This window comes from Capra hircus, chromosome 13 (genome assembly GCF_001704415.2).
Source record: "Capra hircus breed San Clemente chromosome 13, ASM170441v1, whole genome shotgun sequence".
Classification (NCBI taxonomy): Eukaryota; Metazoa; Chordata; class Mammalia; order Artiodactyla; family Bovidae; genus Capra; species Capra hircus.
In genome coordinates, this window is record NC_030820.1 from 49,993,615 (window position 1) to 50,137,793 (window position 144,179).

General features: G+C 39.2%; 1 protein-coding gene across 2 annotated transcripts; it reads right to left on the reverse strand.

Annotated features, from left to right (window-relative positions):
• On the reverse strand, positions 30,987 to 92,607 carry HAO1 (hydroxyacid oxidase 1). Of its 2 annotated transcripts, XM_005688179.3 has the most exons (8): positions 92,437 to 92,607; positions 85,432 to 85,583; positions 62,523 to 62,778; positions 53,187 to 53,362; positions 43,261 to 43,352; positions 35,124 to 35,282; positions 34,942 to 35,011; positions 30,987 to 33,013 (listed from the first exon to the last, which is right to left on the reverse strand). In XM_005688179.3, the coding sequence occupies exons 1-8, from the start codon at positions 92,571 to 92,573 to the stop codon at positions 32,943 to 32,945; spliced, it is 1,113 nt and encodes a 370-aa protein (XP_005688236.1). In that variant the 5' UTR covers positions 92,574 to 92,607; the 3' UTR covers positions 30,987 to 32,942. The 2 variants fall into 2 exon arrangements, with proteins under 2 accessions (XP_005688236.1, XP_005688237.2); XM_005688180.3 differs by lacking the exon at positions 85,432 to 85,583 and having other exon boundaries at positions 92,437 to 92,510.

Sequence of the window (144,179 nt, forward strand, 5' to 3'; positions counted from 1 at the left end):
ACTACTCACTACTGCTTTTTTTTAAGATATTCTTAATCAAAAGTTTTTATCTCCTAACTTTTCCAGTGACCACTTCAAATGATCTGATCCATACCTGCGGCTTCATTTCTCAAAGGGGAGGAGTGTGAACATCGTTGTTCCATTAACAATTTAACAAATCATTTCTCAAAGTGAAGGCACAGAGTTAACAGATGACATAATATGATATTTACAAGTTTTAGGAAATCAGCAATTATATGTGTTGCAGCACAGCACCATCTACTGACCATAAAGGGAAAGAACATGGGAGTGAGAAAAAGAAGACAGGAAAAGACAGGCCACAGAAAGGAGGTGAGAAAGAAAAGAAGGCTAGAGAGGAAGAGGAAAAGAGAAAGAAAGGATGGAGGAGGAAAAGGAAGGGGAGAGAAGGGAAGTTAAATTTAAGGAAAGGACTTTGGATTTTCACTTATGCAAATCTTCATGCCATACATACAGAAACTGACCTCAGAAGGTTTTGTTTCTGTTCATCAGGGATGCAGAATTTCAGGTTGTCTATTTATAAGAAAAATCACTTTAACATTTTCAAATTTTTTTAAATAGTTATCCTGGTGTGGTATTGTCAAATGAATTCATATATAAGTCAAAGGAATAGAATAAAGAATCCAGAAGTAAACTGCTATATTGAGTCTTATTTTTCTACAAAGATGCAAAGACAATTCAATGGAGAAATGATAGTCTTTTCATCAAATTGTGTTGAAATGATAATACAAAATATGTGCAACCTCAACCCATATCTTATATAAAATTTAACTAAATATGAACTACAAATATAAATAAAACATTTTCAAATGTTAAACTGGCTTTCAATACCCAGAATTCATCCCAGGTATGAAAGGTTAGTCAAACATTTGAAAATTAATTAATGTTAATATATCAACAGAAGATAAGTTACACCATCATATCAAAAAGGCAGAAAAAACATTTACAAAAACCCAACACTCTTTCATGATGAAAAGGAAAAGAACTCTCAGTAAACTAGGAATAGAGGAGAACTTTCTCAACTTAAAAAAGAGTATCTACAAAAGCCTACATCTAACACCATACTTGATGATGATAAAGTAGAAGTTTCTGCTATGGCTAGGAACGAGTAAAGGATGTTCTCTCTCACCAATCCTTTTTGATATCATCTTGGAAATTTTAAATAGCATAATAATACCAGTTTCCCTGTTGGCTTACTCGGTAAAGAATCTACCTGCAATGCAGGAGACCTGGGTTCAATCCCTAAATTGGGAAGACCCCCTGGAAGAGGGCATGGCAACCCACTCCAGTATTCTTGCCTGGAGAATCCCCATGGACAGAGGAGCATGGTGGGCTGTAGTCCATGGGGTCACAAAAGAGTCAGACACGACTGAGCGACTAAACACACACACGAGAAAACAAAGAAACTGTTTGGAGAAAAAAGAAATAGAACATTGTTTGCTGATGACACAATCATCTATATAGAAAATCTTACAGGATTAACAAGAAACTTCTGTAGCTAATAAACAAAAATGGCAAGACAGACGGGTATAAGGTTAACATACAAAAGTCAACTGCTTTTCTACATGCCAGCAATGAAAGAGTAGAATTTGAAATTAAAAACATAATGTCATTTATATTAGCATCTAAAAATTAAATATTTAGGTATAAATCTTACAATGTATGTATGAGTCAGCATGAAGAAAATTATAAAACTCTGATGAGCAAAATTAAAGAACTGAATAAATCGGGAGACACTCCATGTTCACAAATAGAAAGACTCAGTACTGTCATGATGTCAGATCTTCTAAACTTGATCTACAGATTTAATTCAATTCCAATCAAAATCCCAGCAAGATAATTTTGTAGATACTGACAAACTGATTTTAAAGTCTATATGGAGGGGCAAAAGACCCAGAATAGCCAATACAATATTGAAGGAGAAGAACAAATTTCGAGGATTGATAAGACCAGACTTCAAAACTACTATAAAGCTGCAATAATCAAGACAAGGTTGTGCTGGAGAAAGAACAGAGAAATAGACCAATGGAACAAAATAGACAGCACAGAAATAAACTCACGATACAGTCGACTGATCTTTAACAAAGAAGCAAAGGTAATACAACAGAGCAAATATAGTCCCTTCAACAAATGATGCTAGAACAATTGAACTTCTGTATTAAAATTTTTAAAAATATAAAGACATAAATCTTACACCCTGCACAAAAATTTACTTACAATGAACCGCAGACATAAATATAAAAAGCAGAACTATGAAATTCTGAAAAGGCAATACAGAAGGTCTAAATGACTTTGAGAATGGTGATGACTTTTTAGATAAAATATCAAAGGCATAATCCATGAAAGAAGTAATTACTATAAGTTAGGCATCATTAAAATTAAAAACAGTCTGCTTTCCAAAAGACAGTGTTCAGAAAATAAGACAATATATGGATTGGTAAAATGTATTTGCAAAAGCCATATCTGATAAAGGATTCTTACCCAAAATCTGCACAGTCTTAGAATTCAACCAAAGAAAAAGAAAACCAAATAAATAAGATTATGAACAACCATATTAAAAAGCGAGCCTTAAAAAACTAAGAATAAAACCACCACATGACCCGGCAATCCCACTCCTAGGCGTATACCCTGAGGAAACCAAAACTGAAAGAGACACCCATTGTTCATTGCAGCACTATTTACAATAGCTAGAACATGGAAGCCACCTAGAAGTCCATCAACAGATGAACAGGTAAGTTGTGGTATATATACACACTATTACTCAGCCATAAAAAGGAACGCATTTGAGTCAGTTCTAATGAGGTGGATGAACCTAGAACCTATTAGACAGAGAGAAGTGAGCCAGAAAGAGAAAGATAAATATCATATTCTAACACATATATATGGAATCTAGAAAAATGGTACTGAAGAATTTTTTTACAGAGCAACAGTGGAGAAACAGACATAGAGAATAGACTTATGGACATGGGGAGAGGGGAGGAGAAAGCGAGATGAATGCAGAGTAACATGGAAACTTACATTACCATATGTAAAATAGATAACCAAAGGGAATTTGCTGTATGTCTCAGGAAACTCAAACAGGGGCTCTGTACCAACCTAGAGGGGTGGGATGGGGAGGGAGATGGGAGGGAGTTTCAAAAGGGAAGGGATATATGTACACCTATGACTGATTCACGTTGAGGTTTGACAGAAAACAGCAAAATTCTGTAAAGCAATTATCTTTCAATAAAAAATTAATTTAACAAACAGTGGGTCTTAACAGACACTACCAAAGAAGAATACATCACCAAAGAAGTCCATCACCAACTCCCAGAGCTTACTCAGACTCATATCTATCAAGTCGGTGATGCCATCCAACCATGTCATCCTCTGTTGTCCCCTTCTCAAAGGTATATAAAAAGAGAGCCCACCCTATATGTCACCCCAGAAAAGCAAATTAAAACAACAGACTACCACTGCATACCTACTAGAACGCCAAAATCTGAACCTTGATGACACCATATAATGACAAGGATGTAAAACAGCGAAAACTATCATTCATTGATGGTGGGGAAGGAAAATAGTACAGCTACTTTGGAAGATATCTGGCAGATTTTTACAAAAGAAAATAACCATTTTCACCACATGATACAGTCATCATTTCCTTGGTATTTACTCAAATAAGCTGAGAAAACATGTCCACTCAAAAACATATATGGCAATTTATAGCAGCTTTATTCTTAAGTTCCAAAACTTGAAAGCAACCAAAATGTTGTTCAGTAGGTGATGAATACATAAACTGGGGTACATCCAGGCAACTAGTTACTACTCAGCCCTGAAAAGAAATGAGCTAGGAAGCCATCAAAAGATAAGCAAGAACTTTTAATGTACCCCCCTAAGTGAAAGAAGCCAATCTGAAAAAGCTACATACTGTACGATTTCAACTATATGGCATTATGGAAAAGGAAAAAAAACTATGGAGACAGTAAAAGATCAGTGGTTGCCAAGGGATTAGGCAGGAAATATTAATAGGTAGGCTGAAAGGATTTTTAGGGCAGTAAAAATACTCTGTATGATACCATACCATAATACATGTCATTATACATGGACACATGTCATTATACATTTATCGAAGCCCACAGACTGTCAACACCAATGATGAACCATAATATAAACTATGAACTTTGAATGATTATGGTGTGTCAATGTAGGTTCATCAGTTATAACAAATGTACCATCCGGTGGGGATGTCGATAGTTGGGGAGGCTGTGCATGTGTTGGGGAAGGAGTATATGGGATATCAATGTGCCTTCCTATTAATTTTGCAATGAACCTTAAAACTCCTCTAAAAAAATAGTCTTTTAAAAATACTAGAAGAAAGGACTTTCCTGATGGTCCAGTATGGTTAAGAATCCACCTGCCAATGGAGGGGACACAGATTTGATTCCTGGTCCAAGAAGATTCCACATGCCATGGAGGCACTAAACTCATGTGCCAATCATTTAGCCCATGTTTTAGAATCCATGCTTTGCAACAAGAGAAGCCACCGTGAGAAGACTGCACACTACAGAGTAACCTCCAACCACTGCAATTAGCAAAAGTCTGCATGTATCAACAAAGATCCAGTACAGCCCCCCAAAAAATGCACAAACATTTTTTTAAATATTAAAAGAAAAATCTTACACAATTATTCATGACAAGGAATGGGGTAGGGGAAACCATGATGGAACTACTGATTTATTTCATATCATGTATGACTCTCAAATTCATTATGTTAAGTGAAGTAAGCCAGTCTCAAAGAATTCCATATTGCATTATTTCATTTAATGATATTGTGAAATAGTGAAAACTCTAGGGACAGAAAATATATCAGTGGTTGCTATAGTAGGAAGAGAGGGTAACATGAAGGGGTATAGAGGAATTTGGGAGGGGTAAAGAAACCATTTTATATCTTGACTGAGCTGATTATTACACTACTGCACATATTTGTCAGAACTCTCAACTCTAAAACAGAAATAAGGATTTCACTATATGTAAATGATACCATAACAAAAATGTAAAAAGTAAATGACCTTACTCTAATATGTGACTTACTGCAGAAAAAGATGGAATTATAAGTATTTTCTACTTTCACACACTATTTGTTTAAATTCATCAATTTATTCTTTTTTTATATAAAATTTTTTAATTTTTATTCTTTTTTTTTAATTTTTATTTTTACTTTATTTTACTTTACAGTGCTGTATTGGTTTTGCCAGTCTATGTTTGATGCAGGATACAGGATGCTTGGGGCTGGTGCACGGGGATGATCCAGAGGGATGGTGTGGGGTGGGAGGTGGGAGGGGGGTTCATGTTTGGGAACTCATGTACACCCGTGGTGGATTCGTGTCGATGTATGGCATCAATTTATTCTTAAAAGAAAGCCCTAGCTAAATCTAATCTTGGCTCCTGTTTGAAATAGCCTGCATTTAATAGAAGAATCTGAATTGGTAAGTTTTTAGAGTAACATGAACAGTTACATAATCTACATCTTAATGATCAAAATGTATTACAGAGAGAGGATTATACTTGTATTAATGCAATCTTTGACGAATTATTAATCTGAATGTTTATCCATGTGAAACATCTTCAGAAATTCTTTCTGGTAGCTTACATTATACAAAGAAATGACTACATGGTTCTGAATGCTGTCCCTTTCTTTTCAAGCTCCAGATTACATCGTATCAGCCTTCCCAGAGTTATACTTTTGTTCTTTCAACCAAGGTTACTTCTCAGTCCCAAAGAGAAGAAAAGAGTTCAAAGGAAGCAACCTATATAGGCAGAGCATTTATTGTATTGGATGTATGATGCCAAGAGTAAAGGTTAACCGAAAAAGGAAGAAGAGGATGGAGAAAAAATGTTAAAATTCTCACATCAAAGGCCATTTTGCCAAACTAGCATTTACTGCATCAGTGATTTGATCACTGCTCTTTGGATCCTTCATCCACTAACATGATTTGGGGGCTATATAAAATTCATTTATTTAACAATTATTTCTCATGGGTCTGCTATGTAAGCTATGGTGCCAAAAACAAACTTGGGATATAGTGACCCACAAAAAGACAATGGACCTGTCCTAAGCTCATTATCTTTGGGAGGAAGTTGATGCATTAAGTCAGAAATGATGGCAGAATAGGATCACACCTGTCATGGTATCTGAGGAGTACAGGGGAGGAAGGCAGATGCATCAAAGTATCTGAACCCAGGTGGTGTATTTAGTAACAAAAAATGTATGAGGGCAGGGACATTAACTATTCACTGACTATTAACCATATGGATTGGGAAATATAGGCAGTAAGAAAAGATAACAGCAGCAAAGATCTAAAGCCTTACAAGTCGATAACTATATAATAATGTAATTAAAGCTTTACCACATGAAAAAAAATATGCCTGGAAAATATAAAGACTCAATAAAATTGTAAAAAATAATCAAACCTCTCCTTAATTGATCTGTAGCTATCTAATTGAAGTTTGGCCTTGGGGTTCAAAATGAAGCAGGCAAAGGCTAACAGAATTTTGCCAAGAGAATGCAGTAATCATAGCAAACACCCTCTTCCAACAACACAAGAGACGACTCTCCACATGAACGTCACCAGATGGTCAGTATTGAAATCAGATTTATATTATTTGCAGCTGAAGAAATGAGAAGCTCTATACAGTCAGCAAAAACAAGACCTGGAGCTGACTGTGGCTCAGATCGTCAGATCCTTATTGCAAAGTCCAGGCTCAAATTGAAGAAAGTAGGTGGGGAAAAACACTAGGCCATTCAATTATGACCTAAATCAAATCCCTTATGATTACAATGTGGAGGTTATGAATGGATTCAAGGGATTCAATCTGGTAGACAGAGTGCCTGAGGAACTATGGACAGAGGTTTGTAACATTGTGCAGGAGGCGATGACCAAAACCATCCCCAAGAAAAAGAAATGCAAAAAGATAAAGTGGTTGTCTGAGCAGGCCTTAAAATAGCTGAGAAAAGAATGGAAATGAAAGGCAAAGAAGAAAGGGAAAGATACACCTAACTGAATGAAGAGTTCCAGAGGGTAGCAAGGAGAGATAGGAAAGCCTTCTTAGATGACCAATGTAAAGAAACAGAGGAAAATAATAAAATGGGAAATACTAGAGATCTCTTTAAGAAAATTAGAGTTACCAAGGGAACATTTCATACAAAGATAGACGCAATAAAGGACAAAACTAGCAAGGAGATAACAGAAGCAGAAGAGTTTAAGGAGAGGTGGCAAGAATACGCAGACAGACATCCTGGAGTGTGAAGTCAAGTGGGCCTTAGGAAGCATTACTACAAGCAAAGCTAGTAGGGGTGATGGAGTTCCAGCTGAGCTATTTAAAATCTTAAAAGATCATGCCATTAAAGTGCTGCACTCATTATGCCAGCAAAGTCGGAAAACTCAGTAGTGGCCACAAGAATGGAAAAGGTCAGTTTTTAATTCTAATCCCAAAGAAAAGCAATGCCAAGAATGTTCAAATTATCACACAATTACATTCATTTCACAAGATTATGCTCAAAATCCCTCATGCTAGGCTTCAACAGTATGTGAACTGAGAAATTCCAGATGTATAATCTGGATTTACAAAAGGCAGAGGAACCAGAGATCAAATTGCCAACGTATGCTGGATCATGTTAAAAGCAAGAGAATTCCAAAATAAATCCACTTCATTGACTGTGCTAAGGCCTTTTACTATGTGGATCACAACAAACTGTGGAATATTCTTAAAGAGATAGGAATACCAGACCACCTTACCTGCCTCCTGAGAAACTTATATGCATGTCAAGAAGCAACACTTAGAACCATACATGGAACAACAGACTGGTTCAAAATTTGGAAAGAAGTACTTCAAGGCTGTATATTGTACCCTGCTTATTTAACTTATATGCAGATCACATCATGTAAATGTCAGACTCGATGAATCACAAGCTGGAATCAAGATTACAGGGAGAAATAGCAACAAACTCAGATATGCAGATGACACCACTTTAATGGCAGAAAATGAACAGGAACTAAAGAGCCTCTTGATGAAGGTGGAAGAGTAGACTGAAAAGCTGGCCTACAACTCAACATTCAAAAAACTAAGATCATGGCTTTGGGTCCTATCACTTCATGGCAAATGGATGGGGGAAATGTGGAAACAGTGTCAGATTTCATTTTCTTGGGCTCCAAAATCATTGCAGACAGTGACTGCAGCCACAAAATTAAAAGACACGTGCTCCTTGGAAGAATAGCTATGTCAAACCTAGACAGTGTTTTAAGAAGGGAAGACATCACTTTGCCTACAAAGATTCATATAATCAAAGCTATGGTTTTTCCAGTAGTTATATATGGATGTGAGAGTTGGACCATAAGGAAGGCTGAGCACTGAAGAACTGACACTTTCAAACTGTGGGGCTGGAGAAGACACCTGAGAGTCCCTTGGACAGCAAGGAGATCAAACCAGTCCTTCCTAAAAGAAATCAACCTTGAATATCCATTGGTAGGATTGATGCTGAAGCTGAAGCTGCAATCCTTTGGCCACCTGATGTATAGAGCCAAGTCACTGGAAAAGATCCTGATGCTGGGGAAAATGGAGGGCAAGGGGAGAAGGGGGTGACAGAGGATGAGATGGTTGAATGGCATCACTGTCTCAAAGGACATGAGCTTGAGCAAACTCTGGGAGATAGTGAAGGACAGAGATGCCTGGTGTGCTGCAGTTCATGGGATCACAAAGAGTTGGACATGATTTAGTGACTGAACAATAGCAACAACAATGGAAGTAACCCAGTTAATGCTAAGTGGAAACAGAACAAAACTAATCTAGAGAAGATGCTATCCCCAAATGCTATTATTAATTTGCCTTTATTTGGGGAAAACATTTTGTCATTAAGGTTGTTTTTCAGTCTCTCAGTCATGTCCAGTTCTTTGGGACCACCTGGACAACAGCACATCAGGCTTCCTTATCCTTCACCATCTCCTGGAGCTTGCTCAAACTTATGATTTAGTGATGCCATCCAACCAATCTTGTCCTGTGTCATCCCTCTCTCCTCCCACCTTCAATCTTTCCCAGCATCAGGGTATTTTCTGATGAGTTGGCTCTTTAGGGTCATTAAGGGTAGCTTATCCAAATTTTCACCGACTATTGTCAAATTGCGTAAAAAAGCAAAATGCGTTAGTCAGCCTTACCTCTTCTAGTTTTGAAACTCTGTGCACTTGGAGTTAGAGTCTGACTAGACTGATTTCTAATAGATTTAATTTTAGAAAAAGACAGTAATCTCTTAATTTTTACGCATTTCTTTCAACATAAATGTCTTGCATGTTTAATCTTGGTATTTCTTTGTATAGAAGCTTATCATTCATAGAAAAAAATATCCACTCATCCAACAAATCTTTATCTAGGCTCCACTATATGTCATGTTCAAGAATCTTCATTTGTGTTATGCACTTGAGTAATTGGTCACATCAGTAGTATAAAAGCCTGCAGGTACACATAAAATTACTTAACCAATAGCTTAAATGCTTAGGTAAGCTCTCCCCCAAACCTCAAAACCAATAGAAAAATGAGGGCTAACATGTCACAAACTTAGCCATATTTTTGATCTGTACTATTTTTTTGGTATAGAGTTTCAATAAATATTATTCTTTTAGCAATGCCATAAATTCACTTCTCTGTAGCTTCAAAAGCTTGATCATAGTTTTATGGTTCTTAATTTTAGTGAATTTGTCCATACTCAATCATCAGTCTTTGCCCTTCCAAAATATTCATAATAAATAATTCACAAGGAATATGCCCTTAGTTTTTGCCTGGATAACATTTTTTTTATTCCTTATCTCCTTTTTATTTTAGGTCTCATTCTGTGTCCAGTCTGATGTTTAATTGTGTTGGTAATTTAGCAAAAATAATGATTTTGAAAGGTCTGTGATCATTGAAATTTAAGCCCAAATAGCAACCTGACTGACATTTTTTAAATTTTATATTGGAGCACACTTGATTAACAATGTTGTGTTTGTTTCCAGTATATAACAAAGTGATTCAGTTTTACATATATATATATATATATATATATATATATATATATATATAAACTTTACCTTTAGGCAGTTACTATTATATATATACATGTAGGGCTTCCCTGGTGGCTCAGAGGTTAAAGTGTCTGCCTGCAATGCAGGAGACCCGGGTTTGATCCCTGGGTCGGGAAGACCCCCTGGAGAAGGAAATGGCAACCCACTCCAGTACTCTTGCCTGGAGAATCCCATGGAGGGAGGAGCCTGGTAGGCTACAGTCCATGGGGTCGCAGAGTCGAACACAACTGAGCGACTGAGCGACAATATACATATATATATATATTCTTTTTCAAATTATTTTCCATTTAGGTTACTATAGAATAGTGAGCAGAGTTCCCTGTGCTATACAGTAGGTCCTTGTTGGTTATTTATTTTAAATATGATAGTGTGTACATATCAATTTAGGAAGTGTTAATAATTACCCAGAAGCCAGCACCTTGATGATTTTCTCAATGAATTAAGCAATGGTAGAAAGATTTTTCTTCTTCACATATTTTTATAATATTCTGCCTTATACTTTCCAGCTATTTCTCTGGAAACTATTTGAATCCATGTTTCTCCTAAGCAGTGACACAAGGTGGGCTGGCTAAGACATGCTTTCATGTGGATATGGTATTGCTGCAGGCAAAAGGAAGCACTCCTATAATAAATCCTCTGGGTGGGCTTGCTTTATAAGGGTCTTGAAAAGCTGAGAAAGACAAGCAAAGAACCAAGTGTGAAACTTGAGGCCCGTGTCACCAACACACTGAATTAAAAAGCACACACCATTTACCAAGCATACCTGCCCAAGCTAGTAAATTGACCAATTTCTCACCCACCATTTTTGTTTTTATAAACCAAGGGAGGAGCACAAGAAAAAAGTCTCACTTTTTTTTTTAACTCAAGAAAGGGGGAAAAGGTAATTTTGCATATTATTCACCATTACCTTTAGGCAGTTACTATTAACTCTTAGAGATTAAATCAAAAGAAATACAAGATTCCATCAGTCTTGGGCAGTGTTGGAGAATATGCACTCTGTCTTCACCTTGTACATACAACGAACTTTCAGAATTAGATGTCACATCATGAGAAACAGCATGTTGAAAGAGTCAACCTGACGGAGTATACTAGTATCTATAGAGATTTTGTTCAAATTCTCTCTGTTTATGTCTAGCTTGTGGGCTGGCACCTGATTTCATTCAAGTGTTAGTACTTTCTTAATAAAATCTGCTTGTAGCTCTTGACTAATGCTGAATCTACATGCCACAGCCTGGAATTCTGACTGCAACTAAGAGCTATATATGGAGGGATGAAATAAATATCTTACTCCAGGCCTCAATCTCACATCTAAAATTATCTCTGCCAATACCAAGTTGTCCCTTGGAGAGCTGATGGTAGGAACTGATTACTGTAAGGGTGTGTATCTGAGCTCAACCCAGAGGACTTTGGGTTCCCTACACCGTGTCTCTGTGTTCATCCACAAGCTGGGTGTGGTCTGAGCCAGCGATTTCCTTTAGGAGGCTGACCCTGGACTATGGGAACCACCTGTGCTGCCCAGATAGCCAGAAGTACCTGGGAATTTGCATCTTCCAAGGATGACCAACCAGCCCAGCTTGTTGAAGACTGAATGGTGTCCCCAGATGTGGGGTTTTCAACACTAAAAGCAGGTCAGTGCCAGGTAAACTGAGAAAGTTGCTTACCCACAGTACCCTCATCACCACAAGTGGGCGGTCCTTAGTCATACCTGATTAGTGCAGTAATATGCAAGCCCCAAAATATGATGCTGAAGCTGAAACTCCAATACTTTGGCCACCTGATGTGAAGAACTGACTCCTTGGAAAAGACCCTGATGCTGGGAAAGATTGAAGGTAGGAGGAGAAGGGGCAACAGGGGATGAGATTGTTGGATGCCATCACCAACTCAATGGACATGACTTGGAGCAAACTCCGGGAGATGATGAAGGACAGGGAAGCCTGGCTTGCTGCAGTCCATGAGGTTGCAGAGAGTCAGACATGACTGAGCGACTGAACTGATGAAAACCCAATTCCCTTGTCTTAAGTTGGGACAAATATTCAGGTACAATTGTGTTCCAGAGCACCTTGAAGGAACCGACTGAGGCTGGAGTTTCCCGTACCTCGCATCTTCCCTTCTGTATCTGGTCTCTCCTCTCACTTTCCCATGTCTCCTGGAAGCACTTCCTTAGTAAATCATTTGCACCCCATTCTCATCTCAGTGAAATATTGTGAACCCCTGCCCCTTTCCAGGAGTGTGAGAAAATCACAGGATGTGTCTGCCATTGAATTCATGTGGCAGTCACAAATTTCATTTTAGCCAAATGTTTAAGCTTATCCCGAACTAAAATTGATAACAGAGTTATGGTGGTGGTGGTTTAGTCACTAAGTCATATCTGACTCTTGTGACCCCACAGACGATAGCCCACCAGGCTCCACCTTCCATGGGATTCTCCAGGCAAAAATACTGGAGTGGGTTGCCATTTCCTTCTCCAGGAGATCTTCCCAACCCAGGAATTGAACCTAGGTCTCCTGCGTTGCAGACAGATTCTTTACCAACTGAGCTATAAGGGAAGCCCAGTTATAGGCAGGTGGGAAAATTCTCTCATCTTGGTGAATTTCCTTTTCTTGTTTCCATAACTTTGGTCAACTTGGAGATGGTAAAGATGGCAGAAATAGCAGCAGAGTATAAATGTGGCTCTTGGGGTGGGGAGGTATGTGGCAAACAAACAGTTAAAAGAGATAGAATTTAAATAATCAACCCCAAGTGATTAAGATTTGATTAGCTATTATTTAGTGCATCCCAAGGGGCATTTTTTTCTGAAATAAAACTAAAATCTTTAGTACATTTTAAGAAAATAATTTTCTCTGCTAGGATATGTAATTCTATCATTTATATATACCTACAGATATTTTTCTAAAACCATAACTGAATAAAATATTAATTTGGCCTGGACTGTACTTTTTTGTGTCTAGAAACTCTACTTCTCTGACCTGCTCTTTGAACCATTGAAGTTACTATACAATCAGGAGCAATTTGCAATAATTTACCAAAAAAAAAAAAAACACAATAATAAAGTAGCTCTATAACAGGTTTGATTTAAGGAAAAGAGTTTCCCTTTCAGGACCCCATGAATGTACAAGGTTCAAACAAAGTGCGAGGCGCTAATGAACAGCCTCTGTTTTCCTGTGCCGGGCCCTGAACAGAATGACTTCATTCAGGGCTACTGTTCGTGCATGGAAAGTGCTGGTAAAAAATCCCACAGAGTTCAGACGACCTTTTCCTAACTTTCTTTTTTTTCCCCTATTTGTCTTTCGGGTCTAAGCCAGGGATAACATAAATATTCATCAGCTGATATTTGCAGTAGCTGTGAAGTTATGAATGAGGCCATGCGGCTTGACTCTTGTCCCATCTACGGAACGGCAGCTTCTCCACTCAGCTTCCAGCCAAAGGACACTTTCCAAAATCCCCAAAGTGTACTAGCAGGCTTTTCAAATTCAGACTTTTCTTTTCTTTAATGCTCAGAGCATAAATGCTGTCTGCTTAATGTTTACCCTGGGATTACAGAAGAAGAAAAAGAAAAACATTACTTTGCCAAGCTTTAAACTTTCAGATGCCTTGACATAACAGGCAAATGTGTTAGTAGCTCACAACATTGGTGGCATATATCATTGGTTATGATGTTTGCAGGTTTTCTTTTTATATTAAATACCAGACAGATACCTGAGGCATGTATTGTGTGAAGGACAGGGAAAAGAATCACAGCTTTGATCTGTTTTTATTGCTTTATTAGTCACCTGGGCAGGTGTTGGACAGAGATGCTGGAAAACACTTTTGAATAAGACAGCTTCAAATAAGTCCTCGATGATGAGACATAAAAACAAAAAAATTGTGCCTGTCATACAGCCCAGAATGGGCTGGTATCCTTGTAATCCAGATTTTCCACAAATCAGAACTTTAGAATCTGTATTTTTTAAAAATTTTCCAGAGCCTCTTACTCAAAAAAAAAAAAAGGTAGAAAGAATGTCGTAAATGGAAATAAGAGATTATGTGGTAGCAAAAAGTCAAGTGATGAATCAATTCCCAGTAGCTAATAAACATAAATAGAACACATTTTTAATAGATACAGTATAAATTATGTCAATGTACAATACTGTCTTTTTAACTTTGCTTATCAGTGTGTTTTATTCAAAACCCAGCATGTGGTCTTTGTCTCTATAGAAGTGTTCCCTATGTATATGAGTTATCTGGATAATCCTAGGACATGAGGATAATTTTTCAGAAGTATTACTCCAAGAGCCATACTTGGAAGAATCTATTTGGAAACATACTGTATTTCTGAATTTTAAATAATAATTACACATCAAAATCTCCTATGATCACTGTTCTGTAGGTTTTCAGGTCCAGCTATCTTGGATAAAATGACATATCTAACAGTGGAAATAACTGTCTAAACCACCAAACCATAGAGATGAAAGATAGAAGAGCAGGAACTCAGGTGTTCCAAAAAGGACCAAATCCCAGCCTGGCAAGAAATCTGACTGGAACAGATATTCATGGCTGGATTCCCGTCTCCTTCTTCATCCTGGAGTCTAGCCTTCCCAGGGCTAGAATGGGAGCCAGAGGCAAGTGCTCAACTGTATTCTCTCTGGCTCCAGCTCTCACCAGAATAAGATCTGATGAAGAACTGTTGGAGAGAGTTATAGGCAATGACCTTCTGCAGGAAAAACTAGTCAGTAGACAGGAATGATGGATTGTTATACATGCACAGAGACACTGGGGAGGCCAGATGAGTTAGAGCATGTAGGAAATATTTCTTCTCCCTCTGATCCTTCCCCAGTACTGTAAATTCTGATCTGGAACTAGCAGAGGGAAGAATTAGATGTTGATGCCCTCTCTGTGAAACTCTTTTTCAAAGCACATTGCAATGTCAGAAATAATTTCAATTAGAAACTTTTTACTCTTATTCAACAATAGCCTATAAAATTTCATGTATAAGCGACTCTATATTTTGATCTTGGGCACAAGCAACCCAAGATATTTACTTCCTTGATTATTTTCTTTGTTTTTAAAGGACTATTTACATATTAAAGACCACTTTCTGAGTTCTAGCCTTTCTTTCTTTCTTTCTTTCATCTTTCTATCCTCTCCAGGAACACTGCATTTTCCCAAACAATACCTCATCTGTTTAAGTACACAGAATTTTGAACAGTACAAGACAATTTGTGATCTGTCAAGGCAGACCACAAGTATAAGTCATACTGTTTAATCAAAGTGGCCCATGTAATTTATAAGCCAAATTGGGAGAGTTTGGGAGTAACCAGAGCATGAACACTGGAAGAATGAGTGTTATGCTGGGAGAATGAATATAAAACTGGGACTGTTGTGGACAAATAGGAGCATATAATCACCTTACACATGAAGTCCTCTGGTTGATTCTCTACTTTTATCTTCAGTCTCCACTTTTGTTCTCTGGATAATAATTTGCTTTCCCACTAGGTTATTTAATGTTATTTAATGCCACTTTATTTGGCTGTTATACCAAATTATCATCAATACACATTACTCAAGCTATATCCTCATAAAGTTGCTTTGGGTGATGTCATCTCCCTTCTGTCTTTCCATTGAAGATTTTAAACTTTTCTAAAGCATATCCCATAAACTGTGCACTCTGCCTATATACAGGGCCAGTGCTATCTCAAGAAAAGTAAGATTAGATTGCTTATTTCCCTTGCTTCTGAGAGATTACTTGGTGGATACCAGATATCCAGCTGTTGTTTCTCTATATATACTGAAGTACATTCAGCTTCCTAATCACAGAATAGAGATAATTTATGCACAAAGGGGCATCAGACTACTTCCATGGGTTCAGTGTCCACAGAGGTTAAACAGCACCTTGGAGGAACAGCAGCTTCAACACACTGGTTTTGGCCTAATGACTTTGCCATAACTGCTGATTCCCAGCTCCTCTATGTGAACTCTTCTTACTTTTGGGTGATCTTTTTTTTTTTTTAATATTTCTTTCTTTCTTTGGCTATGTTGGCCCAGAGGTTAAAGCATCTGCCTGCAATGCGGGAGACCTCGGTTTGATCCCTGGATTGGGAAGATCCCCTGGAGAAGGAAATGGCAACCCACTCCAGTATTCTTGCCTGGAGAATCCCATGGACAGAGGAGCCTGATGGGCTACAGCCCATGGGGTCGCAAAGAGTCGGACACAACTGAGCAACTTCACTTTCACTTTCACTTGGCTATGTTGGTCTTATTTGCAGCACATGGGATCTTTCATTGCAGAGCATGGACTTTTCTCTAGTTGTGGCACGTGGGCTCAAGAGCACTGGCCCGGTAGCTATGGCACGTGGGATCAGGAGCCCTGGCTCAGTAGTTGTGGTACGTGGACTCTCTACTTTTGGGTGATCTTGATGAGCCACCTTAGCTCTTTTGCTTTGCAATGGTATGGGAAGGGAGGAGGGAGGGGTGTTCAGGATGGGGAACACGTGTATACCTCTGGTGGATTCATGCTGATATATGGCAAAACAATACAATATTGTAAAGTAATTAACCTTCAATTAAAATAAATAAATTTATATTTTTAAAAATAAATAAAAGGATTGTAAAAGTAAAAAAAAAATTGCAATGTGAAAAATTGCACCACTTCAACATTCACAATTTTTTGACATAATAAATACTTGAAGTCTACGGATGCTGTTTAAACTGATGAGTATTCCGAGAAGAATTTTCACTAAACAAATTTTTTTTTAATTTCTTGACATTAAAATTTGATTTATTTTGTTATTCAAACCTTGTCAATTATCTCCATCTCTGCCACTAATAGTTATAATCCTCTGGTCAGTTTCCTAAACTAGAGATCAAAGGGTTGAATTTTCAGTATTTCTCACATTGAAGTCCATAGAATTTTATATCCATATTATATTAATCACTTTAATTATAATTCATATTATATTAATTAGGCTTTCCTGGTGGCTCAGACAGTAAGAATCCACTTTGCAATGCAAGAGACCCAGGTTTGATTCCTTGGTCAGAAAGATCCCCTGGAGAAGGGAATGGTTACCCACTCCAGTATTCTTGCCTGGAGAATTCCACAGACAGAGGAGCCTGGTCAGCTACAATCCATGGGGTTGCAAAGAGTTGGACATGACTGAGCAACTAACACTATATTAATTGCATATATACATGAAGCATTTATGGAAAATACCTGATTAACAAGGGTAAATAGATTTCTTTAATATAAGACTTGAGATATGTCTAATCAAGCCACAAGACAATTTTAAATTACCATGATTAATTTATGCACTTCAAAAATAAAGCAATCAAGAAGTTAAATTTGCAAGAATGAACACACTAGCCTTGGAATAACATGTTAAACTTCCATCAAACATTCTGTGGTCTGAAACTGTCAGGATGTTTCTGGATTACTGGTGCATGGTCAAGCAAAGAAAGACTACTCACAGTGGGATTAAAGGCATTTCCCTAACCAGTTTCAAATTTTCCAGTTGCCAAGTGATGCCATACCCTTTAGGTGTTACAGGATTAAGGTCAAAGAACTCATATCATTCCTAAGTCTCCTTTTTAGTGAAAATATCACCAGAAAAAATTTAGTTAATTTGTAAGGAGACCGACAAAGTTAGCAGACATCCAAATACACCCAAAAACATAGAGTACCAAATGAAAGTTGAATATCAGCTAAACAACAAAATTGTTTGAGCATAAGTATATCTCAAATGCTGTATGGGATATACTTATACTAAAAATTTTTTTGTTGTTTCTACAGAGGACACCTCATGTTTGATAAACAACCAAATTTCCTTACTCTGGAATTAGCAGTGCCTTTCCCAGCCCTTAGGATTCACAGTAGTCCCATATTCATATTATACCTTTTCTCCCTTACCATGTTTAATGGATCAAGGGGTTTATAAGTTAGCATTCTAGTCTCTAGTAATCTCAGAGTGAAGCTGGAATATAATTCTTGGTGGCAGAGCCAGGTGATGGGAATCCAGGGAGGTTTGTAGCCAAGTGACCTACCGAGTTGAAGTTGCCCACCTGCAGTGAGAAAGCAATAAAGCCAACATTCTGGGAGAACCAAAGTGGGGAAAAAAGCAAAACACATCCTTGGTACTTTTAAATCCCTGGAACCAAGTTTCATAAGCCCCAACTGCATTTATGTTCTTCCTGAGGTTTGGCAGTTCAACACTTCCTATGATTTAATGAGACACTAAAAACCTCTCCAACTGCTTGAGCTAATTCAACTTGTATTTGTTCTTTCCAATAAAACATCATGAGTTATAAAATTTCAATGAAACATTGTTTAGGGTGCTTAAGCAAAAATTAATTATCTCAGAAAGACTAAAGAAATATTAATTGCTCACCATTTTTAGGGATAAACTTGCATAATGGAGATGTGCCATACCCACATTACCCAACTGTGTCACCAAGACCCATTATGCAGGGAGTAGACCATAGGGCTTACCCATAGAATATATGTGAGCAGCATTTGGCCACATGATCCGACATATTCCAAGCAACTCTAAAATTCTATGACTTTGTAACATTTCAACAATTTCTCAGTCTCACTTGGTGGTTATATTTGCTACAAAAATATAATCAAAGAAACAATGCTGCATACAATAGCCAAGACATGGGAGCAACCTAAATGTCCATCATCAGATGAATGGATAAAGAAGATGAGGTACATAACGCCAAGGAATATTACTCAGCCATTCAGTTCAGGTCAGTTCAGTTCAGTCACTCAGTCGTGTCCGACTCTTTGCGACCCCATGAATTGCAGCACGCCAGGCCTCCCTGTCCATCACCAACTCCCAGAGTTCACCCAAACTCATGTCCATCGAGTTGGTGATGCCATCCAGCCATCTCATCCTCCGTCATCCCCTTCTCCTCCTGTCCCCAATCCCTCCTATCATCAGAGTCTTTTCCAATGAGTCAACTCTTCGCATGAGGTGGCCAAAGTATCGGAGTTTCAGCTTCGGCATCAGTCCTTCCAATGAACACCCAGGACTGATCTCCTTTAGGATGGACTGGTTGGATCTCCTTGCAGTCCAAGGGACTCTCAAGAATCTTCTCCAACACCGTGGTTCGAAAGCATCAATTCTTCGGTGCTCAGCTTTCTTCATAGTCCAACTTTCACATCCATACATGACCAGTGGAAAAACCATAGCTCCTCAGGTGTTAAAAAGAATGAAATAACACCTTTTGCAGCAATATGGAGGGACCTGGAGATTATCATACTAACCAAAGTAAGTGAGATGAAGACAAATGTCATATAATATCAAAATATGCAGAACTATAAAAAATGATACAAAATAACTTATTTACAAAACAGAAATACATTCGCAGACTTAAAGAAAAACTTACTGTAACAAGGGGGAAGGGTGGAAGGAAAGGATGGACTGGGAGTTTGGGACTGACATGTAAACACTGCTATATTTAAAATAGATAACCAATAAAGGCCTACTGTAAAGCATAGAGAACTCTGCTCAATATTCTATAATAACCTAAATGGGGAAAGAATTTAAAAACAAGATACATGTTTATGTATAACTGAATGACTTTGCTGTTCGCCTGAAACTAGCACAACATTGGTAAGCCACTATCATGCATGCACGCAGGTATGCTCAGTAACGTCCAACTCTTTGTGACCTCATGGACTGCAGCCTGCCAGTTTCCCTTGTCCATGAAATCTTCCAGGCAAGAATACTGGAGTGGGTTTTCATTTCCTGCTCCCGAGGATCTTCCCAATCCAAGGATGGAAATTGCATCTCTTGCATCTCCTGTGTTGGCAAGCAGATTCTTTACCACTGAGCCACCAGGGAAGCATCTAATCAACTATACTCCAGTATAAAATAAAAATTTTTAAATGCCTATAATCAAGGCCTAATTTATATTTTCTTTAATTGATTATATTAAAATAAACTTACTTCCCTGGTGGTTTAGACGATTAAGCGTCTGTCTACAATGCAGGAGACCTGGGTTCGATCCCTGGGTCCAGAAGATCCCCTGGAGAAGGAAATGGCAATCCACTCCAGGACTGTTGCCTGGGAAATCCCATGGACAGAGGAGTCTGGTAGGCTACAGTCCATGGGGTCACAAAGAGTCGGACACGACTGAGCAACTTCACTTCACTTAATTGATTATACTAAAATAAACTTTGTAACTCACAAAAAATAAATTTTTAAATGACAAAACCCACCCTCAAGAAAATTATACTTCTTAATATTTTAATAATACCCCCCTTTTCATTTCTGTTTTGCAAATCAAACATAGTTTCAAAACAATAATTTTTGATCATAAAATGCTCATGTTCTCAGAATTTTATATCAAATACTGTGATTTTAAATTTTCTTAATGGAATGCTTTAAGTATTCACTGTATTTTGATGCCATACATAGAATGTTAGGGTTGATTCTTTAAAATTTTCTATAATATCCCTTACAAATTGTTGTTGGTTAATTTAACAAATATTTATTGAATCACTACAATTTTTCATGGAAGGTGCTAGTAATATAGCAACAAGCGAGACAAATTCTCTGCCTTCATGGATATGACAATCCAGCTTCTAGCTCTCTATCCTCATAATTTTTCCTTAGTGATATTTGTTTCACTCTTAGGACAACACAGCATAAATTTATCCATATGTTTACTTAACAGCAAAAGTACAAAAGTAAAAATCATTACATGTCAACTTTAAGACGGTGGTACATTCTAGAAGCATGACTGGATTTCCAGGCACCTTCCCCGCTGGCTTAGAAGATAAAGTGTCTGCCTGCAATGTGGGAGACCCGGGTTCAGTCCCTGAGTGGGGAAGATCCCCTGGAGAAGGAAATGGCAACGCACTCCAGTATTCCTGCCTGGAAAATCCCATGGACGGAGGAGCCTGGGAGGCTGCAGTCAGTGGGATCGCGAAGAGTTGGACACGACTGAGTGACTTCACTTCACTTCACCATGTTGTGCACTCTCCTGTGAATATACTCAGTCTGGCCAGGGCTGGAAGCAATGCTCCATGAGTAGACAGAACACTGTCGAGGATGACTTTCTGTTGTTCTTGACACTACATGTCTGTTAACATACTAAAGGACTAGTAGCTATTACAGTGATAGATAGATAGATAGGTGATAATAGAACTCTGCACTTTCTGAGATATTCGAAGTACCAAAAAGCAGTGCAGGAAGCAGTGTGCCATAATAGAAAGATGTCTCAGTCCAGAGCCTGAAGATCTGGACGGCAGATTGTATTCTAATATTCATCTTGGCATGACCTCTATACACAGAGAAATATCTAATGGCCTTGAGGCATTCTTTGTGAAATTAGAAGCTATCTCCACAAAAATTCCACTCCCTTACTCCTTCACACTCTCCAGTGAAATGGGTAAAAAAAATTTAAGGACAAGTATAATGGTTTGACTGATATATTATTAAATGACAGCTGGTGACAAACACAATTATTCATTACTGAGCTGGTTCAATAAGGTAGATATTATCATCTGATTATGAGCATTTTCCAAGAATTCTTGGATATTTCCAACAATGCTCTAACAAGGTATGATATTTTTCAGTTTCATTCTATCCCTTAGTTTGATGGAAGCAAAACTATAAATGAATCTAGACTAGGAAATTATCTTGGCTCTTAACTGAACTGGAATATCTAAAGAGTACATCATAAGAAATACTGGGCTGGAAGAAGCACAAGCTGGAATCAAGATTGCCGGGAGAAATATCAATAACCTCAGATATCCAGATGACATCATCCTTATGGCAGAAAGTGAAGAGGAACTAAAAAGCCTCTTGATGAAAGTAAAAGAGGAGAGTGAAAATGTTGGCTTAAAGTTCAACATTCAGGAAACGAAGATCATGGCATCTGGTCCCATCACTACATGGGAAATAGATGGGGAAACAATGGAAACAGTGTCAGAGTTTATTTTTTTGGGCTCCAAAATCACTGCAGATGGTGACTGCAGCCATGAAATTAAAAGACGCTTACTCCTTGGAAGAAAAGTTATGACCAACCTAGACAGCATATTGAAAAGCAGAGACATTACTTTGCCAACAAAGGTCCATCTAGTTAACGCTATGGTTTTTCCAGTGGTCATATATGGATGTGAAAGTTGGACTGTGAAGAAAGCTGAGCGCCGAAGAATTGATGCTTTTGAACTGTGATGTTGAAGACTCTTGAGAGTCCCTTGGACTGCAAGGAAGTCCAACCAGTCCATTCTAAAGGAGATTGGCCCTGGATGTTCTTTGGAAGGAATGATGCTAAAGCTGAAACTCCAGTACTTTGGCCACCTCATGCGAAGAGTTGACTCATTGGAAAAAACTCTGATGGTAGGAGGGATTGGGGGCAGGAGGAAAAGGGGACCACAGAGGATGAGATGGCTGGATAGCATTACAGACTCAATGGATGTGAGTTTGAGTGAACTCCGGGAGATAGTGATGGACAGGGAGGCCTGGTGTGCTGCGATTCATGGGGTCGCAAAGAGTCGGACTCGACTGAGCAACTGAAATGAACTGAACTGAACTGAACTAAATTTATGTTTTATTTCTGAATGAGTATCAAAAACTCCAAAAGATCAGCAGACCCTGAAATAAACTGAAATGAATACTAAAAGATAGATTCTTGCACAACGTGTTTTTGTTATTCTAGTGCTGTCATCCTTATTTCCTGCTATTTAGCAAAGTTAAAAAGAAAATAGAGGAGCATGTGAACCTTCATCATTAGGAAGTTTAGGATAAGCAACAAAAATGGAAATTTTGCTAAATAGTATTAGAGTGAAAAATTTTAATTCATGTATGTTTTCAAATTAACTTTTTAAAAATATATGTTGCTACTTTTTACTTTCCTGAAGCCTTTGAAGAACTTTGGAAGTACAAGTATTAACAGAGATGATATTAAGTAGCAGGAGAAGTTCTCATTCTTGAACTCCTGGAAGGAGGCATCTCAGATGCAGAGGCAGTTTGGGTATTAACTTCCCATGCCCTCTTAAGCACTCCTTTCCTAAGAAAGGGCCAACAACTGTGGGGAGTGTCTTGCTTTCCAAAGACCTTTCTTTCTATATTTATTTGCTTGCCCTTGCATCATTTTCTCCATCATTTACCTGCCCAATAAAGGATGGACAAGAAATGGCAAAACAGTTGAAAGCCAATCAAATCATTCCGGAAAAATTGTTAACAGACCTGGAATAAGATTAGCCAAGAAACATTTAGCTAAAATAAGGTTTGGGGGAAAATCTGTAGATCTCATTTAGATTGTGTTTATGTGACAACAAAGCATCCGGTCAATATAGTAGAAAGTGGGCAAATTGTTTATGCAGTTGTGTTGACAAAACCACCAGTCAGTCCAATGACTGCATTTTCAAATTTATGGATTCTAGCTTTTGTACATACTGCCCGAGCCATGATTGTGAATATTTAATAGTTGCATAAATTAATTTTTGGTAGATTAACAGTTTATGTCTGAATCTTCAGGTATTTTTGTTGGTTTGTTGCATTGTTGCATCTTTTTTGGAGCTATATGATTGGTAGTACTGGAAACAGTGAATTTTAACTTTATTTAGTTAGGTTTATGGAAGAATTGTTTAAAAGAGTTTCTTCCTAACTACTTTTTTAGTGCACTTTTTAAAAGCACTACTTAAGATGAAATGTTCATGTCACAGTACAAATTTTATTAAATTACTGTTATTCATAAGTTCTCCCCCAATGTTGCAGTGGTATTGATCATTCATATTTCTTTTTTTTTGTTGTCTTTTATTTTTACTTTATTTTACTTTACAATACTGTATGGTTTTGCCATACATTGACATGAATCCCCATGGGTGTACATGCGTTCCCAAACATGAACCCCCCTCCCACCTCCCTCCCCATAACATCTCTCTGGGTCATCACCGTGCACCAGCCCCAAGCATGCTGTATCCTGCGTCGGACATAGACTGGCGATTCGATTCTTACATGATAGTATACATGTTACAATTCCATTCTCCCAAATCATCCCACCCTCTCCCTCTCCCTCTGAGTCCAAAAGTCCGTTATACACATCTGTGTCTTTTTTGCTGTTTTGCATACAGGGTCGTCATTGCCATCTTCCTAAATTCCATATATATGTGTTAGTATACTGTATTGGTGTTTTTCTTTCTGGCTTACTTCACTCTGTATGATCGGCTCCAGTTTCATCCATCTCATCAGAACTGATTCAAATGTATTCTTTTTAATGGCTGAGTAATACTCCATTGTGTATATGTACCACAGCTTTCTTATCCATTCATCTGCTGATGGACATCTAGGTTGTTTCCATGTCCTAGCTATTATAAACAGTGCTGCGATGAACATTGGGGTACACGTGTCTCTTTCAATTCTGGTTTCCTCAGTGTGTATGCCCAGCAGTGGGATTGCTGGTTCATAAGGTAGTTCTATTTGCAATTTTTTAAGGAATCTCCACGCTGTTCTCCATAGTGGCTATACTAGTTTGCATTCCCACCAACAGTGTAGGAGGGTTCCCTTTTCTCCACACCCTCTCCAGCATTTATTGCTTGCAGATTTTTGGATCGCAGACATTCTGACTGGTGTGAAGTGGTACCTCATTGTGGTTTTGATTTGCATTTCTCTAATAATGAGTGATGTTGAGCATCTTTTCATGTGTTTGTTAGCCATCCGTATGTCTTCTTTGGAGAAATGTCTATTTAGTTCTTTGGCCCATTTTTTGATTGGGTCGTTTATTTTTCTGGAATTGAGCTGCATAAGTTGCTTGTATATTTTTGAGATGAGTTGTTTGTCAGTTGCTTCATTTGCTATTATTTTCTCCCATTCAGAAGGCTGTCTTTTCACCTTGCTTATATTTTCCTTTGTTGTGCAGAAGCTTTTAATTTTATTTATTTTTTTTTTGTCCAAGGTTGCCTTTGCCTTTATTTTTTAGCTTTTAATTTTAATTAGATCCCATTTGTTTATTTTTGCTTTTATTTCCAGAATTCTGGGAGGTGGATCATAGAGGATCCTGCTGTGATTTATGTCGGAGAGTGTTTTGCCTACTTGATAGGATGGTTATAACAACTAAAATATTCAAACCAGAAGTATATTGTTGACTAAGGCAAAACTATTGTCTTCTATTATTTAGAAACTTTAAAAATCTGAGACATTTGTTTGTTAATATTAAAACCAGATAACATGGTATCAACAATAAAGGAAAATCTGAGCCAAAAGTGTGTGCTTGACTTGGGCAATGCTCCATGTTATATGGTAAAGAAATCTGCTCCTGGATCAAAGAGATACCAAAGTTCCTTAGAGAAAGTTTTTTGTTGGTGCCAGTTGGTGGTTGAGAATACAGGATTTTGTCTACTCAAAAGGACATATTTCACTCTAACATACTTTGCTCACTCTTCTCAGAGTTCCAGGATGCCAGCCATTACTCTACATCCAGTACATGCCTTATATTTTTATTATAATTGTTTATATAATAGCTTACACATATCACTTCCTAGTTTAAAAGGGGGTCACTATTCTTTAGTACATAGTATTGATAAGTAATATGACTATTCCATCTAAAGACTGAAAATTAATGTTCAAGATTATTTTCTCAAGATGATGTGTTTATTCCATGGCTAGTCTGAGTTACAAAATCAAGACTTTAGATAAAATTTCTGGAATCTTCCTAGTAAACCATAAATAAAAGATTAACAAGAACAATAAACAAAAACAATATTGTTTTAGACCAATATAGCATTTTTCTTCTAAATAATTGTAAACATTATTATATTTATTGTAAGAGCTGCTATAACATATAATTTTTTATATTAGAAAGCTATGTTGAAAAGACCTTAAGTGATTTGCCCAGGGTAACCATGTAGCAAAGCTTGTCTTGAGTCTATTAAATGAAGTTTCTTCTCTGCCTAAGATTGTTTTGCATATCTACATCTGGACTACCCAGGATTATACCAACTGGCCACATGTTACTACTTAACTTTAGAATAATTAGAATTAAAGCGAAGCATTCAATGCTGGGCACATTTCAAGTACCCAATAGCCATATGTAGATAACGGCTACTATATCAGACAGCACATATATACAATGCTTCCATCATCACAAAACATTTATGGGGCAATACTAGTCCAGATAATAAGAATCTTTCTTTTCTTTCTTTCTTTTTTTTTTATGGCCACACTACACAGTGTGTGGGATCTTAGTTCCCTGACCAGAGATAGAACCCTGGCTCCCCAAAGTAGAAGGCTTGAGTCTTAACCACTGGACTGCCAGGGATGTCCATGGATAATAAGAATCTTAAAGTGTTTGTTTTAACAAAATAAATGTCCCAAAATTTATAATAACCAATGATTTTACTATTGCTATAACATTGTTAGTAAGGCTAATGTAGAAAAATAGAAGGCAATATTAATAATATATTAATTCATTTAAGACATATGCTAGTTATGTTGGGCTTTTTTCATATTTAAACTAAAATTAAAACAATGTACTAAGCATAGTTCCATTTTTAAGCTGTGTCATATGATATTTAGCATTGCCTCAGCTGAAGATATTGAAATTCAAAGATAAAGATATGATTTTTCAGGTATCAGGTTTTGGGTTTGGTTTTTTGGTGGGTGGTGCTAAGTTAACAGCAAAGGGAGGAAAGCAGACCAGTCTGGATCGCATCAGATGCCAGATGGCAATGCAAAAAGTCTACCAGAGGCAAGTGTGACTCCAAAATATTATAACCATCTCAGCTACTGTTCAAATATAAAAGCATCAGGCCAATTGTTAAACATGCACAAACTCAAAGAATACTGTCTTTTTTTTTTTTTTTTTTTCACTTTACAATATTGTATTGGTTTTGCCATGCATCAACATGAATCCGCCATGGGTGTACACATGTTCCCAATCCCGAACCCTGCTCCCACCTCCCCCCCAATACCATCCCTCCGGGTCATCCCAGTGCACCAGCCCCAAGCATCCTGCACCCTGCATCAAACCTAGACTGGCGATTTGATTCCTAAAATATGAGTTACCAATGAAATCCAGGGAATGAAGACGAGGTAAATCAAAATGAAGAACCAGGGAACAGAGAAGCTCTGAAGATTATATAAGCACTAAACACTTTTCAATGAAAACTAATATTAAACAGTTTTGGAAGAGGTATAATTAAACAATTTCAGAAGAGGTATAGTAGAAAAAAATTATAATACATTAATAATATTTAAAGAGAAGGGGAGAAAAATAGAAAAGAGAGTAGATGTAAGAGGCTAATTTCTTCATTTTTTATAGTGATTAGTTAACTGATATCATATAAAATGTATATGCCAGAAATAACAATTCACTCAAACTTCTTAAGTTTTAAATAATTTTCAAAATGTCATAAGCAGGTACTTACATGCTATATTTCTTTTTGGAAGAACTATTTACCTTAATTTTAAGAATTCCTGCAATTTCACTTTCCCTCCCACTAAATTCAAGTAAAACTAAATTGAATATTTTACTTAAATGTAACATTTACTGTGTAGTTCCATTCTAGCAAAGCCATTTTTATCTATGTATCCAGATGCTATTTATTATATGTATATAGCAGTGTCTGAAAGAGTATTCACCTAATATAAATAACAATTATATTTATGTGATAAAATATGTGGTTTTGATTTTACTTTGTTGAATTGCTTGAAATCCTTAATGATTTTTCACAAAAAGTCAAATTTTAAAGTAAGTAATATAAAAAAGAATTATTACAAATAAGACTTTGATGTTCAATTTATAATTCACAATACATTCTCACATATATCACCATGCTGTGTCTTCATTTCACAGCTGAGATTCTGAGCATCCTAACGTTAAATAAAACTTTGGGGTGGGTTGGTTTTGACTTTCAACTAGTGAGGTTAGTAATAAAACTCTAATACATAATGTGAAGCATATTGCTATAAACTACTCCATCAATAAGAAGATCCCCACACTGTTAGACTTAGGATTTTGACTATAATAAAAAATGAATCAACTTGAAAGGTAGATGATCTAACCAGAGAACACAAGTAGGAAACTGAGCCAGGATCTTTTTCCCAATGAGGCTGAACAAATGAACAAATAAATATAGTGCACACTTGAATTTCACCCATTGTATTGGCATCATTCAGGGTAACACAGTTCTTGGTTTTCAGAAGATCCTGGAAAATTTTCAGTTGAACCTATGGGCATTATCTGAAATGATATTCAGAAAAATAGCAATAGAAATAGAAACAAATAACTGGCTAAAAATAAACTCCCCCAAAAAATTCTTAGGGAAGAAACAAGATACTGACTACTCAAGTAAGCATTGGATAAGGACAGGAAATTGCATTTTTTTTTAAATAGATAAGATTTCCCATCACATAAACATAAAAATAATACCCTGTATCATTTGTGTTAACATTTGTATCACCTAAAATAAACTCTCATCCTGATGTTCTTCTATAATTGGCATGTGACAAAGCACACATTGAAGCAAATAAGAGTTCAGAAAGCATTCTTTATCTTTATGTTATAAGACGCCTTCAGATTTTCCTAAACAGACAAACTTTATTTTGTTGCTGTGCAACAGATGTGCAATACAGTCCTTCGGACAATAAATAAATTATGAATTTTACAATGAAAGGTCTTTTCTCCCTGTTTGAGAACAAGCCACCACTTCCTTTCATGCTATACTAATCCACCACAGCTCTCTAAAGCTGTTTCACAAATGCTAATGTTTTGGCAAGATAAACAAATGAATGAATAGCACAGCAATGACACAGATGCAGCTTGCAGACAGCACGCTAAGAAGCATCAATACTACTTGATTCATTCTTACAGGTCTGGGATCCTGGGCTCCCCAAGCGTGGTAGAGAGAAGGAAGTTTATTTCACACCCACGTTCTTCCAAATAGCAGAATATAAGCGACTTTGATGAAAAAAGATTCTGATGAGTTCTGTTAGCAGGCACCCATCACTGCTACATGCATCAAGCCTGTTCTGTGTGAGGACATGAGAGTGATTTTAACCGTGAGGGGAACATCTGTGAGGCCAAGATGTCACAGGTGTTGAGAACCCATGACTCATGCACCAGACTGGCCACACCATGTTTAACATGACCTGCTCCATGTTTAAACTGTTAAATATTTGCCAACTCTTAAAAATCTTCACATAATAATGTGGATGTCTAGCTTTCCTTGAAAAATAAGAAAGTAACACTGAACTTGCATTTTCATTTAAACTGGTGGGAATCAGCTTCCAGCAGAAAAAAAAAAAAAAAAAAAAACAGTGAATCAATAAACTGGTACATTCATGCATTGGGTTACTATAGAGCAATAAACAGAAAGAATTACTGATATACACAACAACATGAATGGAATTCATGTACAAAACCAAAAACAGTAGTACATATTATTTGATCCCAGTTATACGAAGTTCAAGAACAGCTAGAACTAACCAAAGGTGATGGAAGTAGCATAAGTTTACTTCTGGTAGCCGGAGTGGTTTGGGGACAATGGAAAACTTCCAAATCTTGATCTGGGTGGTGGTAGTCACATGGGTGTGTGTGTAACATGTATCCACCTATGACAAACTTGGACACTTAACCCACATCACTACAAGTACTTTGTGTCTCCATATGAAATAAATTTTAACAAGAAGAATCAATTGGCTGAAGAAAAGGTGGCATTTTCAGATGGGTTGTCATCCACCCATACCCAACAGTTGGGTCATTACATGATCTGCTTGGCAAATTGGACTTGATGCTTCTTGCTCTAGGCAACACCAGTGATGCCTTGAAGAGCAGTATCTGCCTCACCTAGGAGCGTGTTAGAAATACAGGACCTACCCCAGACCTCCTGAATCAGAATCTATAGACAGGATCCCAGCAATCTGTTTTAACAAGCCCATCTGGCATGCTACAGTTCATGGGGTCACAAAGAATCAGACATGACTGAGTGACTAACACACACACACACACACACACACCATACACACACACACACACATGCACACGCACCAGGTGATTATAATACACTCTCCAGCTTGAGAAGCACTTCTCTAGGGTACCATATACATTAAACACACAAGAAAAGCAGATTGGCCTATATTAAATTATTCATTCCCTATTATCCCTTCTCTCAACATATTTTAAGAAATTCAGGAACAGAAAGATCAATTGTCTTCCTTAAAGAACTTCGTTCAAGCTCAAGTGAGAAAATCCCCGGAAGTGGATATGCAACAAACACCCCCTCTTCCTGTGTCAGACATCACACACCTTTGGTTTTAGCACTGTTAAAACAGGATTGGAGACACTCTAGACAATGTAAAAAAAACTTTGTATCTTTCTGATTATGGAAACAACACATATCATAAAACATTCAGTCCTATCACAACTCTGAAGAAAATAATGGGGATCTATGTTCAAGGAGGTAGCGTGGCTCTAGGGGTCATAAAAGTATCTAGAAATTCACAAATTAAGACCATTCATCCCCATTCTCATAAGACTTACTTAAAGCACCATGTATGGATCTTCATTTGCCAGATAGTTATCAAGTTTTTAGCAACCTGCTGTATCAAGCCTACTATGATGTAGGTTTCCCAGGTGGCTCAATAGCAAAAAGTCCACCTGCAATGCAGGAGATGCGAGTTCAATCCCTGGGTCAGGAAGATGGCAACCTACTCCAGTATTCTTGTCTGGAAATCCCATGGACAGAGGAATTTTGTGGGCTACAGTCCGCATGGTCGCAAAGAGTCAGACACGACTTGGCAACTAAATAACAACAACAACAAACCATGATGAAGCCAAAGTGGACATTCTTTGCCAACAGCAAAGACACTTTCAAATCAGTTGGTGGGATTAAAGAGGTACTTATTATAGATCTATCAGTTTATTAACACTAACTGGAAACACAAAACAGTTATGTGATGTGACAGTCAAAATTTTTATTGGTATCTGGAGAATAACTTAAGGCATAATTTTCATCACATTAAATGTCTAATTTTTTACCTCATATTACTTATTTATTTGGCTGTATCATGTGGCATGGGGGAATATTAGTTCCCTGACTGGAGTTTAACCTGGGCCTCCTGCAGTGGAAGCACAGAATTGTAACCACTGGGCCACCAAGCAAGTCCCAAATGATTCTTTTTTATCAGACTCAGATATGATTTCAAAAAGAAAGATCTATGTTTGTGTCCCTCAGAGTATTTATGAATACTCTAGCATTTAAAGGGAAAGAGAGGAGGAAGGAAGAAGAAAGAAAGACAGAATGACAGAGAGAGAGGGAGAAAGAAAGAGACAAAGAGAGATCAGAGAATAATAAAACATTATAATAAAACAACAAAATATAGCATCACCATCATATATTAAGGTAGTGATTCTCTCTCAATTGTTCCATTCAATTCTTCACAGTAAATGAATAACCAGGGAGATGGTGAAAAGAAGTTTCAAACTCTCTTTGGTTACCAACTTTACCTACAATCTGTCAAAAATCTGGCTAGGGAATAAATGTGAAGCTCATATGACCAGGGCTTCATGGACAGGCAACCAGTGAAGTTACACAGGACTCCAGGCTCCAAAGGGGGGGCCTCATGTTTGAGTTTAATGTTCTTACTGACTTAAAATTCTTAATAATCTTATCTTTGAGTTTGTGTAAAGGATCAGGGGATCATGGAACACGTGCTGCAGCCTGGGAGTCTAGAATGATACACTGTCCCTCCTCCAACCCATCCACCCACTGCTACCTCCCCAAGTCCCTTGAGTGAGTCCTTGGCTGCCGGCTCATCCAGCCCCAATGACAGCATCACCGTCAGCCCCCTTCACGGCCCTGGGCACAAAGGAGTCAGGATAGATCACAGGGAAGTGTTCAGGCACCCATGAGGATCCCCCTGCCCAAGGAAACATGGCATTAAAGAAAAGATTCCACGACAGGTTCAGAGAAAAATCTTGGAAGAAAGCCTTTTTCCTGCTTTTCTGAACAGGGGGCCCACATCTTCACTTGGCATGGCCTTCGTAAATCATGAAGCTGGCCTTACATGTGACTGTGAGTGGGGAAGAAGCAAACTAATGAAGGAGAATGAGGTATAAAAGAATGAACGAGTATGCATAGGAGGAACAGAAAGGTATTTGGGTTCTGAGATTAAAAGAGTTGAATCCCATACTGTTACATATGGGCCAGATAGCTACTTTTCAGAAAATGCTTTATTTCTCTCTGATTAAGAAGTAGACTGAAAAAAAAAAAAAGCAGTCTATATCATAAAATACTCAGATATATTCAGATACTGAAGATGTGAATGGAAATCTACACTCAAAGAAGTCACATAGCCCAGAGTGTTAAAAAGTATCTAGAAAATCACTTTTATCCCAATTCTATCAAGTGCTATCTCCTTAGTGTTGTGAATCCAAACATCCTGTTTCTCCAGGCACATCCAGCCTTCTAAAGTTGCCCTTAGACTTTAAGAACACAGTTTTAGGGATATCCAAATATAGTGAAGGTTTATAAACAGGGAGATCATTATCTTTTGACCTCGGCACTAGCTACCCCCAGTTTTACCCAGGAATATCTTTTGTTTGTAGCACGTGAGGCTGCCAGGGGATGACGTTGTCTAAAACCATTTTCAATGTTTTCTTTTTAACAGTTAATATATTTCCAGGATGCAAGTCCATTTCTTTCTAAAAGGTTCCTAGGACACTCATTGAAAAGTCAAAAGCAATGAACTTAAAATAGCAAGGGATTGCTATTTTGCTGGAGAAGAATGACACCCTTTGTATCGAAGTGGGGAATTACAGGCTGTGGTCACTCTCTGCACAGTGTCTCTTTGTCAAGTAACACATGCCAAAAAAAAAAAAAAAATACAGATGGGAAAATATTGTGCACTGTCAGATCTTGGAAACAGCCAAAGGATTTTTCCTCACCAATGTCTTGTCGATGACTTTCACATTCTGGCACCCTGAAAAAATAATGCATACATTTAATATGAAATGAATGCAATAATAATCAGGCAGGTAATCGTTTTCCCAAGGAATGTAAAACTTGACAAATGTAAGGTTTATGATTCAAGGTAAGCTTGCCAAATCTTATGTGGCATGAGACCATTTTTATTACCTAAACAGTCCTTAACACAAAATGACTGGCACATATTTTTATTAACACAAAGAGTATATTCTTTTCTGCCACATTTAATACAGAGTCAGTGGCTAAAAGTTCTCTTTTAGGATATGTCTGTAGCAAATTAAAAGGCAGAGTGAGGATTCAAAGAATGGCATTCTTCTCACGGATGCTGTGTCTACCCAGCCTCAGCTCAGAAGTGCATAGACCACTGAGCTCTGGAATCTCTCTGTGGGGATGGTCTGGGTGACACAGATCACAGAAAAGGAAGCCCTTGCTACCTTCAAAAGTAAGGGAGGGGATGATTGACTCAAGATTATTCGTTGCATCTAGAGGTCCATTCTGAGTCAAATTCAAAACAGTCACTAAGAATAATGATTATTTATTTCCTCATTCATTCAGCAAATATTTATTCTTTACATGCTATGTTCTAATCCAGACCCTAGAGATACTGCAGTGAAGACAACAAAGATCCCTGCCTCGTGGTTCTTAACATTCCAGAGGAGAAACAGACAATGCACAATGTGTGTCATTTAAGAAAAATTATGTGATAGATAATCTACAGAAGGTGTTAGGTGCCAAAGAAAATAATGAAATTAGAAGATGTTAGCTGCTATGGAAAAAAATGAAAAAGTAACAGAGAAAAAAACTAGAAGTTGGGTGAACGGAAGACAAATTGTTATTTTAAATATGGTGATCAACATGGGATCATATGAGACAGTAAAATGTAACAGTGTGACTTGAAGGACACGGGGGAGTTTGCCACATAGATTTTTGGGGAAAGAGCATCCAGCCAGCAGGAAGAGCAAGGCTAAAGCCTTTAGGCTGAACCATGTCTGTTGTTATCAGGGATCGGCAAGAAGGCAAATAAGGCCCGGGTGGACATATTTGTCACTCAAATATGGCCTGAGTAACAGTGGGAGGAGCTGAAGTCAGAGAGGTGACAGAAGTCAAACCACATAGAACCTCATAGACCATCATGAGGACTTTGGTATTTATTCTGAATAAATTGGGAGCAATTGAAATGTGCTGATAGAAGAGTGAAATGATCTAAGTTAATGTCTAAAAGGATAGTTCTGATGCTGTGATCAGAATAGACTGGAACAGAGAAGGAAGACAGGATGGACAGGCTGCATCAAAATACCCAAGAAAAGAGACACTGACAGGAAGGATACACCAGGAAACCATTGCAATATCCAAGAAGAAGGGAGATGATGCAAGTTCTAATCAGGCTTTTTTTACAGGAAGCACCTCTGTGGGTGGATGTGAGGCTATGAGAGAGAAAAGGAGTCAAGAGTGACTTAAGATCTGAGCAAGTGAGGCAAAGGTATTAACATGAACTGAGACTGAAAAATCTGCAGGTAGAGCAGAGTTAACGTAGAAATTCAGCAGCTTAGTTTTGGACAGGTAGATTTTGAGATACCACATAGACATCTAGGTGGAGCTGGTGGCTAGCCCATTAGATTTATTGTTCATGTGTTAAGAGAGGAGAAAGAATACGATATAGCATCACCCTTAAGGTACTAATAAGACTTGTCAAAGCATCGTTGAAAAAACTGTCCAAGCGAAGGCTAAGTGACTGCTACAGGCAGACATGCTGTGGAGTTCCTTCCTTCAAGAGCTCTCTGCACACTATAGCCAACTTTAAATTTAATTACACTCCAAATCGTTCCATCCTCTTCCCCCTCAAATTCACTTATTTCCACCAAGGAGCCTGGCCTAAAGACACCCAGAAGAAATGAAAGAGTAAATGATAACACCAAGTCTTACCACTCAGAGCCATGGCCAACCAGAATTCCTCCTTCAGTATCTCAAGGACATCCTGAACACCTTTCTCTCCCTAAGCAAGAAGACACAGATCTTTCGAATAAGTCCATATGACTGGATTCATGAATTTATTTCACAGTTGAGTCACTCTGTTTTATATATTTATTGCTTTGTTCTCCAATTACCTGGGAAGCCAAGCCCCAAATGATCGGTCTCCCCACAAACACAGCCTTGGCTCCCAGGGCCAGAGCTTTCAGAACATCAGTTCCCTTCCGCACACCACCATCCAGGAAGACCTCCACCTTCCCTTCCACAGCCTCCACTATTTCTGGCAGAGCATCAATCTGTGGAGAGAAGAGGTCAGTGAAGTGATACTGTGCGTGTTGAATTGTCCCCCAAGTCAACTTCCACAGGCCACCAACCATCCAATTAGCACTGAGAGTAGGTAAGGCTAGGCTTAGAATCAACAGTAAAATCAGTCTCTCCTAAAATAAAAGAAGTGCAAATGCTAGCAACCAAAGACCAGCTAAATTTGGAACTGAGCGGCTTATTTTTCTGTTGAAGTCCAAGATTATTTTTTCATTCCTGATGTGTGTACATGCATGCTAAGTTGTTTCAGTCCTGTCCAACTCTGCAATCCTATGGACTGTAGCCTGCCAGCCTCCTCTGTCCCTAGGATTCTCCAGGCAAGAATATGGGAGTGGGTTGCCATGCCCTTCTCCTGGGTATCTTCCCAACTCAGGAATCAAACCCTTTTCTCTTAAGTCTCCTGCAATGGTAGAAAGGAGATGCAATGGTAGGTAGGTGGCACTAATACCACCTGGGAAGCCCTTATTCCTGATATTCGGATTCAAATATCATGATCCAAATATATATCTATATATACACACACACAATTAAAAATACATAATCAGCTTAAAAGACACAGACCTACTCTATATTAAATGCATGAATATAAATGAAGTATCTTCCTCATATAAATTATTCTGAACATTAATTTACTCATTGAAAGTCAATTGTTAAAATTCATACTCAGATTATGGTAGAAGCAATGGTATATAAAAATGCAAACACCATCAGTCACAAAAAAACTTAGTTTCTGATTTTCCCACCCAAAATATGAGAATATATATAATATATAATTATATATAACAATATAGCAAACATCCAGCTATACATTAGAGAATTCTCACAGAAAATATTTTTTCTTGCTTTTAAGGAAAATGACCACATGTACTTTGAAGATCCTCATCTTGATTAGCAGTTGATGATGGGCTTAGTATATCAGCTCTAGAGAATACAAGAGCTTCATTGAGGTCTATCTGCTAGACTGCATTATTGTTCGTAATTCTTCACACCACTCTGAACCCACTCTTTTTCCAAGGTCACTTGGCAGTGTTTCCTAGTTTTTAAAAAAAAAAAAAAAAACAGCACAGTGCACCTATCACTCCTTGACAGTGGCCTTGGCCTTGCAACCTACTTTGCCCAATGACATGTGAACAGAGGTGGAAGAGTGCCATTTCTGGGCATGGACCTTGAAAAACCTCATACATTTCAACTGTCTCTTGCAGCTGTGCCATTTGCCATGAGAGGAAACTCCCCCTCCCCCCAGCAGAGCTGAGATCCCCCGGAGAAGCAGGAGAGTTGTCCCATCCAAGCACAGCTGGACCTGAAACTTGGAGAACAGCCACCAAGCCAGTACCAAATCTAGGTCAGCAGACCTCCAGTTGACAAAAAGTTTCATAGGAATAATGATTTAAATCACTGAGTTTGGAATCTTTTGTTGTTTAGCATCATGTGGTAATAGCTCATAAAGTTGGTTAATAGCCAATATAGTTAGTTATAGATAGTAACTGACACAGTTGGCTACTTTGGTATAAGTCTTTGCATCTGAGGGTGGTAACAATTCTCATAGTGACCTACTATAGTGACCATAGTAGGTCAAAATCTGCAGAAATTATCCACACTTATCCCCAAGTACTTAAATATAAAATGAAATCCATACATTCAAGTGCAGTTTTTCTAGAAATAATTGTGCTGAAATCACTCAAAAACTTTCCTGCTTCTCCCCCAAAATTTGAGAGGCTCAGTGTAAAAAGAGTTTTATGTAAAAGACTGAAGACCAAACCCAACTACAGATTTGGAGGAAGTGAAGGTAACAGTTGGAGCACAGCCCCCTAAATGTTTGGCAAGTAATGTGATTTTCCTCTTTTCCTCTCTGCTTTTCTGCCTGGCCAAACATGCTTTGGATCCATTTACATATGTCCCTTTAACTATACATAGTCCTCCTTTTAGAGTCAGGCAAGTTACATCAACATATAAATGCTACAATTTCCAAGTGATGATGCAAGCTATAATTAAGTATATTTCCCCACTTGAAACCAAAACCAAAGAAAAATATTAGCTAGTTTCAGTTCAATACACGTTTTCAAAGTCACGCAAATCAAGTCTTTTAGGATATTTCCAATGCCCAATCTGGCCTAAAAAATAAACTAATAAGGATACTTAAAGAGTGAATCCTGGGTTATCAAATAAAGCCTAGATTGGTGTTTTCCTGTCCGTGGACAAGGAATTTCTATCCATCACAGAGCATTTCTATCCTCCCTTTCTTCTTCCTGGAACTGCAGTTTTACTGGGTATATATTATGCAGAATAATTCTGATAAGAGCAGATAAAATAACTAAATATAGTGAACAAGTCCACTATTTTATGACTTTTCTGTTTCTTTTCAGCTTGCTACACATCTAAAAGACCATTCATTTCAGCTTTTCTTTTCTTAGTGGTTCCTTAGACAACTAATTGCAGGCTTAGCTCCAGGAGAGTTAATCTACAGGAAAATATAGTAAGATTCCAATGTACTACTGTTCACTCATCCATCCATTCACTGATTTATCAAATATTTTATTGATGACTTGACAGATTCCAGGCATCATGCCAGGCAGTTTATGGGATTCAAAAAGAATCCCACAGGGACCTGATTCTGGAAGAGCCCCCCTCTTTCCTGTTCCTGCTCAAGGTCCTCCCTGGCCACAAAACTTCCACTCACAAGGTGCTTCCATCTTTCTACCTTCTTAAAACATCCAGTCCTACACTCATGATTTCTGCCATTTTAGGCATGAAACACTTTAAAGGTTCCAAACCAGAGTAGTTGAGCACAAACAAACAGATAAAGCCAGAGGTGCTTTAGTTAATAATGAAGAAGACAGATTCCAGGCCACTGCCCACAAGTCCTCCTCCGACTCTCTACCCACCATGCTTCAGGCAGCCCTGGCTGGAGGTGGTAATAAGTAATGTGAGTTCTACTAAGCACATCTAGAAAACCCCTGATCCATATAGGTCTTGCTGACGGTTTGTGATTGCAGAAATGGCTGCAGCCATCTGCCACCTTATCTTCATTTCCTTGCAGTGTAACATTTCTTCTCCTCCCATCATGAGGAAGAAATGAAGTCAGAAAAGTCTATTTCCTCACCCCTTGAATCTGAAGTGGCCATGTGACTAGCTTCCACCAACAGAAAAAGAAATAAGTGACAATAAGCCTGTTCTAAGCATAGAGCTCAAGAGGCTTAGATATTTCCACTTGCTTCCTGGAATACCCAGTGCCTTGTGAGACCCAGCCCACCTAACGTTCTAGATATGAGAGACAATGCAGAGCCATCCCTGCTGAGGTCATCCTATACCAGCCTGCCCTAGTAGACCCAGCAGCTGACCACAGACATGTATGAGTGAGCCCAGCCTGGAACACAAAACTTCTCTGTGGATCTCAGGTCAAATGGACAATTCACAAAGTTATGACACGAATCAATGGCTATTGAATTTTAGCCAGTAGATTTCAGAATGATTTGTTACACAGCAAAAGCTAACTGATAGATCAAATGGTCCTCAAATGAAGAATATAATGAATCCTTTTCAGAAGGAAAAATGAAATTTCTGATGTCATAGAATATACCCAAGGACTCAATTTTAGAAACACTGATTTAACAACCCAAAGTTTATTTTATGAAAATGTCTTACAGTTGAAATTTTTCACTAGAAAAGAATGTCATATTTTTAAGTTTAAGGGCTTCCCTGGTGGCTCAGTTGATAAAGAATCCACCTGCATGTGGGAGACTTGGGTTAAATCCGTGGGTTGGGAAGATCCCCTGGAGGACGGCATGGCAACCCACTCCAGTATTCTTGCCTGGAGAATCCCATGGACGGAGGAGCTTTGTGGGCTACAGTCCATGGGGTCACAAAGAGTCAGACATGACTGACTAAGCACTAGTTTGGATCCAGTTGGCATAAAAAAATTTTTTTCATAAAAATTAAAAAAAAAGTTCTTAGGGTTCAAAGACTCCACATACTCTGTCTTTAGACCCCAGTTTAAGATGATCTAGTATTGTGGATTGTGGAAATATACTGATTCTGCCATATCATTCCCTGATTACCTCAGAACTAGTCTGCCACATTATTACCTTCAGAGTAAAGATCTTAATGTGAACTTATTTTTTTAAGGCAGATGTTAAATTATTTATAAAAGCATACACTACTGAATTATTAAAATTCTTAGAAGGAAATATGTTATTCTTTTCTTTTATTGGAGTATAGTTGTTTTACAATGTTATGTTCATTCCTGCTATACAGCAAAGTGAATCAGCTATGTGTTTATATAAACCCCCTCTTTTTTGGATTTCCTTCCCATTTAGGTGACCACAGAGCATTGAGTAGAGTTCCCTGTGCTATACAGTCAGTTCTAATTAGTTATCTATTTTATATATAGTAGTGTATATATGTGGAGAAGGCAATGGGACCCCACTCCAGTACTCTTGCCTGGAAAATCCCATGGATGGAGGAGCCTGCTGGGCTGCAGTTCATGGGATCGCTAAGAATCAGATACAACTGAGCAACTTCACTTTCACTTTTCACTTTCATGCATTGGAGAAGGAAATGGTAGCCCATTCCAGTATTCTTGCCTGGAGAATCCCAGGGGCGGGGGAGGCTGGCAGGCTGACTATGGGGTTACACAGAGTCGGACACGACTGAAGTGACAGCAGCAGCAGCAACAGCAGTGTATATGTGTCAATCCCAAACGCCCAGTATATCCCACCCTCCCTCCCACCTTGGTGTCAATATGTTTGTTCTCTATGTCTGTGTCTCTACTTCTGCTTTGCAAATAATGTGAACTTATTTTTAAACTCTTTGCTGGAACAGGCCATCAATAGCACTGTATTACTATGGACTGCAGTCAAACTCCTGATCTGGGACTCTTAATGATAAGTATTTCTCCATACAAGAAAACTCTGTGATTTATAGAAATGCAGAAATCATACAATCCAGACATTTAATTTTTGCAACCAACACAACATAATGCAGAGACTTAGGCTGAAAAGTCTGAGCAACTTGCTCACCCAGCTCTCACCCCTCTAGAGGCAAGAAAGGGCTTGAACCCAAGACTCTGGGTACATTTCAGTGCTCTTGCAGTAAAATCACACTGCCTCTTTGGCTCTGAGTTATGATGTCACAGAATGTGCAGGAGAGTAAACCCTTCTGTGTATCTACTGAGAAGCATATCACAGCCTCCTCCAAGTCTTTTGCCAAATGCCTGAAAACCAACACATTGAGAGAAAAACAACTTCACTATAAACTTAATCCTGCTTCACATTTCTCTCATCATCGTGCACCTTAAATTTACTCTAAAGTAGGAGGCAAATTCAAGCAAGTATCTCCTCTCAGGCACACATCATGCAAAGGGGAGGGTCATTGTTTATCTTAAAACAGTCTCTGAGACCACAACTCAAAAAGCCCTTTTAGATAAGTTTCCATATCCCTTCAGCCAGAAGGAAAGAAACCACACCATTCAGATATTTTTTTCCCTTAAAAATCTAGTTAGATTTGATTTCAGTAGATTTAAATTTTATTTTTAGAAAACAAACTTAATTTGGCCTACCCACTAAGTCCACGTCTTCATACACAAGAGAGGCATAAATCTGCGGAAAAGCCTTGAACTGAGACCAACTTCTCCTGCCTGCCCAGAGGAGCTCTTCACTCTCCACTACAGGCAATGTTTACCATCACCTAAAAAGATGGGTCTTTATAAGTAATGCTGAATTGGAAAGAGCTGACAACTTCCAGTTTTATGATTTTAATTACTGATTCTGTGCAAAGACTTGATTTGTTCCTACCATTAGCCCATTAGTCTTCAAGAAAAACTCTTGAGTGCAAATACATGTGTCCAGGAGCCCCCGGCCTCATTCAATCTGCCCTAAGACCTGCACAACATCCATGGATGTAGCTAAATCAACCTGCTATCTTAATGAAACAGTAATCCACTACTTGACTAAATTATTTTAATAATTCAAATGCTTGCCCCAACTAAAACCGTCCCATAATAACTATGACTAAATGGTTCTGACAAAAGGGGGAAATGGATATGATGATCCAGCTCAGAAATGATGAACTAAAGAGTCTATCCACATTATTTCATAGATACATATTTAGTTAAGTTTTGTTACATGATGTTAGCTTACTTTGCCTATGATAAATGAGGTTATGGAATACTAAAGCTTAAAGGCACCAAAGAAACAATCTAATTAATTTTTTTAACTTTAAAAGATGAAAAAGCTGAGATTTGGAGGGGTTATCCCTCTGCCCCATAGCAGGTCAGACCCTTCTCTCTTTCCTTGGCTCTCATAATTATCCAGGCCACCTCATTGGTCTTCCTGTTCCCTGTCATGCCACAGTCCAATTTGTGGTACTTGTTGCTGCTAAACCAAGGCTTTTCTATTGCATATCTAATGACTCATAATATTTAATATTCAAAGACCCCCTCCCTAACCTGTCCAAGCAGGCATATTTCTCAGACTCCCAACACCCACCAGATACTGCAAATAAAATGGATCCCTTGGTATTCCCCAAGAATATCTCAGTCTTTCCCATTCCACTTCTATACTCACACTAGTGAAAGCAGGGGTCCATATGGGAACAAAGCAGAGGTGAAAGGCAGCTGCAATCCCATTGCCTCATCTAAAGAAATCCTGGACACATTCTCACAGTGGACAGCATATAAGGGACCCTCACGCCACCCTACCTACAGCTTCTGGCTTTCTTCTAGATCAGGGATCCATGAAGTATACCCTTGAATATATGTCTGTCTCCATGACTTTTGATCCATTTCTGGGCTCCCCAATCCTTCATCTTAAAAAAATCCTTTATCTTCGCTCCTGGCCTTGGGAGCCAATTGCTCACTTTAACCATTTTAACTCTATCCCACACCATTCCAGCCAGTTAGTTTACCTTTATATATGGATTCTGACTCTGATTTGTCTGGCACAGGGTATATAGTACATACAAATTCACATTGGATCTCCTCAGTAGCTGTCAAAAATACTAGTGCTTCAGATTTCCTGGTCCCACAAGATTCTGATAGATGGATTCAGGATGCAGACTGGGAATTAGGATTCTTTAAAGTTCCCAAGAGATTCCAGTGTGCAACCAAGGTAGTTCAAGCTTCAATAGAGAGGCCTGTTTGCAAGAAATCTCTCCCAGGTCACAGGATTTCTGCCTCCTTTCCTCACCTGCCCTCACTCTGAGCTCTTCAACCGCCACCTCCAAGAAACTCATGGCATAATCTTTTCTTTCCTACTCCAATTTACGATATTCCTCTCAGTATATCTATAAATATAGGACTAATCCCTGCCTACAAATGGCTACTTTCTTAACACAGACAACTTTTATAATTTTACAAATAAATAGAATAATAATCTAATTTAGATAGATGCCCATGTGCTTGTGCACATGCAGAGTCACTAAGTCATGTTCGACTCTTTGCAACCCCATGGACTGAAGCCCATCAGCCTCCTCTGTCCATGGGATTTTCCAGCAAGAATACTGGAGTGGGTTGTCATTTCCTTCTCCAGGAGATCTTCCCAACCCAAGAATTTAACCCACATCTCCTGCATTGGCAGACAGATCCTTTACCACTGAGCCACCAGGGAAGCCCAATTTAGATAGGGGTGTGTGTGTGTGTGTGTGTGTGTGTGTGTGTGTGTGTGTGCTGAGTTGTGTCTGACTTTTTGCAACCCCATGGACTTTAGCCTGCCAGGCTCTTCTGTCCACAGGATTTTCCAGGCAAGAATACTGGAGTGGGTTGCTATTTCCTAGTTCAGGGGATCTTCCAGACTCGGGGATCGAACCACTAAACTTAAAATCTGAGATCTTACATATATTCCTACATATTCTATCTTGAGTATTCATACAAAAATATATATACAAAGAGGGGTAGTCACAGAGATGGTCAAAACTGAGATAGAAATGGGAATTCCAATGGAGACATTTGCCAAAACTCACAGTGGCTGGCACCCCGTCAAGCTGTCGAGCCCCATGATTTGACACCAAGATCCCATCCAAACCGTGTTTAACTGCCGTCTTGGCATCATCACCTAGAAAGAGTAATACAACCACGGTATGGAAAAGGCAACTGAATAAAAGGCTTGAATTTTGAGGCCAAAGCATCCCCATCAAAGGGGGCCTGGCCTGATACATATGTATCTTGCTCAGAAACTTTAGCACAGACATACACCCAAGGGTTAAATCTAGAATTATACTGATGATTTCTTTGGCCAAAAAAGGTTAACATTTGAAACAGCTTAATGATGAAATAAAACTATCAATAGATGGTAAATTGACATGCAGTTAAAATGTATTTATCCTCATAAGGAAATACCCTTGCTCAGTTTATTTTTATTATTAACAAGATTAAATTATTTAGCATTCAACATAATTACTCCCTCAAAATTTGGATACTATAAAAGAACATATAAGTAGCAAACAGTTTATGTGTAATGGATGATGAACAAGTCTATTTCAAAAATATTCTTTAATACAAAGCTTTAACTTCAGTAATTATTTTAAGTAATAGTGTTTTATAATTAAATGTATTTTGTCCATTGAAACATATAAAAATATAATATTTAAATGATATGCTACATCTTTAACCATTCTTCAATATATATTGACTTTTGAAAATGTGGTTTTAAATTTGACTAACATTCTGAAATCAATTTCAAATATTTTAAAAATATTTTACATCTTTAAACTTTTATTTTCAGCATTCTCCCAATAAAAACTATTTGCTAACAGAATCATGAAAAGAACGCTGCTTCTCAAGTTTAACATTCAAAAATAGCCTAAGGTTTTAGTGAAATCAGATTGTAGAAACTTAAGCAGATAGATACAGAACATTGTATATATTTATAAATTCAGTGATGGAGATCAAGTGCCGACCTGACTAATGATAATAAAAAAAAGATTCATAGGAGAATTTGTAATTTGAATTATTTGAAAATTTTATCCTTTAAACCACCATTTTCCAAACTGTGTTTCATGGAATTCTTAAATATTTCCACTTTTCAAAATAAAGCTAGAAATGTTTTTCTTCTAAAATTATAGGCATATGAAAATGATAAACCCATGTGGAATAGACAATGTTTATATCCTTAAAAATTCACAGGTTGAAGTTTTAACCCTCAATGTAATCGAATTTCCAGATGAATACTTTGAGAAGTAATAAGGGTTAGATGAGGTCCCAGGTAGTGCTAGTGATAAAGGTCATGAGGGTAAGGCCCTCATCATGGTATTAGTGGCCTTACAAGATTACACCAGAGAGCTTGTTCCTCTCCCTCTCCACGCACACAAGGGAGAGGTCATGTGGGCACACAGCATCAAGGTGACCTCTGCAACTCAGGGAAGAGCCTTCACAAAAACCAACCATGCTGGCAACCGTATCTCAGACTTCCAGCTTCCAGAAGAATGAGAAAATAAATTTCTGGTTTAATGATATAGGGAGGGAGGTGGGAGGGGGGTTCAGGATTGGGAACTCATGTACACCTGTGGTGGATTCATGTCAATGTATGGCAAAACCAATACAGTATTATAAAGTAAAAAAATAAAATAAATAAATAAATAAACACTCCCTTTCTCAGGTATTACATTTTGTTATGGCAACCTGAGCTGACTAAGACATTGCGTCATCATGATATTATTATTACTAGCAGAGAATAGTATATATAAGGAATATATACTATATAGTGTGCTAGCTAAGTTGCTTCAGTTGTGTCTGACTCTTTGCAACCTTATGAACTGTGGCCTGTCAAGTTCCTCTGTCCACTGGATTCTCCAGGCAAGATACTGGAGTGGGTTGCCACACCCTTCTTCAGGGGATGGTTCTGACCCAGGGATGGAACCCACATCTGTTTTGTCTAACATTCATTGGCAGGCTGGTTATTTACCACTAGCACCACATGAGAAGTCCGTATACTGTACATACTATACTATATATACGTTAGGCTTCACAGATGATGCTAGTGATAAAGAACCCTCCTGCCAATGCTGGAGACATAAAGAGACGCGGGTGCTATATAAGAAATATATAGTGTGTGTGTGTGTGTGCAACGCCCTTCGGTTCAGTTCTGTTGAGTTGTTCGGTTGTGTCCAATTCTTTGTGACCCCATGGACTGCAGCATGCCAGGCCTCCCTATTCATCACCAGCTCCCAGAGCTTTCTCAAACTCATGTCCATCAAGTAGGTGATGCCATCCAGCCATCTCATCCACTGTTACCCCTTTCTCTTTTCCAGTATCAGGGTCTTTTCAAATGAGTCAGTTCTTCACATCAGGTGGCCAAAGTATTAAAGCTTCAGCTTCAGCATCCGTTCCTCCAATGAATATTTAGGATTGATTTCCTTTAGGATTGACTGGTTTGATCTCCTTGCTGTCCAAAGGTCTCTCAAGAGTCTTCTCGAACACCACAGCGCTAAAGCATCAATTCTTTGGTGCTCAGCTTTCTTTATAGTCCAACTCTCACCTCCATATGTGACTACTGGAAAAACCATAGCTTTGACTAAATGGACTTTGTCGGCAAAGTAATGTCTCTGCCTATTAAGTAATGTCTCTGGTTTTTTAATACACTGTCTAGGTTGGTCATAGCTTTTCTTCCAAGGAGCAAGTGTCTTAATTTCATAGCCACAGTCACCATCTGCAGTGATTTTGGAGTCCAAGAAAATAAAGTCTCTCACTGTTTCCATTGTTTCCCCATCTATTTGTCATGAAGTGATGGGACTGGAAGCCATGGTCTTAGTTTTTTGAATGTTGAGTTTTAAGCCCACTTCTTCACTTTCCTCTTTCATTTCATCAAAAGGCTCTTCAGTTCCTCTTCAGTTTCTGTGATAAGGGTTGTGTCATCTGCATATCTGAGGTTATTGATATTTCTCCCAGCTTGTGCTTCATCCATCCTGGCATTTTGCATGATGTACTGTGCATAGAACAGGGAGGGAGAGGGAGGGGCATTCAGGATGGGGAAAACATGTATATCTCTGACGGATTCATGTTGATGTATGGCAGAACCAATATAGTATTGTGAAGTAATTTTTTTGAAAATTTTAAAAAAATAAAAAGCAGAGACATTACTTTGTCAACAGAAAAAAAAAGAAGAAGTTAAATAAGCAGGGTGACAATATACAACCTTGATGTACTCTTTTCCCAATTTGGAACCAGTCCATTGTTCCAAGTCTGATTCTAACTGTTGCTTCTTGACCTGCATACAGATTTCTCAGGAGGCAAGTAAGGTGGTCTGATATTCCCATCTCTTTAAGAATTTTCCAGTTTGTTGTGATCTACACAGTCAAAGGCTTTGATGTAGTCAATAAAGCAGAAATATATGTTTTTCTGGAACTCTCTTGCTTTTTCCATGGCCCAATGGAGTTGGCAATTTGATCTCTGATCCCTCTGTCTTTTCTAAATCCAGCTTGAACATCTGGAAGTTCTCAATTCAAATACCGCTGAAGACTGGCTTGGAGAATTTTGAGCATCACTTTGCTAGCGTGTGAGATGAGTGCAATTGTGCAGGAGTTTGAGCATTCTTTGGCATTGCCTTTCTTTGGGATTGGAATGAAAACTGACCTTTTTTCCAGTCCTGTGGCCACTGCTGAGTTTTCCAAATTTGCTGGCGTATTGAGTTCAGCACTTTCACAGCATCATCTTCCAGGATTTGAAATAACTCAATTGGAATTTGATCACCTCCACTAACTTTGTCAGTAGTGATTCTTCTTAAGAAGGCCCACTTGACTTCAGACTCCAGGATGTCTGGCTCTAGGTAAATGATCACACCATCGTGGTTATCTGGGTCATGGAGATCTTTTTTGTATAGTTCTTCTGTGTATTCTTGTCACCCCTTCTTAATATTTTCTGCTTCTCTTAGGTCCATACCATTTCTGTCATTTATTGCCCCCATATTCAAATGAAATGTTCCCTTGGTATCTCTAATTTTCCTGAAGCCCTTATCATTTGGATATTGGACATTTTAAACAGTCTTCAGGCCTCTCCTTCATTTAATCATATTTAATGATTAAAATCATTTAATTGTTTCTATTTGTCACTTTGTTTTATATTTTGGGAAATATCCTTGACCCTCTTCTTCAGTTAACCAGTAATTTTATTTTTAATTCCAAAAATCATGTTTTTATTATTTGGACACTCTTCTTAATGTTCCAATTTTCTTTTCACAGCAGACTCTTCTTGTTTAGACATATTTTCAATCCCTCTGAATCTAGCCTTTGGAATCTTTAAAGTTCTTTTCTTACTTTATCTCTTTCCTCTGCCATCAGCTTTTCTGTAGATGTACCATGGTCTTTTATGTTTTGGAATTTCTGAAATGCCTTGTGATGCTAAAGGCGGAGTCTCCCCTGGGCTAGAGCACAGACCCTTGGGAGACCCTGTGGCTACCAGCTCCTCACCACCCTCTAAGGCACCAGCAAGAGGCAGAGACCAGGCCCCTGGACACCCCGGGACCCCAGCAAACCTTACCCATCTTCAGCAGAGTCTCCCCTGGGCTAGTGGGTGAGTGTCACAAACAGAACTCCAGTGATTCCTCTGGTTTTCAGCTTCCACTTTTCATCACTTCTCTCTGTCACACTTGCACTCTAGACCCTAGAACCCCTCAGGCACCCTTGATATGACTTGCTCCTGCCTTCAGGGTTCTCACAAAGACTCTCTACAGGAGCAGTTTTCTTTTCATTTTCCTGCTGTCAATATACTCCCTTTACCTTTTGTTTCTTTCATAAATGTCTTCAAGTTTCTCTGCTGTTTGTGCCTTCCTTTCCTTTGCTGTCATAAGTGTTATGCATTCTTGGATTTCTGTACTTTAATTTCAGTAAGGTCTTAAATTTGATAAAAGGGTATGTATGTGCTCAATCTATCATTTTGAACTAGAAACCCAATATGCTCTCACACTATCATTTAAAAACATGTTTAGGAAATGGTTCTCTAAAGACACAGACTTGTATGCTATCCAGGAGAACTTTCTATGATGATGGAAATGTTCTACATCTGTGTGGTTCCATACAGTAACACAAATAGCCATAGAGTAATAGAAGTGTGGCAATGTAAGTGAGAAACTGAATTTTACTTTTGTTTAATTTTAATTTACTTGAATAGCTACACTTGGCTAGTGACTGCCATATTGGCTAACTGAGTTTTAATGTTTGCATGGGTTTACCCACTCTAATAAAGAGAGGTACCATGGTATTTTTTTATGTCTATATATATAACTATAAGTAACCTTAACAAACAATGTAAAATGTAATTGGAATTGCTCTGGTTATCTAATTGTATGTGTGATACCAAACATAAAAATCAAAAGTTAAAGAATTAAAATATTTGAAATATTTTTTATGAACCTCATGATTGAAGATTTATGAAATCCTTTGATTTATAATGCAAATATTTGCCACCAGGTAGCTATAACCTGTGTTTTAAGATATTGAATACTGTCAATAAACTGATCCTACACAGTATGAAAAAGAGATTAACCCCTTAGTCTTGGTAGTAAGGACACCTAGATTTGAATCCCATATCTGCTACATGCTTCCCATATAAGTCGCAAATTACTTAACTTGTTTGGTGCATCAGTGTACTAAACCACAAAATGGGGATAAAGATTCAAACATGATTGGTTTGTGGATTAAATGAGTTGAATGAGCTCTTAGAAAGTACCTGACACATGTTGAGCACTCAGATAAATATGATTATTATTATTTTCAGCTGATGGTGCAGGGAATATTAACTAAGAATATGAGTAGGTAGAGGAAGATTTATTTGCTGGATACTTTTGGCAAGTCTATTGAAGTTTTGTTTATAACAACAAATTTTCATCATAGTGAGGATTATGATTATTAGGAGCTTTTCATTTTGAAGGAAGTGCTATTCAAGTCTTAGTTTGTTGTCTTCTATCATCTCAAATTCCCAGCACTGCCTGTGTTCTACCAGGCAGTGCTGGGAATGTAGGGAGAAATCACTGAAAGGTTTTCTCAGAAGACGGGATCATGAGTATGCAGAGAAAAAATTAAAGTAATCATTTATGACCATTTATGTATCCCTTTCCTTAGTTGTTTATGTAATCTTGTTCACATTTTATTTTAACCCAGAGAGAAAAACAATGTTTTCTTAACGAGAGTCAAAGTGATCATAGCAAATGTTCATGAATCTTGGATATTTTCATTAACCTTTAGAGTTTACTGGTATGACATTCCAAATTTGTTGATTTGCCAGTTAATACACTAACTGGTTCACAAACACAACAGTCAATAGTGAATAGCACTCTTTGCTATCTTATTAATACATTATTTCCATACTTAATCTTAAATACCAAAGTAGGTACTCAAGATTTAGAGTAGTATTATCTTCTATCTATTGTCAAGGCCTTGAACAATAGACATACAGCAGACTCTATGCTATTTCAGCAGGAGCTTAGTAACTAAATCCTAGCTTCATGGCAGAAGTTTTGAACACAATTCAGGAACACTGAGTGAATATTCTTTGAGAATGTCTTTAAAAATTATAGATAGGATAATAATGAGTTAAAGAAGTTTCTGAGAAGGCAAAAACCACTAGAGAAGTGAGATAGCCTAGTTTTAAATTTTTTAATTAGAAAAAAAATCTAAAGAGCACAAGCCTTTGTTTATAATGCCATTTGTTAGCGTGAGTTCTGAGGAAAATCTAACCCTGTCTTGAGTACATATTTGGAGTTTGTGTTGAGATTTCCAAAGACAGAGATTAACCACAGCAAGAGATTGCATCTTGCTGTTTTACTTGCATTCATTAGAATCCAATCCTTAAAACGGCGGTAAGAGGGGATGTTTCATTGAGATCTTCTCAGTTGCTATGATTTCTTATTCCTACAAACATAATCTGTACATTTCTGGTAAAAGGAAAATGAAAAAAGATAGATGACTCTTAGTCAATCCATGTAACTTCTGGATGAAGATCTGTGAAATAATGAGACCTGGAATTCCCAGAATTGGCCTCACCACTCCCGCCTCCCCTCCACCAGACTGAACCTATGCACCACTTAATGTAGTCGTTGTCATAGTGATGATTCTTGTTTGTTAAATAGATGAAGTAAATAGTTACAGAGAAGCTAGACAATGTAAACTGCACATGTACAAATACGTTATTTCCTTTCAAATGCCAAATGCCCAGTCTTTCCTTCTCAGGCTTTTGAGCTCCTCTAGTTATAGATATTCATGCAGTTTTCCCTAAATATTTCACTCAATGAACATTCAGGCTGTCTACTGAGTGAAAAACACATAACATATGGATAAGAAAGAAAAAAGAGTGGTCCTTGGTATAACGGCCACAGAATGATGTTCTTGAAGTCAAAGCATTTTTCAACATAACATGTAATAGTAAAGTCTCATTCAATAGATTCACACCATATCCTAGAGGACAAAGTTGTAGAAAATTAAGTATATTGGGAATCCAAAATTGAAAAGTTGGTTAAAAATTAAATTGGTGATTTTACCCCAACCGCTGTGAGCCTTCTGTGATGAGAGTGATTAAATACTTGAAACAGCATTTTTTGAATAATTTTTAATTATTTTTAAATATTTTAAATAATTTTTTAGTAATTTTCTAAATGGATTACACCCTTTCAGTTTTCTTACTGACACTATTGTGAAGTGAAAGTGAAAGTAGCTCAACCATGTCCAACTCTTTGCGTCCCCATGGACAATACAGCCCATGGAATTCTCCAGGCCAGAATACTGGAGTGGTAAGCTGTTCCCTTCTCCAGGGGATCTTTCCAACCCAGGGGTCAAACAGAGGTCTCCCACATTGCAGGTGGATTCTTTACCAGCTAAGCCACAAGGGAAGTCCAAAAATACTTTGAAGTGGGTAGCCTATCCCTTTTCCAGTGGATCTTCCCAACCGAGGAATCAAACTGGGGTCTCCTGCATTGCGGGTGGATTCTTTACCAGCTGAGCTACCAGGGATTAGCCACAATTCTTGCCCAGATTACAGCAGTTTCCTAAATTGCTTCCCTGACCACAGTTAGGCCACCTCCATTGAGTCGGCCCGTTATACAAAGCTTGCTTTTTCTACATTGCTAATCTGATGAGGTTGTTTCCCTCATGCAGGTTCTTAGTGGTTCTCAAACACCTTAAAGTCTACATATGGCTTATATGGTTTAACACTCTTACTTGTGACTGCTGTATTTCGACATGACCGAAGTCTGAAAGAGTCTTTTGACCTGATGTCATGACAAAAGTCAAGGATCATCTTCCATCCTGGAATGAAACCTTCCCTAAATCACTTTTATAACTGTCCAAACACTATTTAATCTATAGTGCATAGATTTCAATTGCAGTACCTACAACATCTTATCTCACCCAAATTCTTGTTTTTATGTCTGTCCTCTCCAAGAATGAGATGTCCTTTGGCCAAGGATCTCAATTTATTGTCTTTTATTTTAGTACACAGTAAATATAATAAATGTTTATGAAATGAGTGATTGAATAAGTGAATGAATGAGCAAATAAATGGGACAGATCCTTTAGGTTATTATTTCAGTACCTACAGTGGAATATAGCTACAGGAAGTAGCATTAACAATCACGGACTACAGTATGAATGAAAGCAAGGTCAGCGAAACTGTTGTTTAAAGGTGTCTATAATATCAGTATATACTCAAAAAAGTATAATCCACAGAAATTTTGAACTGACAATAGTCTATAGAAAAGAATATAACAATGTCTTTTAAAAACACAGATTAAGACAGATCAGGATTTAAACATAGCTCCACTACTTAAAAGCTTCATTGTGAAAAGTGAAAGTTGCTCAGTCATATCCGACTCTTCATGACCCCATGGACTATACAGTCCATGGAATTCTCCAGGACAGAATACTGGAGTGGGTAGCCATTCCCTTCTGCAGAGGATCATCTCAACCCAGGAATCGAACCTAGGACTCCCACATTGCAGGTGGATTTTCACCATGTGAGCTACCAGGAAAGCCCAAGAATACTGGAGTGGGTAGCCAAGCTTCATTAGGCCCATTCCGTTACTCACATTAGCTTATTTTTGTGTCCATACTATTAAATAAAGTCGGGGGCATTCCCAGAGCTTTATAAGTAAGGGCCATGGTACTCATACATATTCAAGTAAAACCAATGAAAAAGTTTTGATTCTAAGTCATAGTTAACCCTGAGATAAATTAATAGAATCTCTCATCACAGGGTCACTTACTTAATTATTTCCATTTGAAATAATATGTTTGGGGCAGTTATCTACATAACAGTATTAAATGTTTTCAAAGGCAAGAAAATATTTTTGTGGGTGAACACATTTACATTCCAAATTATTATATTCATTGGTACCTCCCTGTGAGATTTGCATACATGTGGATACTGGGGAATTTGTCAAGTTTCTTAACAACCACGGCTTGATATTTGAAGATTTTAACATTCTAGTCCACCATTCTCTAAGGAGAGGTGATATGGGATTCCACACTCAAAAAATCAGTTCTAGTCATTGGTACTGGGAGGGAACAGGAGAAAAATACAAAGAGCTCTTAAACATATCTGGCTGTCATAATATCTTCCTTGGGAGTTCTTATTGATCTGAGAGCAGTTGTTGGCAGCTTTCAGCCAAAGCAACAAACTCAAGACCCTCTACCTAGGTTTTGCCAAGCTCTGTGATTCAATGGCATCCAAAATAAGGCAATCCCACTACTTTAGAAAAAGTACCTTTTTACTTCATAAGAGCCTTTTTCTCCTTCAGAAGGAAGAAACATTTAGCCATTAATGTCAAATGGGAGAACTGAGAGATGGATTTATATTTCCATATTAATTATTTGGAAATAATTGATTATTTTCCCTTAAAATATCATGGTCATATCCATAAAGAATCATAAAATTAGAATGAACTCAGGTAGAGGAATAAACAAACCTCTCAAAATGCCTTTTGCAACAATGGGCAGAGATGTCAGTCTTCTCAGCCATTTAATATCCTCCCAGCTGATGGATGGGTCTATTGCTTTAGCCACATATGCAGCAAGTCCACTTTTGTCTCCAAAATTTTCCTTAGGAGAAAATGCTAAATCACTGGTTTCAAAATTTTTCATTCTGAAATAAAGAGATACATAAAATGAGAAACTTCCCAACTTAGAAGTATCTTTACAATGACTCATTCAAAGAAAAAAAGAAGGGTACACTTTTCAAATCAATTGACTGTTCACTCTCCAGGTTGATCACATTTATGTTTTCGTGTTTTGATGAAGGAGTCCAGGCTAAATGTGACAACTTAGTAGACTTAATTGGTCACTTAAAGTTTATTTTGCATCTTATAATGTAAGATTTTTATATAAATTTATATCTTTTTATATAAATAAGTCAGATTAAAGGATAAAACTTTGGCCAAGCTCAAATATCTCTACTTTTTTAAGCCAGTCTGTGAATATAAACAATCAATTTGATGCTATTTTCAAATGCAATGCATACTAATCATAAGATGAACATTTGCATGGTGCATCACAATTTACAATGGGCATTCATATACCCACAATATTTAAAAAACTTTTGGAAAATAAAATTTACACTCTATGATTCCTGTTTTATACAGAAAATAAAACCAGAATTGTAGAACAAGATGCCCCCATGTATTAACTAAGGCAGCATTTGGGTTTCAAACTGGTCTTGACCCTTTCTCTTTTTTTTTTAAGAATTTTTTTTTCTGTGTGTATCATTTTAAAGTCTTTCTATTTCATGCTTTGGTTTCTTGGCTGTGAGGCATGTGGGATCTTAGCTCCCCAACTAAGGATCAAACCTGTACCCCCTGCATTAGAAGTGAGGTCTTAACCGCTGGACCACCAGGAAAGTCTCAGTGTCTCTGACTCTTAATTACATTCTCTTCACTCAGATCTCAACTGCACTCTTCAGTTACATTAGACTTCAGAAATCTTTCAAAGTCCTCGTGGAAAATTCTAGACGAGATTGGAAATGCAGTATTAACACCTTCTGTCTGTGGTCACTGTAAACTCTTTTCCTTGTCTTTTTCTTTCTTCTTTCAGCTCTTTTCCTGCTACCATACGGATGGTGGTGGTGCTGGTGCTTGGTCATAGGGAGAAGTGGAAAGTGGTTCCCAGCAGATGAGCTGTCAGCTCTTGCTTTTTTCCTCCTCTGTTTACTTGCTTTTTCTGTCTTCGGACTCAGAACCCCTAATCTTCTAAACATTCCTGACCAGGATATGAGTTTTCCAATTATCAAGAACTTCCTTACTTTTCCTGAGGTGTGATGGTTAGTTTTGTCAGCTTGACTGGGCTAAGGGATGCTTAGGCAACTGGTAAAAGATTACTTCTGGATATGTCCATAAGGATGTTTCTAAGTGAGATTAGCATTTATATCAGTAGATTAAGAAGAAATTGGGCAAGCATCTTCTAATCTGTGGAGGTCCCAAATAGGACAAAAAGGTGGAAGACGAATAAGTTCATTGTCTCTGTTTGAGTAGGGACATCAATTGTCTCCTACCCTTCACATTGGAGCTATTGGTTATCAAACCTTCAGGTTTTGACCAGGACTTACACTATGGGCTCCCAGTTTGGGGACCCTTCAGACACAGACTGGGACTTATACTATTAGCTCCCCCCATTCTTAGGCCTCAGGTTTAGGTTGAAACTACTCTGGCTTTCCTGGACCTACTCTTACAACCTGGGCCTCCAGCTTGTAGATAATAGATTGTGGGATTTCTCAGACTCCTTAATTGTATGAGCAAATCCCTTATAGTAAATATCTCTATAGATACAGATACAGATATTTAGATATGGACATCCTATTTCTTCTGTTTCTCTGGAGAACTTGACTAATACATACGACTTTTTCTTACTCCTGGGGCCTGAGTCACCCTCAACACAGCAGACTCAACTTGTCAATGATGTTGGTGTACACATACCCCAGCTTCTTCACCCCTGGGCAGATTAACTCTGAGATAGATTCTATAAGATCTCCCAGAGTTTCCCAGCAGGATTAAGCTTCAGTTGCCCATAACTGTGACTGTCTTTGTAACATGCCAATTGTTGGACCACCTCCCCTCCCTGATACCTCTTCCCCACTCCTCTACCAATGCTCCTACCATCTTCTAAAGGTATTACTTTTACTTAAATCAGTGGTTCACATTCTTCTCCTAAAGAAACACAAACTGAGACACAACCCCACTGAGTTGCTCCCTTCTCCTATGTCTAATTTTGTTAACTCATCTTAGAACAGTATTTCTCTAACTAATCTAGAAGACACTGCAGGTGGCTTACTCTACACCTGAAATCTTTTCTCTTAGGCTAATATCCCAATATCTTGACTAGATTTTGGAAGTTCTCCAAGCTAGGGACAAAGTCTTTTCTGCCTACACCTCTGACCACTGATTGGATGGATGGCCTTCTGAATACACACTGGCACCACCCATGTGACTTAGCTGTCTGAAATCAGCTTAGCAGATCCAAATCCAACTGCCAACTTCATTTCTCTAAAAGGCTGACTTTGAATGATGACCGTGACCTAGACTCACCTTGCCCTTCTGCACATTATGAATTACTCTGCTAGCCAGTCTCTTCTTTGTGTTAAAGTGAAAGCTATATATGGATCTCTGGCTTAGTCATCAGTCTTTATTCCTTTCCACTGGCTCTGACATTGAACATAGAAAGTATCTTGGAGCTAAGGTTATAACAATTTTTATATGAACTTAGAAGTACAGAGGTACACAATTTTTACAAAACTAGGGCTTCCCTGGTAGCTCAGTGGTAAAGAATCTTCCTGCCAGTGTAGGAAACACAGGAGACTTGGGTTCAATCCCTGAGTCAAGAAGATCCCCTGGAGGAGGAAATGGCAACCTGGAAAATTCCATAGACAGAGGAGCCTGGTGGGCTATAGTCCACGGGGTCGCAAAGAGTCAGACATGACTGAGCAACTGAGTGCTGAGGTTTAATGCCTTTAACGTGCTTATAAATAGCTGGTTATGTAGCTTAGGCAGCATCTATTATCATAAGGCCATGGACATTCACATCCCATGTAACTGTCTTCAACCACTGGCTAAGGTTTCTCAGTAAGGAATGACTGTGACTCAGGTGGCCGCTAAAGGTCACAGAAAATCACAAATCCATGAAAGTCATATTTGTATCCATTATTTGTTGAGGTTTGGTTTAGATTATAGCTGAAATACTCTGAGCTTCTTTTTTTAATCAAATCACTTAAGGCTGTACATTTTATCACAGATTTTGGCCTTCTGTGGTCATCCTAATTTGAATTAAGCTATACCTAGTCAATAAACATACCCTTATTATTGGAGGCCTATTCCATTACTTAGAAATGACACTAAGTGATATTAAATTTCAAACCTTTAAATAATATTGTTAATAAGAAAAAGATCCTGTCTGTCCATGCCATAGCAAAACCAGAGGGAAAAAAGAATAATATCTGTATGAGTATATTCTCTGCATAGCACCCCACCCCCATCCCAAACAAGCTACAGTGTTTCAGCAAGGGTGGGGTGAAAGGGTGAAAGGGATAGGAAAAAACAGAAACATGGATAAAATTATATAAATAACTGTTGTTATTCTTGGATGGCTAAATGCAGATCAACACTTGAATGAATGTTGCCTTACAGAAATTTCAGGGTACAATGAAGCCTTGTTGTTACTCTTAAACGTTGTTCAAAGCCAGAAGCCAAGAAAAAGTTTTCAGATATCTTGACAGAGACCCACGATGGAGTGTTTTAACCATGGCTCCAAAGGAAACCTCCATGAATGCTATTTTTATTAGAATTATGACATATACACAAAAAACACTTAACGCAGCTTCTGATAACCAAAGTATTTCATTTCATACGGAAGGAAAAGGGCAACATCAAAATAATAACAAGATTACTTGGGACTTAATTCTCTGAATCCCAATCTGTTTAATGACCCACAGGCAAGGGATAAGATTTCTTTTTTGTAAAGGATTCATTGTGCCTTGAAAGGCTCCTAAACATACTTTTTAATCTAATATAAAAATGATTTTATTTTTTAGTAAGTTAGCATCATAAAAATGTAACAACTACTAAGGAAAGTTAGCATTATTAAATAACCAATAGTAGTGTCAGTAATGATGGCTATTATTGAGATATCATACAACATTAAAGAATAATGTCGTATGTCTCCACTGTGGGAAACACACTGCAAAATAACAACCAGTAGGACACATAATCGGAGAAGGCAATGGCACCCCACTCCAATACTCTTGCTTGGAAAAGCCCGAGGACAGAAGAGCCTGGTGGGCTGCAGTCCATGGGGTCTCTAAGGGTCAGACACAACTAAGCGACTTCACTATCACTTTTCACTTTCATGCACTGGAGAGGGAAATGGCAACCCACTCCAGTGTTCTTGCCTGGAGAATCCCAGGGACGGGGGAGCCTGGTGGGCTGCCGTCTATGGGGTCGCACAGAGTCAGACACGACTGAAGCGACTTAGCAGCAGCAGCAGAACACATAATATCAGTATAACATGAGAGACATTCAAAATACGTAATAGATATTTGTACATGGAACAGCAACCTTTAATACTGTGATTAGGAAAACATTGCTATTTATTGCACAGCCCTGCTAACTTTTTCTTCCATGTGGCTGGGTATTTGGAAGAAAGTTTCAGAGCAAGGATTTTCAGTATGAGCTCAAACCCTTATTCAAATTCTTATTAGTATTGTTTTATTGGGTAAATCTGTTATGATCTAGTACATTTTTATTCTGAGCACCTACTATGTGCCAGTGTTTTAGTAAAACGATCAAAAATACTGGCTACCTAGGTTGACATTCTAGCTAGGGGAGTCAGAAAATAAACAAGAAACATAATCAACAGATAATTTATGGAGCCTGTTAGAACATAAGTACTATACAAAATAAAGAAAAAGAAGAGCAGAATAAGAGGGATGTGAGCTGGTAGAGGCTTGACTTGAAAGTTTAAATATGATAATTGGATGTGGCCCCAATGAGAAGCTATCTTGTAGAGGAAATTGGCAGAGCTGTGTCATTTTATCTGTTTCCTGTTGCTGCTATAACAAGCACAACCCTAGAGGCTTTCAGTTCAGCTCAGTTGCTCAGTTGTGTCCGACTCTTTGCAACCCCATGAATCGCAGCACACCAGGCCTCCCTGTCCATCACCAACTCCCGGAGTTTACCCAAACTCATGTCCATCAAGTCGGTAATGCCATCCAGCCATCTCATCCTCTGTCGTCCCCTTCTCTTCCTGCCCCCAATCCCTCCCAGCATCAGGGTCTTTTCCAGTGAGTCAACTCTTCACATGAGGTGGCCAAAGTATTGGAGTTTCAGCTTCGGCATCAGTCCTTCCAATGAACACCCAGGACTGATCTCCTTTAGGATGGACTGGTTGGATCTCCTTGCAGTCCAAGGGACTCTCAAGAGTCTTCTCCAACACTACAGTTCAAAAGCATCAATTCTTCAGTGTTCAGCTTTCTTCACAGTCCAACTCTCAAAGTGACACAAATTTATTATAGTCTAGAGGTCAGAAATTCAAACTGTCTCATTGGACTAAACTCAAGGGGTCAATAGGGCTATTTCCCTTCCAGAGGCTATAGGGGAGAATCTCTTTCCTTGAGTTTTCCAGCTTCTAGAAACCGTCTATATTTCCCTGTTTCCAGATGCTATCACTCCAACTTTGCTTCTCTCATCGCATCTCTTTCTCTGACTGTCCTGCATGCCTCTTATAAGGAGCCTTTTCATTACATTAAGCCTCCTGTGATAATCCAGGATAATCATCTCCTCTCAAGGTCCTTAACTTAGTCACACCTGCCAAGTTCATTTTGCCATGTAAAAAGTAACATATTCACAGGTTCCAAGGTTCAGAACATAGGCATCTTTGGAAGGTTATTATCCTGCTTAATATTATGTGACTTAACATTGCAACTGTTTTCCTAACCAAATAATTTAGAGGCTATCTGCCATGTACAAAGTCCTCCTTCACAAATCGTTTTCTCTACTCTAGACCCCCAACCCAAGATCCCCACACTTATTTGTATCTCTATTCTGTTCTCTACCATTCATCTTTATTTTGGTTTCCCAATATAAAGACAAGTAGCTTCATCCCTGATGTCAAAATGTAAAGGAAGTGAAGTTAGTTTGCATTGATTTGGGGAAAGAATGTTACAGGCAGAGGGAAGAGTCAGTTCTGAGGCTCTAAGGCGCAGGTGTGGCTGGCTCCCTGAAAAAACAGGAGGAAGCAGGAGATTCTGGGAAGAATGAATGAAGATGAGAATGCTGGCAATGAGATCAGAGGAGGGGGTGCCTCACCCGCCACTTTTACCTCCAGAAACCTGGGAAGACAGCACGGTCTCTTCTCTTTTGTGTGCTGTTCTCTGGCTGTTGTGGTGAATACTTTATTTCAGGGCCTAAGGAAGCACATCCCAGGCAAATCATCAAAAGGGTAGGTGTCATGATTTACCTTGACCTTAGTCAATGATTGGAAATTTCTTTTAACTGCCTTAGTGCTGTCCCAAAGAGCCAAATTTTAACCCGAGGTAAACAAGCCACCCGCATGTGGTGTGGAGATGGACTCGGGTCCCTGACTCAAGGCCTCAGGAGCCAATTTGGTGAACTCGCTTCAATCCTCGCCTCTTCCGGAAGCGGGTGCGAATTCGCCTTACTCCCCCTCAGTCTCGGGGACCTCTGCGCTGCTCATCATGCTCACATCCGTGTGTTTTGCATATGGACCAGGCAGAGATTACCAAACTCCTGAACTCTGGCTGGTCCCAGAAGCCAAAAGTCAGGACCCGCCCCCTTCTCTCCAGGCAGAGGAAGCCACGAGGGCTGGAAGGAGCCGCTGCTTTACAGACTCATTCTCCTCTGGATTTCCTGCCTCTCTCGCCTGCCAAACCTCATTCTGAACAGCCCGGCTTCACCTTCTATGAGTCAGGTCAATTGCGGAAAGAAACCTGATTTCATATCAGGCTGTAACAGATGAGCTTTTGGGCAGCACGTGCCCTCCAGCGGAAGCCAGGGCCTCCCGTCGTGGGCTCTGCCTTCACTGCTGCATGTGGGCCCCAGGGCTCTGCACGCCACCACCCCCTCCCCCGAAGCCCACAGGGACAAACAGCGTCAGTGTGCGCTCTGACGGCCAGGGCACCGGCAAAGGGTGTTTCCTGTGTTCCCCATAGCCTAGATGTGTGGCTCATTATTTGATCATCTTCAGAAGGAAGATGTGACAAGCTGGGGAGCTGTGGCCACTCCTCTGCACATTGACAGCTGAAAAGGGCCTTTGTCTCCTGGTCCCTCACGTCATCTGGGCAGGAGCCCGGGAAGAAAGAGGAGGGGGAAAGAACAGCAGCCTTCCCGCTCCTGGCTGAGTGGCCCTGGCAACCAAGGAGTAAGAGATATGGGCCAGAATTAACACGGGTGTCATCCCCCATCTAAGTAGATACCACGTGAAACCTGTTTTGTTATCCAGAGCCAGAAACTGCTTCCTAAACTTAAGGAACAAACCCACTATATTATTTATTGTTGTTGTCGCTAGCAGTAGAAGTAGTAGTAGAACAGAAGAGGGAAAAGAAAGAGCAAATTCCTATTCAAAGGGTCAAAGGGAAACAACGAGGAACATTTCCTGTCAGAAGCTTAAATACTGGGAAACAACATTTTAGAAAGTCTAAAAACTAAGGTAATCAAAAGAGAGAAATAATGTGAATTCATATCAAGAATTAATATAGATTAGTAAGATTTCATATTTAGGACATTTGAAACCATCTACTTTCTGATGAATTTGGCAAGAAGTAGAAATATGTCAAGGATTTTTGTTTTTGTTCTCTTAGAAAGACAGGGTATTTGGGTAACTCCATGTCTGGGATGTGTGGAGCAGGGTTATTGATGGCTGTCAGGGAAACACTTCCTCATTCTGCCATTGGGCCACTGAGGATATTATATACAGAAATAAATCCTAAACCTACCTGGAATTATCACAGAGATAACATCACACAGCTCATTTATATATGGTTTAACAGCAAGATTTTATGCACAGTAGCTTATGCTTAAATAGGTATACACACAGAAGAGCTATATGACAGACAAGACTATGAACTTACATGATGGTTGGAAGACATTCCATTCTCTAATATACTTGGAATCCTGGCTCTCAACAGTCTTCTTGTCCTTATGTGGAATGCTGATTTGATTTTGAATCTTTTAGATTTTGGATCTTTTAGAAGGATTAACTTTATATGTAGACAGAGTAAGCAATAGTCCAGTGAAATGAGGTCTAGGATCCCAAAGAAGTCATCCCTCATTTCTTGTACTCTGGTGGACGATTTGAAATCCCATCATCAAAATGTCCTCCATTAAAACTAAGATTTTGGTTCTGGTCAAAATAGTTTTAGCCCTAAAGTCTATCAGCCAAACACTGATATGAAAAACATAAGGGCAGATTTTGATAGGAACCAAGGGAAAGTAAAAACAAAGGGGAGGAGAGATTTGTAGCTCTGTCTTTTTCAGTAAACTCCACTGAGTTTCTAGTTTTGACTCAACATGATTCTAATCTTTTATAGGGAAAAGGACTATAATTCCTTGTTGATGGATCAGCTGAATGGCCTGATAAAACCATCACAGTTCAGTCTTAGATTCCTAGATATGTACATTGTTTTTCCTGAGATGAATGAGTAAGTGAATGGACGAAAGAGTGAATGAACCAATAAATAAACTAGTGAATCCTGAACCATGGGTGAACCACAACAAAAGAGATATGTTACTAAAAGAAGTAAGAGATGAGGCAGCAAATATGTGACTTCTTTTGCCTCCATTCTTTTAGTTTTCTTCAATCTTCCCTGCCAGAGTTGTTCCAAATACACTTAAAAATAAAATTAAAAGGGTGCTTTTTTATTTCAACAGACAAAGAAATACAGTATTAGGATCACAATAGCAAGCTGTTACTTAAGCTAAATTAAGTATCTTCTATCTATATGGCAATTCATCCTACTCAAAGCCCTTAATACACTCTGAGGCATAGATTTTTTTACTTTGACAAGTATATGGCAAATCCTGTCTCTGTTGTTATAGCTCAAGTATGCGACACTCACGTAAGGTGTGTGATTTCTGAGGATTATATGGATATTTGACAATGACACATCTCTAGAACCCAGACCTTATCATTCCTAGACACGATCTCATACAGCCATACTTTGGGACCAACATTTTGTGAAGATCTAATTCCCTGGAGCACCCAAGTGGAAACTGGAGAAAGTCTTTGGATCAAAGACCCATGGTTACCTGAGTTGGGGTGGCATCTTGAACCTGTTACGCACATCATCAAAGCGGTTGCCCAGGTAAGGTGTGTCCACCGTCACAAATATGGCCTTGTAGCCCATTCGCTCAGCCCTCTGCACAAGCTGCTTGGTGACCTCACGGTCCTTGTAGATGTACAGCTGCAGCCAGCGAATCGCCTCGGGACCAGCTTCTGCCACTTCTTCAATTGAGGAGGTGGCCCAGGAACTCAGCATCATGCCAGTCCCCAGTGACCTGCAGGCTGAGGAAGGAAAGAGAAGATCAAGACCAGTTTGGCATTTTCCCTACTCCAGTCTTCAAGTTGTGGTTCATGGGATAAAGACAGCTACAATGGCAATTCAGAAATAAAAAGTTACATCTTTAAAAAGTTAGAAACATGCTTTCCTTTCCACACTCTGAACAGATATTAAGACAAAATTGACCCAAAGGGCCAAAGATGTGCTATACATAAGGATGAAAAAATTAGAAGCAACTTGAATCTCCAATCTTAAGGAAATAGATAAATGATAGTTCATAAATAAAATGAAATATACACACCCATGAAAAGTAATTTTTGTAATAGTTAATTTTATATGTCAGCTTGGCTAGGCAATGATTCCCAGATATTTGCTCAAATGTGTCCAGATGTTGCTGTGAAGATTTTTTTTGTTAAAAGATTAGCATTTAAATCAGTAGACTTTACATAAAGCAGATTACTCTCCATAATGTGAATGGGCCTCATCCATTCAGTTGAAGGCCTTGAGAGAAAGACTGACCTTTCTGGAGAAAGAGGGAATTCTGTCAGCAGATTGCCTTTACATTCAAATACCAACTCAGCTTTTCTGGGGTCTCCAGTGTGCCAGCTCTAGATTTTGGACTTAGCAATTTATACATTTGTATGAGCCGATTCCTTGAATCTCTCTCTCTCTCCATTTCTCTATTTCTCCCTTGTCTCTCTCTCACAGTCCCTCTGTTGCTCCTACTTCCTTCCCTCTAAGTTACAAGGAATGACATTTGCAGACTCAGAAAGTTTATCAAGGTATATTAAGAAAGCAGAGAATTCCCTGGTGGTTCGGGACTCTACCCTCTCACTGCGGAAGCCTGGTTTCAGTTCCTGAGCAGGGACCTAAGTTCCATGCAGCAGGACCCCCCACCCTCCTCTTCCCCACCCAAAAAAAATAGGAGAAGAAAGAAAAAAGTCTCCAAAATAACATGTATACCATGATTTGTACGAATGTGATTACTAGTGTATGAACCTAAACAAACTAATTGTTAATGATAGGTGAGGGTGGGAGAGTTTATTTTCTCTTCCTTTAAAACTTTTTAAATTTTATCTTTTAAAATCTGTTAAAAACTCATTTGCCATTTACATTGTCATTTAAAATTTTATACAATTATATGTTAGATACCTCAAACAGACATCAGTCACCTCCCAATCTTTTAAACTAGATATCAAATAATACCCTGACCAGTAACACTGAAGAAGCTGAAGTTGAACAGTTCTATGAAGACCTACAAGACCTTTTAGAACTAACACTCAGAAAAGATGTCCTTTTCATTACAGGGGACTGGAATGCAAAAGTAGGAAGTCAAGAAACACCTAGAGTAACAGGCAAATTTGGCCTTGGAGTACAGAATAAAGCAGGGCAAAGGCTAATAGAGTTCGGCCAAGAGAACACACTGATCATAGCAAACACCCTTTTCCAACAACACAAGAGAAGACTCTACACATGGACATCACCAGATGGTCAACACCAAAATCAGATTGATTAAATTCTTTGCAGCCAAAAATGGAGAAGCTCTATACAGTCAGCAAAAATAAGACTGGGAGGTGACTGTGGCTCAGATCATGAGCTCCTTATTGCCAAATTCAGACTGAAATTGAAGAAAGTGGAGAAAACCACTAGGCCATTCAGGTATGACCTAACTCAAACCCCTTATGATTATACAGTGGAAGTGAGAAATAGATTTAAGGGACTAGATCTGATAGACAGAGTGCCTGATGAACTATGGACGGAGGTTCCTGTCTCCATTGTACAGGAGACAGGAATCAAGACCATCCCCAAAAAAAGAAATGCAAAAAAGCAAAATGGCTGTTTGGGGAGGCCTTACAAATAGCTGTGAAAAGAAGAGAAGCAAAAAGCAAAGGAGAAAAGGAAAGATATACCCATTTGAATGCAGAGTTCCAAAGAATAGCAAGGAGAGATAAGAAAGCCTTCTTCAGCAATCAATGCAAAGAAATAGAGGAAAACAACAGAATGGGAAAGACTAGAGATCTCTTCAGGAAAATTAGAGATACAAAGGGAACATTTCATGCAAAGATGGGCTCGATAAAGGACAGAAATGGTATGGACCTAACAGAAGCAGAAGATGTTAAGAAACAGTGCCAAGAATACACAGAAGAACTGTACAAAAAAGAGTTTCAGGACCCAGATAATCATGATGGTGTGATCATTCACCTAGAGCCAGACATCCTGGAATGTGAAGTCAAATGGGCCTTAGAAAGCATCACTATGAACAAAACTAATGGAGGTGATAGAATTCCAGTAGAGCTATTTCAAATCCTGAAAGATGATGCTGTGAAAGTGCTGCACTCAATATGCCAGCAAATTTGGAAAACTCAGTAGTAGCCACAGGACTGGAAAATGTCAGTTTTCATTCCAACCCTAAAGAAAGGCAATGGCAAAGAATGCTCAAACTAACGCACAATTGCACTCATCTTACACACTTCTAAAGTAATGCTCAAAATTCTCCAAGCCAGGCTTCAGCAATACATGAACCGTGAACTTCCAGATGTTCAAGCTGGTTTTACAAAAGGCAGAGGAACAGAGATCAAATTGCCAATATCTGCTGGATCATGGGAAAAGGAAGAGAGTTCCAGAAAAACATTGATTTCTGCTCTATTGACTATGCCAAAGCCTTTGACTGTGTGGATCACAATAAACTGTGGAAAATTCTGAAAGAGATGGGAATACCAGACCATCTGACCTGCCTCTTGAGAAACCTATGTGCAGGTCAGGAAGCAACAGTTAGAACTGGACATGGAACAACAGACTGGTTCCAAATAGGAAAAGGAGTACGTCACGGCTGTATACTGTCACCCTGCTTATTTAACTTATATGCAGAGTACATCATGAGAAACGTTGAGCTGCAAGAAGCACAAGCAGGAATTAAGATTGCTGGGAGAAATATCAATCACCTCAGATATGCAGATGACACCACCCTTATGGCAGGAAGTGAAGAGGACTAAAAAGCCTCCTGATGACAGTGAAAGAGGAGAGGGAAAAATTTGGTTTAAACCTCAGCATTCAGAAAATGAAGATCATGGCATCTGGTCCCATCACTTCATGGGAAGTACATGGGGAAACAGTGGAAACAGTGTCAGACTTTATTTTGGAGGGCTCCAAAATCACTGCAGATGGTGATTGCAACCATGAAATTAAAAGATGCTTACTCCTTGGAAGGAAAGTTATGACCAACCTAGATAGCATATTCAAAAGCAGAGACATTACTTTGCCAACAAAGATCTGTCTAGTCAAGGCTATGGTTTTTCCAGTAGTCACGTATGGATGTGAGAGTTGGACTGTGAAGAAAGCTGAGTGCCAAAGAATTGATGCTTTTGAACTGTGGTATTGGAAAAGACACTTGAAAGTCCCTTGGACTGCAAGGAGATCCAACCAGTCCATCCTAAAGGAGATCAGTCCTGGGTGTTCTTTGGAAGGACTGATGTTGAAACTGAAACTCCAGTACTTTGACCACCTCATGCGAAGAGTTGACTCATTGGAAAATTGATGCTGGGAGGGACTGGGGGCAGGAGGAGAAGCGGACAACAGGATGAGATGGCTGAATGGCATCAGTGACTCAATGAACATGAGTTTGAGTAAACGGACTGGGATGGACTGGGATGCCTGGCGTGCTGCGGTTCATGGGGTGGCAAAGAGTCTGACATGACTGAGCGACTGGACTGAATGAAATGAACTGAACCGAACCTATTGTCTTAGAGAACTTGAAAGAACATGAGTGACAGGCTTTTTTCCAAAAATAGGTAGTAAATTGGGGTCATCTTTAGTGGAGGACAAACTGATACAATGTCTGTATGCCAAATGCCAAGAGATACATAATAAATATATAAAATGGACTACTTGACCCTGGTTCATTTGACTTATCTTTGAGCTGCCATCCAACAAATATGAGTGAAAGTCAGCCAAGTGACACAGGGAGATAAGAATCAAGTGATACCCTGTTTACAAAGCTGCTCTGAGACGTTAAAATGCCTCATGCTTCTCAAACTTAAGCAGGCAGATAAATCCCCTGGAGTTTTTGTGAAAACACAAATTGTGAAAAACACTCCAGAGTTTCTGATTCAGTCGGGCAGAGATGGAGCCCAAGAACTTGCCTTTCTAACCAGCTCCCAGGTGGTGCCAATGCTGCCAGTCCCTAGACCACTTTTTGACATTCAAACAGCATCATCATGTAAGCTGGAAGGGTGCATCTTCACTCTCAGACTAAGGTGATATTTGAAATAGTTAGCAACCAGTAGAATGAAGATTGTGACCAATTACAAGAGACACACATGCAGCAAATGGCAGGCATTAACCACGGGTTTCCAAATTTCCAAACCTTCCCAAGTATATAGAAAACCTGTTCACTTGGTTGTCATGGCCCTAAGGATTGGGGGAGTACATTTGTTCATACTGGTAACAAGGGAGTCTTCTGGGCATCTAGGAATTCTAGAAAAATCATTGCCTTGGGGGAGTGAGACATGCTGGGTTCTCTGTGTGACCTTAGCTAGGCCACATCCTCTTTACTCTAAGGTAACCTAGTAGTAAAGCGGATTTTGTTTTTGATGATTGTTACTTTTCCAGTGCCTTCAGAGATGCTTTCATCCCTGTTCTTCAGGGCACAGGTCAGATAAAGAAGACTTAATCTGAAGGTTATATTATCTATGGATAATTAATCTATTTCCTCCAAGTGTTCCTTTGAGAATTTCTCTCTTAAGGACTCATAATTCGAAAAATATTTAAGTAAGCAATTATAAGTAATGATATGTATAAATATCTTATTTTCATTAAGAGTTGTAAATATGGAAAACAGATCCAGGTCATCCACTATTGTTTGGAACAAACACCAGAGGAGAATGATTGTTCGGATCAGAATCCCCTAACCATCAATTTCCCACAAAGAAATATGTTCTGAAGAGGATGTGGCCTAAGTAAGGTCACACAAAGAACCCAGCATGTCTGACCACTCCCCCAAGGCAATGATTTTTCTAGAAATCCCAGATGCCCAGAAGACTCCCTTGTTATCAGTATGAACAAATGTACTCTCCCAATCCTTAGTGCCATGACAACCAAGTGAACAGGTTTTCTATATACTTGGGAAGGTTTGGAAATTTGGAAATCCGTGGTTAATGCCTGCCATTTACTGCATGCGCACCTCTTGTAATTGGTCATAATCTTTGTTTTATTGGTTGCTAACTATTTCAAATATCACCTTAGTCTGAGAGTGAAGATGTACCCTTCCAGCTTACATTGTTCTGAGGGGAACAAAAAGTACAAGGTTTTTAATCTTATAAATGACTGAACATAGATTTTGTTGAAAAATTCTAATTTAAGTTATCCTAGTCTAGTGCCAAGAACTCAAAATTTTTTAAAGTCCATTCTCCCTCCCTATTTATTTTCCACAATGAAACTCTCACCTGCTCTCACAAGGAGCAAGTGTCAAATTTCATTTTACACAGGACAGGGGTCAGCTTTCATGGGCTCCCATTCCTAACATGTAGTACAGAATGAAGACTCCAAAGCATATTGCCTTTTCCCAATTCCTGGCAAAATGGTGATGTTACTAAAAGGCAAGACCTGTCTCTTGCCCATGAGAAGGTCCCCTGCATTGATCCAAGTCTGAACATCTTGGCTTTCATGACAGTAAACATGTCCTAGAGAAAGCATACCCAGGAAGCTACAACATTAAGTAAACATTGATTCCATATGACTCTATTTCCACCCACTCTTGTTTTATCATCCCTGAGATAGATCTTCAAGGATAGACATATAAACTCTTAATGTTCTAGGTATATTCAAACTTTGTTTATATTTGATATATCTTTCTCTTCTTTATTTAGAGGAAAGAGTTATCAAGTCACTGCTATTAAAAAATACATACACCCCCAACACACACACTACTAAAGAGACACTAGTAAGGTTTTAAATACTGAAACATCCAAGATAAAACCCTATTAATGACCTAAGTAAAAATGTCAATCTCTCCTATCTCTCAAGCAGTGGTAAAGAGTCCGCCTGCCAATGCAGGAGATGCAAGTGATGCGGGTTTGATCCCTGGCTCAGGAAGATCCCCTAGAGTAGGAAATGGCAACCCATTTCAGTATTCTTGCCTGGAAAATTCCATGGATAGGAGAGTCTGGCAGGCTACAGTTGAAGATGTCTCAAAGATTCAGACATGACTGAGTGACTGAGGGCGCACACACACACACACACAAGAGTCAGAGGTCTGGGCTGCACTCTCAGACTTGCCATCTATGAGGCACATTTCAATTGTAAAGATTCTTCAACCACAGCTGCTGCCCCACCCACTTCATCACATCATAGTATTGCCAGATGGTCCATTGAGATGATATTTATGAATGTTTTCTGGTAAACTCTAAAGCTAAGCAATTGTAAAGGGTTAAGTGAGAGAATGCCTAACATTATTTGGGAAAAGAAGTTCTAGATAACTTTTTAAATTTTTAGAATTTTTTCAAGCACCTGGAGTTCTCATTATTCATAATCCTCTCAACATACAGCTTTCCTCTGCAATGTTTTGTTGTTGTTTTTTAATTTTTTAATTTTGTTTTTTGGCAGCACCTTCCAGCATGTAAGATCTTAGTTCCCCACAAGGGATCAAACCAGTGCCTTCTACACTGGGAGTGCAAAGTCTTAGCCACTGGACCACCAGAGAAGGCCCTCTGTACAAGGGTACTGATGCTCAAGACATTCATTCTTCCTTACAAATATAGTGTCAGATTCTCACTTCCTGAAGCAAGAGAGCACTTATGGAAGAGAGGAACCTTCTCCAGGCCAAGAAACTCCAGACTATGGCTGATAGAGGGATATCAAAGGAGGAAATTCCTACATTCCCAGGGTATGATCTCTTTGTAAAGTCAGTGGCAAGACAAAAGCAAATACTCTAGGAGTTACAACAAAAATAAGCCATTCTCCACTCCCCATGGCTGCCCTTCATCTGTCTACAGATTTCCATGAAAAGAACTGTGGAGAAGATATTAGTGGTTATAGCATTCACTAAGCCCAGACATCAAGCAGTAATTTCTGAAAGCAAAGGTTTCAGATTTTCCCTACACTCTTTAGTTTCTCTCCTCTTTTACAACTGTAAGCATGATAATATGGAAATCATGAGATCAATACTATCAGCTCTAACCCCTCCCCCAACATCAAAGTGGGCTATGGGCTAGTGGAAAATGTTGGTGCATTGTGTTTAACAAAAATTATCCTTAGATCTATCCAAATAGTTCTTTATTAGAATTAAATCATATGCCATAGGGTGGGGAAATGCTACATGGGTTACAATAATCTGGCATAAGACCAAGTTAATTCTGCCTCCCCAAATTCAATATAATTAACTCAGTGTCCTACACTATGAAATCTGTAAACTACTGAGGTTTATATCAGTTCATATTATATATGAATGCAGCCACCTCTGGGGTTGAAACAAAGGCTAAACCCAATGTTCAGTGATTTGGCTGGGCTGCTGCTGCTGCTAAGTCACTTCAGTCATGTCTGACTCTGTGTGACCCCATAGACGGTAGCCCACCGGGCTCCCCAGTCCCTGGGATTCTCCAGGCAAGAACACTGGAGTGGGTTGCAATTCCTTCTCCAATGCGTGAAAGTGAAAAGGGAAAGTGAAGTCGCTCAGTCGAGTCCGACCCTCAGCGACCCCATGGACTGCAGCCTTCCAGGCTCCTCCATCCATGGGATTTTCCAGGCAGGAGTACTGGCCCTCCGTTGGCTGGGCTAGAACAGGTAAATAGCTTTGCAAAACAGCGCAAGTTGGCAAAACCCTCCCTGTGGCTGAAATGCAATTGTATTTCTAGGTTTGGCCAGGGTTTCACTTTACATCAAGCCTTAAAGAAAACATTTATTTCTAATCCAAGTAATCTGAATGTGGAGGCAAGCAGATAGGAGGGCTATTGTGACCTTAAATCTCAGGAGATGCTAAATCTGCCTGTTTCAGTTCTTTAAATAAAGACTACTTTGTACACATCTCCCATGCATCTACACTCTGCTTCTCAGTTCCTGCTCATTGCAGGCAATCATCACGGAATCAGAGGCTCTCAGAAGGTCTTGGAGGGCCTTCAGATGGAAACAATATTTGAGCTACACCCAACACTACTTCATCTTTGGGGATTTAAGCTATGCCTTTGGCTGGAAACCACCAAGAACTTTCATTCCAGTCTCTGTCCAGTGCTTCTCAAGCTTCAACATACACAAGAATTACATGCGGATGTTGATAAAATTCAGATTTTGACCCAAGTGGTCTGAGATATGGCCTAAGATACTGTGTTTCCAACAAGCTTCCTAGTAATACTGACATTTGTTTTGTGGACTATACTTTAAGAATAATGAAATGGATATCTTGTTTCACTAGGACTCATGCAAGTAAAGTGGATATATCTAATGGCCTGAATACAGATAGGACCTTATAGGAAACAAGAGGGAGAAACTGACCAGGAGTTGCAGGGTGGGTAGGGGCTGGCTTGTGTCTTGTCAATTGCCAGCCATGTCCTGCTGAATGTGTTTTTCTTCTCCATTGTTATTCCTCTGCAGAGGGACACAGGTAACTTTGCAACATTTTCTTATTAATTCATCTCTTAGTAAGATTTAAAGTCAGGGAACTAAAGTGCACTACAGCAACATCCCCTTGGGCTTCCCTGGTGGCTCAGTGGTAAAGAATCTACCTGCCAATCCAGGAGACATGGGTTCGATCCCTGGGTCAGGAAGATCCCCTGGAGGAAGAAATGGCAGCTTGCTCCTGTATTCTTGCCTGGGAAATCCCATGGACAGAGGAGCCTGGAAGACTACAGACCATGGGGTCACAAAAAAGTTGGACATGCATTATCAAATGTATTTTATAACCTTGCTTATCCAGAATTTGCTAGCTTCCTAGATTTCAGATTCAAAGAAAAACCAAGCAACAAAATAAAATTAAAGTGATAGAAGATGAGGAGGAAGAGAGATTTCTCAAAGATAAGAAGGTAAAATTTACCAATTATAAAATAGTTCTCAATGTTTAATGTCAGGGCAAACAATTTTTCAGTCACTAAGTTTTGTCCAACTCTGAGAGCCCACGGACTGCAGCACAGTAAACTTCCCTGTCCTTCACAATCTCCAGAGTTTGCTCAAACTCATATCCACTGAGTTGGTGAATTACACATATAAATAAGATGCCAAATCATCAAATGAAACTAAAGTTTATCATTCTAAGCTTGACAAGGAAGAGATTTATAATACATTTGAGAATGATGTTTATTCACTTCCACAAAAACAGCAATGTAAACTATTAGTTATCAATGGGAATTGATGTCTGTTATTTGGGAAATTAACTCATGTGGAATAAACCAGAGCAGAACAATTAAGCAATGTGCTACTTTGGGTACAAATTATTTCTTTGAAAATAACTCTCCTTTATGGGAAAGGTGAGTTAAGCTTCCAAAATTATATGTTTAAGGAAAAGGGGTAATATTATGAAAGGGCAAAAAGGGGCTTTTTTAGGTGCATTTGATTAAAACACTTCTGCAAAACTTAGTCACCAAAACAGCTGTGCTGAAAATTTTGTTGAGAAAACCCATTTTGTCCTCTGCACAGGAAGTCATTATGCAATGGGGAAAATATGCGATGATCATGTACCAAGAAGTTGTGTGGTTCTAAACTCAGGGTCTGACACACTGAAGTGTTTGCATAAACATTCACCATACTAGCCATTGAGGGGTCAGAGTTTCTTTGCCTAGGAAGCTATTATTACACAGATTTGTTAAAGACACAATTAAAATTATTGTCTCAACATTGAAAGCTATCATTTAGATTATTCAGAAAAAGAATGTTCTAAAGTCAGTTATCTAAGGGAAGAAAAAACTTCTACTATAATTATGCGTGAAATACTTCAGTTCAGTTCAGTTCAGTCGCTCAGTCGTGTCTGATTCTTTGCAACCCCATGAATCTCAGCATGCCAGGCCTCCCAGTCCATCACCAACTCCTGGAGTTCACTCAGACTCACATCCATCGAGTCAGTGATGCCATCCAGCCATCTCATCCTCTGTCATCCCCTTCTCCTCCTGCCCCCGATCCCTCCCAGCATCAGAATCTGTTCCAATGAGTCAACTCTTCACATGAGGTGGCCAAAGTACTGGAGTTTCAGCTTTAGCATCATGCCTTCCAAAGAAATCCCAGCGCTGATCTCCTTCAGAATGGACTGGTTGGATCTCCTTGCAGTCCAAGGGACTCTCAAGAGTCTTCTCCAACACCACAGTTCAAAAGCATCAATTCTTCAGCACTCAGCCTTCTTCACAGTCCAACTCTCACATCCATACATGACCACAGGAAAAACCATAGCCTTGACTAGATGGACCTTAGTCAGCAAAGTAATGTCTGCTTTTGAATATGCTATCTAGGTTGGTCATAACTTTTCTTCCAAGGAGTAAGCGTCTTTTAATTTCATGGCTGCAATCACCATCTGCAGTGATTTTGGAGACCCAAAAAATAAAGTCTTACACTGTTTCCACTGTTTCCCCATCTATTTCCCATGAAGTGATGGGACCAGATGCCATGATCTTCATTTTCTGAATGTTGAGCTTTAAGCCAACTTTTTCACTCTCCACTTTCACTTTCATCAAGAGGCCTTTTTAGAAGTGGTCAAAAATATTCATTTACAATTTAGAATATTTAACCAATTTAAAGCCTGCCCCAAAGGGCCAAGAAGCCAGTGTTTTCATGAAGTTCCATGGTCTGATTTTGAAACAATATAACACTGAGTGGTCGTAATGTCACTATACACCAAGAACTCTTTTTCATTGTGTGGAAATATTTTCGGAACAATTCTTCCTAATGACATCTTAGTCCACCCTTCTTTGTTCCTACTTTATCTCTGGGGCAGCACTCTGCAATAGATAAGAACATTAGCTTTACTGTAATGATTCCCAGGTTATAATTCTTTCATTTTTATTGAGTCTCCAGGCCTTGTCATAGCTGACAGCTGGCATGAAGACCACACAACAGTGAGATGACTTTTAATGATGTTTTCAAGGAGTATCAGATTTACACATGGTGACTTCAATCAACCTCCCTCAATTTGACACCCTGAATGTTGGAATCTATAGGTTAGCCTTTGACTTCTTGCTGTCACACTTTGATATCTTCGAGAGCACTAATAGTTTGAGAAGAAGCAATCTCATGCTCTCAAGAAAGCTGCTCAGTTCTGGTGCAAAATACTAAAAATTGTTTCATTTGATGTTAGTCTTTAAGACAGCTGAAGTCTAATATTTTAATAGCTGTTTTAGATGAATAATGTGTCTCTTGCTGCAAAGTAATTTCAACACTGAACCTATCACTTTTTGAATAATTTTATATATGAATTATATATTTATATATGCGCAGATATATAAGATGCCCATAATCATTATTATATATGTATATAAAGCTTCCCAGGTGACGCTAGTGGTAAAGAACCCACATGCCAATGCAGGAGACTATAAGAGACATAAGAGACACATGTTCGATCTCTGAGTTGGGATGATCCCCTGGAGTAGTAAATGGCACCCCACTCCGGTATCTTTGCCTGGAGAATCCCATGGACAAAAGAGACTAGCAGGCTACAGCCCATGAGGTCGTACAGAATCGGACATGACAGAAATGAGTTAGCAATACAATATGTATATGTGTATGTATATGTAATGTGTATGAGCGTATGTACAGAAAGAGCACGTTTACTGACTTTTGATCATTTTAAATAATCAGAATATCCAAAATATACAGTAGTCATTAAATAGGTTGAAAATAAGGGCAAGAAAAGTTATGAATTGATGTTTTATACTACAGCAATGCAAAGAGGTATTCCCTTCCCAATTTTTAATATAAATTTATTTATTTTAATTGGAAGTTAATTACTTTACAATATTGTATTGGTTTTGTTATATATCACCATGAATCTGCCACAGGTATACACATGTTCCCCATCCTGAACCCCCATCCCTCCTCCCTCCCCGTACCATCCCTCTGGGTCACCTCAGTGCACCATCCCCAAGCATCCAGTATCATGCATCGAACCTGGACTGGTGATTCATTTCATATATGATATTATACATGTTTTGGAAGTTTTGGCCACAGCAATCAGAGCAGAAAAAGAAAAGGAATCCAAATTGGAAAAGAAGAAGTAAAACTCTTAGTGTTTGCAGATGACATGATCCTCTACACAGAAAACCCTAAAGACTCCACCAGAAAATTACTAGAGCTAATCAATGAATATAGTAAAGTTGCAGGATATAAAATTAACACACAGAAATCCCTTGCATTCCTATACACTAATAATGAGAAAATAGAAAGAGAAATTAAGGAAAAAATTTCATTCACCATTGCAACAAAAAGAATAAAATACTTAGGAATATATCTACCTAAAGAAACTAAAGACCTATATATAGAAAACTATAAAACACTGGTGAAAGAAATCAAAGAGGACACTACTAGATGGAGAAATATACCGTGTTCATGGATCAGAAGAATCAATATAGTGAAAATGAGTATACTACCCAAAGGAATCTATAGATTCAATGCAATCCCTATCAAGCTGCCAATGGTACTTTTCACAGAGCTAGAACAAATAATTTCACAATTTGAATGGAAATACAAAAAACATCAAATAGCCAAAGCAATCTTGAGAAAGAAGAATGGAACTGGAGGAATCAACCTGCCTGACTTCAGACTCTACTACAAAGCCACAGTCATCAAGACCGTATTGGTACTGGCACAAAGACAGAAATATAGATCAATGGAACAAAATAGAAAACCCAGAGATAAATCCCTTCCAAATTTTTAACTGACGTAATTTGGACAAAGTTTTAATGAACTATCTGTTCTCCGTTATTCCTCCTTACTTTTGTTTCTTCTCAGTAAAAGTGGATACAATAATGGCTGAAGACAAATCAATGGGTCAGACTCTAGAGTGAAACAGATCTAGGTTCAATCCCCATCTTAATCACTGGCCAATACTGGTCAAGGGTGTCCTTCACTCTGTCAAAAGAGGAGAATGATAAATGATAATGACCGCACAGGTCTATTGTGAGGATTAATGATAGGGATGTGAAGTTCAAGTACCTGGTATATAAAAGGTACTCACTTCAGAAATAGTGAAAGTTTCATTTAAAGTAAATCTGGTGCTTCTCCTGGATTTAGTTAAAATTAAAACTTATGGTGATATTTTCCTCATATAAACTTAGTCACCTAGTACAACACATAAATATATAAATCAATAAAGCTTTCAAAAATACATCATTTAGGCCTGGAGCAAAGGAAATGACAATTTTTCTTGCTGAATGGTCTTTCACTCAGTGTTAAGGTTGATCACTTAATCTCAGAAAATCCAGAAAATTCAACAGCTAAATCTCTCACCTACACCCTAATTCAGCTCTTTGGGGCCTTTGTGCCACTCTACAATCTGTTCCACCTGCACCTTAATAGGTGGTCAAGTCACAACTGAGTCCCAAAACTTCACTTTGGAATGTTCTGCCCTTTTAGGCTCAAAAAGAAAGTGTTTAGATTTAATGGTTTTATGGCCCATCAAATCCTGTGTGGTAGCCTCTAATTGCATCCAGGGGTAAGAATTTCTTTTTTAAATCTTTTTTTTTTTTTTCTGACAGTTTAATAAGAATTTACTAATATGCTGAGGATTCCTGGAACGCATTAGGTAGGTTTTAATTTTTCTCTATTTGAGGTCCCAGCACTCCCTCATGTGGTATTTGTTCACATAGCAAGTCAGATGCAAAAGCATAAGTAAATATTTAATCTCTTTTTTTCCTTTCATTATTATTTCCCATGATTAAACAGAGCAAAAGAGCTAATGTACCTCCATGGGAAATGAAATAAAATTTTACTGCATCCACTGTGCATAAAACCAGAGAGATTTTCACAGTGCTATAGTAAACATTTTATTAATTGGTTCTCTGAGAAATCAGATATACTCTCTTTATTCTGCAAGATGGAAATTTAACCTAATGAGACCACTTTCTTTATGTGTTACTAGCATTTGTATTTATTATTTCTATTTGTTTCAATATAATAATATTTTGGAGAAATGATTTTGTATTCATCCCTGAGGTTTATATGAAGAATAAAACTTAAAAATTAAAACCCAGTCTAATAGAGTTTCAAACAGATATGCCATTATAAGTAGGGGCATTTATATGACTACTTAAATATTATTGCTTGCTTAGTTGTTCAGTCTGACATGAACTGAAAAGTTCATGTCTGACTTTTTGCAACCCTTTGGGCTGTAGGTCATCAGGCTTTTTCAGGCAAGAATACTGGAATGGGTTGCTATTTCCTCCTCCAGGGGATCTTCTCCACCCAGGGATCAAACCCGCATCTCCTGTTTCTCCTGCTTTGCAGGCAGATTCTTTACCCGCTGAGCCACTGGGGGAGCTCTTAAATGTTATAATAATTATCAATTATTAAAATGTTGACATCCATTGCAATAACCTCTTATTCATAACACTGTGCATGGCTAACTGTTTTCCACTGAATGTTTCCTGGTTACTCCTTCCATCTTGCATGTGTGCATGCTAAGTCGCTTCAGTCATGTCTGACTCTGCAACCTTATGGACTGTAACCAGCCAGGGACTATAGCCTGCCAGGCTCCTCTGTCCATGGAATTCTCTAGGCAAGAATACTGGAGCCCTCCTCCTGGGGATCTTCCCAACCCAGGGATCGACCCCTTGTCTCTTATGTCTCCTGCCTTGGCAGGCTGGTTCTTTACCACTAGCACCACCTGGAAAGCCCCCCTTCCATCTTAAAAGAATTTTAATTTTTGTTTGTTTAAAGTTCAAGCACCTGAATTTTGCACAAGTTTCCTATTTCCTAATAAGTTTCATATCCTGTGGCTTATTCCATACTCTCAAAACTAAAGGGATAACACTATAAAAACATAGAACATTTGCAGTTAATATTCCAAGACTATATAACATACAGCTTGCTGTAGGGGTCTTGCTGCAATTAGACTGATATGACATTTGGTAATATCAGTAACTGGCCAGAGTATTATAGACAACATTGTGTATTGTGATTAATAATCTTGAATCAGGCATTTAATCTCTCCAAGCCTCAGTTTCCACATCCACAGGAGTTGGATAAAGTGCTTTGGGCTCACACGTTTTAAGACAGCACTAGGGGATAGATGGTTAAAAATTCAAATTGCCTGGCTCATATTAATTGCTAAATAAATGTTGGCTATCATAATTTTCCACAAGACTTTGAAGTATCACTTTTTAAATTTATATGGGGGTTCATGCTTGGGAACGCATGTAAGAATTTAAGATTTTAAAATTTAAAAAAATAAAAAAATAAAAAAAAAAATAAAAATACATAGAGTGAAATTAAAAAAAAAAAAAAAACACCTATTTGTTTTCAGCAAGATCCAGAGATAAATACTTATCTGATCAGTCTCCTTCAAACCAAGAAGGCAGCTTTAAGAAATAAAAATCCAGTGTAGGCAGATACTCACTCCACAGTCTCTATCCTCTAGAGCTGGCATAGAGTTGAAAGTAAGCAGGCTGGGAGGAGGTTTCAGAAATGTAAGGAAGGGCAGGTCTCTACTTTGGTCTCTCTTTTTGTATTTGATGACATTTTTAAAATGGAACAAAATAATTTATTTATATTCTGAAAAAATTGTAAAGACCATTGGGAGTTTTCTACTTTTGAATACGTTTTCTTTGTTGCTGTCTTAGCAACAGAACCCTTTCTTTGAAGGGCTACTCTTTTGAATCCCAATAAGTAACAAAAGTAGCTGTGTGCTCAGTGACACACTTAACTTCCCTGAGATACTTGGAAACAACTCCAGCTCCTTGGGACACCTGAAATAAACCACTGCTCTTGCATAAGCAGCTCACTTTATCAGTGCAGAAGCGTAATCACAGAGAGTGAAAATGACCCGCCTCAAGGAGCGAAACTAGTTAGTGGTGAATTTCCACATAAATCAGATGCCCCAGCCTGGCAGCCCAGGGGACAGTTGTAGCCCACAAAAGTATTTACTTTGGCCCACACATTGTTGCCCCAAACAGTGTTTTAAAGAATTTTGATTTATTTGCCAACATTTAAAAACCAGGAGATTGCACATAAAAATCAAGGTTTCTGGCTTCTCCTCAAAAAAATTTTTTTGAAGATTTGGCAAACCCACATTCTCATTCCCACAGCACATCAGTTAGCTGGAGGCAAGATGGGGCTACCCTCCTTCCGTGGAATATGCAGTCTAGGCATGGTACCCTCTCTACCACTGAGCTTGCATTGTTGTTTTCTCAACTTCATCTCTCCTTGCACATTTACATTACCAACCTGGCCCTAAAAGCCATTTTTTTAGGATTAAGCAAAGTAAAAAGAGCATTCTTTACTTCCACTAAGATATAAATGAAGTGTACTTTTCTGATGTGTGGAATGTATGGAAGAGAAATATTTTAGGGACTTAGAATCTCAGGGGCAAATAAAAGTTGAGCCCCACTTCAGGAAGCTTTTCCCAACATTTATCTCATGTGATTCTCACAAGAACATCTAGAGATAAGATCTCTTATTTAAGTAGGGTTGCCAGCTATAGCAAATAAACATAGGATACCCTGTTACAAATGAATTTTTATCTTAAATGCAACTACAACTAGCTCTCTGTATTTTATTTGGCAACCCTCTGCTCGTTGCCATTTTGGAAAGAAAGAAAGTGTAGCTCCATTGGTCACTCTACAATAACAGAGTCATGTAAAAACAAAGAGCTCTGTTTTGGGCTTAGTTGGTACTGGGGACATGTCCCACAGTGGTAAGGAGAAAGACCAAAGGACCCCTGAAGCAGGGCTCCATGAAGAAGTCTGCAGCATAGTGAGACCCTGGCACCATGACAACTTTCAGAACTTTCTAGCTGCTCTTTCTAATTATTCAGGCCAGACCATACCCTGGGGATTTGAATATCCTTCACTTACTCTTACTGACCGAGCTAGGGGGAGTCCGTTCTTCAGAAAGGGCTGCTAACTAGCATCTATTCTCCAGGTGTTGTTAGTCGCTCAGTTGTGCCCGACTCTTTGCGACCCCATGGACTGCATGCAGCCCACCAAGCTCCTCTGTCCATGAGATTTTCCAGGCAAGGATACTGGAGTGAGTCGCCATTTCCTTCTCCACCTATTCTCCAAACTTGGCTTCAATTTCTCCTGCTAGCTAGGGACCAAGACCCTGGAAACAAGAAAGCTACATTAAGGGCCAAATAATTAGGAGAGTGAGAAAAAAAGTCCTTCACAACAGCATCCATAGATTTCATAATCTCCCCAAAGATCAAGCTAGCTTGAGAGTATTTCCATATTTGGAAACAATAGAGTAAATCAAATATTAGCTGCATAATTCCATATTGATTTTCTCAGTTTTGAGAGAAAGAAACAATCTCTACCAAATACAAGCATCCCTCCACTTTTAAAATGCCTGTGGTTGTATCAATATTCAGTTAGCCACTGTCTTGGTTTGCATTCTTCCAGAAGCTGACAATGAGACAGTACTACGAGCCTGAGACTTTTATTTGGAAATGATCACAAGCTGAGCTGAAGGAATGGGAAAGTGAAAGAGGAAAGGTGTGTGATATTGGGCAGGTGACTTCTGAAGGCAACTGGGGCCCAGTCTTACTGGGGAAACCCTGGGTTGTAGGATGAGAAAATGCTTCGGTGACCCTGATCAAAGAGAGCTAGAGTATTTTTCCACCAGCCTGAAGCATGCCCTTCCATTCACCAACTTCCAAACACCACCCGCATCAGCTCTTTTTACCAGAGAAAATATTAGGCAAAAAGTTGCATATTCTGATAGAAATGGGAAGTAACAAAGGAATATATGATGGGCATCAATAGCATCTGTTCCAGACACTCATTCTTTCCTTCTGAATAATCTATCCATCCCACAACCAACACGTACAAACCAAGGAGCCCTTTTTGTTAAGAGCTGATCACCACCAGTTTGGAGGATTAATAGCCATATTACATAGACCATCAATCCATAGACAGTGATAGGAACATAGAAGAAAACCTTAAGAATGTTGAAATCCTTGAGGGATGATTCTACTACAAATATGGAATACAAACTGTCGTGTCGGTAGCCTGACAAGAACCTGTTCAGGATTTTAGCTTCTTGAAGCCAGTGTGTATACCCTTTCATTGCGAATTCCTCTGTGTTCTCAGTGTCACTACATCATTTGCTCTGCCTGTTCCGCCTTATCCTAATGTCTATCAAGTGTTTCACTCTCCTGCATTCTCCTGGGGTAGGCATAGGCTGCTTTGCCTGCACCTTAAATGGCATATTAATTCCCTTTTACCTTTAGGGCTTCCCTGGTGGCTCAGCTGGTAAAGAACTCACCTGCAATGCAGGAGACCTGGGTTTCAATCCCTAGATTCAGAAAACGCCCTGGAGAAGGGAACAGCTACCCACTCCAGTATTCTAGTCTGGAGAACTCCATCGACTATATAGTCTATGGGGTCACAAAGAACTGGACACGATTGGGCGACTTTCACTTTCGGGGAATTGTGATTTACAAATAAATGGGCTTCCTCTCATAACAATTACAGGATTTTCTGGAAATTAAAAGCAACACAAAGTGGCTAACAGCCCAAACTGTGGAGCCAGACTTCGTAGGTCTGAATCCTATCTGTATCATTTATAAATTCACAATTTTGTGACCCTCACCATCTGCTGTGTGCTTCAGTTTCTCATGAATAAATTGGGCCTAATAATAGTACCTCCCTCTTTGGGTTGTTTGGAGGATGTGATGCTTTAATACTTGTAATGTGTTTAGAAAAGTGCCAGGAGCATGGTATTAAGTGCTTGATAAATAAATCTAAAGGGGTAAGACTCCGATAGGCCTTCAATAATGCCTCAGAGTTAGTGCTGGCGGAAAATAGTGTTAGATAAAACAGTCATGCCTAGGCTGTCAAAGTAGTTTCTAAGTAAGCTTTCTTCTCATTTTTCTTCCCACCTTACTCCCAGTAAAAAGGAGTAGTGACCTTGGAATCATCAGAAGTGAGCTGGAGAATAAGTCATATTAATCACTAACTATGAAAACTTGCTCTGTATGGAACCAACTCTTCACCTATCCAGGACAGTGACACCTGTCAAATAACAGATATAGTGACTTATGTAAAAATAATTTGCAGCCTCAGGGTGTTTTATCAATTCAGTAAGCTTTGCTTATTACCTTCTTCACTTCCTTCCATTCTCATCCATTCTCTCCATGGTTCCTTCTCCAGTTTTCTCTATTTTAAATTTAGCTTTTATTGCACTTCTCTAATTCAAAGAAAATTCTACACATGTAGACCAAAAATAAGAAGGTTACAGAGTCACATCTGATAACTATAGTCAGAATATCCATAACCCACAAATAAAATTTTGTAAAATGTGGTCTACATTCTTGGTCCTCAAAAATAAATATATTCTAGGACCTTAATATTGTTTATACCTGCTTTTTAAAAATTCTTATATTGTAACATATTTCTATGCCGGTCAACTCTTCCTTTCATATAATTTTTAATGTTTACCACATTTTTTATGCATCCTATTTTTTTTGCAACCAATCTCTAATTCTGGGACATTTGAGTTATTTTCCTAACTTTTTTCTTATTAAAAATAACAGAAATGGGACTTCCTTTGTGGTCCAGTGGCCAAGATTCCACACTTCCAATGCAGGGGGCCTGCTTTTCATCCTTGGTAAGGGAATTAGACCCCACATTGAAATTTCATTGCAAATCTGCATTGCATCAAAAGATCCCTCATGCCTTAACTAAGACCTGACACTGCCAAATAGGCAAATACTTAAAAAATAATAATAACAGGCATAAAAATTTCTGAAAAAAATGTTATTCCTCAAATCATAATTATTTCCTTGGAATTCCTAGAGGAATTTTATAGCACCACATGGAATTGGTATTTTTAAAGCTTTGATAAACAATGCCAAACTATTTTCTAGAAAGATTATTCCACTTTATACTCCTCCTAAGTTCAGTTCAGTCACTCAGTCATGTCTGACTCTTTGCAACTCCATGATCACAGCATGCCAGGCATCCTTGGCCATCACCAACTCCTGGAGTTTACTCAAACTCATGTCCATCGAGTCGGTGATGCCATCCAACCATCTCATCCTCTGTCTTCCCCTTCTCCTCCTGCCCCCAATCCCTCCCAGCATCAGGGTCTTTTCCAGTGAGTCAACTCTTCACATGAGGTGGCCAAAGTATTGGAGTTTCAGCTTCAGCATCAGTCCTTCCAATGAACACCCAGGACTGATCTCCTTTAGGATGGACTGGTTGGATCTCCTTGCAGTCCAAGGGACTCTCAAGAGTCTTATCCAACACCACAGTTCAAAAGCATCAATTCTTCAGTGCTCAGCTTTCTTCACAGTCCAACTCTCACATCCATACATGACCACTGGAAAAACCATAGCCTTGACTAGACGGGCCTTTGTTGACAAAGTAATGTCTCTGCTCTTTAATATACTGTCTAGGTTGGTCATAACTTTCCTTCCAAGGAGTAAGCATCTTTTAATTTCATGGCTGCAGTCACCATCTGCAGTGATTTTGGAGCCCAAAAAAATAAAGTCTGACACTGTTTCCACTGTTTCGCCATCTATTTCCCATGAAGTGATGGGACCATATGCCATGATCTTCGTTTTCTGAATGTTGAGCTTTAAGCCAACTTTTTCACTCTCCTCTTTCACTTTCATCAAGAGGCTTTTTAGTTCCTCTTCACTTTCTGCCATAAGGGTGGTGTCATCTGCATATCTGAGGTTATTGATATTTCTCCCGGCAATCTTGATTCCAGCTTGTGCTTCTTCCAGCCCAGCGTTTCTCAAGATGTACTCTGCATATAAGTTAAATAAGCAGAGTGACAATATACAGCCTTGACGTACTGCTTTTCCTATTTGGAACCAGTCTGTTGTTCCATGTCCAGTTTTAACTGTTGCTTCCTGACCTGCATATAGGTTTCTCTTAAAAATGCACAGTTTCAACATGCACATAACCTCATGCCACTGTCTAATCTTAAAAGAATATGATATTCAGAAAACAAAATATTATAATTTATAGTTATTTGATAATTATGGATATGATAAAAATTTTTATATATTTAATATGTTTATTGGCCATTTTTATGTCTCCATTTGTGAATGCCCTATTTTAATTTTTTCATTTACATCTTTTCCTCCATTTGGGGGTTATATGTTATTTTATTATTCAAACATAAAGCTCTTTACATAGGAAGGACATTAACCTTTTGCAGTCTCATATTTTTTCATTCATTTTGGTTAACCATTTGTTTTAATCTTTTATAGAAATTTGAGAGTGTGGAAATTTCCATTTTTGTGTGTATGTTGACTCGTTTGCTTTTGTTTTACTGTTTGTGATCTATAACATGTTTGAGAAGTTCTCTCTTATCCAAATTTTAAGTAGACCAATACCATTTCTCCTTTTTTTCCTTTCTCTCTCTCCATATTTCAGGATTACTGTAGACAAATGGTTGGGGCTCCAAGGGTCACTTGTCTCTGTAGTCCCAAAATTAAAGACCTAAATCTTTCCAGCGCAATATCACTGTGTCAGGCTGATATTCAAAGCAGTAGTTTGTGGAAGACATTTCAAGGAGGAAAGTGAATTCACAAGCTCCTTAATTCTTAGAATTAAAATGCTTTTAAAAGAGTATTTAGTTCCTGCTCTTTGGTCCTGAATTTCCTGCCTTCCTTGGTTTAGTCACTAAGTCGTGTCCGACCCTTGCGACCCCATGGACTGTAGCCTGCCAGGCTCCTCTGCCCATGGGATTCTCCAGGCAAGAATATTGGAGTAGGTTGCCATTTCCTTCTCCTACGTGCCTTCCTTAGCATAAAAAAAAATCAGATAAGATTTGTTACCAACTTTCATACATGCTCTGAAGCAGAATGTGGGGAGATTTATCACTGCACATACCTTTTCAAATATCCATAGTTGCTAGCAGACTGGGAAGTTGACAAATTACCCATAATTAGGAATTTCTGCCTTCATATTTGAATTTCTCATTATTCCCTCCCAAAGCAGTTGAAAACACTCTATTTGGGGGAATATAACCCATCCATAAACAAACTATGGCAAAAAACACAACCAACCAAGTCACAGTATTTGCTGTTTTACAGTGAGAATCATGTGGGTTTAGGTGAAGCAAAAAGAGCTTTGAAAATCAGGTAGATGTGAAGTTGAGTCCATCTCTGTACTGCCTATGTGTCACCATGGGTGAGTCCCTTTCTCAGAGCTCGATTTTTTGAGATGTTGATATTAATACTCATAATATGAATAAAAGTCAGCGAGCCACTATTCCATGCCAGGTACTGGTACTTTGTATGTGAAAACTCAGTTAATCCTTACAGAAATCCAGGGAGGTAGGTGTTATTTTTATCCCCATTTTAAAGCTAATAAAACTGAAGCACAAAGAGTATCTTGCTAAAGTAATACATCTAGAAGGTAGAAGAGAAGGACATGCAAGAACAAGCATTTATATGTCAGTCAATCAGCTTAACTATTGTGAGTATAAAAACATCCAAGGAAGTGTTTGCTTGATGCATACAGAGAAGACAGTCACTAAATGTTAGTTTGTTTCTGTCCTTTAAGTGAGAACCTTCTTCCTACCTCGCACCGTTGCAAGCTCCCCATCCACGTGAGCCATGCATTGCATGGCAGTGGCCCCAACGCAGATAGGCATACTGACTTTTTGCCCTAAAACAGAAGTCGACAGGTCTATTTCAGCAACGTTCCGGAGCATCCTTGGATATAGCTTCCACCTAGAATTTGGGGGAGGGTGGAAAAAAGGTTTTAGAATTTCAAGTGTTTGAGTCAGAAAAAGAAGATATTCTTGTATTTTTCCCAGCAAGTAAATTACTTCACAAAGCTCAAGGAAATTAGGAAATTTTAATGCTTGTTAAGATGGAAAGTTATCAATAAGATTAACAATAAACTTCTCAAGTTATCGTTCTTAGTCAAGAACAATTAACAAACCGTAGACATCATCCATTTGAGTCTACAGCCTTTTGCTCTTTGAGAAACGCATTTGGATATCCAGACAATCAAGATTAGAAGAGTTCCACCATCCTGAAGACTGCGCCATTTCCTTTTGCAGTGAAACTCTCCCTCAACAAATCCCCTAACATCCTCTGATCATTTTGTTGTTGTTGTTCCTATAGTTTTAAATGGAATCATATATAGTTAGTCCTGAAACTATATATAACTGATCCTTGAATAAGGCAGGGGTAGTGGGGTGGGTCAGTCCTTTGCACAGTGGAAAATCTGTGTAAAACTTTACAGTTGAATCCTCCAGATCTCTGGTTTCACATCCACAGATTCAAGCAACTGTAGATCATGTACTACACTGTCAGTGTTGAAAAAAAAAAAATCCACGTATATGTGCACCTGCTAAGTTCAAATCCACATTCAAAAGTCAACTCTAGTATATGGCATTTTGAGTCAGGCTTGGGATGTGGCTCAGCTGGGAGACCTGGGTTCAGTTCCTAGTTGCGAAGATCCCCTGGAGAAGGGAATGGCTACCCATTCCAGTATTCTGGCCTGGAGAATTCCATGGACTATACAGTCCATGGGGTGGCAAAGAGTCAGACAAGACAGTGACTTTCACTTTCATTTTTCTTTAACTTAGCCTAATACTTTTGAGATTCATACATATTGCTGCAAGCATCAATAATTGTCCTTTTCAGTTGATGGTGAGTATTCCATTGTAAAAATGTAGCACAGTTTATCCATTCTCAAGATAAGAATATTTGGAATCTTTCAACTTGGGATGATAATAAATAATGCCACCATAAGCACTCCAGTGCTCTTGCCTGGAAAATCCCATGGACAGAGGAGCCTGGTAGGCTGCAGTCCATGGGGTCGCTGAGAGTTGGACACGACTCAGTGACTTCACTTTCCCTTTTCACTTTCATGCATTGGAGAAGGAAATGGCAACCCACTCCAGTGTTCTTGCCTGGAGAATCCCAGGGACGGGGGAACCTGGTGGGCTGCCGTCTATGGGGTCGCACAGAGTCGGACACGACTGAAGCGACTTAGCAGCAGCAGCAGCAAGCATTCACTGAAAGGTTTCTGTGTGAAGATAGCTTTCATTTCACTTCTTCCGAGCCATTTTGAAGACAGTATAGAATGGATGGGGATTAGATTAGAATTTAAGAAGATATCTTTTGTCTACGTCAACTGTTCTTTTTTCTTACAGACAGTAGCTTCAGGCAATAACTTTTTAAATTATGATGTGGTTTCTTCAAAATCCTTGATCTGAATTCTGTATCCATTGAAGTATGACGATAAGGGAAGGTGGGCTTTTTTTTTTTTAGTTAAATTGAGCAGTTTCCCCAAAAATTGTATTTGGCAGAGACTGGAATTTTTGACTTAAAGAATTTTTGACCCCTGACCATTATCTTAAATTATTTTTTTCTGCAGTTCTTTTGTGTAGCAATACAAGTTACTAACAAACCAAGAAACAAACTAGTAAAATTTACAGGAAAACTAGTTCTCTTTTCTTTCTGCAAAATTTATACCTCCTATTTGTTCAGGATTATTTTCTCCTCATTAGTAATTGATTAAAACTAAAGAAAATATAGCCCCAGTTTCTCATGAGCACTTAGGCAATAAACCTGTGAGTACACATGCATATATACCTAACTAGCACTCACCTTTCAGGACTTAGATTTAATTCTGCTTCCAGATAGATCAAGATTTTTCATTAATACAGTGAAGTGTGATTTAGTAACAGAGTCACCAAAATAAATGGAACCTCCCAAGACTTAATTGAAGCCTACTTCCTCCAGCGGAAGAAGAAATTCTGCCTTAATGTTGCTTTGAGGAATAGCTAAGGGTCTGTAATATAATCCTTCCTCACATAATAAAGTAAAAACATCCAACCCCTGCAAAACATAATAAAGAAGTTTAACGGTGATTTCTCTGCAATTCCTTTGAACAACATAATTGTCTTGATTTTCTGTCACACCACATGCTCTGCTGCTGGAAGTCTTTTCTTCCCAACTGACCCTCACAGCATGATTCTTTGATCTCCATTCAGAATGGGGAGATGCAGAAACCTTGAAGAGAATTTTTACTACCAGTCATCTCTAAGTGTATTATTAGAATGAGAGAAAAAGATTTAATAGCAGCCGTTGGCATGCTGGCCTTGGAAGGCATTAATATTTACTTAGAGCTGAGAAAACAATGGAAGCTTTTATGAAGAGCACACGCAGAGCTGCAAGGCATTAGCCGTGTGTGTGTTTGTGTGTCAGAAGGAACATTTTCAGATATCCCGTTCCCCTTGAATCAGGCAAGGCTCAACCCTTTCCTCTACAGGCAGCAATTTCATGCTTGTCCACAAGGTGGCGAAGTCACTTTAATAACTGTGTTCTTGCTTCCCACACATATAATTTCCTGCCCTGAGGATGACATTACAGAGGCATCAACCAACAGCACAAAATGCAATTCCTAGACCAAATTAGATGAGATCAATGGCGTGGAAAATGTATGCTTTCTACAAAGTCCTTCACATTTTGAAATGTTCCAAAGAGCGATTACAGCTTAACCTTGTCAGGTAATTCCAATAGTTCTGCAAGCCCCACCCAATCTCATCCCCAATTTAAGTTATTTTTTCACAGTCTTACATAAAACTAGCTTACTACAACCTTAGACTCTGCTTTTATGGGACTTCCACTTTGGAAAAAAATATGAAGATTGACAAAACAATTGAAGCAGCTAAATAATAAGCATTTTTCAAAGGTTTCTTAAGTGAAGTGGTGCAAAAGTGGAAATCATTTTAACATCCAACAAGGGCCTCAATTTTATGTTATCATAAATCGGGTCCCCAAGAGGAAGTACACTGATGAAGGAAGAAACCCACTCATCACCCAGCTTTGAAGTTCTGTGCTGTTATTTAATCCCACCAACTCAACACAGTGAATTAATGATTTACAAGTATTGTAAGATGATCATGTCTTCCCAAATGGTTCAGTGGAAAAGAATTTGCCTGCCAGTGCAGAAGACTTGGATTCAATCCTTGCGTCAGAAAGATCCCCTGGAGGAGGAAATGGCAACCCACTCCAATATTCTTCCTTGGAAAATTCCATGGACAGAGGCGCCTAGTGGGCTAAAGTCCATGGAGTCACAAAAGAGTGCAACACAACTTAGCAACTAAGCAATAAAAATGACGATCATATTGCATCTTACTTTCTCCACATGAATTACTTATTCTAAGCATTAAAAATGCATACCATATATATATATACATAAATTGTGTATATGTATACATAAAATATACTACACGTTTAAAATCTTATTTGTTACCATTTATTTCTCAATATTGAGAGATCTTTAAAACATTTAACTGGAATATTGATACTTCTGAGACACTTGGTAAAGGAAGAAGGAATTTAAGTCGGAAGAAAACACAGCCGGGTAAATACTATATTTAAACATTCAAGCCATTTTCGGAGTGCCTCCATGTGTGGATAAGTTTCAGAAGGCCTGTGAATCTCCTGAAATATGCGTGTGTGTGTGCGTGTGTGTGTGTGTGTGCTTGTGTTTGTAGTTTGTCACACATGTCTGGATTAAAAAACCACAGCTCTGAGGTCCAAAGTGGGGTGAGTGAGAGATTTCCAGGGGAGAGGGAGGGAGATGAAGAGAAGAGGAGGGAGAAGAAATGATGAAGAGGGAGAAGGATGAGAAGGTGATGGAGCTGATATGAGATCTCTTGCCATGTGACTTTTCAAAAAGGAGACAATTAACAGCTTTATACAATGCAAGAGAAAAATCAGCTTCCTTACCTGTGGTGCCAAGTAGCTGAATGATTCTGTGACATTTACACCTATGAGAACACTAACAATGCCCCTGGTGAATGTATATTGCTTTTCAAATACTTAAGAGAGGGAATGATGTCACTTTTGCCACCTCTTATTTGAGAAAATCCATGCAATTTTCAGCATCACTAAGTGCATTAGGGACGATGAGCTTCCTTTACTAATATCACATGACTTATAAACACCCAAATCGGAGAATCATATTCCACCAGATAATTTCACAAGAAGCCACAAAATGTGGGTAGACCATGGTTGAGAAAGATGATGTGTTTCTCACATTATAACCCTGGTTAACGTGTAAGAGAATCTAAGAACTATTCTTTTGAAAATTAACTCCAAACTTTCAGGCCACATGAAATCTAACAAGCTGACATTTTTCATCGTTCCTGTCATAATTGCAATAGGAAGCTCTCTTCTTTGGGTAGTTCTGTTTGACTTTATTTGACCTTTTGGGGGAGGGGGTGGGGAGAAGCAGACACAATGTTATTACAGCCTCAGGTCTTACCCAAAAATATCTCCAAGCAACTGCTTTGTCACCTAACTGGTCTGTGTCCCCAGAACCTCAAAAGGTGGTTTTCAGAGCTGGGTGCAGAGATAAAAGGTGTCATTGTGCATTCACACCTTTTGCTATACCCCTGGGATAGGGAGGTTATCAATTTCACAACTGTCTTTAAAATACTCTGTCGTGTGTCACAGCGGGTTATCTGAGGTTTGCTTGGTTTGTCATCTTCATTTGGATTAGAATGAGAGCTTTCAGATTGATTGCCTTCATCCCATCAAGCCAAAGTCACCACCTGGCAGAACATCTATTTTACCTCCACGTGATCAGCTTTATGATACAGGTTAAGAACTGAAAGTTCATCCAGCAAGTTACACAACAAAAAAGGATTGGAGATGCTAGACAGGCAATGTGTGTTGTAATAAAAACTCCTCAGGTGGTTGATAATAATCCCCTATCCTCCAGAAGATAAAAAAAGAGTCTATTAGTATATTTTACCCTCCTTTAAAGCTGAACAAAAGAGAATGATCAAGGTTCATAGAAAAGGTGGCATTTAAAACTCCTCATTTTCTGTGTTCTGTCCCTAAGTTTCTCACTCAATACTTAGGCTGAGTAGGCTGGGGATACCCACTGCTGGGGATACCTGTGTAATTCACAGAAGTTGTGAGGTGCTTTTCCAGGCCACACAGAAGTCACCACAGTCTTCTGTGTCTCACAAGTTTTCTAGAATTTCAAGGGTTGAAGAGGTGTCCAGTTTGCTACAGCCCTTTGCTCCATCTTGAAAATGTCCATTGGGCCAATTGTTTGGGGTCCATTTTTCACCAGTTCAACCACCAGCATTATGGAGGCCAAAGGTCAATGTGCATCCCTTGAAATGTAAGCTCCACTGGACAAGAACTTTCTTCACCTGACTCACTCTATCCTCAATATGTATCGAATCGAACCCACTGAGATACTTAATGTGTGAGGTAATTAACCAACCAGCACTCCTTAAAGGGTGAGGAAGGCTGTGCAAAAATGGACTAGGTGGTCCCTTGAGCATTGTGCCTTGAGGAATGCTGATGGACACCAACTCCATTATCCTCCCAAGGCCCTGAGATTTCCTTGGTTAAAATTACCTATTTGGGTTTAAGTGTTGCTTTCAGGAAACTACTAAAAGGCAAACCACATCACTTATGAACAGAGTTGAGATGAGCCCAAGTAGGGGCAACTTCTGAGAGCAGAAAACATTGAAAGACCTGAAATACCCCATAGCAGTTGGATAAAATCAGAAGTTTAAGCAGCACCACTCTTTGCCAACTTTTCCGTTGCCATGGCTCCCTAGCATTTATTAAATCTCGTTTGTGTCCCAGGAAAGATCTGAGACAAAGTCAAGGCTTGAAGGAGTTTGGGGAAGCCTCCCCTGCCTTTCACCCCACTCTCAGGCTCCTACACTGATTTATAGGTGATTTGGTGCTGTTTGCTGGGAACCACTGTGGTTAGAATGATTTCATTTCTCCTAACAAACACATAGAAAAATGAGCTTGAGTGATTTTGCTCTAGGCTAAAGCAGAAATCAGGAATAAAGGCAGGTTCTTTCACCTGGATACTTTTTGCCTTTTTTGTTTATCACCATCCATGAGTGCCCACATTTACTGGCTTCACTAAAGGTGCATGAGCCTCCTAGACTGTAGTGTACTGAGGACTCCCCTCCCCTGCTCCAGCAAATAAACCATTTCCTAAGTGCATAAGCTGTGACATCCACCATCTTGGGCTTTGAAATATGAAAGTCAGTGGAAAACTAATTTGGGAAGAGAGATGAAGCCTTTTGGAGGAGAAAAGAAACCACAAAGTGAAAGATTAATGCCATATAGACAAACTTGAATCTAAAGTAAAAATTCAGAAAACAGTAATCAAAATGAATGATAATGGAAAACCAGCATGATGGGAACATTTGAGGCAACCATCTGATCTGGTTTGTCCAGATAAGACAGTTGTCTCCTGTTTAATACTAACAGTTTCCTACACCATAAATTAGACTGTCAGAGGAAAAGAGAATGGAATCATCAGAATTTATCACCATTTTTATACACAGTTAAATGAATTATCCACATAATTCCAAGTGAGGAAATTTAGGGTTAGCTATTTTCCAAGCAAGTTTAAAGCCTAATATTTCTCACAGCCCCATGAATTTCCCCTCTCTACTAAACATAATATCTAAACAAGTAAGTCCATACCATCATTATTAAAACCGAAATATTGTGCTTTGATAGAATATCTTTGTATAATTTTAAAACATGATTTTAAAAATATTCTTACCTGGAAAATGCTGCAATATTATCAGCCAAGGTTTCCTCATCATTTGCCCCAGATTTATAATAGTCATATATAGACTTCTGAAGTACAGATTTAGCATGTTGTTCATAATCACTGATGCAAACAAGCCGAGAGAACATTTTCCTGTGCTACTGCAAACCCTGGGATGTTTTTCCCCCTGTGTTGCTTTCAACATTCTGACAATTCTGTTATTAGTTATTTATTAACAGAGTTTTTCCAAAGTTCAGATTTAGTTCTCTGTTGCTTACATTAATTAAGTGAGCAAACACATGCTTAGACTTTGAAATTTTATTTGCAGCTGTCTGCCAAAGGGCAGGTAGTACCTCTAAGCCTCAAGAAATTGGGTGAGGGGACAGCAAGAGGGGATTAGGTGTCTGTTACATTAAAAAGGCAGGAGAATGAGTAAAAATTAAGCACCTCGAGCAGTACTTGCCTAAGGCCGCTCTTGGCTCAATTCTGCCAAAGGCTGTTTCTTCCCCACTGCATGTGTCTTTGCTGTTTAACTGGTACCCAGAATTTGCTGCACACTCATTTCATTCCATATTTGGATCACGCACATACACAAAACAGAGCTTATGAAATGAATGCGGCATATGTTACCAGAATGGGGACTCCTTCCAGGGCCTGAGAGTGGGCTGTTGTGTAACACTCAGAAATGAATTGTCTAAAGAGACGCGTGTACTGACAAAGCAAAAGACTTTATTGGTAAGGGGTGCCTGAGCAGAGGGCAGCAGCATAAGGGAACAGGAGAACTGCTCTGATATGTGGTTTACAGTCTCAGCTTTAATGGTAATGGAGTTAGCTTTCCAGACAGTCTCTGGCTTTTGCTTGTACCCTTATTTGGTCTGACTCAGGATCCTTCCAGGATGGAAGGATGGCTTTCCCAGGTGGCTCAGTGGTAAAGAATCTGCTTGCAATGCATGAGACTTGAAGGAGACACGGGTTTGATCCCTGAGTTGGGTAGATCCCCTGGAGAAGGAAATGGCAACCCATTGCAAAATTCTTGCCTGGAGAACTCTTTGGACAGAAGAAGCTGGCAGGCTACAGCTGTACAGGCTACAGACTACTCTTTGCAGTCACAAGGAATCAGACACAACTGAACAACAACAAGGGTACTTCCTTCTGTACTTGCAAATCTGAATTCCAGCAAGGTTTCTGGGAGTTTGGCAGGACATATTATGGATGGGCATCTCCTCCTTCTTGTTGGCCCCTTGTAGATTCTCCAGGTTAGTTTTCTGAAACAGCACCATTTTCCTTATCAGGACCTCTGACTGAGACAGCTCATGCAAATCATTATTGTGCTTGGTCAAGGCGGTCGACAGTTCCTAGCACATCCAGTAAATGTAGGGTGTCTACACAACAATAAACCTGGCTGATTATAAACTTTTGGCTTTAACAAGAAACATTAAGGCCAAATTTACAGCTGATTCTTAGAGTCTTATCTTCCTCTGGAGAAGATGCAGGGAAGTGCCAGTCCAAAAGACCTTGCGATTTCAATCTAAAATTTCATTCAGTCATGGAAAAAACACCTGGGGAAGATTTGTATTAGTAAGACATGATTCAGAAACCAATGGCTTTGACATGAGTCAGATCTATTTTTCAATTTGGGAGGCCCCACTTAAAGTTACTCACCTGTGCCCAGCAGCTGAATTTCAACTGCCAATACCTATAGGAGGTATTGAACTTGGAATCTGCTGCTCCATCCACATGTCATGCTAAAGCACTTTGGAATCAATGCCCCCTGGAGGGCTTAAATTGTGAACCCATGGACTGTAGCAAAGGAGTTGGTACATGAATACCAAATCCCTCAATCCTCTGGCATTTAACTCATAGATGTGCATTCTATGAGTTGCATGCTCATAGTTCTATGAGGTGGATGCTTCAGTTACCCACAGGTCTTAGTTGGTTGCTAACCCACCCTGGGTTACATGCCTTCCCCTCTAAATTCCCCAACCCTTTAATTTAATCAAAGAGCTTTATGTTGTTAGAATTAGCATTGAATTATACATAGATTTATCCCCGAAGTTCACAAATGCTTACTATGGCTTCAGTTCGGTATTTATTATATTATATAACTTATCAGTTTAGTTCAGTCGCTCAGTCGTGTCGGACTCTTTGCGACCCTATGAATCGCAGCATGCCAGGCCTCCCTGTCCATCACTGACTCCCAGAGTTTAACCAAATTCATGTCCATTGAGTCAGTGATGCCATCCAACCATCTCATCCTCTGTTGTCCCCTTCTCCTCCTGCCCCCAATCCCTCCCAGCATCAGGGCCTTTTCCAATGAGTCAACTCTTCGCATGTGGTGGCCAAAGTATTGGAGTTTCAGCTTCAGCATCAGTCCTTCCAATGAACACCCAGGACTGATCTTTAGGATGGACTGGTTGGATCTCTTTGCAGTCCAAGGGACTCTCAAGAGTCTTCTCCAACACCACCGTTCAAAAGCATCAATTCTTCAGCACTCAGCTTTCTTCACAGTCCAACTCTCACATCTATACATAACCACTGAAAAACCGTAGCCTTGACTAGACGGACCTTTGTTGGCAAAGTAATGTCTCTGCTTTTTAGTATGCTGTCTGGGTTGGTCATAACTTTTCTTCCAAGGAGTAAGCATCTTTTAATTTCATGGCTGCAATCACCATCTGCAGTGATTTAGGCCCCCCAAAAATAAAGTCTGACACTGTTTCCACTGTTTCCCCATCTATTTGCCATGAAGAGATGGGACCGGATGCCATGATCTTAGTTTTCTGAATGTTGAGCTTCAAGTCAACTTTTCACTCTCCTCTTTCACTTTCATCAAGAGGCTTTTGAGCTCCTCTTCACTTTCTGCCATAAGGGTGGTGTCATCTGCATATCTGAGGTTATTGTTATTTCTTCCGTCAATCTTGATTCTAGCTTGTGCTTCCTCCAGCCCAGCGTTTCTCATGATCTACTCTATGTATAAGTTAAATAAGCAGGGTGACAATATATAGCCTTGACGTACTCCTTTTCCTTTTTGGAACCAGTCTGTTGTTCCATGTCCAGTTCTAACTGTTGCTTCCTGACCTGCAGACAGGTTTCTCAAGAGGCAGGTCAGGTGGTCTGGTATTCCCATCCCTTTCAGAATTTTCCACAGTTTATTGTGATCCACACAGTCAAAGGCTTTGGTATAGTCAATAAAGCAGAAATAGATGTTTTTCTGGAACTCTCTTGCTTTTTCCATGATCCAGCGGATGTTGGCAATTTGATTTCTGGTTCCTCTGCCTTTTCTGAAACCAGCTTGAGCATCTGGAAGTTCACGGTTCATGTATTGCTGAAGCCTGGCTTGGAGAATTTTGAGCACTATTTTAACATGCTGCTACTGCTAAGTCACTTCAGTCGTGTCCGACTCTGTGCAACCCCAGAGACCACAACCAACCAGGCTCCGCCGTCCCTGGGATTCTCCAGGTAAGAACACTGGAGTGGGTTGCCATTTCCTTCTCCAATGCATGAAAGTGAAAAGTGAAAGTGAAGTCGCTCAGTCATGTCTGACTCCTAGCGACCCCATGGACTGCAGCCTACCAGGCTCCTCCATCCATGGGATTTGCCAGGCAAGAGTAGTGGAGTGGGTTGCCATTGCCTTTTATATATAATTCCTTAGGTAGGAATTAATTTAATTTTAAAATAACTAACCAATTGTCTCACCATCATTTATTGACTAGCCCATCTCTCCATTCACTTAATAATATTCTTTAAGACAGAATTCATACTATGCATATAAACACTACCACCTAAAACTGTCCTTTTGATTAACAAAAAACTAGCTTTATTCCACAATATTGCTACTGCTACGCATGAAGATACCCCAAGGCTAATGATGAAAGAAGATGGATAATAAGGGCTGGAAATTATGCTCTCTGTAAGCAGTGTGCTGAAGGATAAGCCAGAAAGCTCCAGAATGCACTATTCTTAAAACACAGTTCTGCTTGAAAACAGTGAGCCAGTGGCTAATAATGAGATGTCAGCTCTCTGATTTCAGAGATTAATAATCAGAACTGAAATACCCTTAAACGGTGTGAAAGTGAAAGTTAGTAGCACAGTCATGTCTGACTCTGCGATACCATGAACTGCAGCCTGTCCCACTGATTTCTCCAGGCAAGAGTACTGGAGTGGACTGCCATTTCCTTCTCCAGGGGATCTTCCCAACCCAGGCATCAAACCCAGGTCTCCTGAATTTAACAGGCAGATTCTTTACCAACTGAGCCACTAGGGAAACCCCTTAAACAATGTACTTTTATTTAAATTATAGTCTTATACTAGGAGGAAAAGCTGTGAATGTTTAAAACAACACAGTTTCTTTTTTTTTTCTTTAGACATTTATAGTTTTTTATTTTTTAAATTTTTTAAAATCTTTAATTCTTACATGCGTTCCCAAACATGAACCCCCCTCCCGCCTCCCTCCCCACAACATCTCTCTGGGTCATCCCCATGCACCAGCCCCAAGCATGCTGCACCCTGCATCAGACATAGACTGGCGATTCAATTCTTACATGATAGTATACATGTTAGAATGCCATTCTCCCAAATCATCCCACCCTCTCCCTCTCCCTCTGTGTCCAAAAGTCCGTTATACACATCTGTGTCTTTTTTCCTGTCTTGCATACAGGGTCGTCATTGCCATCTTCCTAAATTCCATATATATGTGTTAGTATACTGTATTGGTGTTTTTCTTTCTGGCTTACTTCACTCTGTATAATTGGCTCCAGTTTCATCCATCTCATCAGAACTGATTCAAATGAATTCTTTTTAACGGCTGAGTAATACTCCATTGTGTATATGTACCACAGCTTTCTTATCCATTCATCTGCTGATGGACATCTAGGTTGTTTCCATGTCCTGGCTATTATAAACAGTGCTGTGATGAACATTGGGGTACATGAACAACACAGTTTCTTCAAGCAGATAATTTGCACCAAACAAGAATGATAGCTCAGTCAAAAATATGATGCTAAAAGAAAATTGCTGCACTTGGATGCACATCCTTGTCTTAGCAAGTGAGACAGAGATGCATATAGTCTTCCTACATGTGTTCAACTATTTATCTTATAAATGTTATAGATGAATATTAATAGCACGTTTCTTATAAATGAGTCCCAACAACTAAAGGCTGAAAGTCACATATCTATGTACATGTCAAATGAAAACTTCCTGTGAGCATATTTGAAAACTAGAAAGTTGTTGGTTCTGATGGCTTTTGGAAATTGATAAAATAAGAGAACACTTTTGTGAGAAATATGTGTGGACACCATGCAAATTTATTTAAAGGAAATGAACTTGAGAAAGGAGTAGATTGAATGAATCTCCATTTCTCCTCTCTATTTTTGTGGATAGTGGTAATAGATTTTTTAAAAAAGAATAGTGGCTCATTTTTTTAAGAATTGTAAAATGCTTTTTTATATTTTATTTTGTCAACTCTACTCAGTATTGCTGGAAATATTCATTGTGACAAGTAAAGGTAGTTGCCATTCACAAAGGATAGCATAGGAAGGGAAAAAAATGTTTAACTTCTATCTTATTACAAATGAGGGAATAGTTTGGCAGGAATGGCATTTCTTTCATCTGTTTAGGGACCAGTTGTAGTGAATAATTCAATGTGAGTTTTCAGGCCAACACTTGTTTTAGTTGTGAGATTATTGATTCTTGGTTTTTAAAAATTTTAATGGAAATCATGCATTTATCCAACTTTAGGCTTTGTAAGTCTCTGATTTTCACTGTAAATACATCTGCTTAACATATCATATTGATATGTAATGTAATCATATAGTCTTATGCATAATATATTACCTTGATATATATTATTATGTTTAAGACTGCTGATCAAAAATGATAAATATGTTAGGCTAAGGCAAAATTTGGAAACAATATTATTTATAAAAGATGATTTTTTGTGGTGGTCACTTCCTTAAAATATTGGTTCCAAGTGTAATGAGGAGAGATGGAAATAATAAATGAAGCCCCTTATTCTGTTTATCACCCAAACATTATTACTGCCTATATTCTCCACTCTACATTTCATCCCTGTGGCTCATTTATTTTGTAAATGGAAGTTTGTACCTCTTGATTTCTTTCACCTGTTTCCCTCATCTGTTTCACTCCTCTCCCTTCTGGTAACCAATATTTATTCTTGGTATCTATGACCCTTTGTTTTATGTTTGTTCCTTGTTTTGCATTTCAGTTTTCACACATCCCAAGTTAAAGCATAGTTCTTTTTAGATCCATCCATGTTGTTGCAAATGGCAACATTTCACTATTTTTATGGCTGAGTAATTGTGTGCATATATTCCATCTTCTTTACCATTTTATCCATTGGTACTTAGATTAAGCCCATATCTTGCCTGTTGTAAATAATGCTGCAGTGAACATAAATGTGCATGTATCTTTTCAAATTTGCATTTTCATTCTCTTCAGATAAGTACCCAGCAGTGGCATTGCTGGCTGTCATGGTAGTTTCATTTTTAATTTTATGAGAAAGTTCCATTTACTGGGCTAACTTGATTAAGTCATGTCCGACTCTTTGCAACCCTACGGACTGTAGCTCACTAAGCTCCTCTGTCCATGGGATTCTCCTGGCAAGAATACAGGAGTGGGTTGCTGTGGCCTCCTCCAGGCGATCTTCCTGACCCAGGAATCAAACCTGCATCTCTGAAGTCTCCTGCATTGGCAGGAAGGCCCTTTACCACTAGTGCCACCTGGGAAGCACAGGAAACTTCCACACTGTTTTCCAATTTACATTCTCATCAGCAGGGCATGAGTGCTCCCTTTTCTCCACATTCTCACAAACAATTGTTATTTATTGTCTTTTTGACAAAAACCATCCTGACAAGTGTGTAGAGAGATATCTTATTTTGGTTTTGATTTGCATTTCCTTGACGATTAGTGATGTAAAGTATCTTTTCATGTGCCTGTTAGCCATCTGTACATCAGCTTTGAGAAAAAAAGTTTTTTAGATCTTCTGCCCCTTTTTTAGTAGAGTTGTTTGGGAAGATTTCTGTGTGTGTGTTTAAATGTAAGAGTTATTTGTGTATTTTGAAAATCAAGCTCCTTTTCAGATATGTCATTTGCATATACCTTCTCCCATTCAATGAGTGACCTTTTTATTTATGTGATACTTTTCCTTGCTGTACAAAAGCTTTTTAGTTTGATGTACTTTCTTTTTTTAATATAAATTTATTTATTTTAATAGGAGGTTAATTACTGTATAATATTGTATCAGTTTTGCCGTACATCAACATGAATTTGTTTATTTTTACTTTTGTTCTCCTTGCTTGAGGAGACATAGCCAAGAAAACATTGCTAAGACTTACGTCAGGGAGTATACTGACTATATTTTCTTCTAGAAATTTTATGATTTCAAGTCTTACATGAAGTCTTCAATCTATTTTGAGGATTGTTTTTAATATGAGAAAGTAGTCCAGTTTGATTCTTTTGCATACAGATATTCGGATTTCCCCACATCAGATACTGAAGAAGTTGCTTTTCTTCTTTGTATATTCCTGCCTCTTCTGTTGTAGATTCAGTTCAGTTCACTTCAGTTGCTCATTTGTGTCCGACTTTTTGCGACCCCATGAATCGCAGCACACCAGGCCTCCCTGTTCATCACCAACTCCCGGAGTTCACTCAGACTCACGTCCATCGAGTCCATGATGCCATCCAGCCATCTCATCCTCTGTCATCCCCTTCTCCTCCTGCCCCCAATCCCTCCCAGCATCAGAGTCTTTTCCAATGAGTCAACTCTTTGCATGAGGTGGCCAAAGTAATGGAGCTTCAGCTTTAGCATCATTCCTTCCAAAGAAATCCCAGGGCTGATCTCCTTCAGAATGGACTGGTTGGATCTCCTTGCAGTCCAAGGGACTCTCAAGAGTCTTCTCCAACACCACCGTTCAAAAGCATCAGTTCTTTGGTGCTCAGCTTTCTTCACAGTCCAACTCTCACATCTATACATGACCACTGAAAAACCATAGCCTTGACTAGACGGACCTTTGTTGACAAAGTAACATCTCTGCTTTTCAATATGCTATCTAGGTTGGTCATAGCTTTTCTTCCAGGAGTAAGTGTCTTTTAATTTCATGGCTACAATCACCATCAGCAGTGATTTTGGAGCCCCAAAAAATAAAGTCTGACACTGTTTCCACTGTTTCCCCATCTATTTCCCATGAAGTGATGGGACCAGATGCCATGATCTTCGTTTTCTGAATGCTGAGCTTTAAGCCAACTTTTTCACTCTCCACTTTCACTTTCATCAAGAGGCTTTTTAGTTCCTCTTCACTTTCTGCCATAAGGGTGGTGTCATCTGCATATCTGAGGTTATTGATATTTCTCCCAGCAATCTTGATTCCAGCTTATGCTTCTTCCAGTCCAGCATTTCTCATGATGTACTCTGCATAGAAGTTAAATAAGCAGGGTGACAATATACAGCCTTGACGTACTCCTTTTCCTATTTGGAACCAGTCTGTTGTTCCACATCCAGTTCTAACTGTTGCTTCCTGACCTGCATACAGGTTTCTCAAGAGGCAGGTCAGGTAGTCTGGTATTCCCATCCCTTTCAGAATTTTCCACAGTTTATTGTGATCCACACAGTCAAAGGCTTTGGTATAGTCAATAAAGCAGAAATAGATGTTTTTCTGGAACTCTCTTGTTTTTTCCATGATCCAGTGGATGTTGGCAAGTTGATCTCTGGTTCCTCTGCCTTTTCTAAAACCAGCTTGAACATCTGGAAGTTCACGGTTCATGTATTGCTGAAGCCTGTCTTGGAGAATTTTGAGCATTACTTTACTAGCGTATGAGATGAGTGTTATTGTCCGATAGTTTGAGCATTCTTTGGCATTGCCTTTCTTTGGGATTGGAATGAAAACTGACCTTTTCCATTCCTGTGGCCACTGTTGTAGATTAGTTGACCAAATTAATGTGGATTCATTTCTGAGCTCTCTGTTCTCTTCCATCGACCTATATGTCCTATTTATGCCAGTACTGTCATTTTGAGATTGCATCCAAGTACTGCATTTCGGACTCTTTTGTTGACCATGATGGCTACTCCATTTCTTCTGAGGGACTCCTGCCCGCAGTAGTAGATATAATGGTCATCTGAGTTAAATTCACCCATTCCAGTCCATTTTAGTTCACTGATTCCTAGAATGTCGACATTCACCCTTGCCATCTCCTGTTTGACCCCTTCCAATTTGCCTTGATTCATGGACCTGACATTCCAGGTTCCTATGCAGTATTGCTCTTTACAGCATCGGATCTTGCTTCTATCACCAGTCACATCCACAACTGGGTATTGTTTTTGCTTTGGCTCCATCCCTTCATTCTTTCTGTATTTATTTCTCTGGGGAAACAGTGGAAACAGTGTCAGACTTTATTTTTGGGGGCTCCAGAATCACTGCAGATGGTGACTGCAGCCATGAAATTAAAAGATGCTTACTCCTTGGAAGAAAAGTTATGACCAACCTAGGTAGCATATTCAAAAGCAGACATTACTTTGCTGACTAAGGTCCATCTAGTCAAGGCTATGGTTTTTCAGTGGTCATGTATAGATGTGAGAGTTGGACTGTGAAGAAAGCTGAGCACCAAAGAACTGATGCTTTTGAACTGTGGTGTTAGAGAAGACTCTTGAGAGTCCCTTGGACTGCAAGGAGATCCAACCAGTCCATTCCGAAGGAGATCAGCCCTGGGATTTCTTTGGAAGGAATGATGCTAAAGCTGAAACTCCAGCACGTTGGCCACCTCATGCGAAGAGTTGACTCATTGGAAAAGACTCTGATGCTGGGAGGGATTGGGGGCAGGAGGAGAAGGGGATGACAGGGGATGAGATGGCTGGATGACATCACGGACTCGATAGACATGAGTCTGAGTGAACTCTGGGAGATGGTGATGAACAGGGAGGCCTGGCGTGCTTGGATTCATGGGGTTGCAAAGAGTCGGACACGACTGAGTGACTGAACTGAACTGAACTGAACTGATGCCAGTACTATACTGTTTTGATGACTCTAGCTTTGTGTGTCCTTAGTTTCTCAGTCATGTCTGACTCTTTGAGACCCCATGGACTGTACTGCAGCAGGCGCCTCTGTCCATGGGGATTCTCCAGGCAAGAATACTAGAGTGGATTGCCATGCCCTCCTCCAGGGGATCTTCCCAATCCAGGGATTGAACCCAGGTCTCCCACGTTGCAGGTGGATTCTTTACCATCTGAGGCACCAAGGAAGCCAAAGAATACTGGAATGGGTAGCCTATCCCTTCTCCAGGGGATCTTCCCAACCCAGGAATCAAACCAGGATCTCCTGGGTTGAAGCCAGATTCTTTACCAGCTGAGCTACCAGGGAAGCCCATCATACTGTTTAATGTCTCTCACTTTGAAGTATGGTTTGAAATCAGGAAGCATAATACCCCCAGATATGTTCTTATTTCTCAAAATCATTTTGGCTATTTGCAGTCTTTTGTACTTCCATACACAAAGCTAGAATTATTTGTCCTAGCTCTGAGAAAAATGCCATTGGTATTTTGATAGGAATTGCACTGAATCTGGACATTACTTTGGCTAGTATAATCATTTTTAATAGTATAAATTCTTCCAATCCATGAAAACAGCATATAATTTCATCTGTTCATGTCATCTTCATTTTCTTTCATCAGAGTGTCATAGTTTTCTGAGTACAGGTCTTTTAGCATCTTAGTTACATTTATTCCTAGGTATTTTATTCTTTATTTTGCTATGATTGTAAATGAAATTTTCTTCTTAATTTCTTTTACTGATAGTTTGTTTCTAGTTTATTGCAACAGATTTCTCTATATAAATTTTGTGTTGTGCAACTTTACCAAATTCACTGATGAGTTTTAGTAGCTTTTTGATGATACCTTTAGGATTTTCTATGTATAGTATTGTGTTATCTGCAGACAGTGACAGTTTTACTTCCTTCCCAACTTGGATTTCTTTTATTTCTTTTTCTTGTCTAATTGCTGTGGTTAGGACTGCCAATATCAGGCTGAATAAAAGTGGTGAGTGTGGGCATCCTTGTTTTGTTCCTGATCTTAAAGGAAATACTTCCAGCTCTCATAGTTGAGCATGGTGTTAGCAGTGGGCTTGTCATATATGGGTTTTATTATGTTGAGATATGTTCTTTCTATGGGCTTCCCTGGTGGCTCAGTGGTAAAGAATCCACCTGCTATTGCAGGAGATGTGGGTCTAATCCCTGGGTCTGGAAGATCCCCTGGAGAAGGAAATGGTAACCCACTCCAGTATTCTTGCCTGGAAAATCCCATGGACAGAGGAGCCTGGCAAGCTACAGTCCACGGGATCTGAAAAGAGTCAATCACAATGACTAAACAACATGTTCACTCTATATCCATTTTGCTGAGAGTCTTTGTCATAACTGGATGTCAAATTTTGTCCAAAGTTTTTCCACATCTATTTAGATGATCATATGATTTTTGTTATTCAGTTTGTTAATGTAGTGTATCATGTTGTTTGATTTTCAGACATTGAATCATTCTCACATCCCTAAGATAAATCCATGGTATATGATCCTTTTAATGTATTGTTGAATTTGGCTTGCTAATGTTTTGTTAAGGATTTTTGCATATACATTTATTAATGATATTTACCTGTAATATTCTTTTTTGTGTGATATCTTTGGCTTAGGTATCAGGGTGATGTTGGCCTCAGAATTGTATTTCTAGGAATTTAGCCATTTCTTCAGGTTTCCATTTTATTGGTGTATAATTTTTTGTAGCAATCTCATGATTTTTTATTTCTCTGTTGTTTGCAACTTTTCCTTTTTCGTTTCTGATTTTATTCTATTGGTTCATCTGTCTTATTTTTCTTGATGATTCTGGCTAAAGATGGCAAGACAGAAAGTGACAGGATTCTGAGCCTGGCTTCTGAGGCTTGCAAAGCGACCTTACCAACTCCAAATGACCTAACCCCCGCCCCAAATGCTTTCATATAATTCAGCATAACCCTTTATTCTATCAATATTTAAGGGGTTTTTTTAATATTTGGGATATGTTTCACTAACATCCAAACATAGCTCCTTATTGACCCAGAACTCAGTTCATTAGAATGCCCAGGAAAGGATTTAATAAGGTAATAAGATATTATATATACACATATGCTACATATGTACATATAATATTTTATATTTATACAGATATATGAAATTATAATTAACTAATAATTAAATGTAACTTAATACAAAGTCTAATGAATAAAGATTATTAGAATTCATTGAGATTCGTCTCACTGAGTACAATTCCAGAAGCATTCACTAAAATATTTCTTCTGGCCGTTTTGTTTTTTTCTCTACAAGTTTTTTGGGATAAAGATGGGGTGTGTATGTTGTGCATGTTCTGTAATTCTGATACTGATGATTGAAAAAAATCCCATAAGAAAATTCTGTTTTGGGTCTTACCAACTGAAATATTCCAATCTATTCAAACACTATCAATGAGGGCAGGACAGAAACTATTGATATGAGAATATTCATAGTGCCTAACTATAGTTTCTGATGCCACAGGAGTAGAATGATTGATTCCTCTCCAGTTTCCTTATAAACTACTATTTTAAACCTGCTGCTGCTGCTGCTGTCACTTCAGTCGTGTCAGACTCTGTGTGACCCCATAGACGGCAGCCCACCAGGCTCCGCTGTCCCTGGGATTCTCCAGGCAATAACACTGGAGTGGGTTGCCATTTCCTTCTCCAATGCATGAAAGTGAAAAGGGAAAGTGAAGTCACTGAGTCGTGTCCAACTCTCAGTGACCCCATGGACTGACTGCAGCCTACCAGGCTCCTCCGTCCATGGGATTTTCCAGGCAAGAGTACTGGAGTGGGGTGCCACTGCCTTCTCCTAGATGCCCCCAAACTGGAGAACTTCATAGTTTCTTAGACTAGAGAAAATATGTAAACCACTGAACCAGTCACTCTGCTTACTGAAATCGCAACAGAAGAAACCTTCTTCTCTGTACAATACATTCTGATTCTGAACCCCAGCACCCAGGTGGACATTACCCCTCACTGTTGAGGCATAGTAGTACTGATGCAATTTTTGACCTGAGAGCTCTTGTCTCTTAATGAACTTTTCTGGCAATTGTCAGACTCAAAGAAAGTCTCTTTCAGCCTATTAAAGGAGACTTTTACTATCCCAGCTCTCTCCCCAATAGAACAGAATGTTCTCCAGGTTCTATGCGTGCTACGTACTCAGTCGCTCAGTTGTGTCTGACTCTTTGCGACATAGACTATAGCCTTCCAGGCTCCTGCCCATGGAATTCTCCAGGCAAGAATACTGGAGTGGGTTGCCATTTCCTCCTCCAGGGGATTTTCCTGACCCGGAGATTGAACCACCATGTCCTGTGTCTCCTGCATTGGCAGGAAGATTATTTACCACTGCACCACCTGCGTTACCTCCTGCGAATCACCTCTTTATAATCAGGAAAACAAAGGCTGTTTTAAGTTACTGTGCAGCACCTGAGTGAATTCTACCAGTCAGCTCATTACAGAAAATAAAAGCAAATGATTTTTCAGGTGTTCAGTTGTTTACATCTCTGTCAAGCCCCAGTGATGGGCAGCCCCTTGAGTGAGAAGACAAATCACAATAGATTTTTAATGGCCAGCCTTCTCTCTAAGTTAGAATGAAATAATGTTGTAATGAAACCTTGTAGTCCTTTTCTTTTCTAAGCCATGCTCTACCCACTTTGAACTAACTCCTAAAAGTTGAATACATGTGTGTTTAAAAAGCTAATTGTTTGTAGGCCTTGTCTGACAGTGGAGAAGGCAATGGCAACCCACTCTAGTACTCTTGCCTGGAGAATCCCAGGGACAGAGGAGCCTGGTGCCCTGCCGTCTATGAGTCGGACACAACTGAAGTGACTTGGCAGCAGCAGCAGCAGCTTATCTGACAGAGAGAAAAATAGCAAAAAAAAAAAAAGGGGGGGGGGGGAATTGTTGAAATAAACACGATGAATTTGCATCAGACTGACAATTGAAGAAATCCATCTTAACCTTCACATCAATTGGCTTCAAAACTGTCCCCTTTGAGTTCTCAGATCACTTCTGAAAATAATAATAAATTACCCTCTGATGTTTTTCCACAAGTCCTCAGCACATCCTCTCTACATTTGTATTCTCTTAGTACCCACATTCATCTTTTTATTTCAGTTAGAGAATATTGGGATCCTGACCAGCTTGATAATCCTCAGGTTTTTTAACTTAATAGGGTTTTTTAGAAATCATGTGGGTATGGGTCATACAAATTAGTCTGCCCCTTCAACTTTCAATACCAGAAAAGTGTCTGTTAAAGAGATTTCAATATTGATAGACATTAACATTTTCTCCAAAGGAGATGGCATCCTTTTCAATGTTCAGGAAACAATTTTTCAAAGGATAGCCAGATTCAAAAAGCACAGGAAATATAAAATGATGCACTTAAAATTATGGTGATGTGAGCATTGTGGCCAATATTTCTTAGCAGAAATAGAATGTTTTTTGTTTGTTTGTTTGTTTTTTAATTTTCAGGTCTGGAGCCACTACCTACCACTCCAAAAATCAGTGTCTGATAATATTAAATAATTCCTGTCGAGAAAGGATATGTAAGCTCTCAAAGTGTTTGGATACATACAAAAAGAGCAGTACCTGGAACTTAAGCTCAACTAAAGAGACACAAAATCTATTTAGTAATCTGCCTTTTTACATTTCCCATGATGGGCACACTCACAGAAAGGCAGCAGATTCTAAAGTCAATTCCCAAAGTGGGTTCCATGGATCACTAATAGATATACCTTGATAGAAATATATGTGGGAAAAATATGTGCTTCAATGAAAAATTATCAATGCCTAGATGACAATTTTCCAGGTTATCTGATCATAGTCTCTCACTGTCCTTGAACTATTTTTCAACTATATAGTAGTAAACAACTGAAGGAAATGTAAAATTATTCTTGACTACAGATAAGCAAATTCAGTCCTGTCCATAGAAAATCAATAAACTTCCCTTTTCATCTTGTAGAAACACCAGTATTATTTCCATTACTTCCATTTGCACCTTCACGCTCCTTACTGTGTCCTCACATGAAAGAAAGAGAAAATGGAACTTATTCTGGTATCTCTTCATCTTATACAGACAACCTATCTGCAGCACCATCTATGAGACTGGTGCTCCACCCTTATGACTTCTTCTAATCTTATCACCTTAAAGGCTTTATCTCCAAATACATTTAGGGTTATGGGTTCAACATAAGAGTTTTAGGGGGACACAATTAATCAGTCCATTTTTGTTGTTTAATCGCTGCATTTGACTCTTTATGACCCCATGGACTGCAGCATGCCAGGCTTCCCTGTCCTTCACTATCTCCCAGAGTTTGTTCAAATTTATGTCCATTGAGTCAGTGATGCTATCTAACCATTTCATCCTCTGCCACCCTCTGCTTCTAACAGCTCAGTTCAATTCAGTCACTCAGCCATGTCCTATTCTTTGTGACCCCATGGTCTGCAGCACACCAGGCTTCCCTGTCCATCACCAACCCCTAGAGCTTTCTCAAACTCATGTCCATCCTACCAGTAGCTTAATCTAGAAATTTCATCTTTCATATATCATTCACCCAGGTGCTCAGACCAAAACCTAGGAAACATTACTAATTATTCTCTTTTCCTTTGACCTCCACATCCAACCCAGTAGCAATTCCTGTTGACTTATAAGTTATATCCCAATTCTCATCACTAGTCAACACCTGTATTTCAATTTCTGTGGTCAAAGTCACAATCCTCACTCACTTGAACTGGTGATCACAAGATGAACTTTAAAACTTAAGTCAGATCATGTCTCTCCTTTGTTTTCAACCATTCAATGAATTTTCATCACACTTTTAATAACATCTTTACTTCTTACCAGGTGGCCTTTCAAAATGTTACATGATAAGCCCTTCCCATCACATACACTCTATGCTTTGTCTACAACAATTCTCCCCTTATTTTTGCTTGAAGGTATCGAACTTATTCTGGTTTCAGAGACTTTATAATTGTTCTTCCTTCTCCAAGAAACTCTAATCTTCTAGATTTTTCTATAGCTTGGTTCTTATTCAAAAAACAGTTCAAATGGCACTTTGTCAGAGAGGGCTCCTTTGACAGTCCTCCTGCATCCTCCTTCCCTAACCCTGCCTCTTATCTTACTTTATTTTCTTCGTGTCACTCATGAAAATCTGAAATTAAATCTTTCACCATTTTTTAAAAAGTATTGGTATAATGTAAACTCCTTGAAGTAACATGTTCATCTCTCTTTTTCATGCTGAATCTCCAATGTTCAGAGCTGAGTGTGTCTAATAAGTAGCAGTTCCCAACCTTTTTGGCACCAGGGACCAGTTTCATGGAAGACAATTTTTCCATGGACTAGAAACAGGGCAAAGGTTTTGGGATGACTCAAGCATATTATATTTATTGTGCACTTTGTTTATAATCCAATGCTGCTGCTGATCTGACAAGAGGTACTGCTCCACAGCCCAGAGGTTGGAGATCCTTTCCTTATGAGTTGCTGTGGTAGGGTCAATAACTTCCTCCCTCCTCCAATAAAATGTGGAATAAAGGTGTCCACATTTTATTCTCTGGAACCTGTGAATATATTACTTCAAACAGCAAAAGGACTTCACAAATGTGGTTAAATTAAGGATCTTAAAAGAGAGGAGATAATTTTCAATTATCTGGGCAAGTCCTAAATGTAATCATAAAGGATTTTTTGAGAAGTTAAGAGAGGAGAAGGTGGTGTGGTGAAGACAAAAGTAGAGATCAGAGTTATATGTTCAGTTTAGTCACTCAGTCTTGTCCAACTCTTTGCCACCCCTTGGACTATACAGTCCATGGAATTCTCCAGGCCAGAATACTGGAAAGGGCAGCCTTTCTCTTCTCCAGGGGACCTTCCCAACCTAGGGATCAAACCCAGTTCTCCCATATTGAAGGCAGATTCTTTACCAGCTGAGCCACAAGGGAAGCCCCAAGATACTTAAGTGGGTAGCCTATCTCTTTTCCAGCAGATCTTCCCAACCCAGGAATCAAACCAGGGTTCCCTGAATTGCAGCTGGATTCTTTACCAACTGAGCTGTCAGGGAAGCCCTTTCCATCATCAACTCCCAGAGCTTGCTCAAATTCGAGTCCATTGAGTTGATGATGCCATTCAGCTAGCTCATCCTCTGTTGTCCCCTTCTCCTCCTGCCTTCAATCTTTCCCAGCACAGGGTCTTTTCCGAGTCCATTCTTCTCATCAGGTGGCCAAAGTAGTGGAGCTTCAACTTCAGTATCAGTCATTCCAATGAATATTCAGGACTGATTTCCGTTAGGATTGACTGGTTGAATCTCCTTGCAATCCAAGGGACTCACAAGAGTATTCTCCAATACAACAGTTCTAAAGCATCAGTTCTTCAGTGCTCAGCTTTCTTTATGGTCTAGCTCCCACATCCACATCTGACTACTGGAAAGACCATAGCTTTGACGAGACGGACCTTTGTGGGCAAAACAATGTCTCTGCTTTTTAATACGCTGTCTCAGTTTGTCACAGCTTTTCTTCCAAGGAGCAAGCATCTTTTAATTTCATGGTTCCAGTCACCATCTGCAGTGATTTTGGAGCCCAAGAAAATAAAATCTGTCATTGTTTGCATTGTTTCCCCATCTATTTGCCATGAAGTGATGGGACCAGATGCCATGATCTTTGGCCAGGAGCCAATTAATGCTGGCAAATTCTTGAAGTTGGATGAAGCAAGCAAAGAGATTCTCTCCTGAAATCTCCAGATGGAAACAGTCCTGCATCTTGATGTCAGCCCCATGGAACCCATTTTGAGTTTCTGATCTCCGAAACTGTAAGAGAATATGTTTGTATTGTTTTAAGCTCACACAATTTTAGGAATTTGTTACAGCAGTAATAGGAAACTAACATAGATGGATTTAACAGATATTTGCTTAATGAATAAATTACTTAAAGAGGCAGTATGATCAATGAGAACACAAGCTATAAAATAAGATTTCTTGAGTTCGAATCTAACCTGTTAGATTAATAAGATAGTATATACAAAGCACTAGATATAATCACTCAGTAAATGCCAGTTATTTAATTATCATTGTAGTTTTAGTCCAAAGATAAGTCCTAGCCTTGTATTCCTTCCCCATGGTTGTATATTAAAATCACTCAAAGAGGTTTTAAATACTCATGGATATCTCCCAAAGACAGGATCAGCTACTTGATGTACAGAGCCCCTTACTGGTAAATTATTAAGAATTTTTAAATAGCGACAGTGTAGCATTTAAACCAAGCTTTTGTCCCTTCTAAGTATGGGTCCCTGTACCACTGCACAAGTTGCATCCCCATGCAACCTACCTCATGCAAAGATTCTGAGAATTGATCTAGGGTGGTGTTCTAGATTATTATCCATAATATTATCCATAATATTTAAAGCCATAGTTGAGAACCTGTGATATAGTACAACAATGTCATGTCCAATGTTGGCTCTCCAGAGCATCCCTAAAACAGCCTATTGTTAAGACAAAGCCAAGGTTATCACCCACTGTGGTCAGGCAGAGAGGCAAGGACTGCCTCACCAGTACAAAGACATCTGGAAAGGGAGATGCAAAATTGCGGTATTGGTTGAAATTTGAAAATCTCCTTTAAAGTTTTTTCTTTTGCTTGTTTGTTTTGTTTTTCCCACAAAAGAGGGAAGACTTGGTTAGGACTGGCTAAGAATCAGGAAACAAGAGTTTAGGATCAGTAAACACAGTAAGCCAAAAAGACTTGTAAACTACATTTGATACCCTCTATTGACAAGTTTCGGAGAAGGCAATGGCACCCCACTCCAGTACTCTTGCCTGGAAAATCCCATGGATGGAGGAGTCTGGTAGGCTGCAGTCCATGGGGTTGCTGAGAGTTGGATGCGACTCAGTGACTTCACTTTCATTTTTCACTTTCTTGCATTGGAGAAGGAAATGGCAACCCACTCCAGTGTTCTTGCTTGGAGAATCCCAGGGACGGAGGAGCCTGGTGGGCTGCCTTCTATGGGGTCACACAGAGTCAGACACAACTGAAGCAACTTAGCAGTGACAAGTGTGATGGAGCTTTTAGAATGTTTCTGGAAATAACCTATTATAAAGTTACATGTAAGTTTTTAAAGTTCTGGGCAAGTATTTCTAGGTAGTTAAATTGATGAAACAACAGAATAATACTATAATGTTAATATAGACAATAAGTTGTGCAGACAGTCTGGATTCTCCCCTAGAAGTGTTAAATCATTGGCACAGCATCATACAAGTAGGCTAGAAACTGAGTCAGGCTAGAAATTGTGTCAAGCTAAAAACTGAAGTTTCTAATTGTGAAAATAATACTTATACCACCTCACAGGCTGGTTCTACAGAACAATGGGATGTATAGCCACCTAACTAAAACCTCTCAAGGTACTCTCAGAATTTACACAAAACATATTTTCAAGATAGGTACTAAACTTGCAGAAAATTGTAAGAGTAAAATATAATTGGATTTTATAACAGAAAAACTCAAAGTATTAATTTTTTATCCTTAAAAAGATAATGGTTTCAAATCTAAAGGTAAATTATGAGAACAATTTTTAGGATTTTAAAATCCTTATTCCACATATGTAATATATCCGTGAATCTTCTACTTAAGTTTGTTTCCAAGAAGAGTTGGTTCAGGAATCAGATTTGAAAAGGCTTCAGAAATTATTATTTCATGACTGTTAATGTAAATTGAAACATATCTCAGTATTTTGGTCTGAGTGTTTTCCTTTTTTCCAATGATGCAACAATGTATGTTTTAGAAACTTTTACCAGAAATTCCCATCTTTCTGGTTTCACTGAGTTACATCAAGAGTCTACTGAATTTTACCTAAACTAGGTGACTGGTTTTTCTGAAAAATCTGCCCATATTTTTGAAAACTTTCATGATAAATTCTAATTTCCTGATTGTATTAGCTATTTTTCCAAAAAGAACTATGATGCTTTTTTAATGGACAGACTGTGTTCTTGAGTTGCCAAAGGTATAATGCTAAGAGAAATATAACCCTCTGAGGAGAGTTTTACATATAAAATTAAATTCCATATGGAAAAGCAAACAAACATTATCAGCCATTGCACATGTTCTGTTGGGAACTTATAGTGGTGCTGTGGAAGGAAGGAAAGGAAAATTCTTCCTAGCTGAGCAGCAGGTGTGAGATTTTCTTTTTCTACACCCACAAGGCTCATTTACTTCCAACCAAACAGGAAACACTGACTGGAATTACTATCACTAACTTGGGAACTCACTGTAACATCTTTCACTCAGCTGTGAAATTTCCTATAAGTAATGTTGGTGAAAGAACAATAATTGTTTTGTTTCTAATTTTAGGCTGAAGACACAAAGTGTTGACAGAGACAAAATAGAAATAGGGAGAGAGATGATAGTCAAAAAATATGGTCCAAAGAAGCAACAAATTTTATTGGATGAATTTATTGTTATTTCTTTGTAATGTGACAGGGATGATATATTAATTTATGAGTATTTGATGTTTCCCCTGAGGAGGCAATAGCATAGCTGTCTCTCATTTCTTCCTTTGTCCTTCTTCTACCCCATAGACTTTATTACATATATTCAGAGCAGTCATAGAGGGGGCAAAAAAAAATTCAAGATTAAAAGTTTTTAAAAGAAAAAGATGAGGTTTGTTTACAAAAGCAGGGGGAAATGGGACAAGAAAGGAAGAGGGGTAAATCAAGAGCTTATGCAGAAAGAGTCTAGGGTAATATTTGTATGGAAAAGAAGGGACCATGAAAATGAGGTGGAGGTTGAAGGGTAGCCCATGCACCTACATATGAGAGGGTAGAAGAAGAAAAGATAGGAGGTGGAGCTTTGGAGAAATGTTACCGTGGAATGAATTGAACTCTCCTTAGTACTTAGTATTTTCTTTTAGATCTTCTAGAATAAACACCAAAAAAAAAGATGTCCTTTTCAACATAGGGGACTAGAAAGCAAAAGTAAGAAGTCAAGAGATACCCAGAATAATAGGCAAGATTGGCCTGGGAGTACAAAATGGATCAGGGCCAAGGCTAACAGAGTTTTGCCAAGAGAATGCACTGGTCATAGCAAACACTCTCTCAGCACATGGACATCACCAGATGGTCAGTACCAAAATCAGACTGATTATATTCTTTGCAGCCAAAGATGGAGAAGCTTTATACAGTCAGCAAAAACAAGACTGGCAGTTGACTGGGGCTCAGATCATGAACTCCTTATTGCCAAATTCAGAGTTAAATTGAAAGAGGCAGGGAAAACCACTAGATCATTCAGTTATGACCTAAATCAAATTCCTTACAATTACATAGTGGAAGTGACAAATAGATTCAAGGGACTAGATTTGATAGACAGAGTACCTGAAGAACTGTAAACGGACATTCAGAACATTGTACAGGAGGCGGTGATTAAGAACATGCCCAAGAAAAAGAAATCCAAGAAGGCAAAATGGTTGTCTAATGAGGCCTTACAAATAGCTGAGAAAAGAAGAGAAGCTAAAAGCAAAGGAGAAAAGAAAAGATATACCCATTTGAATTCAGAGTTCCAAAAAATATAAAGGAGACATAAGAAAGCCTTCCTAAGTGATCAGTGAAAGAAATAGAGAAAAACAATAGAATGGGAAAGACTAGAGAACTCTTCAAGAAAATTAGAGATACCAAGGGAATATTTCATGCAAAGATGGGCACAATAAGGACAGAAATGGTATGGACCTAAAAGAAGCAGAAGATATCAAAAAGAGATGGCAAGAACACACAGAAGAACTATACAGAAAAGATCTCAATGACCCAGATAACTATACAAAATAGATCTCAGTTAGCCAGATAACAATCATGTGATCACTCACCTAGAGCCAGACGTCCTGGAATGTGAAGCCGAGTGGACCTTAGGAAGCATCACTATGAACAAAGTTAGTGGAGGTGATGGAATTCCAGTTGAGCTATTTCCAATCCTAAAAGATGATGCTGTTAAAGTCCTGCACTCAATATGCCAGCAAATTTGGAAAACTCAGCAGTGGCCACAGGACTGGAAAAGGTAAGTTTTCATTCCAACCCCAAAGAAAGACAATGCCAAAGAATGTTCAAACTACCACACAATTGCACTCATTTCACAAGCTAGCAAAGTAATGCTCAAAATTCTCCATGCCAGGCTCCAACAGTATGTGAACCGTGAACTTGCAGATGTTCAAGCTGGATTTAGAAGAGGCAGAGGAACCAGAGATCAAATTGCCAACATCCATTGGATTACTGAAAAAACAAGAGAGTTCCAGAAAAATATTTACTTCTGATTTATTGACTATGCCAAACCCTTTGACTATGTGGATCACAACAAACTGTGGAAAATTCTTACAGAGATGGGAATAATAGACCACCTTACCTCCCTCCTGAGAAATCTGTATGCTGGTCAAGAAGCAAGAGTTAGAACCGGACATGGAATAAGACTGATCCCAAATTGCGAAAGGAGTACGTCAAGGTTGTATATTGTCACCCTGCTTATTAACCTATATGCAGAGAACATCATGCGAAATACCAGGCTGGATGAAGCACAAGCTGAAATCAGGATTGCCAGAAGAAATATCAATAACCTCAGATATGCAAATGACACCACCCTTATGGAAGAAAGTGAAGAGGAACTAAAGAGCCTCTTGATGAAAGTGAAAGAGGAGAGTAAAAAAGCTGGCTTGAAACTCAACACTCAAAAAACTAAGATCATGGCATCCCATCCCATCACTTCATGGCAAATAGATGGGGAAACAATGGAAACAGTGACAGACTTTATTTTCTTGGACTCCAAAATCACTGCAGATAGTGACTGTAGCCATGAAATGAAATTATGCTTGCTCCTTGGAAGAAGAGCTATGGGCAAACCTAGACAGCACATTAAAAAGTGGAGACATTGCTTTTCCCACAAAGGTCCATCTAGTCAAAACTATGGTTTTCCCAGTAGTCATGTGTGAATGTGGGAGTTGGGCTATAAAGAAAGCTGAGCACTGAGGAATTGATGCTTTTGAACTGTGGTGTTGGAGAAAACTCTTGAGAGACCTTTGGACAGCAAGGAGATCCAACCAATCCATCCTAAAGGAAATCAGTCCTGAATATTCATTAGCAGGACTGATGCTGAAGCTAAAGCTCCACTAGGTTGGCCACCTAATGTGAAGAACTGACTAGTTGGAAAAGACCCTGATGCTGGGAAAGATTGAAGACAGAAGGAGAAGGGGATAACAGAGGATGAGATGGTTGGATGACATCACCGACTCAATGGACACGAGTTTGAGCAAAATCTGGGAGTTGGTGATGGACAGGGAAGTCTGGCATGCTGCATTCTATAGGGCCACAAAAAGTTTGACACAACTAAGTGACTAAACTGAAGTAGTACTTTTCCAGAGATAAAGTTAATCATTTATATTTCTGGTTCCTAGGTTGAGCTGTGGCTTCCCTTGTGGCTCAGATGGTAAAGAATCCAACTGCCAATGTAGGAGACACAGGATTCTATCCCCGGTTTGGGATGATCCCCTGGAGAAGGAAAAGGTAACTCACTCCCATATTCTTGCCTTGGAAATCCCATGGACAGTGGAGTCTGGCAGCTTACAGTCCTTGGGGTGGCAAAGACTTGTACACGACTGAGTGAGTTACAATACAATAACAACACATCACCTGAATCAACAGTACATTTTGATACAGAGGTCAGACTCTTGGAACAATGAAATAAAGTGAGAGCTAAGGAGTAGATTCTTGAAATAATTCTATAAAGCCAGAGCAAAGTGGTCGAGGCTTTGCTGAAATGGAAATTGTAAGGAAGGGGAAGAAGGAAAAGCAGTTCCAATTTAGAAATCAGATTTATGAAGCAAATATAATGAGTTAAATCAAGACTGTCTTTAAAAGAAAAGCTTCTCTGTGAAATTACAAAGTGAACATTAGTTTAAAGACAGCATCAAAGACCATCTAACTTTTTAGGACATTATATTCCTTCCACAATAGAGAAGAAGGCCTATGTCAGTCCCGCTTGGAGCAGATGAAAGCTGCTGCCCTACTCACTGGTGGTGAACAGATTTATTCCAGGGGATCTGGCTGCTGCTGCAGAATTCAACTTCAGACTTTGGAACAACCAGAACAAAATAATTGCTCCCAGAAACTTGAGAAATCTGTGGGAAATACCATGCCAAGGAAGGGTCAAATAAAAAACAATGAGTTGTAATTTGATCATTCTACTAAAATGATACAAATATGCAGACACAGAAATAGTGAGATGCTATAGCATGTGACATCTGGCACCAGGGCTGACTTAGGAAGTCAAAGCTATAAAAGCTGCAATTAGTGTTTTGAATGGTCTTGAGAGGCTGTGCCCACAAGTGGCAGAAAGCATGCCCAAGGAAGGTGGCCCATCTGCCAGGGGTGATGGAATGAGACTTGGCAAACCTCCTGGTTGGAGCAATTATGTAAGGGAGCCACAATCTGCTGATTTTAATCTTGAAGCAAGAACCTCATGAATTCTCACTCACTACTGAGGAGACTTAGGCTGAGTAGGATAAAGAATGCATATTAACAGCCTGTAGGATCACCTAGTGGGGCTCATGCCATAGGCCTGGAGCAGAATTAAGGAATTGAAAGTTACAGAAGGGATACTCCCTCTCATTGAAATCTTCTCAGTTCAGTTCAGTTTAGCCGCTCAGTCGTGTCCAACTCTTTGCAACTTCATGAACCATAGCACACCAGGCCTCCCTGTCCATCACCAAACACATCCATTGAGTCGGTGATGCCATCCAGCCATCTCATCCTCTGTCATCCCCTTCTCCTCCTGCCCCAGTCTTTCCAAGCATCAGGGTCTTTTCAAATGAGTAGCTCTCCGCATCAGGTGGCCAAAGTATTGGAGTTTCAGCTTCAACATCAGTCCTTCCAATGAACACCCAAGACTGATCTCATTTAGGATGGACTGGTTGGATCTCCTTGCAGTCCAAGGGTCTCTCAAGAGTCTCCAACACCACAGTTCAAAAGCTTCAATTCTCTGGTGCTCAGCTTTCTTTATAGCCCAACTCTCACATCCATACATGACCACTGGAAAAACCGTTTTCTTGTCAACCTTTGTTGAAAAAGTAATGTCTCTACTTTTTAATATGCTGTCTAGTTTGGTCAAAACTTTGCTTTGAAGGAGTAAGCATCTTTTAATTTCATGGCTGCAATCACCATCTCCAGTGATTTTAGAGCCCCCCAAAATAAAGCCAGCCACCGTTTCAACTGTTTTCCCATCTATTTGCCATGAAGCAAGAGAGTTCCAGAAAAACATCTATTTCTGCTTTATTGACTATGTCAAAGCCTTTGACTGCGTGGATCACAATAAACTGTGGAAAATTCTGAAAGAGATGGGGATACCAGACCACCTGACCTGCCTCTTGAGAAACCTATATGCAGGTCAGGAAGCAACAGTTAGAACTGGACATGGAACAACAGACTGGTTCCAAATAGGAAAAGCAGTACGTCAAGGCTATATATTGTCACCCTGCTATTTAACTTCTATGCAGAGTACATCATGAGAAACGCTGGACTGGAAGAAACACAAGCTGGAATCAAGATTGCTGGGAGAAATATCAATAACCTCATATATGCAGATGACACCACCCTTATGGCAGACAGTGAAGAGGAATTAAAAAGCCTCTTGATGAAAGTGAAAGAGGAGAGTGAAAAAGTTGGCTTAAAGCTCAACATTCAGAAAACGAAGATCATGGCATCCGGTCCCATCACTTCATGGCAAATAGATGATGAAAGAGTGGAACAGTGTCATACTTTATTTTGGGGGACCCCAAAATCACTGCAGATGGTGATTGCAGCCATGAAATTAAAAGACGCTTACTCCTTGGAAGAAAAGTTATGACCAATCTAGATAGTATATTCAAAAGCAGAGACATCACTTTGCCGACTAAAGTCTGTCTAGTCAAGGCTATGGTTTTTCCTGTGGTCATATATGGATGTGAGAGTTGGACTGTGAAGAAGGCAGAGCGCCGAAGAATTGATGCTTTTGAACTGTGGTGTTGGAGAAGACTCTTGAGAGTCCCTTGGACTGCAAGGAGATCCAACCAGTCCATTCTGAAGGAAATCAGCCCTGGGATTTGTTTAAAAGGAATGATGCTAAAGCTGAAACTCCAGTACTTTGGACACCTCATGAGAAGAGTTGACTCATTGGAAAAGACTCTGATGCTGGGAGGGATTGGGGGCAGGAGGAGAAGGGGACGACAGAGGATGAGATGGCTGGATGGCATCACGGACTCAATGGACGTGAGTCTGAGTGAAGTCCAGGAGTTGGTGATGGACAGGGAGGCCTGGCGTGCTGTGATTCATGGGGTTGCAAAGAGTCGGACACGACTGAGCGACTGAACCGAACTGAACTGATGGAACCAGATGTCATGATCTTCGTTTTCTGAATGTTGAGCTTTAAGCCAACTTTTTCACTCCCCTCTTTCACTTTCATCAAGAGGCTCTTCAGTCCTTCTTCACTTTCTGCCACAAGGGTGGTATCATTTGCATATCTGAGGTTATTGATATTTCTCCTGGCAATCTTGATTCCAGCTTGTGCTTCCTCCAGCCCAGCATTTCTCATAATGTACTCTGCATATAAGTTAAGTAAGCAGGGTGACAATATACAGCCTTGATGTTCTCCTTTTCCTATTTGGAACCAGTCTGTTGTTTCACGTCCAGCTCTAACTGTTGCTTCCTGATCTGCATATAGGTTTCTCAAGAGGCAGGTCAGGTGGTCTGGTATTCCCATCCCTTTCAGAATTTTCCACAGTTTATTGTGATCCACACAGTCAGTCTTTGGCATTGTCAATAAAGCAGAAATAGATCTTTTTGTCTGAAATCTTGTAAGGGAAGCATAAATAGGGCTCAAATCCCAATCAGGACCCCAAAAGACAACTCTTCTCACAAGTTGGGCACTAATATGCTTCTGGTACAGTAGTTTTTGACCAGCGGAGACTGAAAAGAAGCCAGCAGGGGTGAGTCCATGCAGGGCTTACCCTCCGCCTGTGTGGTTGGACCTGGAAGACAGGGGTGGCCTCTGTCCCCATCTGCCATGGAGAAGAGGGGCATGCAGTGTGCCTCTACCTCAAGGAGGTTTGTCAGATGAATGATATTTCCTTATTTGAAGCATGGAGACTGCAATAGAGGGTTTGAGATTCTCTGGGAAGGCAAGGGGATTAGTTACTCAACCTGATATGTTTCTAGAAATTCCATTAGCAAGGTTTTCCATTCACTGCCTCCAATGATGAATGTTGGCAGAAGCTGCTGAGTTTGATAGTGTCTCCTGACAGAGATCCCTGACAGGGATTTTGATCTTCCTGGAATTATCTAGGGAAGTTGGGGGCAACAGATGGAAAGTGTAATCAGCACAGTTTCTTTTGACACATGTCCTTTCATAGCCTCTCTCCCACGTCCCCTCTCAATCAAGCAAAATTCTGGCAATGTCATTTTGGTATTTACAACTTTCCTGGACTAATTGGCCTAATTGTACAGTGAAAGGAACTTAGGAGCTGAGATGGGTTACTCTATTAGAAAGGATCTGTAGAGAAAGGGTCTTTCTCCAGAAAGGTTAAGAATGAAGAGGTGGTAGGTGACAGGAAAATGGAGGTAGAGTGAGATTGATTAATGCTCACTCTTTGGGGATACTAGAGAGAATTATTCAGGGATAGACTAGAGATTAAAAGGAGGGAATAGTGCTGGCTTGGGGGGGGGAGGAATTTATCACTCTGGGACTAAAAGAGGCAGAAAAGGAAAGGAATATAAGGAAATCAGAGTTTACTTTTGATTGCTAAATATTGATCCTTTGAATGCAATAATCCACAGAGACAGGGCTTTATGAGCCCCAGGATTTATTTAGATCATGGAATCCTACCTCACAGCAAAGTGAAAAATGCAAGAGAGTCCACCACTCAACTTAAGAACTCAGTCATTACCAATTTCTTCCTCTCAGAATTTGCATTTGCTTCTAGGTCATAGCATTCTGTTTCCAGGAACTGGATAAACCAAGGCTGTGCCTACTTCTAGTTCATTTTCATTTCTACTGTGAGTCTTTTCAGAGGTCCAGCCCAAACCAGGGGGTTTCACAGGCCATCCTGTCCTTAGCTAGTCTCTGACTCCTCAGAGAGACAAAGCTCTCAGAAAGATCACTCAGCTTCTCAACACACTCACCATCTCCTCTTCTAGAAAGGGCAAATGTCCTCAGTAGAAAACTGCCCCTAACACAAAATCACATTCCTGACTTTTCTGTCTCCCCTAGATCCTTCATTATCTTATAAACTCTGATCCTCTTAGGTAAGATGTGTGTGCATGTATGTAAAAATGTATCTTACTATCTTAACATTTATATACATATGAGAAGGGAATATTCATTGGAAGGACTGATGCTGAAGCTGAAGTTCCAATACTTTGGCCACCTGATGTGAAGAACTGATCCACTGGAAAAGACCCTGATGCTGGGAAAGATTGAAGGCAGGAGGAGAAGGGGACGACAGAGGATGAGATGGTTGGATGGCATCACCGACTTGATGGACATGAGTTTGAGCAAGCTCTGGGAGTCAGTGATGGATAGGGAAGCCTGGTGTGCTGCAGTCCACAGGATCTCAAGGAGTTGGATACAACTGAGTGACTGAAGTGAACTGAAGAAGAGAATGGCTACCCACTCCATTATTCTTACCTGGAGAATTCCATGAACAGAGTAGCCTGACAGGCTACAGTCCATGGGATCTCAAAAAGTAGGATACAATGAAGTGATTAGCACTTTCATATGTATATATATATGCATGTGTGTATGTGTATATATGTATATATACATTTATATATATATAAAGCAGCTTTTCTAGTTGTCCTCATTAGGAGGGTTGGTTAGAATTGTCTATAATGTCATTATGTCCCTTAATATACCCACTGTAAAGATGAAGCACAGTGAAGTTAGATAACTTACTCAAGTTCAAATCATGGCAAATGGTAGACTTGGGATTCACCTCAGGAATACCTGCTCCAATATCTGTTTTCTCAAGCATCTGCTTCCTTCCTGCAGGGGTGAAATACATTATACATTACTTTTTGGTGACATAAGAACAAATCTTGGAAAATCCTGAGGAATATATTTCTGGCATTCATTCCAATATTTCTACCAAAGATTACTATAGTAGTAGAGTAATTCAGGAATATATCATAATCAGAATATAACATGGGCCAGCCAAGAACTGGAAATACTCTACATGTCTGTTAACAGAAGAATAAATAATGTGTTGCATATTCATAAAATGAAATGCTACATACCAATAAAAAGGATTGAACTGCTAATACTGCAGCAATACTGCTGATGTTGCAGCATGGATGAACCTAAAATACATTATTCTAAGGGGGGAAAAGTGCCCTCTTCTTTTGTGTTTTAAAAGTTTACAGTTTTTATCTAATATTATCTCAGGATTAGGGCAAATAAAATCCTGCTGTCTGATGAACAGTTTCCTTATATATTTTGTAATTTTGAATTGTGAATTAATCTTTAAGTGGGCTTTCTTTATGGGAATTTTTAGGCCAGTCAACAATGTTTTCAAGAGTACTTAGTTTTGTGCTTCCTTTCACTAGTATACCCTCCTGCCCCATTCACATTTATATGAGAATTTTTTGATTTGGGGCCTTTTGAGACTATGAAGCTTATGTAAGTTCAAACTTAGATTTGTAAAAGTCAGGCCTGTGGTTATGATTTCCCAAGGAAGACTACTATTTTCAACACAGAGATCAGGCCAAGACAGATAAACTTTCCCCATGTGCTAGTGAGTAGATTTTTTGTTTCACTGAGTATATAATTGGGAATTTTATAGTTTTAGTTCCAACTTCCCATCTTGGTATAGTCAAGACCTTGTATCCTACAGCTATGTGGTCAAAAAACCACACACCCTCTGGTTACCTCAGGCCACAGCTTCCAACACTGACATCACCCCCTCAACGACCTCCCCTACTAGGGCAGACCCAGTACCAAGCCATGTTTATTTCCTTCATGATTTTTGAGCCCCGTGAATTTTTTCTTCTAAAATGGATGTCCGGGGAGGCCTTACAAATAGCTGGAAAAGAAGAGAAGCAAAAAATAAAGGAGAAAAGGAAAGATATAAGCATCTGAATGCAGAGTTCCAAAGAATAGCAAGAAGAGATAAGAAAGCCTTCCTCAGTGATCAATGCAAAGAAATAGAAGAAAACAACAGAATAGGAAAGACTAGAGATCTCTTCAAGAAAATTAGAGATACCAAGGGAACATTGCATGCAAAGATGGGCTCAATAAAAGACAGAAATGGTATGCACCTAACAGAAGTGGAAGATATTAAGAAGTGGTGCCAAGAATACACAGAACTGTACAAAAAAAGAGCTTCATGACCCAGATAATCATGATGATGTGATCACTCACTTAGAGCCAGACATCCTGGAATGTGAAGTCAAGTGTGCCTTAGAAAGCATCACTACGAACAAAGCTAGTGGAGGTGATGGAATTCCAGTTGAGCTGTTTCAAATCCTGAGAGATGATGCTGTGAAAGTGCTGCACTCAATATGCCAGCAAATTTGGAAAACTCAGCAGTGGCCACAGGACTAGGAAAGGTCAGTTTTCATTCCAATCCCAAAGAAAGGCAATGCCAAAGAATGCTCAAACTACTACACAATTGCACTCATCTCACACGCTAGTAAAGTAACACTCAAAATTCTCCATGCCAGGCTTCAGCAATACATGAACCATGAACTTCCAGATGTTTAAGCTGGTTTTAGAAAAGGCAGAAGAACCAGAGATCAAATTTCCAACATTCGCTGGATCATGTAGAAAGCAAGAGAGTTCCAGAAAAACATCTATTTCTGCTTTATTGACTATGCCAAAGCCTTTGACTGTGTGGATCACAATAAACTGGAAAATTCTTCAAGCGATAGGAATATCAGACCACCTGACATGCCTTTTGAGAAACCTATATGCAGGTCAGGAAGCAACAGTTAGAACTGGACATGGAACAACAGTCTGGTTCCAAATAGAAAAAGGAGTATGTCAAGACTGTATATTGTCACCCTGCTTATTTAACTTCTATGCAGAGTACATCATGAGAAACGCTGGGCTGGAAGAAGCACAAGCTGGGATCAAGATTGCTGAGAGAAATACCAATCACCTCAGATATGCAGATGACACCACCTTTTTGGTAGAAAGTGAAGAGGAACTCAAAAGCCTCTTGATGAAAGTGAAAGTGGAGAGTGAAAAAGTTGGCTTAAAGCTGAACATTCAGAAAACGAAGATCATGGCATCTGGTCCCATCACTTCATGGCAAATAGATGGGGAAACAGTGTCAGACTTTATTTTTGGGGGCTCCAATATCACAGCAGATAGTGATTGTAGCCATGACATTAAAAGGCACTTACTCCTTGGAAGGAAAGTTATGACCAAGCTATTTAGCATATTAAAAAGCAGAGGCAACAACCTTTGCCAACAAAGGTCTGTCTAGTCAAGGCTATGGTTTTTCCAGTAGTCATGTATGGATGTGAGAGTTGGACTGTGAAGAAAGCTGAGCACTGAAGAATTGATGTTTTTGAACTGTGGTGTTGGAGAAGACTCTTGAGAGTCCCTTGGACTGCAAGGAGATCCAACCAGTCCATTCTAAAGGAGATCAGCCCTGGATGTTCTTTGGAAGGAATGATGCTAAAGCTGAAAGTCCAGTACTTTGGCCACCTCGTGTGAAGAGTTGACTCATTGGAAAAGACTCTGATGCTGGGAGGGATTGGGGGCAGGAGGAGAAGGGGACGACAGAGGATGAGATGGCTGGATGGCATCACCGACTTGATGGACGTGAGTCTGAGTGAAGTCCAGGAGTTGGTGATGGACAGGAAGGCCTGGCTTGCTGCAATTCATGAGGTCGCAAAGAGTCGGACACAACTGGGTGCCTGAACTGAACTGAACTTGCCTTTAAAAAAGATGTCAGCTACAGTTTAGCCAACATTTCTAGTTTTTTGGTGGGAGATTTTTCAAATTTTCTGCTCCCTCAATGTTGCTTATCAAATACATTTTAGAAATGCTAAACTCACCTCTTCCTTGGAGCTTTTTTTCTTCTTTTTCTTTGGAGATTTACATCACTAGCCTGCTAAAAGACAATAATTTAAATTTACCCTTTTTGGAACAATATATGCTAAAACTTCTCTTGTTGTGGGTTTGCCCTTGTATCACTATGTTTTTTGTGTATTATGAATGAAGCAGTTTCCTTTATGAGAAAAGTCAAGAAGAGTCATGGGCTTAATTGTTTCTTCAAGTCACTGTTTTAACCTGTTCAATAAGATTGTGTTGTACTCTCAGGATGGAGGTGAGTAGGGAAGTTGCTTTCTCTTATAGCATGAAACAGATATGCACTTTAAAAAGAAATGTCAATAGTTTAGAAGCATAGAAGAAAAAAAACACCCTATTTTATGCCATTTAATGGACAATTTGACTCTGTTAGGAGGTAACACTTTTCCAGAGTCAGTGGAATAAAGGTTCTGAAGGAGGGTCAAAGGACCTGATGCTACAGTTTTGGCTTTATCCACAGGTGCTTCCCATATGCAGGAGTTAAGGATGTGAAAAGTCTTAGAATACTCTGTACAATATGTTTATTAGTCAAAACAGTTTAAAGTCAATGGTTAGTCCATAATCTGCTGGTTTCTAATGCTATTTGTTAGATCAAGATACACACTCAGAATTTATTGAAAGAACTAGAGATTGAAGGACAATTCCATAGAGTGACAGCTCTGTAATTTTGTAAACTTGGCAGGTTGTCCCTCTGAGTCTGGGTCTTATCCTATGAACTCTACCAAAGTAATTAATTAGAATTTTAGGAACTATATGCCCCACCAGGGACAATAGAACACAAAGAATTCAGATGGCATAAAATTTTCCAAAGTATAATGTTTAAGGTTAACATGATAAATTGGATGTCTATCAACTAGAAACCCATTTAGGGAGACATATAAATTACTGATTAGATATAAAAAATATAGAAATGGGAGGGAAAACTCATGCAAATATTAATAAGAAACTGTTCCTCTCTCATTCCCTAAAAAAAAGGAAAATGGAGTCCAGAATCCACTCTGAATGCTCATCAAAAAACCTCCCATTGAGATAAATGTTAATCCTGGTTTTCAATATTTGCTGCTTAAAGATTGCTTGTGTTCATCAGAGGGGTTCCGAGTCCATTTCTGCCTAAGACACCCCTAATCTTTCCCTCTTGGTCACACATACCATCCAAACCCTCTGCCTGGACAAGGTTCCTTTCTTATAAACTACACAGCATCTATTAACTCTTCTGTTCTTACCACACTCACTAATGTCCATCTCTCCAAACATGAACTCTATGAGCACACATCACTAACAGTCTGAAAACTCTGCTATCTTGAAGACCAATGATAGGAATGTTCAGAAGGAAGACAGACAGCCCTGGGGCCGCAGGTGTTATTCCCTCTCATGTGACATGACACTCATACCACTAACATTCCCAGGAGTTTACCTTTCATGAGGCACAAGGGTTACAAAGACATGTAAGATGAAGTCACTGTGGCAGAGATGCTGGCTGTCAATCCTCCTTTTTCTTAAGCACATGACAACACAGCCAGTGCCCTCATAGGTTGGGTGTGACCTCTCCCAGAACTTGTGAACAGAAGGGACTCAGCCCAGCTCTGACGCACTCCTGGAACACTCCTCGTGCTCTCACCTCCACGGTGACTGGGATGGAGTGAACACAGTTGCCTCAGAAGCCACACATTACACAGCCAGAGCCTCCCTTAACCTGCGTCATGCACAAGAAAACCTGCATGAAGCAGGCTCTCTGCTGTCTGGGATGCCTGACCTCAGTGAAACAATAAAATTCTCCTTGTTCTAAAAGCCCCTGAGATTTGGGAGTCTGTTAACACAGCCTAGACTAGCCTAATCCTGTTCTAAGTCTCAAGAGGGTCACATGTCCTAAGAAGACATGTCCTATTATTGTGGAATAGGTTCCAAAGAACCTCCAAGATTGAAGCAAAGCAAGGGATTACTCTTTGCACCACGGTGTTATTGGCACAGTGTTATTTGCTCCCATCAAGGATGCCTGACCAAGTTCAGGTTTGTCTAGACACCACATAATGGATGTTCTTCCATTAGCATGCTGAGCCAGTTTCTCTAAGGACTTGGTGGTATGGAAGTTTAATCATTTTGTTCTTACTACACATGTCCCTAACATCTTTCAAAAGTGAAAAATATAATATCCATTATTTCGGTCTCTGAGGGAGTTTGTCCTTTGTGCTTTTCTACTGCTATGCTGACAGGAAGGGTCAGGTGCAAGCAGAGCCTTCTGTGTGCCCTAGGAAACCAGGTCAACTCACAGTGTCTTGGAGGGATAGAAGCAACCCTTGCCATCTGCTCCAGCCCTGGTCACCTCCAGAGCTCAGGACAGAGGGGAACTGAGGGCAATGAGTTTCCATAGGCAACACAACTGTGATGAGGAGAAAGCCTGAGATCTTTGCACTCATTCTTGAGTTTTTGTGAACTTCCCAGAGCAGCTAAAGCAAAGGTTTGGGATTCACCAAGTCAAGGAGAAGGAGGAAGAAGAGGAAGGAAGGAAGGACAATGAACAGACAGGATGGAGGATGGACACACAAAAATTATTTTTTAATAAAGTAATATTTTTCACTGCCTAGGCAAATGAATTCTGTGAAATTCTTATATGAAAAATAGTACACTGTTTTGTTTTTACTTAGTTATCACCATCATTAGGTTTTGATGCAAGTGGAAATTTACAATAAAATGAAAACAAATAGCATCAAGGATCACATACAATTCTATGATAAAGTGATTTGTAATTCAGGCAATGTATTGCTTGAGGCTCGCATCTTGATTTCCTACTCCAGTTGCTGGTGATGGTATTTAAGTAAGCAGAAAATACACAGATGAAGAGAAAAATAGCTATCACAAGGCTAAAAAATTAAGATCATTATGACTATAAATAACAAATTTATAACGTATTGCAATACAAATAAAGAGCATTTTTAGTATAAAAGCTGCATTTGCATTGTTTAGTAACAAATATGATTAAAATACATCAGAAACATGTTAAAGTTGTATGAGTCACATATATACAGTATCACAGTTCACACGAAGGTTCACTGAGACTCAACCATCTGAAGGACATGTGTCCCGATCTGAAACTATCAAAGGCCTTTCAAACAAACTTCCTGGTTCAGGAAAGATGCTCAAAAAGCTGCCCCATCTAGGTCCATCTGACTTGACTCCACTTTTGGTTTTCAAAATAAGCTGCTGCGGCTGCTGCTAAGTCGCTTCAGTCGTGTCCGACTCAGTGTGACAGCATAGACGGCAGCCCACCAGGCTCCCTTGTCCCTGGGGTTCTCCAGGCAAGAACATTGGAGCGGGTTGCCATTTCCTTCTCCAATGCATGAAAGTGAAAAGTGAAAGTGAAGTCGCTCAGTCCTGTCCGACTCTTAGCAACCCCATGGGCTGCAGCCCACTTAGCTCCTCTGTCCATGGGATTTTCCAGGCAAGAGTACTGGAGTGGGGTGCCATTGCCTTCTCCACAAAATAAGCTATAATCTTCTAAAAGGGATCATAACATAGACTGATGTAAACAGATACTAAACAAGAAGGAGCTTTTCTGTTGGCACAGATTTACATTAATACTTTCCCAAATATTATATTTGAAAGGATGGGTGGACCACACACTTATAATACTGGCAGAAATAACACTTTTGCACTGAGAGGAAGGACATATCAAACTACTGATGCACATTAGTAAAAGCACCAGTCACCCCCTTCCTTTTCCTATTTCATGCCAATTTAAGGTTTTAGGCTAAAATTTCAGGTATGTCTTATCATTTCTACACTTTTGGACTCTCTAATGTTTGTCATTCTGTAAAACATGCTCCACTCTTAAAGGACTTAGTAATAAAATGTCATGTGCCAAGTATTTGCCTTAAAAGACAGTTTTATCATCTACCCAAATTATACATACCCAAATCATGGAGAAACATCACAGCTATCAACAAGGATTTGGGCCATAAAAGAGTCAAAATTTGGCTTTCTCCAATGTCGGTGTCAGCCTGGCCAAAGCTTGCTTGCTTTTTATCACAGTAGTTATTTTGGATTTCTTCTTGTAGTCAGAGAGGACTGTGACTAACAGGGATCTTGTGCCAAGGTCAAGCTACAGGTGTGTACACATGAGTGCCAGGCTCTGTGAGCTGAATGAACTAGCCTCTCATCCCATTCATACTTAAGAGTTTAAAGGGCAAGAAAGAAATAGACTGCCCATATGTTGTTTCAGGATGAGATCTCTAAGCAAGCTGGGGTCGTTTTCCAAGAGATTAATAATAAAAGAAAGAAATCAAGGAAACCGTAATTGAAGGTTTCAAACTTTCCCTCTAATTAGTGAATAGGCACTCCTCTCTCACTTCTCACATAGAAAGCACTGCACCTCTTCCCAAATGAATAGTTTTATTTAATTTACCTAACTTTGATATTCTATAACTAAATAACATATTGTAATATAGAGAGACATGATAATTCTTTTTATTTTTTGAATCAAAATCATTTCTATGCACTTGACTTCTGGATTAAATATATTATCTATAGGAAAAATCTATCAAATCCTATTGAAATGTTCATCTAATTTTAAGTTATTTGGGGCTGATATTTTTCATTTAGTTTTATATTCAGTAAGTACTGAAAATAAACCTAAAGGCTGCAAGTACAAAGAAATTAAATTAGACTGTGTACATCTTTCACCAGAATATTAAAAAAAAAAAAACAGTAAAATCAGTCCCCAAAGCCAGATACTTGAACTTTTAATGGATCCGCATCTCCAAACTGTTTTCTCCTCTTCCTCTAATTTTTTTTTAAGTATTGCTGAGAAGAAAATATTTTTTTATTATATAATAAATATTATCTGGACTCCAACTGGGAATTGGCGTTACATTTATAAAAAGCCAAAGTAGATTTTATTTTTTCATTCCATCCCCTTTAGTAAAATACTCCACTTATAAAAAAAAATTATTTCAACATGGGGAGGTTGGGGGAAGTATTATACAGAAAAGCCAAACTACGAAACATTTTTGATTCCATACCATTGAACTTGAATTCAATGATCTTTGAAAATTTTGTTTCATCTGATTAGAAAAGAAACAGAATCCAGTGCCAGGAGGGCAGTCTCAGCTTGGGTCTGCTCCAGAAAGGCTTCCTGATATCAGGGAGATGGAGCTGCCTCTCTGGAGGCACCACTAGAACCGATGCTTTGGGTGAGGAGGTGTCAGAGCCCCAGATGGTGGGAGGAGCTAGAAATAAGCACAAGCCAAGGTTTTCCCAGCCTGTCAGTTCTGTGATGGCCTCAAACTTGAGGTCGTGTTGCTGTCTAAAGAGGAAAACTATTGGCAACTCTTAACATCACCACACTGGGGAATGAGACTATCAGGTCACTAAGTTGGAAAGATTAAAAATAACCAACTCTGAAAACTGGATTCTGTCAGAATAAACACTCCCTTCGTGTGAGGCTTGCAACAGGCTCATTCAGCCACACCAGGGTAGAGTTTCAGAACCTCCCCCTCCTCCAATGAGTCCATGTTCAAAGTTAATACAAGGCAAGGGTTATCTAAACAGCAGATAGAGGTGTACTGCATATTTCTTTTTAAAGATACAGAAGCTTTTTGAATTCCATAAACCTGTACTACTTATTCCATCTGGACTCAAGGGGTGTAGGATCAGCTTTAGACATCTTTCATAAGCTTGGAATCTAATATTATGAATTTATTCTAAGACACAAATCAGATAGATGGATGGATTTTTTGAAAGACATTGGGCCTCCTGGGTACTTTTAGCAGACTAAGTATTGAGAGATTTACTGGAATAAAATTCTTTACAAGATTAAGGAAGAAGGAAATGAAACCAAATCTTTCATTTCTAGATATACACTTTCATTAGTTCTTTCACCAAAAGCACATCACTGAAGGAAAACCAGAAATGGTTTTTCAGTTATTATTAAAGTGGTTCAAGAGCCAGGGAATCCCTTGAGACAGAAACAAAACAACACAGTATTCAAGTTTTCTTCATAAGACTACCTTGTAATAGCAAGACTTAGGAGACTTCTGGCTTCAAAAAGAGTATTGCTAAAGGAGCTTTTTGGGGAAAAAAAAAAAAGACGACTTTTTGGCTAAAAACAACAACCAAAATCTCTCCTGTAAAACCCCTACTTCCTTTTGAATCTCCAAAGATTACATACAACATTTTGTTTGAGACGTTTGGCAGTCACGGCTTCATAAGCTGTGCTGCTTGATTATCTAAACACTTAAGGCAGAATAAACGCAGCTGATGTCAAGCTGACTGCTGTTTGAGTCCTCTCACTGAGGAAGTATTGTGAAGAGTGTGGGGAGCCCACAGGGCCATGGTGGGAAAACTGGAAATGTGAAAGAAATAAAACACAGCAAAGGAGGTTTAGAGTTAGGAACATTTCCAAGCTCTTTTCTACAATAATCTCCAAGGCCCTCTGACCTTCTATCTCTAAAAAGTATCCCTGTACTATGGTGCCTGATGTTTCTTACAGTTTGACAAAAATAAATACTCAATACAAGAGGAAGCAAGATGTCTGCTACATTCTGAGGGTGCTCAGTTCACCCTGCTTTCACTTTAGAGGCCTGCAGGCTTGTCTGTGCTCATGAGCAGTGCTCACGATGCTGGGGACCACTTTCTCTGGTTAAAACTCTGTAGCCTGGAGTAAACAAATGTGTGCTCATCCCCAGTCCCAAACAGACCCTATCATCATGTTTGTTTGTCTGTATCCTCATTGCCATGCCTGAAAGATTCTCATACATACATGAGGCTTAATGCCATGAGACTACATTATTATTAAGAGAAGCTTCCTCATTCAAAAAGAAACTAAGAATTTGGTTTAAACTGCAGATGGAGGGGAAAGCTAACATATTCTTTTGGTCTGTATCCTTGGGAACACTGTCCTCAGGCTGATGGCCCCCTCTCAGTATGCTGACTTCTGCGCTGCCTCAATGAGTCTTCCACCACATCTGTGCCAGCTGGATGGGGCTGCTGAGGGGTATCATCTTCCATCTCAGTAGGTCCTTCATCCTCCTGGGCCTCCCTCAGGGACCCTGGTCACAGGTATCACTCTTCTCTTCATCCACACCAGCAGCCGAACTGTCCTTTTCATCCTCCTCTGCTTCCTTCTCATAACCAAGGGCTTCTTTCTCATCCTCATCATCTACAAGGCTGTCCTTGTTTTCTTCTTCATTTGAATCATCCTTTTCCTCCTCTACATCCTTCATATAACTGTTTAGTTATATGAAGCTCTTCTGACCTGAGATTATGATCTGCAGAAGAAAGAGAGGGAAACATTCTCTGAATAAACAATGGGCATTCACAAATGCTTTCACTAGTTCAGTTCAGTTCAGTCGCACAGTCGTGTCTAACTCTTTGCAACCCCATGAATCACAGCACGCCAGGCCTCCCTGTCCATCACCAACTCTCGGACTTCACTCAGACTCACGTCCATAGAGTCAGTGATGCCATCCAGCCATCTCATCCTCGGTCATCCCCTTCTTCTCCTGCCCCCAATCCCGCCCAGCATCAAAGTCTTTTCCAATGAGTCAACTCTTCACATGAGGTGTCCAAAGTACTGGAGTTTCAGCTTTAGCATCATTCTTTCCAAAGAACACCCAGGGCTGATCTCCTTCAGAATGGACTGGTTGGATCTCCTTGCAGTCCAAGGGACTCTCAAGAGTCTTCTCCAACACCACAGTTCAAAAGCATCAATTCTTCGGCGCTCAACCTTCTTCACAGTCCAACTCTCACATCCATACATGACCACTGGGAAAACCATAGCCTTGACTAGAGGGACCTTAGTTGGCAAAGTAATGTCTCTGCTTTTGAATAGGCTATCTAGGTTGGTCATAACTTTTCTTCCAAGGAGTAAGCTTTCTCTAGTATGTGGAATCTAAAAAAATATAACAAATGAATGAATGTTATAAAACAGAAACAGACTCATACAGAGAACAAATTAGTGGCTACCAACTGAAAGGAGCAAGAGAGGGGAAGGGGATAAGAGGTACAAGCTACTGCAGAGAGAGGGGAAAGCTAACATATTCTTTTGGTATATTCTGTAGGTATAAAATCTACAAGATACAAGGATGTAATGTATAGCATAGGGATATAACCAATATTTTATAATAACTTAAAATGGAGTATAATCTGTAAAAATATCAAATCAACCCTATTGTACACCTGAAACTAACATGTTTGACAACAACTATACATCAGTTTTTAAAAAGGTCATTCAGCAGTCAAGTGCATTTAGCTTTTGAATGAAACGATGGGGCATAGGATGGCTTTCTCCATCTTGAAACTATGTTATCACACAGGACACATCTCTGGATAGTATCCTAGCCCCACCCAGAGCATCTCAACCTCTCTCTGGAGACTCGCTGACCATGCTGACTTTGGCAGAGCCCAGAGGCATGGAGGGCAAATGTTCTTTGTGTTCTGTATTATGTACCTTGTAGAATGCTCAGTGAAACACTCACTGGTTTTGGTGATTGGTTCCAACTATGACATAAGCAGAGCCAATTGGAGTACTTTCCAGGAGTTTTTGGCCAGAGTGAGGAGGAAAAGCTTTCTCTCTTTCTACAAGGATTGTTAAACTGATAAAATGTGAGTTAGGGCTGTTGAAGGCCGCTGAATCAGCATCAGGTAGACAGAAACCTATCATCCTTGGGCTGAGCAAGAAACCAGAATATCCTTGGATTTTTCAGTTTTTAAGCTAATAGATTTTCCCTTTTTCCCCTAAGTTACTTTAAACTGGGATTATGTTACTTTTAAGAATTCTAAGGAACATAACATAGTTTATAATTATATATGGAAATCTGAAAGCCTTAAAAACTTTAAGAATTGAAAAGAAATACACATCTGTGTCTTTTTTCCTGTCTTGCATACAGGGTTGTCATTGCCATCTTCCTAAATTCCGTATATATGTGTTAGTATACTGTATTGGTGTTTTTCTTTCTGGCTTACTTCACTCTGTATAATCGGCTCCAGTTTCATCCATCTCATCAGAACTGATTCAAATGAATTCTTTTTAATGGCTGAGTAATACTCCATCGTGTATATGTACCACAGCTTTCTTATCCATTCATCTGCTGATGAACATCTAGGTTGTTTCCATGTCCTGGCTATTATAAACAGTGCTGCGATGAACATTGGGGTACATGTGTCTCTTTCAATTCTGGTTTCCTCAGTGAAAAAAAAAATGTACCTTACTATCACCGTCATCTGGGTCTTCCTTGGTGGCTCAGACAGTAAAGAATGTTCCAGCAATGCGGGAGACCCAGGTTTGATCCCTGGGTTGGGAAGCTTCCTTGGAGAAGAGAATGGCAACCCGCTCCAGTATTCCTGCCTGGAGAATTCCATGGACAGAGGAGGCTGGCGAGCTACAGACCATGGGGTTGTAAAGAGTCAGACATGACTGAGTGAATAAGACACGCATACATATCACCATCATCTAGGTGGCAGTTCTGAATGCTTGTTTCTTCTACACAGTATTTCAACACTTGAAAAATAGGTGTCAGTAGCTTGAATAAAAATCATGGGAATGATAATGAAGCAGTCTTAAAACAGCAGCATATTCTTGGCCATGCAGATAATGATTTTGAGTGGGAAAATGTGAGTGCTAGTAACTCAGATTAAAAGGGACTCAGAAAAGTTGTGATTTGTTTTAGAAATTTCTTATGACTAGTGTCATATATAAAAATATATCCAGGAACAACATATAATAAAATATTTGTCAAAATAATTCTAAAAGAATTCTTTCAATAAGTATAAAATAAAAATTCATTCAAGAAAAAAAAAAAGAAAAGAAAAGAAAAGAAATATAAGCTTATTTAAACTCTCACATAATAGCCAGGACATAGAAGCAACCTAGATATCCATCAGCAGATGAATGGATAAGAAAGCTGTAGTACATATACACAATGGAATATTACTCACCCATTAAAAATAATGCATTTGAATCAGTTCTAATGAGGTGGATCAAACTGGAGCCTATTATACAGAGTGAAGTAAGCCAAAAAGAAAAATACCAATACAGTATGCTGCTGCTGCTAAGTCACTTCAGTCGTGTCCGACTCTGTGCGACCCCATAGACGGCAGCCCACCAGGCTCCCCCATCCCTGGGATTCTCAAGGCAAGAATACTGGAGTGGGTTGCCATTTCCTTCTCCAATGCATAAAAGTGAAGAGTGAAAGTGAAGTAGCTCAGTCGTGTCCCCAATACAGTATACTAACACATATATAAGGAATTTAGAAAGATGGTAATGATAACCCTGTATGCGAGACAACAAAAGAGACACAGATGTATAGAACAGTTTTTTGGACTCTGTGGGAGAGGGTGAGGGTGAGATGGTTTAGGATAATGGCATTGAAACATGTTTATTATCATATGTGAAATGAATCGCCAGTCCAGGTTCAATGCATGATACAGGATGCTTGAGGCTGGTGCACTGGGATGACCCAGAGGGATGGGATGTGGAGGGAGGTGGGAGGGGGCTTCAGGATGGGAAACACATGTACACCCATGGCAGATTCATGTCAATGTATAGCAAAACCAATACAATATTATAAAGTAATTAGCCTCCAATTAAAATAAATAAAATTATATTAAAAATAAACTCTCACATAAAATTCAAAAAATACAAAGTCTCATGAGTCTTCAAAGGGACTTCCCTGGTGGTCCAATGGTTAAGAATCCATGCTTCCACTTCAAGAAGTGCAGGTACAATCCTGGTCAGGAAACTAAGATCCCACAGGCCACAAGCAGGGCCTAAAAAACAAAGTTTTTCTGTGAACAATAAGAATAAAAGCAAGGAAACCCAGGGGTATTTGGTCCCAGAAACAGTGTGAAGTAGTGAAAGGATTTGGGAAGACTGCTTTTAAAGGGTTCAGGGCCATTACTGGTACACAAGAGAAACTCAGTGAGTGTCACTTCCCCACACTCCTTGCTCATCTCAGTTTGAATGAAGGAAAATGTGTCAACTGATTAATGAAGGGCATACAATCCGAGGGGAAAAGTAATTTCCAAAATGAATGTTCCCAAATTTAAGAGAAGAGATAAAAGAATGCTTGCTCAAATCTATCTAGAAGGCACATTTCAAGGAATTTGGTGGTGGTGATGGTTTATTCATCAGCAAACCAAGGGGAAGTTCACTATGAGCACAGAAGGGCATACCACAGATTTCCAAAGATATTCTATCTCATAAATTTGTCATACTTACCTGAACATTCAGAATAATTCCTTGGAAGTGGCAAATAGAAACATTCTGAGATTACTACCAAGACCTGGAAGGAAAACAGTGATTTTACAGTAAGTGAATGAGAATTTATCACCAAACAACCTTAAAGTTAAGCTTTGCTTCCATAACCAGATATTCATAGACAAATACAGAGCAATTGGGCAAAAGTCCTCAAAAAACAAGTCAAGGATATAATTAAGAATTTTCTATTTATATTTATGTGATATAATGTAAGAAGTCACTATTAATTTAGAGCAGAGGTAACAAAGTCAACAATTGCACTCATCTCACACTCTAACTAAGTAATGCTCAAAATCCTCCAAGCCAGGCTTCAGCAATACGTGAACCATGAACTTCTAGATATTCAAGCTGGTTTTACAAAAGGCAGAGGAACCAGAGATCAAATTGCCAACATCCGCTGGATCATCAAAAAAGCAAGAGAGTTCCAGAAAAACATCTGTTTCTGCTTTATTGGATATGTCAAAGCCTTTGACTGTGTGGATCACAATAAACTGTGGAAAATTCTGAAAGAAATGAGGATACCAGACCACCTGACCTGCCTCTTGAGAAACCTATATGCAGGTCAGGAAGCAACAGTTAGAACTGGACTTGGAACAACAGACTGGTTCCAAATAGGAAAAGGAGTACATCAAGGCTGTATATTGTCACCCTGCTTATTTAAATTCTATGCAAAATACATCATGAGAAACGCTGGGCTGGAAGAAGCACAAGCTGGGATCAAGATTGCTGAGAGAAATATCAATAACCTCATATATGCAGATGACACCACCCTTATGACAGAAAGTGAAGAGGAACTCAAAAGCCTCTTGATGAAAGTGAAAGTGGAGAGTGGAAAAGTTGGCTAAAGTTCAACATTCAGAAAACTAAGATCATGGCATCCGGTCCCATCACTTCATGGGAAATAGATGGGGAAACAGTAGAAACAGTGTCAGACTTTATTTTGGGGGGCTCCAAAATCACTGCAGATGGTGACTGTCACCATGAAATTAAAAGACACTTACTCCTTGGAAGAAAAGTTATGACCAACCTAGACAGCATATTGAAAAGCAGAGACTACTTTGCTTCCCTGGTGGTTCAGAGGCTAAAGCGTCTGCCTCCAATGTGGGAGACCCGGGTTTGATCACTGGGTCGGGAAGATCCCCTGGAGAAGGAAATGGCAACCTACTCCAGTATTCTTGCCTGGAGAATCCCATGGACTGAGGAGCCTGATGGGCTGCAGTCCATGGGGTCACAAAGAGTCAGACACGACTGAGTGACTTTACTTACTTACTTACTTACTTTGCCAACAAAGGTACGTCTAGTCAAGGCTATGGTTTTTCCTGTGGTCATGTATGGATGTGAGAGCTGGACTGCGAAGAAGGCTGAGCACAGAAGAATTGATGCTTTTGAACGGTGGTGTTGGAGAAGACTCTTGAGAGTGCCTTGGACTGCAAGGAGATCCAACCAGTCCATTCTAAAGGAGATCAGCCCTGGGATCTCTTTGGAAGGAATGATGCTAAAGCTTAAACTCCAGCACGTTGGCCACCTCACGCAAAGAGTTGACTCATTGAAAAATACTCTGATGCTGGGAGGGATTGGGGGCAGGAGAAGAAGGGGATGACAGAGGATGAGATGGCTTGGTGGCATCATGGACTCTATGGATGTGAGTCTGAGTGAAGTCCGGGAGTTGGTGATGGACAGGGAGGCCTGGTGTGCTGTGATTCATGGGGTCGCAAAGAGTCAGACACGACTGAGAGAATGAACTGAACTGAACTGAACAAAGTCAAATGCATACACACAGCCCTCTAAAAATAGATCAATTAAGCAAGAAAACAGACATTATCAGCCAAGTCTGAAGTGATCTTTTAAAAAACCCTACTATGACAAATGATGCCACTCTAATGGCAGAAAGTGAAGATGAACTAAAGAGCCTCTTTTTTTTAATTTATTTTTTAAATATAAATTTATTTATTTTAATTGGAGGTTGATTACTTTACAATATTGTATTGGTTTTGCATACATCAACACGAATCTACCACAGGTATACACATGTTCCCCATCCTGAACCCCCCTCCCTCCTCTCTCCCTGTACCATCCCTCTGGGTCGTCTCAGTGCACTAGCCCAAACATGTATAATATCATATATGAAACGAATCACCAGTCCAGGTTCAATGCATGATAAAGAGCCTCTTGATGAGGTTGAAGGAGGAGAGTTTAAAAGCTGGCTTAAAACTCAGTATTCAAAAAACTAAGATCATGGCATCTGGTCCCATCACTCCATGGCAAATAGAAGGGGAAAGGTGGAAGCAGTGACAGACATCCTCTTCCTGGGCTCTAAAATCACTGAGGATGGTGACTACAGCCATGATATTAGAAGATAATTGCTTCTTGGAAGGAAAGCTATGAAAAACCTAGACAATGTGTTAAAAAGCAAAGACATCACTTTGCAAAAAAAGGTCCACATAATCAAGGCTATAATCTTTTCAGTAGTCATGTACCAATGTGAAAGCTAGACAATAAAGAAGGCAGAGTGCCAAAGAATGGATGCTTTCAAATTCTGGTGCTGGAGAAGACTCAAGAGTCCTTTGGAAAGCAAGGAGATCAAACCAGTCAATCTTAAAGAAAATCAACCCTGAATACTCTGGAAGGACTGATGCTGAAGCTGAAGCTCCAATACTTTGGCCACCTGATGTGAACAGCTGACTCACTGGAAAAGACACTGATGCTGGGAAAGACTGAAGGCAGAAGCAGAAAAGGGCAACAGAGGATGGGATAGTTGGATAGCATCACTGATTCAATGGACATGAACTTGGACAAACTCCAGGAGATGGTGAGGGACAGGGAAGCCTGGTGTGCTACAGTCCGTGAGGTCACGTAGAGTCGGACATGACTTGGTGACTGAACAACAACAACAATAACACTGACAATAAATTAGTCTGTGTATGGGTTGTCGCCCACCAGTGGGAAACCCCTGATTATGTGAAAGAATATTTAATGGCATAGAATTACTAAGAGTGCCACAAGAAGTTAACAGAGGGACAAACTGTGAGAAAACACAACAATGATGTGAACTAAATCTTATTTTAAACAGTGATTGACTGGTCTCACCTCCAACCTTGATTGCAGCATTGACTCACTTTCTGCTTACTATAAACATGCTGTTTCCCTTGATAAACTACACGCTTCCTAGCAGCAGGTTCATTCCAGTCCATGTTCCACACCTAGACTATGGGCTGTGGCAATGAAACTAATGGGATGACATGTGAAACAGGGATGGGTCAGTGGAGCCCCTGGGTCTCTACAACCTCACATGTCCTCCCTACAGCAGCGCACAGCACAGAGAGACCAGCACAGGAGGAAGCCGCCCATTGAGAAGGGCTTCACAGGTCCTTTTGTACCAAGCTGACTCCTGGGCTTCACCTACGCTGTGAACAACTGCCAAATCTTTAAAACAGGGATAATACTTCATAAATTAAAGGGGATTAAAATTTTTTAAACTCCAAAGTCATGGTCCTTTGATTCAATTTCATAAACATCAAAAGAGTAACTCACTTTGATTATTAGCACCTGTATATTCATTTATTACTTAATATTTGGTTCATTATATTTAAGATATCGTGTTAACATCTGGGGGAAGGGCTCAGGAGGAAATTAAAAAGGAATCTTAATTATAAAACAATATGGAGGAGAGGGAAAGATGGCGGAGGAATAGGACGGCAAGACCACTTTCTCCCTCACAAATTCCTCAAAAGAACATTTCAACGCCGAGCAAACTTCACAAAACAACTTCTGTAGGCTGGCAGAGGACATCAGGCAACCAGAAAAGCAGATCATTGTCTTCAAAAACAGGTAGGAAAAAATATAAAAGACGAAAAGGAGACAAAGGAGGTGGGGAGGGAGCTCCGTCCCGGGAAGGGAAGCCCGTCCCGGGAAGGGAATTTTAAGAAGAGAGGTTTCCAAACACCAGGAAACACTCTCCCTGCCGAGTCTGTGGCGAGCCTTGGAAACACAGAGGGCAACATAAAGACATATAGATCAATGGAACAAAATAGAAAGCCCAGAGATAAATCCACACACATATGGACACCTTATCTTTGACAAAGGAGGCAAGAATATACAATGGAGTAAAGACAATCTCTTTAACAAGTGGTGCTGGGAAAACTGGTCAACCACTTGTAAAAGAATGAAACTAGATCACTTTCTAACACCCACACAAAAAATAAACTCAAAATGGATTAAAGATCTAAATGTAAGATCAGAAACTATAAAACTCCTAGAGGAGAACATAGGCAAAACACTCTCAGACATAAATCACAGCAGGATCCTCTATGATCCACCTCCCAGAATTCTGGAAATAAAAGCAAAAATAAACAAATGGGATCTAATTAAAATTAAAAGCTTCTGCAACAAAGGAAAATATAAGCAAGGTGAAAAGACAGCCTTCTGAATGGGAGAAAATAATAGCAAATGAAGCAACTGACAAAACAACTAATCTCAAAAATATACAAGCAACTTATGCAGCTCAATTCCAGAAAAATAAACGACCCAATCAAAAAATGGGCCAAAGAACTAAATAGACATTTCTCCAAAGAAGACATACGGATGGCTAACAAACACATGAAAAGATGCTCAACATCACTCATTATTAGAGAAATGCAAATCAAAACCACAATGAGGTACCACTTCACACCAGTCAGAATGGCTGCGATCCAAAAATCTGCAAGCAATAAATGCTGGAGAGGGTGTGGAAAAGGGAACCCTCCTACACTGTTGGTGGGAATGCAAACTAGTACAGCCACTATGGAGAACAGTGTGGAGATTCCTTAAAAAATTGCAAATAGAACTACCTTATGACCCAGCAATCCCATTGCTGGGCATACACACTGAGGAAACCAGAATTGAAAAGAGACACATGTACTCCCAATGTTCATCGCAGCACTGTTTATAATAGCCAGGACATGGAAACAACCTAGATGTCCATCAGCAGATGAATGGATAAGAAAGCTGTGGTACATATACACAATGGAGTATTACTCAGCCGTTAAAAAGAATTACATTTGAATCAGTTCTGAATGAGATGGATGAAACTGGAGCCGATTATACAGAGTGAAGTAAGCCAGAAAGAAAAACACCAATACAGTATACTAACATATATATATGGAATTTAGGAAGATGGCAATGACGACCCTGTATGCAAGACAGGAAAAAAAGACACAGATGTGTATAACGACTTTTGGACTCAGAGGGAGAGGGAGGGAGGGTGATTTGGGAGAATGGGAATTCTAACATGTATACTGTCATGTAAGAATTGAATCGCCAGTCCATGTCTGACGTAGGTGCAGCTTGCTTGGGGCTGGTGCATGGGGATGACCCAGAGAGATGTTGTGGGGAGGGAGGTGGGAGGGGGTTCATGTTTGGGAACGCATGTAAGAATTTAAGATTTTAAAATTTAAAAAAAAAAAAAAAATAAAAAAATAAAATAAAATAAAAAAATAAAAAAATAAAAAAAACAAATGATAAAAGAATGAAGAAAAATAGATTCGATACAGAAATGTATAGGAAGCATGCAGGTGGCCTTTCTGGATGGTGGTCTGACTCTTGTAAGCAACAATTCAACCATAGAAGATTCAGCGAATGGAGCATGGACTGCAGCATAGTCTGCTGACTCCATGGAAAAACTCATGTCCATCAAGTCGGTGATGTGTTCATGCAGGGCAATGATTGACCTTGGATCCAAAGAAATGCCTAAATTTGCCTGCACAAGGCACTGTGGGTAACAAGCTTCAACCCGTCATTTCAATATGAAAAGACAGAGTTTGGTGATGCTACATGCTTATAGTAGCTATTCAATGAACATGGTTTTTCTTTTTTTTTAATTTTTATTTTTACTTTATTTTACTGTACAATACTGTATTGGTTTTGCCATACATTGACATGAATCCACCACAGGTGTACATGAGTTCCCAAACATGAACCCCTCTCCCCTCTCCCTCCCCATAACATCTTTCTGGGTCATCCCCGTGCACCAGCCCCAAGCATCCTGTATCCTGCATCGAACATAGACTGGCGATTGGTTTCTTACATGATAGTATACATGTTTCAATGCCATTCTCCCAAATCATCCCACCCTCTCCTCCCTCTCCCTTCTCCCCTCTCCCTCTCCCTCCCTCAGAGTCCAAAAGTCCGCTCTACACATCTGTGCCTCTTTTGCTGTCTCACATACAGGGTCATCATTACCATCTTTCTAAATTCCATATATATGTGTTAGTATACTGTATTGGTGTTTTTCTTTCTGGCTTACTTCACTCTGTGTAATAGGCTCCAGTTTCATCCATCTCATTAGAACTGATTCAAATGTATTCTTTTTAATGGCTGAGTAATACTCCATTGTGTATATGTACCACAGCTTTCTTATCCACTCATCTGCTGATGGACATTTAGTTGTTTCCATGTCCTGGCTATTATAAACAGTGCTGCAATGAACATTGGGGTACATGTGTATCTTTCAATTCTGGTTTCCTCAGTGTGTATGCCCAGAAGTGGGATTGCTGGGTCATAAGGTAGTTCTACGTTTGCAATTTTTTAAGGAATCTCCACACTGTTCTCCATAGTGGCCTGTACTTAGTTTGCATTCCCACCAACCAGTGCAAGAGGGTTCCCTTTTCTCCACACCCTCTCCAGCATTTATTGCTTGCAGACTTTTGGATTGCAACCATTCTGACTGGTGTGAAGTGGTACCACATTGTGGTCTTGATTTGCATTTCTCTAATAATGAGTGATGTTGAGCATCTTGTCATGTGTTTGTTAGCCATCCGTATGTCTTCTTTGGAGAAATGTCTATTTAGTTCTTTGGCCCATTTTTTGATTGGGTCCTTTATTTTTCTGAAATTGAGCTGCATAAGTTGCTTGTATATTTTTGAGATGAGTTGTTTGTCAGTTGCTTTATTTGCTATTATTTTCTCCCATTCAGAAGGCTGTCTTTTCACCTTGCTTTATATTTTCCTTTGTTGTACAGAAGTTTTTAATTTTAGTTTAGATCCCATTTGTTTATTTTTGCTTTTATTTCCAGAATTCTGGGGGGGTGGATCATAGAGGATCCTGCTGTGATTTATGTCGGAGGAGTGTTTTGCCTATGTTCTTCTCTAGGAGTTTTATAGTTTCTGGTCTTACATTTAGATCTTTAATCCATTTTGAGTTTATTTTTGTGTGTGGTGTTAGAAAGAGATCTAGTTTCATTCTTTTACAAGTGGTTGACCAGTTTCCCCGGCACCACTTGTTAAAGAGATTGTCTTTACTCCATTGTATACTCTTACCTCCTTTGTCAAAGATAAGGTGAACATAGGTGCATGGATTTTTCTCTGGGCTTTCTATTTTGTTCCATTGATCTATATTTCTGTCTTTGTGCCAGTACCATACTGTCTTGATGACTGCGGCTTTGTAGTAGAGCCTGAAGTCAGGCAGATTGATTCCTCCAGTTCCATTCTTCTTTCTCAAGATTGCTTTGGCTATTTGAGGTTTTTTGTATTTCCATACAAATCTTGAAATTATTTGTTCTAGTTCTGTGAAAAATATGGCTGGTAGCTTGATAGGGATTGCATTGAATTTCTAGATTGCTTTGGGTAGTATACTCATTTTCACTATATTGATTCTTCTGATCCATGAACATGGTATATTTCTCCATCTATCAGTGTCCTCTTTGATTTCTTTCATCAGTGTTTTATAGTTTTCTATATATAGGTCTTTAGTTTCTTTAGATAGATATATTCCTAAGTATTTTCTTCTTTCGTTGCAATGGTGAATGGAATTGTTTCCTTAATTTCTTTTTCTACTTTCTCATTATTAGTGTATAGGAATGCAAGGGATTTCTGTGTGGTTGATTTTATATCCTGCAACTTTACTATATTCATTGATTAGCTCTAGTAATTTTCTGGTGGAGTCTTTAGGGTTTTCTATGTAGAGGATCATGTCATCTGCAAACAGTGAGAGTTAATACCAACTGAAGGGGAAATTTTTGGTCTGGTCACATTGCAAGGAAAAGAAGAAACACCTGCCAGTGACAAATAATTGGCATTTACAACAAATCCTGGAAGGGAGTAAGTCCCACCTGTGAGATACTTGTCCCATATAAAATGCTAGGTAAGGGAGCCTAGAAGTGACTTAAGGGACACCAGCCTCAACCCTGGGGAAGTCACTTAACTCTTTTCTCATTTGCATTCTCTTGAAAGGACAAGTCTGGGGTCAGTCTACCACTAAGGGCTGTTTCATGTCTCTAATAGTACATAATTCCATTACATTGTCATCCTTCCCAGAAATTTGGAGGAAAATCCTCTCATTCTATCAGTTCAGGGTCTATTTTCCAGTCTAAAGAACCACTCT

Coding starts and splice junctions, on each gene's coding strand:
- HAO1 (XM_005688179.3), bottom strand. CDS start 92,573: ATGTTCTCTCGGCTTGTTTGCATCAGTGATTATGAACAACATGCTAAA. Junction 35,283..43,260: donor TTGACGGGGTGCCAGCCACT/GTGAGTTTTGGC, acceptor TTCTCTCCACAG/ATTGATGCTCTGCCAGAAAT. Junction 35,012..35,123: donor TTTGGGGCTTGGCTTCCCAG/GTAATTGGAGAA, acceptor CTTCTTGCTTAG/GGAGAGAAAGGTGTTCAGGA.